The 126,714-nt window shown below is 52.1% G+C and overlaps 3 protein-coding genes across 6 annotated transcripts in view; all 3 read left to right on the top strand.

Annotated features, from left to right (window-relative positions):
• The first annotated feature begins 8,479 nt into the window (after positions 1-8,479).
• Positions 8,480-23,848, top strand: LOC103188141 (calponin-1). The gene is made up of 7 exons (XM_042342777.1): positions 8,480-8,611; positions 16,356-16,477; positions 18,903-18,969; positions 21,408-21,545; positions 21,665-21,781; positions 22,180-22,326; positions 23,142-23,848. The coding sequence occupies exons 1-7, from the start codon at positions 8,543-8,545 to the stop codon at positions 23,418-23,420; spliced, it is 939 nt and encodes a 312-aa protein (XP_042198711.1). The 5' UTR covers positions 8,480-8,542; the 3' UTR covers positions 23,421-23,848.
• Positions 23,849-32,149: 8,301 nt separating this feature from the next.
• On the top strand, positions 32,150-111,667 carry LOC103188345 (phospholipid-transporting ATPase ABCA1-like). The gene is made up of 51 exons (XM_042342629.1): positions 32,150-32,180; positions 47,446-47,531; positions 50,071-50,176; positions 51,892-51,985; positions 52,488-52,629; positions 55,215-55,342; positions 60,412-60,533; positions 60,784-60,978; positions 64,034-64,123; positions 64,613-64,850; positions 65,013-65,152; positions 65,652-65,768; positions 66,320-66,511; positions 66,797-67,002; positions 68,028-68,204; positions 68,623-68,845; positions 69,660-69,881; positions 71,810-72,014; positions 73,669-73,779; positions 74,169-74,340; positions 75,526-75,657; positions 80,701-80,840; positions 81,453-81,590; positions 82,197-82,411; positions 83,114-83,186; positions 84,183-84,385; positions 86,007-86,055; positions 87,167-87,280; positions 88,926-89,074; positions 91,208-91,332; positions 91,659-91,754; positions 92,767-92,956; positions 94,108-94,202; positions 94,936-94,968; positions 95,167-95,272; positions 97,731-97,805; positions 99,795-99,964; positions 100,586-100,763; positions 101,359-101,474; positions 102,450-102,594; positions 103,424-103,547; positions 104,313-104,442; positions 104,739-104,859; positions 105,085-105,147; positions 105,641-105,747; positions 106,233-106,374; positions 107,677-107,811; positions 108,263-108,366; positions 108,770-108,862; positions 109,691-109,934; positions 111,336-111,667. The coding sequence occupies exons 3-51, from the start codon at positions 50,111-50,113 to the stop codon at positions 111,474-111,476; spliced, it is 6,786 nt and encodes a 2,261-aa protein (XP_042198563.1). The 5' UTR covers positions 32,150-32,180; positions 47,446-47,531; positions 50,071-50,110; the 3' UTR covers positions 111,477-111,667.
• Positions 111,668-124,489: 12,822 nt separating this feature from the next.
• Positions 124,490-126,714, top strand: part of tmem259 (transmembrane protein 259) — a 34,810-nt gene continuing 32,585 nt past the window's right edge. For all 4 annotated transcript variants that reach the window (XM_042342722.1, XM_042342723.1, XM_042342721.1 and 1 more), the window contains exon 1: positions 124,490-124,958. In XM_042342722.1, the coding sequence (XP_042198656.1) occupies positions 124,773-124,958 (186 nt within the window). In that variant the 5' untranslated portion in view covers positions 124,490-124,772. The remainder of the gene's footprint in view (positions 124,959-126,714) is intronic.

Raw genomic sequence — 126,714 nt, 5'->3', positions numbered from 1 at the left:
GGAAGAGAGCCAGAGCAGAAGATATGGACCGTTTGGCTACATTACGCAATATTAGGTGCCTACTTGTCGTGAAACGTTAGGTGGAATTTAATGTTTCACTACTCGCCTCGCAAGCGAGGGGACCTAGGTTCGCTTCCCGGGCAGGGCGAAACTTTGGGCAAGTTTCCTTACTCCACACGCCTCTGCTTACCTAGCAGTAAGTAGGAACCTGGTTGTTTGTCGATTGGAAGATCCCAGTAATCCCATCCAAAAAAAAAATTATAATTTTGTTACTCAATCCACAACTGTTTGTGGGACCCCGCTGTGTGGATTCAGTTGTTTTTTGCCCACAAAATACAATACAAAATTATAACTTTTACTTTACAGTATATTCTGTGAAGCGCTTTGAGATATCTCAATACCTGATAGCGATCTCACCTCTGACTCAGAATTTTGTTGGTTCAAGCCCCACGTCAGCACTTTGAGTTCACAGTCTAGTCTGTTGACACAAACTGTCCCCTCCGCCTCGGTCGGCAGAACGTCCGCTCATTAACTAACAAGTGCCTGATAATCCATGACCTCACCGTCGAGGAAAACATTGACATCCTCACCGAAACCTGGATCACCCCGAGCGACACCTTCCCACTAGTCGAGGCCACACTTCCAAGTTACACCTTTCACCAAAGCCCACGGCCTAATTGCCGTGGCGGTGTTGTGGCTCTCATCTCCCGATCCCCCCTCGGCCTTTCCCCTTACTCCTCCAGAACCTTCACCTCCTTTGAACACCTCACCCTCCACCACCCCCTCCAGGTTTTCCTTCAAAATCCTCCTTGTTTACCGTCCCCCCCAAGCCTTCCTCCACCTTCCTCTCAGACATCTCCACCCTCCTATCTTCCCTCTGCTCTGAACACCTTCTAATCTTAGGCAACGTCAACCTCCACTTCACCCCCTCCTGCTTTACCTCTGCTGACTACTCCTCCTTCCTCTCTTCCCTCAACCTCTCCCTCCACATCCACTCCCCACCCATAACTGGGGCCTCACCATCTCACACATCATCATTACCAACAAACCCATTTCGGGCCACCACTTCATCTCCCTCAACACCTCCGTACTCCTTCCTCCTTCTCAACCCTCTACCATCATGTACCGTGGAAAAAAATTTCCTCCCTCTCCCTGGAGTAATCTGAACTCCTACACCTCTGGCCCTCACTGACCGATCTACCCTCCTTGCTCTCTTTTCTCCACAACTCCTCTCCTCCATTCTGGACTCCCTTGCCCCCCTTACATCCCGAACTGCCTCATACTCCCGTAAATCCCCCGGCCATCTCCGTTCCCTCAACGCACAAGTGTGAGCTACTGAACGCGCCTGGACTAAATCCAAACTAACGGTCCATCGGCAGATTTGGCTCCACCACACCAAGGCCTATCGCTGCACTCTTGCCTCCGCCAAATCCTCCTTCTACTCCAAGGTTATCTTGGAGGCAAAGGACAACCCCAGGTTTCTCTTTTCCACCAACAAACTGTCTCCTCCATCCACCTTCCCATACCTCGCCCATCCTCTCCTCAAACTCCAACTGTGAGGAGATGTTGGACTTCCTGGAGCTACGTGGAGTCCTGTAGCTCAGTGGTTAGAGCACTCGCTTTGCAAGTGAGAGACCTGAGTTCAGTTCCAGGCAGAGGGCGAAACCTTGGGCAAGTTTCCTTACTCCACACAGAGCCTAATAATAATCCCTCCAAAAACCAAAACCAATAATAAATTGGTCATTTTCAATCTACGACTGTTTGTGGGACATTGCTGTGCGCAATTGGCTGCCGCGTTCGCCCACAAATATACAGTCAATTCACTTTCCAGTGTGTTCTGTGAAACGCTTTGGGACGTCCGCCCGACGTGAAAAGTGTTATGTCAAATGCAAGGATTATTATTATTATTCCTCGAATCCAAAATCGAGGTGATATGTTCAACCACCTCCGCCCCGTCCATCGCCACCCCCACAGGACCTCTGGGAGCATCTGTGATCAGGGCTTCCTCTGCCTCCTTGTCCTCCTCGACCTCTCTGACGCCTTTGACACTGTCGGCCACTCCATCCTCATACACCGCCTCTCCGCTTTATTTAATCTTCGCGGACCTGCCCTTGCCTGGTTCGATTTCATATATGTATGCGGATGACACCCAACTATCTTTCTGCCCTTACCCTCAACTCCAGGACCACTGCTGTCCTGACAGACTGTCTGTCGGACATCAAGTCCGGGATGAGGGCAAATTTCCTACAGTTGAATGTGAACAAGACTGAGGCTCCTGATTGCTCGCGCCAGCGCCTCAGCACTCAGGCTCTGGCAGCATCAACCTCCATAGTTGCTCACTACAACTCACCAGCCAGTCAGGAACCTGGGTGTCTTGTTCGACTCTCAACTGTCTTTTCTCCCCCATATCCAAGCAATGACCCACTCTGCCTTCCCTCATCTCCATAACATCACCCGACTCCGCCACTACCTCACCCCTCAGGCCACTGAAACTCTTGTTCATGCCTTCATCACCTCCAGGCTCAACTATGCAAACTCCCTGCTTGTTGGCCTTCCCAACCACTCCCTCCACAGACTGCAGATAATCCAGAACTCTGCAGCCCATGTCCTGTCCCGCACCAAACGCCGTGACACCATCCAGAACTCTGCACCCACTCTCCCCCGACTCCATTGGCTCCCTATCCTTCAGAGGATCCAGTTCAAGATCCTGGTCCTACAAAGCCCTCCATGGCCTCGCCCCACCCCACCTCTGCAACCTCCTAACCTCCTACCAACCCGCCCATTCCCTCCGCTCAACCGGCTCTGGCTGCTCCACGTCCCCCGACCCATCCATCCCAACATTGACGGGAGAGCCTTCAGCCACTCTGCCCCCAACCTCTGGAATTCCATCCCACAATCACTCCGCCTCGCCCCCTCCTTAGCCTCTTTCAAGTCCCGCCTCAAAACCCTCTTCTTCGACCACGCCATCGATCACCCCCCTTCCCCTCCCCTCCCTTCTCTCCCCCTGACCCCAGCTCGGGTCTGAAATACTGTACACTGTCCAGCGCCTTGGGACATCCTCCTGACATGAAAGGCGCTATACAAGTATAACGTTGTTGTTGTTGCTCCGATGCAGTGTGGGGGCGCGTGGCATTGTTGGAGGTGCTGTTATATGAGACATTAAATCGAGGCCCTATCTGCTCGTTCAGGTGAATGTTAAAGATCCCATAGCACTATTCGAAAAGATAAGGAAGTTTCTTCCAATGTCCCGGCGAACAACCCCTGAGATAAAATTGCCCATCACCTTGTGGCTGTTTGTGGGACCCTGCTGTGCAAAAATTGTCTGCTGACTTTGCCTACAAAGTGCACAGTCTTTACACTTTTCTAGTAAAATCCTGTGAAGCAGTTTGAGAAGTCTCAACAATATAAGGTAGGGACCATTACCACATTATTCTCAGTAAATCCTTTGTTTCTCAGATCAAATGGATATTCACTGTCAGGAATGTCTGGTATTCATGGGATGCTCTATGATTGCCACCAGACAGCGAATTGTGGGTATTACTAAATACCAATAATGGTGCCATCAGCCTGCTTACAGTAACGCCAACAAAACACCCTGTTTCCGCCAAGTATGAAAGTACAGCAGCTGTCAAGGGGAGCAGAGGGGGAGAGGAATAGGGGAGAGAGGGGAACAAGGAAGGAATAAAAGGCTGCAGATTGGGAACAGAGGAGAGAGGGTACAGATTGGGAAGGGGAGAGGGGAAAGGGGAGCAATAGAGGGGTACAGATTGGGAACAGAGGAGAAAGGGGCACAGATTGGGAAGGGGAGAGGGGAACAGGGGAGCAATAGAGGGGTACAGATTGGGAACAGAGGAGAGAAGGGAACAGAGGAGCAATAGAGGGGTACAAATTGGTAACAGAAGAGAGAGTGAGTAGTGGAGAGAGGGGAACAGAGGAGAATATTGTAAACCAAAAGTCACAATAAACAAAGATGGCATGTTTGACCCAGTGTAACATCAGAGACAAATCCCAGGGATATGACAAGAGCCAAACCACCTCCCGTCTGTTTACAAATCTCAAAATCTGAGCTCTCCCCTTTATTGATCAATGTTTGGGTTCGGTGTTGAAAAGGAAAGTGTTTGAAATAAATAGTGAGGGGAAAATAAATCCGCTTCATTTCAGTCTGATACTTGCCCACCGAAAGCACATAACGTAGGAACTGTGGGTGGGACCTCACTTCAGAGGTGACAGTCAAAAAAGAACCATCGCTGAATATCCAGGACCCTCAGGGCTGTGTCCCACAGAAACCCCTGGAAACCAGGCCCCTGCCTGCCAAGGCCAACACCGGGTCAGCGAATGAGATGTGCAGCTGGACTTGGCAAAACCAGACCACACTTCCCCTTAGACATGGAACAGGAATCCCTGCATTTGGTAAAGGGCCTGATCACGTCTCCAAGCGCTTCACGGGATTTATTGTGAAATGAAGTGACTATGTGCTTGTAGAAAAATGTGGCAGGGTAGGATTGTGCACGGCCACATCACACACACAGCTGTAAATAAGTGATTTACTTTTTCTTTTGGTGGAGTGGGGGATGGGGTGTTGTTGGCCAGTTCACCAGGAGAGAGAAACTTCCTTTTCTTTTCAAACAGCGCCACAGGATCTTTTACATCCACCTGAACAGGCAGATGGGACCTTTGTTTCTTGTTGGCACCAACGACAATGTGGCGCTCCCTCCCCTCCCCTCCCCTCCCCTCAGCATTGCAATGGAACAGGAGCCAAGGACTTGGGCTGAGTTCAAAGTCCCAATATGCTGAACTGGGGTGGAGACTCGGGAGCAGGATGAACGCTACTACAGACTAGTTTGTCCAGAGGGCCAGTTCCCATGCAGCAATCTTCTGTGTAATTCTGTTCTTGTTAATTCAGAATGAAGTCTACCTTAGGCCCTTGGCCAAAAATAGCAATTTCTGTGAGGTCTTTAAAACGGGGAAATCGCATTATAATGAGTCGACAATGCAGACAGGCCCCACGGGGGTGGTGGTGGTACGTAGAGAGGAACTGTATGTGTGACCAGGCTTTAAAGTGGAAATCTTAATCTGAGGTTCGGATAACAGGGATCATACACATGACATCATGTGGGCTGACCCTCCCAGAGCTGAGCAAAGTGATTGTGTCTTTGCCAAGTAGGATTTTGCTGAGTGCTGCAATGACAAGCCCTTACCTGACATAACGCAGACACCTCCCCACAAATGACCTCTGGATAATCATCCAGGACACAAACGCTGACTGGTTCTTCTCTACCCTCGCCCAGGGATGCTTAGGTCAAATTATACCACAACTGCAACTTACTTTTCGTGGAGTAGAGTCCAGTAGCGCAGGGATTGTTGCATTTGCCTCGCAAGCGAGAGGACCCGGGTTCGATTCTCGGGTGGGGGAAAACCTTAGGCAAGTTTCCTTACCCCACATGTCTCTGTTTACCTAGCAGTAAATCGATTGGCGGATCTCTTTGGAAGTAATAATCTCTCCCCTCCCCCAAAAATTGTGGGCTGAGGCCATGACTATCTTTGGGACACTGCTGTGCGCAATTGGCCTGCTGTGTTTCGCTCACAAAATACACAGTCACTCCACTTTACATCCTGTGAAGCACTTTGAGATGTCTCAAAGAATTGATAGGGATCTATATCAAATGCAAGGATTATTGGTATTTATACAGGGTGACCTAAAAGCCGGGATGACATTACAATGTCTAGTAAGTCTTAAAGAAATTATGATATTTATTTTAGATAATTAGGACAGATATCATGACTTTTTGGTCACACGGTATAACGCCCTACAGTGTAGCATCTCAATGCGTTCCCCTCTGCAAACGATGGAATTCCAGGAGCAATGTGTGTGAGCTGTACCAACGCCAGTGTAAACACAGCCTGGGCCATGCTCCCGGCCTGGCTTGCTGTGGGGATGGGAGCTCAGCGCTGATGGAATTTTATATATCTGTTTTGCAGAATTCTTGGCAGGGGAGAGCGTGATAATTTGGGGCTCTTTCTGTTTGTGATTTCTCGGGAATGTTTGGCCGTTTCCAAGTTCATTTTGCAATGCCTTTGGTAAAGAGAGTGTGAGTGCCTGAGCCCAGACAGCAACCTGGTCAGGTAAGGAGGAGAGCAGGGCAAGTGCACCCCAGTGAGACACAGCGCATTTCGTGAGGGGGCGGGTGGGAGGGGAGGGGACAGGAATTGGGAAAGGCTTATAATAATAATAATCATTGCATTTGATATAGTGCTTTATCATATCATTGAGACATCTCAAAGCCCTTCACAGAATATACTATATGTGTAAGTATGTGTCTAAGGCATCAAAACATCTCAAAGTGCTTCAAGGGTGTAGTGACCATATATTTGTAAACAAACACAGCAGCCAATTTTCACACTGCAAACAGCTACAAAGTCAATAACATTTTTTTCTGTGAGATTGTTTGTCCAGGACATTGGGAGAAACTCCCTTCTCTTTTCCAATCCTGTGAATGTGCACCTGAACAAGAAGGGAGCTTGGTTTGTCGCTGGCACGTCTGACAATGCGGAGCTCCCTCCCCCATCCAACACTTGGTATTTTGTGGGTAAAATGTTGGAGCCAATTGTGCACAGCAACAACTTGCACAAATATAGCGCCCTCCATGCAGGGCAGCATCTCAGGGCACTTAACAGTGGCGGAGCCTGATTCTGAGGCGGGCGGGGGGTGGGGGAGAGTGACGTAAGCACGGTCGAAAAGCGAGGTTTTCAGGTGGGACCGATAAAGGGGACAAGGCTGAGGAATTGAGATTGAGGGAGAGCGTTCCAGAATTTCAGGGCGTAGTGGCTGAATGCCACTGGGCTTTCAGTGAAGAGTGGTGCGGGGGGGAAACAAAATAGTAATAATCATTGTATTTCATATAGCGCCTTATCACGTCGTTGAGACATCTCAAAGCGCTTCACAGAATGCACTGTAAAGTGAATCGATTGTATATTTTGTGGGCGAAGCACAGCAGCCGATTGGGCACAGCAGCGTCCCACAAACAGCCGCAGATTGAGTGACCAATTTATAATAAAAACATTTTAAAAGATTTTTTGGAAGTAATTATTACCCCCGGAAAAGCGATCTGCCAATTGTGTGGAGTAAGGAAACTTGCCTAATGTTTTGCCCTGCCCGGGAATTGAACCCAGGTCCTATTGCTTGCGAGACGAGTGCTCTAACAATTACGCTACAGGATTCCATCATCTACATAAAAGGCCCCTTTCTCCCAATCTCCTCGTGGAGTCCTGTAGCTCAATAGTTAAGAGCCCTCGTCTCGCAAGCGAGAGACCTGGGCAGAGCGAACTTGGGTACGTTTCCTTACTCCACACACACGTCTGATAATAATCCCTCACAAAAAAAATGTGGTCACTTCAATCCCTGACTGTGTGTGGGACGCTGCTGTGCACAATTGGCTGCCGCGTTTCACCCACAAATAACACAGTCCATTCACTTTACAGTGTGTCCTGTAAAGCGCTTTGAGACGCTTTGAGACGCCTGGGGGTTGGGGTCTGGGGGGTTGGGGGGTTGGGGGGGCTGAGGGTTGTGGGGGCTGTGGGGTTGGGGTCTGGGGGGTTGGGGGGAGGGGGCTGGGGGTTGGGGTCTAGGGGGGGTTGGGGGGTTGGGGGGAGGGGGTTGGGGGGGCTGGGGGTTGGGGGAGGGGGGGTTGGGGGGAGGGGGCTGGGGGTTGGGGGGAGGGGGCTGGGGGTTGGGGTCTGGGGGGGGTTGGGGGCTGGGGGTTGGGGTCTAGGGGGTTGGGGGTTGGGGGGAGGGGGCTGGGGGAGTTGGGGGAGGGGGTTGGGGGAGAGGGGTCTGGGGGGGGCTGGGGGTTGGGGTCTGGGGGGGGTTGGGGAGAGGGGGCTGGGATTGGGGTCTGGGGGGTTGGGGGAGGGGGCTGGGGATTGGGGTCTGGGGGGGTTGGGGGGAGGGGCTGGGGGGGGCTGGGGGTTGGGGGAGGGGGCTGGGGGAGGGGGTTGGGGGGAGGGGGCTGGGGGAGGGGGTTGGGGGGAGGGGCTGGGGATTGGGGGATTGGGAACACCACACAGTTCAGGACACACCAACACCGCCCATTCCTGGAATTTATCAGATTGTGCCCTTATATGGAGATGTTGGGCACCGGGAGGGCTCTCACTGCACTGCACTGCACTGCACCGACACACAGAGAGAGGGAGAAACTCTTCAAAAGAGAAGGGTTTGGCGCCGCTCTCATCTAAAGTCAAATAAAAGCAGATTCCCACCGTCACTGCGCACTGCACTGTCCTCCACTGCGGCCACAGCTCAGCCCTCACACACACCCTCACAGAGACCCCCCTCACACACACCCCCTCACACAGACCCCCTCACACACACCCTCACAGAGACCCTCACACACACCCTCACAGACCCCCTCACACACCCTCACACACACACCCTCACACACACAGACCCTCACAGAGACCCCCTCCCACACACACAGCCTCACACCCCGACCCCCTCACACACACCCTCACACAGACCCTCACACAGACCCCCTCTGTCTGTAAGATGTCCCTCAGCCACACACAGTTCACTAAGGGTCCGAGGTTTGGACTGACGGCTGAGATCACCAGTAAGGTAAGGTCTGACAGTCCTCACCCTCCGCTCTGTCCTCTGCCCCTCTCTTCCCCCAAACCTTCTCACTCACTTCCCCAAACTCCGCACTTGTGCATTTTCACAATAAGTTTTAAAGTTTGTGTCTAATAATTGTCCCATTGTTTGAGATTTCTTTTACAAGTTGTTGGGCGTCGCCCCCTCCTGAGCTGCTGCTTACACTGATCACTTCTGCCCGACGTTCTACTCCCTCTTTATATCTCTCTATATGTATATATCTTTATATATATATATATATTTCTATATCTATATCTCCCCCTCTCTCTCCCCATCTCTCTCTTATCTGCCATCTCCATCAGCACCTCACCTTTTACCCGCATGGCTATATGTATAGATATATATATAGATATATTTGTGTAGAGGACATTTTTCCAGCCCTCCACATCCCCTCTTATTAAACCAGGAATTTCAGAGAATTCCTGAATTTGGCAAAACCTCCCGAATTCTCAAACTTGTGCCCAGTTTTCTATATGTTCGAAGCAACTTGGAATCTCAACGGTGAAACCGCGTTTCCAGAAGGAGCCGAATGCCGGGAGGGTTTGGAATACTGAGAGAGTAACTCTAGATCCAGGTGGGAATGTTATCCCCATGTGCCTCATCGTCCTTTCGGTGAGACGTTAAACCGCGAAGGTCCCGCCTGCCTGTCCAGGTGGTCATTAAAGATCCCACGGCGCTATCCGAAAAGAGAAGGGAGTTTCTCTCTCCCGGTGTCCTAACAATAATCATAATAATAATCCCTGCATTTGAGATAGCGCTTTTCACGTCTTTGCAATGTCTCAAAGCGCTTCACAGAAAATACTGTAAAGTGAATTGACTGTATATTTTGTGGGCAAAATGCAGCAGCCAATTGTGCACAGCAGCAGCGTCCCACAAACAGTCGTGGATCGAGTGATCAAATTATTATTGTTTTTTTCTTGAGGGATTGTTATCATGCGTGTGGAGTAAGGAAACTTGCCCAAGGTTTCACCCTCTGCCTGGAATTGAACTCAGGTCTCTCACTTGCAAAGCGAGTGCTCTGACCACTGAGCTACAGGACTCCACACCGAAGTTGTGGGACAATGCTGCATCCAAATTGGTTGCCGCTTTCACCTACAAAATATACCTCTGTCGCCTCTATTGTAAGGAGGAGGAAGTGAAAACACCTTCATTGCAATAATCTTCCAGTTTCCGTGCTGTTGGGAGGACGCTGCAGGGGTCCTGGGAATATGTGGATGTGTTAGTGTGGAGTTTGGCTCAGATGCAGTCACTAGTGCCGGTTGAGTTGTATACATTTGAGCAGACAGTGATACGAAAATACATTTGGAAATTATTTTATTGAACAGAAACTTCGGAAAAGAGAATTGAGTTTCTCTCTCCCGGTGTCCTGGCCAACAATTCCGCAGATAAAATTCACTTCGTGGGACATTCTATGTAAATCAGCTGCTGTTTTCATCCATAAAATCCTGTCACTGCTCTGAAGCACTTTGAGATGAAAAGGCGTTATATTAAATGTGAGGATTATAAATTATTGTCAATTGAAGCAGCTTATAAATTCCTCTGATTTTGAGGGATATCAGGATGGCTGGATGAGATAAGGTGAAGGGGGCAGTTGCTATATTTGATCTGCTGGAATGTGCTTGTGGATGCTGACTGAGGCCCCTCTCTCTCCCTCCTCGCTTCACCCCCTTCTCTTTCCCCTCATCCCTCTCTCCTCCCCTCATCCCTCTCTCTCCTCCCATCACCCTTCTCTCTTCTCCCCTACCTCCTTCCAGCGGACAATGTTCAAGGTTCATCAGAGGCTTCTCTCTTTTTTTTGTCTTCTTTCTTTTCCTTCGGACAAAATTGGATATACTTCCCAGACACGACATCATTGGCAGGGATGACATCATTGGCAGGGATGACATCATTGGCAGGGATGACATCATTGGCAGGGATGACATCATTGGCAGGGATGACATCATTGGCAGGGGTGACATCATTGGCAGGGGTGACATCATTGGCAGGGGTGACATCATTGGCAGGGGTGACATCATTGGCAGGGGTGACATCATTGGCAGGGGTGACATCATTGGCAGGGGTGACATCATTGGCAGGGGTGACATCATTGGCAGGGTGACATCATTGGCAGGGGTGACATCATTGGCAGGGTGACATCATTGGCAGGGGTGACATCATTGGCAGGGGTGACATCATTGGCAGGGGTGACATCATTGGCAGGGGTGACATCATTGGCAGGGGTGACATCATTGGCAGGGGTGACATCATTGGCAGGGGTGACATCATTGGCAGGGGTGACATCATTGGCAGGGGTGACATCATTGGCAGGGATGACATCATTGGCAGGGGTGACATCATTGGCAGGGATGGCATCATTGGCAGGGGTGACATCATTGGCAGGGGTGACATCATTGGCAGGGATGACATCATTGGCAGGGGTGACATCATTCCTAAAAGGATGCCGGAGTCCTCTCTGCTTTGTGACAGAGGACAATGTGGATTCTCTCCTTTTCTTGGACAATTTGCTAGTGAAATGGGGGAGTGAGTTCCCCGCAGTGTTCAATACAGCAGGCGGCAGCCTGGCTCGATCAGTCTCGCTTCTGAAGGTTGTCAGAAGTTGTGGGTTCAAGCCCCCATGTTAGGCTGTCATTCAGATGAAACATGAAACCGAGGTTTAGGTGGACATTAAAGATCTCATGGCTGTTTGAAAGAGTCCTGGCGAACAATCTCCAAGATAAAGTTGGTCATTCGTTTCATGGCTGTTAGTGGGATTGGGAGCTGTGTGCAAATTGGGTGCTGCATTCACTTCCAAAATACACAGACACTACACTTTACAGAAGATCCTGTTGAGATGTTTCAGTGATGTGTTAAAGCTCTGTATCAATATCCAGCAACGTATGTCCCTGTGAGGGAGCACCTTCCTCTCTGAGACCCAGCCTCTGGCTAAGAGTCCCTCTCTGATACCTCAACCATGTGGAGAATTGGCAGCAGTTTCAATCACAGCTGTGATCAATCCTGTGGTTCGGGGAAGACGGCCTTCCCGCCCATGCTTAAATACCCTACACTCGCAGCCTGGGGGGGAAATTTCTTAAGCAACAGTAATATAATCCATGCTGTGTGCAATTGCCTGCCCTGTTTTGCCCGCAAAATATACAGTCAATTCACTTTAGTGTATCCTGTGAAGCACTTTAAGAAGTCTTGACGAATGCAAGGATTATTATTATAAATTTTCATAGTTCTATGCAGTAACTTAATGACATCATCGAGATGTCTCAAAGCACTGCACAGGATTTTAGTGAGCTCCGGTTTGGATTAGCGTGTAGTGTAGTGACTGTATTTTTTCTCGGGGGTGGGGGGGAGAGAGGGAGTATCTTTTCAGGCGAGAAAGAACATAGAAGTTTGTCAGGTCGATTTTTGTTTGGTTTAGAAAAAACTGTGAACACTGGGCTTTGCTGATTTTTCTATAATGTTCTTGTTAAGAGGAAGCTGTGCTGGTGACGGGCTCTGGTTTTGGTCGGGGGGGGGAGGCATGCTCGGGGAGCAGTGGGGTGGGGTAGGCGGGCGGAGTTGGGCGGGTGATGTCAGTGTCAAGCTATTAGTAAACCTCAGGTGTGATACAAAATGGTGCGTTTCACTTGTCAGGGAGAGGAGAGTGCTGGCTGGTGCGTCACCACAGCCCTGAGCTCACCAACACTGGATCTGTGCGAGGAGGGGGTCGGTTGGGGTTGGGGGGGGGGTGGTGAGGGGGACACTAGTTTCAGGGACCAGCAGTAGAGCAAAAAATGCAGTGACATTTGATGTTGCAGCGAGTGGGCGGTTGGGCTGGGCTGAGCCGGATAGTCCTCGGTTCCTGTGCAGACTTGTGTGTGTGTCTGGTCTCTGTTTTTCTCCCCAACCCTGTCAAAGTTTGGAGAATTTTCCTGAGAATTTTTATCCTCACTCTCTCTCCTCCCCTTTTGCTGGAAGTGCTGAGTAATCTCCCGGTTTACAGTTTCATTGACTCCCAAGTATCCATTTTTCCCAAGAAATCACAGACAACGATTCCACACACACACACACACACACAAACTCATCCACACACAGGTGCACAGATTCACAAACTCACAGGCACAGAGGCAGACACACATGTGCACACACAGGCAAGTGCTGACACACACATATACACACACCCAGAGGCGCATGCGTGCACACAGGCACACGCACACATAATTCCACAATTCTGGGCAATCTGAAATTTTAATAATAATCAATCTCACAGGCTAAGACTAGGTGGAATTTGGGGCCTCCATTATTCACTCTCGCCTACCTGGCCCCCCAGCCCTGACGCCAGCCCCGACCCCAACCCCCAACTCCAACCCCAACCCCCAACTCCACCCCCAACCCCCAACTCCACCCCCAACCAACTCCATTGGGCACCACACAGCACAATCCCGGGCCCCAGTTCCCACCTCCTGATCTTTTTCACTTCCACGTTTTATGTTTGTTCCTTTTTTTAAAAACAAATAAAATTAAGAGACAGCAATTTCTGTCACATTCACTTCCTGATTCAAGCACAATCACGCTGTGTGGGTCTCTCTCGCGCTCTCTGTTTAACTTTCTGAGGATGTTTGATGAGATCACAGTGGTGACATCGGCCCACTTTGTGGCTGATTTTTTTNCCTTCATCAGCCGGATGTCTAACTCATGCAGAAACCTATAACCGTGCTTTAAGAACATCCAAACCAGACTGAAAATTAATGCATCCCATTTACACATGAGAACTATGTCCCTGGAGGGACCCATCCCGCTTATCTAATTCCAGAGAGCCAAGGCTTGGGGACCCCAGAGTGTGTGTTGGGGTAACTGCTGGAGTCTAACCGGCTAAACCCACACAGCTTGGCCATTGAGAGCGCTGCCACACTATCTGGCAAGTTTTCCCACTGGACCACTCTACCCTTTCAGGCTTTGGCTGCAGGGTTAACAGGAGAATGGGATGACTCCCAGCCCCCAGTGACTGATCTTCCCTTCCAGAACCTGCCGATGAGCCAGGCTGGGCTGTGCTGTTATCAGCAGTGGCCTGGACCCGTCTGGCTCAGGAATCCGACTACCGAGACCCCCACAGAGGGCTGGCTCGATTCCCACACTCCGTTGTCAACCATGGTGGAAGTTTAAACTCACTTTCCAGCAGCTGTCGCCCCAAGCCTCAGAGGTTCGTCATTAGCTATCTGGTGGACATCTGCCTTCAGTGTAGTGGGAGAACCTTTACAGAACAGCTCGTGATGTTCCAGCCACCTTGATGTTCTTGAGGTCTAAACCCACTAAAGCCACCGAGGGGTGAAGGGGATAGGCTGGGGGCGCGTGAAGGGAGCTACATGAGTCGGTCTCCGTGTCCCTGGGAATAAACCAACTATCTGCATGTGATTAAACCACAACAAGTTGTGTTGATGCTGTTTTGCGCCTTTCACATGTGGAGGATGGCCCAAGGTCCTGCTGGGTGTCGAGGCTCTGTATTGTTTGAGTGTCAGCGTGCTGTCAGGCAGGTTGTTAGGCGTCAGCCTGACTCTGCACCCTATCCCGAAGCCCTAACCTCATTATGTGAAGGATTCAACAACAAGAACAAATATTTGCATTGACTTAATGCCTCTCACACAGGGTAGAGACCCGGAGAGCTTGGATTCACTGAGTACCCAGTGGCCGAGCCAGACAAACAGCTGTAAACAGGTTTATGTGACTGATGGCTGATCATATGAAGTGTTGAATGTTTTTGACAGTCAGAGAGAAACTTGGCTACTGAAACAGGAAGCTGGTTACAGAGGATTTCAGCAAGATCTGGGCACAGGCCAACAACAAGGGGAGCAGGAGGGGAGCAAATGGTCCAACACAGAGAGAAAGACAGATATACATACAGACAAACAGACAGAGACAGACAGACACACATGCACACACTCACACTCAGAGACTGACACACACATAGGCACACACACATATACACACAGAGAGAGACACGCATATAGGCAGAGAGGGTTGAGCCACCTCTCCCATCAGGTAATGATATAATTCTTGAGAGCCACACAGTGTCCATCACATTAAAACATTCATTGGAAATTCCTGTCAATTGTAGTGACTATTTTGTGGATGAACGCAGCAGCCAATTAACACAGAGCAATGTGCCACAAACAGTCATGGAGTGAATGGCCAATTTTATCAGGGGGATCGTTAGCCAGGACAGCGGGAGAGACAAACCACTTTCTTTTAGTGATGCATAGTGCCATGGGGTCATTAGTGTCCACCTAAATAGGTAGTTGGGGCTGCGGTTTACAATGATTCATCTGAAGGACAGCACCTCCGACAATGAACCCCACCTCGAATGTCACTTAAATGTCAGCCTAGACTCAAAGTCTGACTTGTGGCTTGAACCCACCACCTTCAGACTTGCTTTTATGAATTCCAGGGGTGACTGACTGAAGCCCACCGCAGCCGGGGGTGAGAGGCGGTTGTGGAGGGTTGATTAGCGGATGTTCTGTGACTCTTTTCCCCCCAACACCCACAAAAGAGAGACAGAGAAACATAGAGTAGTTTGTTGTAGAAAGAGCTGGCTGTGCAGTTGCTGATGGTAACCTCCCTCTCTCTCTCCCTCAGAGCCTCTCTGTGTGAAGACATAGCCCGAGCCTCCCGGAGAAGGGGAGTGAATCAGATCCGGGCTGGGTTTATTGTCTGAACACGTTTAACAAACCACTGAAATCTGCCAGCAAAAGACAGCCAATCCAAATAAGCAATCAGTCACGTCCCATTCCCTCTCTGGGGTTGCGACCTTAAAATAAGGGCAGAGGATTTTTGGGCTGAGACCAGGATCTCTCCTGGTGCAGAACAATGAGAATCGGGAGTATCCGTCCCCAGGGAGAGGACACGAGTTGTGAGATTAAGAGGGACAGAGAGCTCCTCGGGGAGTGAAGACATGGGGAGGTGGGATGATTATTATTAATGATAATGATCCTTACATTTCATACAGTGCCTTATCGTGTCATTGAGATGTCTCAAACACTTCACAGAATATACTGTAAAGTAAATTGACTGTATTTTATGGGTGAAACGTGGCAGTCAGTTGTGAACAGTAGCGTCCCACAGACAGTCATGGATGAGTGACCAAATTATATTTTCTGAAGAGATTATTAACCCCTGGAAAAGCAATCCACCAATCGACTAACAACCAGGTTCCTACTTACTGCTCGGTAAACAGAGGCGTGTGGTGTAAGGAAAAGTGCCTATGGTTTTGCCCTGCCCGGGACCCAGGTCCTCTCGCTGGTGAGGTGAGCGCTCTAACCACTATACTATGGGATCGTGGGAGGCATTAGCACATGATCCGTGGAGTGTGGGAGCGGCTTGATGGGCTAAATGGGCTCCAACCTTCCTTCCAATGTTCTCTCTGATGCGAATGTGCAACCGGATTCCTTTGATTGGGGAATCCTTACAGTAACTGGGAATATTTCCCCCTTGTCCTCTTGAACCCACAGGAATGCTGCTCCGAGAGTGGATTGGAGGAATATTCTGGTGGGGGATGTGGGAGCAATGTTACTGGCTTCCTTGGGTGTGAATCCTGGGGACGTGTCTCGTGGATGGAGCACTGTCTTTAGTTATTCCCGTCTAACAACAACAACTTGTACTTATGTAGCAACCTTCACGCCTGACGGCATCAGTTGGGTTGTCAGACTGAACGCCGCCTCATGACGCTCTCTCTCTCTCTCTCCGCCGGCAGATCGCTCAGAAATATGATATACAGAAGGAGGAGGAGTTGCGGGTCTGGATCGAGAGCATGACCGGGATGGCGCTCGGGGACAACTTCCAGAAGAGTCTGCAGAACGGAATCATTCTGTGCGAGTGAGTGCGACCTCTCACAGATTAGTCACCCTGATAACAACAACAACAAAAACAATAATAATCCTTTTATTTGACCCAGCGCCTTATCATGCCTTCGAGACGTCTCAAAGCACTTCACAAAATACACTATAAAGTGTAGTGACTGTATTTTGTGGGCAAAATGTGGCTGCCAATTTGCGTCCCACAAACAGTCGTGGACTGAAGTGACCAAATTATTATTTTATTTTTTAAAATATATTATTTTTTAAGGGATTATTACCCCCAGAAAGCGATCCACCGGTCGACTAAAGACCAGGTTCCAACTTACTGCTAGGTAAACGGAGGAAAATACTACAATACCCACCAGTAATAATACTAATCTGTGACCGATAATAGTAATGCTATGTTGTCAGCTGGTAATAATGCTCCTACTCCGTGGCCAATAATAGTAATCCTTGCATTTGATATAGGATCATTTATCACATCGTTAAGAGGTCTCAAAGCGCTTCACAGGATAGACTTTAAAGTGGAGTCACTGTGTATTTTGTGGGTGAAACACCGCAGCCTATTAATAATACAGTGTTATTAATAATAATTCATGTAACAATTATTATAATTGCAATTATTTTTATATAAATTATTTTAATTACAATTGTAAGTATAATTGATATAATAATAATTAATAATACTGCATTTCTGGCCAGTAACAGTATCCCCACCCTAAAGCAATGAGTTACAGGAGTAACATTGTGCTGAGATTATGTGTGTCAGCCTGTGAAGCGCTTTCAGAGGTCTCGACGATGTGCCAAATGCAAGGATTTTTAATAATATTTTTGTTACTTATTTGATTTACTCCCATGAGCTTGTGGATGCCCAGAGCTAATCCAGCCTCCTAAACCACTTCAGCAACCTCAGCACAGACCGGATTATAACCAAAGTCACCCGCACCCACAAATTCCTCCCCATCCACTCACCCCCCCTCCTCCTACCCTACTCCTCCTCCGCTGCCCCCTCCGCTTGGCATTCCCCGCCTCTCTGCGCTGTCGCCGTGACCGAGCCATCAGTCTGTAGACCACCAACCCCCTCCCTCTTCCCCAATTCCTTGTTTTGTAATTCCTTCCTTATAAACTCGCTGTATAAGTGCAAGTTGTTGTTGTATGGGCCAGCTCGTTTTCTCCCTCGCTCCTCCCCATTTCCTCTCGCTCTTTATTTCCCTCTCTCACTACCACCCCCCTCGCTCTCTCTCTCTCTCTCTCTCTCTTCCTTGCTCTCACTGTCTCTCTCATTGTCTTCTCTCTCTCAGTCTCTCTCTCTCTATCTCTCTCTCTCGGGGCTGGCAGTGATGCAGGTGGATGGATCCCAACATGCGCAGGGTGCCCCTCCCTAGCAGTGTGACACCCCCCCTGCCCACCCCGCCCCACCGTTACGGGCCTGGTTTCAGCTCCAGACCGGTTCTGGAACCAGTTTGTGTTTCGCCGGGAGGTGTGGAATTGGATCCATTGTGTATGATTTGTTTACACGCTGATGTTCTGTGGAAAGATAAGATTCCCAGAAAGGTTCTGCCAAGAAGCCATCAATCAGCCCACGTTCCGGTGCTATTAACACCAATCATTTATTTTTTTAACTCTGTAACTCTCTTCCTCCTCAATCCCTCCGCCTCGCCCCCTCCCTCCCCACATTCAAATCCCGCCTAACGACCTTCCTTTTCGGTTGTGCTTACGGTCACACCCCCTCTCTGGCTCGGTGTCAGACTCCGTCACTGTCACCCCACCCCATATGTGAAGGGAGCTATATGCGGGCAAGTTGTTGTTGTTTTGGTCTGACGCTCAGCTCTTTCTCCTCCTTTCCTCTCACTAACTACTTCCCTCTCTGTCCACGTCTCCCCCCTCAGTGTGTGGGTTGGGGTAACTGCTGGAGTCTACCACTTAGCTTACCATTGAGAGCAGTGTCTGACGAGCTTCCCGCTGCTTGTCCTGCTAGGACCACTCTACCCGTTAGGGCTGTGGCTTACAGGGTTAACAGGACCTGAGTGGGAAAAATCCCTTGTTTCAATCGTGCAAAGTGCTTTGAGATAGCTCAAAGATGTGATAAGGCGCGATATTAAATGCGAGGAGGATGATAAAAATAACAATCTGTGGGTTTTGAGAAAGTGGCAGGATGTCTCAAATTGTAGTGAAGTGACTGTGTTTTCGTTGGCTTTGCATTAGACAGACTTGCTCGTAGTAGAGGTTTGGTTGAAGAAGGCCCTTTGGCCCACCTGACCTTTACTATCTTGTGTGTTTCCCATTACAGCATCGAGCTGGTTCATATATGGGTCTCAATGCCCTGACCTCAATCACACCTCCTGCTACTGCAGCTGTTGACTCTCCTGTGTGCAGCAATGTTCCAGGTTGTACAGATGTCTACCTGCCTGTCTAACCACAACCATTTCTCTCCCCCTCAACAGACTCATCAACAAACTGCAGCCGGGCTCCGTGAGGAAAATCAACCAATCCAAGTTAAACTGGCACCAGGTAACTAACAAATGGTGTTTTTTATAGGGGTGGGGGGGCTCTCAACAAAAACAAATTACATTTACACAACGTCTTTCACGTTGGAAAGATGTCCCATAGCGCTGGACAGTTGAGGGCTTTTCACCTGAGCTGGGGGCTGGAGGTGTGGGCGAAATGGGGGGGTGGTCGGGAGGGTGTCTGAAGTCAAAGAAGAAGGTCTTGAAATACTCTCCTTAGCTGATCTGAAGTGGCTTCAAAGTGATGTGCTTGGCAATGCAATACCTCGCTCTCTTTCTCTCTTACACTCTCTCTCACATACACTCTCTCACACTCTCTCTTGCTAACGGGATTAAGGGATATGGGGATAAGGCGAGTAGGTGGAGTTAGAATAGATCAGCCATGATCTTATTGAATGGCGGGGCAGGCTCGAGGGGCCGAATGGTCTGCTCCTAATTCTTATGTGATGTTCTCTCATACACTCTCAATCACACACACACACTCTCTCTCTCTCTCACTCACACACAGTCCTGAGCCAATACCACTACACTTCCCTGTGAAGTGCTTTGAGATGTATCAATGTTACAGGCACTGTATCAAATGTATGGATTATTGTTATTATTTAATAATAATTCAGAATAATAATCCATTTCATACAGTACCTCATCGCATCAAGATTATCTCAGATCACTTCACTGTTAAGTGTAGTGACTACGTATTTGTAGGCAAACAGAGCAGCCAGTGTCCCACAGACAGCCATTGAGTGAGGGACCAATTTTATTGGGGGATTGTTGGCGAGGCCACTGGGAGAGAGAAAGTCGCTTCTCTTTTAGAATTGTGGCATGAGATGTTCATCATCCACCTGAACAGGCAGACTGTGCCCTGGTTCAATGTCTCAGCCAATGGATGGCATCTCCAACAATGCATCGTTCCCCCAGAATCTCATCGGAGTGTCCGTATGGAACTATATGGGTTCCAACAAGAACAACAAAATTACATTTGTAAAGCGCCTTTCACGTTGGGAGAACATCTCAAGGCGCTGAACAGCCGGGGATCAGGACCCGAGTGTGGGGGGGGGGGGGGGGGTAGGATTGGGATGAGGGAGGACAAAGGGGGTAGGAGGGAGACTGAAGGTACGGTCAAAAAAGAGGGTCTTGCGTTGTGCTTTGAAGGAGGCAAAGAGGGAACAAGGCAAAGGGACGGCGGCAGAGGGTGGGGGCAGAGAGGCTGAAATCCTGGCTGCCGATGGTTGGGTGGGTCAGGCAGAAGACCTGGAGCAGACAGATTGATAGGGGGTCAGCAGGTCAGAGAGGTGGGAGGGGGCAAGGCCATGAATGGCCTTGAAAGTGAGGTCAAGGATTTTGAATTGTATCCTCTGAGGGATGGGGTCACAGAGCCTGGTGCGGGAGAGGACATGAGCTGCAGAGTTCTGGGTGATCTGCAGCTTTTGGAGGGAAGAGTTGGGAGGCCGACAAGGAGGGAGTTTCCGTAGTTGAGCCGAGATGCAATGAATGCACATATGAGGGTTTCAGTGGCCCTGAGGGGTGAGGCAGTGGCTGAGTCGGGCAATGTTGCAGAGGTGGGGTTAGGCAGAGTGGGTCAAGGGACGGATATGGGGGAGAAAGGACAGTTGAGGGTCGAACAAGACACCCAGGTCTTAGTGAGGTGGAGTGGGCAACCGTGGATACTGATGCTGCCAGTGCCTGAGGTTCTGGCGTGAGCCAATCAGGAGGGCCTCAGTCTTCCTGACATTCATCTGTAGAAAGTTGGCTCTGATCCAGGACTTGATGTCAGACAGACAGTCTGTCACAATGTCAGTTGTCCTGGAATCGAGGGGGGAGGCAGAGAGATGGAGTTGGGTGCCATCTGCATATATATGGGAGTTGACCCTGTGTCTGCGGATGATGTCACCAAGGGGGAGGTTGAAGAGGAGGGGACCGAGGACAGAGCCCTGAGGAACACTGCACAAGACTGCGGGGGCTAGAAGAGACAAATCCAAGTTCCGACTTGGGGTTTGAACCCACAACCTTCTGACTTGAATGTGCGCGATTGGTTGCCTGACTTTCGCCCACAAAATACAATCACTACACTTCGAAGTGTTTCCTGTCAAGCGTTTGAGACATCTCGAATACATGATAAGGCGCTGTATCAAATGCCAGGATTATTATTGAAGGTTAGAGAGGCTGGAATTCTCCTTTTTTCCTTCACTATTTCAGTGAGCGAGTGGTAAACGTGTGGGACAGCCTCCCTAGGGAGTCGCTGGAAGCAGAAATGAACTGAAATCCAAAGCAAATCAGCTTTGTTTGGAAATAGTATTCTGCAGATACTGTATATATGGGAACGACATGTCAAGCGACGGCCAGGATGGTGGAAGGCGAATTGGATGGACCTTGATCTTCTTTCGTCCAGCAAATTCTTATGTTCTCCTCATTGACCTGTGTTCCTCCCTGTGTTACAAACAGCTGGAGAACCTGACCAACTTCATCAAGGCCATCCAGCATTATGGTATCAAACCCTACGATATATTTGAGGCCAACGACCTGTTTGATAACGCGAACATGACCCAGGTTCAGACCACGTTGCTGGCGGTGGCTAGCATGGTGAGTGAGACCCTCCAAACAGCCCAGTGTGTCGCTGGTGCCAGCGCCGGGGGGCAGGCGGGGGGGGGGGAGAGGAAGGGGATGAGAAGTCAGGCTGACTCCTCGCTGTTTGTCACCAGGCGAAAACAAAGGGAGTAGATACCGGGGTCAGCATCGGGGTAAAGTACGCGGACAAACAGCAACGCTCGTTTGATGAAGAGACATTGAGAGCCGGGAGCACCATCATTGGCCTCCAGGTACTGGCCTGACTCATCCCCACCCCACACCTTCCTCTCCGTTTCTCTCTCATTTTCTCTCTTCCATTCTCTCGATTCCTTTCTCTCTCTCTCTCTCCCTCTTTCTTCCTTCCTCTCGCCCTCTCGCTTTCTATCTCTCTCCCTCTCTCTCCCTTTCTCTTTCTCTCTCGCTCCCTTCCTCGCTCTCGCTCTCTCTCTCTCTTTGTGTGTGTGTGTGTCTCTCTCTCTTTGTGTGTGTGTGTGTGTGTCTCTCTCTCTCTTTGTGTGTGTCTCTCTCTCTCTTTGTGTGTGTCCCCCCTCTCTCTCTCTCTCTCTCTCTTGCTTTGTGTGTCTCTCTCTCTCTTTCTCTGTCTCTCTCCTTAACCCGGTTTGCTGTCGGTGCTGTCTCACACACACAGATGGGTACTAACCGCTGTGCCAGCCAGTCAGGGATGATCCCGTACGGAGCCAAGAGGAACCTGTACGATCAGAAGCTGAACATCGGGGTTCCCTTGGACAGCAGCACGATCGGGCTACAGATGGGCAGCAACAAGGGAGCCAGTCAGGTGTGTACCTGGGGGTTGGGGTGCCCGATGGGGGTGGGACGTACGTGTGTGCCCCAGCGGGTGGTTGGAGGATTATGGGAGTGTGTGCCCAAGGTGGGGAAGGGTGTGCCTGTGGGCAGGGTAGTGGGGAGTGTGTGTGGGGGGCGGGAGGGTGTGCCCATGGGGGGTGGGGAGTGTGGCAGGGGGAGGGATGATGGTGGAGGGGGAGGGAGTGTGCCCCCCCCCACCCCAAATCAGGCAGATCACAGGAAATTCTTCACAGAATGACTGTGGGTGTTGAGCTGAGCCTGACGGACTGGGCTGGATTGAGGAAGAACTTCTTCACTCAAAGGGCGGTGAATGTATGGAACTCACTACCCCAAAGGGCTGTTGACGCTCAGTCCTTGAACGTATTCAAGACTGAGATAGATAGGTTTCTTATTGCAAAAGGAATTAAGGGATATAGGGATAAGGCAGGGTTATGGTATTAGCTGGAGTTAGATAAGATCAGCCATGATTGAATGGTGGGGCAGAGGCTCGGAGGGCCGAATGGCCTCCTCCTGCTCCTACATGTTACGTTATGTTAAGATGGTGATGTTGGGAGATGTGGGGAAAAAAAGGGATGTGTTGAGGTTTAGAGGCGAGCGAGGGTCAGTGTATTCAAGCGCTCCTGAGACGCCACCCGGCGTGGAGCTCTATAAATGCAAGTTGTTGTTATTGTATGTTTGAAACCAGAGGAGTGCGAGAGCCAGGCCGGAGTGGCCGGAGGGTGAGTGTGAGAGGCTGGGCTGGGCTGCCCGACCCCTGGGGTAACGCCTTGTTGTGTTTTCCCGCAGACGGGGATGTGTGCACCAGGAACCCGGCGAGGGGTTTATGACAAGAAGCTGTGTTTGGAGAGCTGTGACCACACCACCGCCTCCCTGCAGATGGGAACCAACAAAGGAGCCAACCAGAGCGGCCTCAACATCGGGCTCGGGCGTCAGGTCTACGATCCCAAATACTGTCCCCAGAGCACCCTCCCCGCGGACAATCACAGCCCCACCGTGACCACCGGCCAACACAGCCCCGAGGGTCCCGGACAGCACCCCACTGAGGACAGCGAGGAGTATGACTGAACCCCCTGACCCCTCCTGATCCCAACCCCTGACCCCCGACCCCTGACTCTGGCCTCCTGACAACTGACTAACCTCCTGACCTTCGACTCCTGACCCCAGCCTCCTGACCCCTGACCGTAGCATCCTGACCCCATTTTCGCTAAAAGAAATATTGATCACTAAAGGTGATCATCTCCACTCCCAAGTCTTTCTAACTGTAAATCCCACAAACAAGACTCGATGGGAAGATTTGCTCCTCAAAAGTGTCCACAACAACTATATAAATGCAAGTTGTTGTGGCGGTGGTCCCTCACCCTGTGCTGCCCGCCCACAGCAGTCAGTGGCTGTTCAAAGAACAATTTGTTTTTTTTAAAAAATGCATAGAGTCACATAGAGCGTCACCACACGGAAACAGGCCATTCAGCCCACTAGTCCGTGCCGGCGTTTATATGATCCCCTCCTCCCCCCCCCCCCACCCCATCGGCAGGGTTTACCACGGTGAACGTTGAAGTTGTGATGTTGTGAAGTAGGAGGAGGGACAGTGATGTTTCGATGATCTCATCATGGGTGGGGGGGGGGGGGCAGCGGTGGGGTGTGGGTGGGGGGGGGCAGCGGTGGGGTGGGGGGGGGGGGGGGCAGTGCAGGGATGGTCACCAGCTGCAGCCGGTAACCAGTCAGTCGGCTGTTATACCACTAACCGGTCGATGATGAATGTTTTGAGTTCGATCTCCTTACGTTGTTATCTGAGCTCAGCAATTTCCAGAAAACTTCAAGTGAGAATCTTGCAGTGGGGGGAACGGAGAGGGGAATGGAGCGGAGGGAGAGGGAGCAAAAAGATTTCTCATTCTTAACTCCATAAACATTCCGCTGTTTCTAAATACAGCATTTTTTGAAATAGGATAGAAACTGGATTATATTACATCTGATAACATTCCTGGGGCTAGAGATTGTTATTGTGTGTTTTATTTTAAATATGAAAGAGAACAGCGTTCCTGTAACACGAATGGACAGAGCGAAAGGCGTCTGAGGCTGTCAGTTTCTGCAGCACTGACTGACTCTGACTCTTGTCTCTGTGGGAGAGGGACAGAGCTGAAATCTACTTGTGTGTACATAATAAACAGTCACACACACACACACACACACAAACACACACTCTCTCTCACACACACACACACACAGGTGAAAGCTTCCATTAGGTGTGTGTTTTGTTGGTCAGCCGGGTGGGTGTCTGACACATGCGGAAACCCATCACCTGCTTAAGAGTATCCACACCTGACCATCCAGCTGGAGTGACTGGCAGATACGGGCTGACCCTCGCTGACTTTTCCTCCTACGCTTTAAGGTCAAATAAAATTTGCTTCTGTTGGGAAGGGAGTCCTGCCCTACTCCCCAGCCCACTGTCACCCTGTAACAATGCACGTTCACTGTGGGTGTCAGTATGTGTATGTTAGTCTCTCTCTCTCCTCTCTCCCCCTCTCTCCCTTCCCTCTCTTTCTCCCTCTCTCTCCTTCCCTCTCTCTCCCTCCTTCCCCCTCTCTCCATCTCCCTCCCTCTCTTTCTCCCTCTCCCTCCTTCCCTCTCTCTCCCTCTCCCCCTCCCACCCACCTTCTCTCTCCCTGTCCACCCACCAAGTTTGCTGCCTGTTCAGTGCTGTGTGCAGCCAAGGTTCACACTCTGATGTCTCACAGTGTTACTGTGGGTATTAGTGGGCGATAGACCTCTGTACTCTGTCTGCCTCAAAGCACTTCAGAGAATATACTGCAAAGTGAATTGACTGTATATTTTGTGGGTAGAAACGTTAAGCAGGTTAATAATAATCCTTGCATTTTCACGTCTTCTCAACGTCTCAAAGCGCTTCACAGAGTATACTGTAAAGTGAGTTGACCGTATATTTGTGGCCTAAACGCGGCAGCCAATCGCGCACAGCAGCGTCCCACAAACAGTCGTGGAAACAGAAGCAGCTACAGGTTCCCCTGACCCTTCAGCTTCCCACGTGAGTGTTCCACAATGAGCAGAGACGTGCCTTCAGCTCAGTCTTGATGGTGTTACTGAGCCCCCTGTGATATAGTGTTCGCTGCATTGCCTATTCTCTTGTATCTCAGTTTATTTGTAGTTAATAAATATTGGGTTTTTTTGTACACGTGTTTATCTCTCTCTCTTGTCTGCAAAGAACAGCAGAGCATAAGAATTCGCTGGCGAAAGACCGAAGTCCGTTTAGTTTGCCTTCCCCCAGGACCCTGGCGGTCACTTGACATGTCGTGTCCCAATCTATAGGCTGTTTCCCCAGATATTATTTTCTAGCTGAAATCTATCTAATCTGTTCTTGAAACAAATGACATTTTCTGCTTCCGCCGTCTGTCTCCCCAGGGAGCCCTGTTCCCATAAGTTGGCCACTCGCTCATTGAAGAAGTGTCTCCCTAGATTTGTTCTGAATTTACCCCCCGCCCCCCCTCAAAGGCCAGCGCTGAGCTACAGGGCAGGACTGGACTCGCTCCCTGTCTCTGCTGAGTCAGGAAAACCGCAGCCTCGGCAGCCAAAGCCTCATTCAGTCACTCTCTGGGCTCACACATGACAAGGTTCCATTGTCAAAACATGATGTGCACATACCACTAATGTACGAGAAGATGATGCACGTGCATGACATGAAACATGTTACATGTATGGCACACGCGTACAATACTGCGTGTACCACAGATCAACGCCCATACTGACTGGTGGACTTACAGTGGCTGAGGCGCATTGTGTAGCTGTAGCTCCCCCTTGTGGACAGACTGTACGGACCTCTCCATCATGCGTGTGTGGGGATGTGTTACACGCTAGTGTGTATGTGTATGACAACAATTTGGTCACTCAATCCACGACCGTTTGTGGGACATTACTACGTGCAATCGGCTGCCTCGTTTCATCCATAAAACACAGCATATTCTGTGAAGCACTTGGAGACACCTTAAGGCCATGGTAAGGCACGATATCAAATGCATTATTATTATTACCTTCTATCTACACCAGGAAATCAAAATGAGTCAAGACCCACATCCGATGACATCAGTTATCCCATGTATTGAAGCTCACTTCACTTTTAGGCTTCTGCTGGGATCTGCCACTTTGTTCATAGTTTTTTTGAAAGAACGATTCTTCTCAATTAATTTTTGTGCTGGAAATCTCCCATCAGTATTCCAATGCTGAGGTGTATCAGTGTGTCATTACAGTCTATTTTTCACAGTGCCACTCTAAGGCTACATTGGTCACTCAATCCCCGGCTGTTTGTGGAACACTGCTGTGCGCAATTGGCTGCCATGTTTTGCCCACAAAATACACAGTCAATTCACTTTACAGTCTTATCTGTGAAGCGCTGTGAGATGTCTCAATGAATTGATAAGGTGCTTTATTAAATGCAAGAATTATTGTTATTAGTATTATAGTTCAGCAGCCAAAAATCGATTCAAAAATAAAACAGATCCACAGGAATAAATGAGTCATAGCAGGAGAACAGAGAGGCTAAGGTGTGAAGCGATTTGTGGGAGAGATTGAGGAGCTCGAAATGGAGCAGCTGAGAGACAGAGCCATTGGTTCTTGGCGAGGACTGGATGGAGTTTGGGCGGAGGCGGGCAATGTGGTGCAAGTGAAGGAAAGCAGCCTTGGTCAGAGATCGGATGTGAGGGAGAAAGAAAAACTGAGGATCGAAGGTGGCTCCATGGTTCAGGGAGTTTGAGGGAAACCAAGGAAGTTGAGGACAAAGACAGGAGTGAGGAGATGTTGGCGGAAGACAAGGAGGATGGTTTCAGTCTTGTCCATGTTTAGGTGATGACTCAATGAACCAAAATCCCACACCTAAACATGGACAAGAACATCAGTGGTGCTGGAGTTGAGAGGGGAAACGGGGAAGTAGATTTGGGTGTCAGTTATGTGGAAGTTGACCTTGTGTCTGTATATGATGTGCCTGAGAGAGAGGGCGCGTATAGATGAGGAAGAGGAGAGGTTAAGGAACGAGCCTGAGATACTTCACAGGTGACTGTGCGAGAGGAGAAACCTTTGGACTAGACAAAAGAGACAGCGATCGGTCAGGTCAGTTTTTGTTTGGTCAGCCGGGTGTCTGACACACACGGAAACCGTTGCTTAAGGTCCTCCAAACCAAGCTGAGAATTCCATGCATCCCAACTACACATGGAAATTCCAGAGACAGATTGTTGGAATGGAATGTGCTCTCTCTCTCTCTCTCTCTAGAGGGAGGCATCCTGCTTACCCAATCCCAGAAATTATTCGGTGCAGGTTAGCAAGAGGCAAGGCTTGGGGGGAGCCCAGAGTGCGCTTTGGGGTAACTGCTGAAGTCGTTCACGCTACTTGTCCAGCTGTGGGGTCTCACTGAGGAGGATGAGGCTCCTTGATGGTGGGGGGGTAGGGGGGGTGGGGGCTAATTGTGGTCTAATTCTCTCCCTCTGTCCTGGCCAACAATCTCTCAAATAAACATAACACAAAATACTGCAGACGCTGGAAATGTGAAACAAAAATAGGAGTCGCTGGGAACACTCAGCAGGTCAGGCAGCATCTATGGAGAGAGGAAAGCGAGTCGATGTTTTGGGTCCATGACGAAGGGCCGAAACATTGACTCGCTTTCCTCGCTCCACAGATGCTGCCTGACCTGCTGAGTGTTCCCAGTGAATTCTATCTCTCAAATAAAGTTGATCATTTGTTTCATGGCTGCTTGCGGTGACATCGCTGTGCGCAAATTGGCTGCTGCCTTCGTCTGCAAACGCACAGTCACTCCACTTTACGGTAAATCCTGTGAAGCTCTTTTAGGACGTGACCTCCCCCCCCCCCCCCCCCCCACTCCAACGACTTGAAAGGCCCTGAACAAAATGCAAGAATTTGTTTTTATTAATTCTACCTAAAGTGCTAGAAAAAGGAAAGAAGAAAAATTAAGATCGTGCAAAATTATGGAGAGTTTTGTTCCCAGTTCTTAAAAAAAAACCTACTGCAATGCTCAAAGGGTTTTCCACAATTCTGCAGGATCTTAATTAAATATTAAGGCTAAACCATCGCTTAAACTGAGTGACATTGTAATGCGACAGAGCGGACACCAGGAGGAGACAGGTTCTCAGGGGAGAAAAAAGAGAGAGGAAGAGAGAGAGAGAGAAGAAAATGCACATGAAACAGATATTTATGTGGTGGAAAGGACACATAAGACGTCCCTCTTTCTCTCTGTTCTTAAAGGCTTAGGGCAGCTTGGGGCAGGTGGGGCCTTCTCACAATGACAATCTTACGGGATCAAGCCCCACGTCGGGACAGTTTAGGCTGACACTCCTGTGCAGTGCTGGGAAAGTGCACAATTGTCATTGGTGCCGTTCCTCCCGATAAAATGTTAAACCGAGGAGGTCCTGTCTGCCTGTCCAGGTGGACGTTAAAGATCCCGCGGCGCTGTTCAAAAACAGAAGGGAGATTCTCTTGCCCGATGTCCTGGCCGATAATCACCCAAATACAATACCCCATGGCTGTTTGTGGGACATTGGTTTATGAAAGTTAGCTGGAACGATGGCCGACAAACACACAGTCACTACACTTTACGCCTCACTTTACATTAACAGTATATCCCGTGGCATACATCCTGAGAAGCGCTTTGGGATGTGCTCTCAATGCGAAAAGCGCTGCATCAAATGTAAGGATTATTGTTATCTTTTATCAAATGGGTCAACGGTTTCGACCCGAGAGGAAGGAGCCTTGAGCAACTTGGTGGGTGGAGAGAGTCCTGTATTACACATAATATAAGATAACCTACACGGACACACACAGGCAGCCATGGCGCTGCCTCAGCAAACAATAGATTCTCATATTATGCAATGGAATGAATATCCAGGAAGTACATTTATAATACAGGACAATATTCAGGGACCTGAGAAATAAAACAGCGATTAATGGTTCTAATAATAATAATAATAATAATAATCCTTGCATTTGATATAGCGCTTTTCACTAACAGCAGGTTAGGAGGAACCTCTTCACCCTGGAACTCACAGCCGGAAACTGTGGTTGAGGCAGTAAAGCATCAACATATCGGAGAGGAAACTTACATGTGGTGCAGACCTGACCTGATCTCACAGACACTCACTGAGAGCGGAGTCGTGGGGGTGGGGGTGGAGTGTCAGGATGGGAGTGAGGGTAGGAGTGAGGGTGAAGGTAAGGGTGGGAGTGGGGGTGAGGGTGGTGTGTGAGGGTGGGGATGAGGGTGGGGGTGAGGATTGGGGTGAGGGTGGGGGTGTGAGGTGTAAAGGTGGGGGTGAGGAAGATGGGGGAGATACGGTATATCCTGTGAAATGCTTGAAAATGGCCTCTTGACCTGTAAGACACGGATTATTATTATTTGAGGGAAAAGCATTGGGGCCACGTGACAGGTCAGGCCTCTCGTTCTCTACCCTCACTGCTGGGCTGAGTCCTGTGTATTTACGAATCTCTTATTGAAACTCTCCGCTTGTCTGATTAAAGAGACGATTGTTAGCCAGCGTTCCCACGGTTCCCTAGTAATTCCAACGTTTTACAATATAATTTCATGGCCAAAGATTAGAGACTATTATCCGTGGTAATAACATCAAGCCACTTATTCCTCCCAAATTCCCTCCTCCTCCCTGTAGCCCACCCTCTCATTCCCAAGACTGTAAATGTCCAGCTCTCCTCCCTCCCCCAGTCTCTCACTCCTACACTCCTACAGTAAACCTGGTGCCCACTAACCGGGAATGAATCCTGGCTCCCATCCCGGCTGACATCGTGAACTTCACACAGATTTGCGATAGGTATAAAGGTATTAATAATAAGAATTTGGTCATTCAATCCATGACTGTTTGTTCGCAATTGCCTAACACATTTCGCCCACACAAACTATAGTCAATACAGTTTACAGTATATTCTGTGAAGCGCTTTGGCTGCAGAGTTAACAGGAGCTGAATGGGATGACTCCCTCTGCCCCCCAGTGACTGGTCGGCCCCTCCATGTTCCGCTGATGAGCCGGGTTGGGCTGTTCTGTCATCAGCAGTGAGTGCCCTGGAATACTGTGGACCCTCTTGGCTCAGGAACCAGACTAGAGACCGGCACAGAGGGTCTGGAGACTGCTCGAGAGGGGCTGCTCAATTCGGAGGTTCCGTTGCCAATCATGTCACCTTGGAGCAAGTTCAGCTCTATGCTCACTTACCCTCACCACCCCCCAACCCCACTCCCCGACTCCTTCTATCCGTGAGTTTAATCTTTCCCTTCAGTCTCAGACTGACACCGCCCAACACAGACTGAGATGCAAAACACAAAATGCTGCGATGTTGGAATCTGAAACCAAAATAGACAGAGCTGTGAACACTCAGCAGGTCAGGCAGCATCTATGGAGAAAGGAAAGCGAGTCAGCGTCTCTGACGAAGGGTCGTGGACCCGAAACATTGACTCGCTTTCCTTTCTCCATAGATGCTGCCTGACCAGCTGAGGGTTCCCAGCTCTCTCTCTGTTTTTCTTACAGACTGAGATACAGACTGACACAGACCAACACAGGGGCTAACACGCTAACACATAGACCAGCACGCAGACCGATACACAGACCGATACAAGGACTGACATACTAACTAAGACACACACCGACACAGACTGATACACATAAACTGAGATGCAAACTGACTGGGAGACTTGGTGAAGTCGGGTGGTTTGCTTCGGCCGTTGGCTGTGCTGTCCGTCTGTACCAGTTGCCCAAAGGGGCAGCTCTACTTCAAGGGATTGAAAGGTTTTGCGCAGTCTGAGCACATCCCGGCGGAGGCCGCCCGAGGAACCCTCATCCAAAGTCAATCCAACCCCAAAAACAGAGGCGGCATTAATCAAGAGGTTACAAGGGAGACGGGGAGGTGAGGGGACGGGTGAGTGCGGGGGCCAAGGGGCGGAAAACACACCGAATAAAAGGGCATCAGTGAGTGCATCAGTCAGTGTGACCGTTTCTGTCAGTCAGTGTGACAGTCAGAGTGACAGTCAGTGTGACAGTCAGTGACAGTCAGAGTGACAGTCAGAGTGACAGTCAGTGACAGTCAGAGTGACAGTCAGTGACAGTCAGAGTGACAGTCAGAGTGACAGTCAGTCATAGTGTCAGTCAGTCAGTGTGTGGGTCAGTATCAGTCAGTATGTGGGTCAATGTCAGTCAGTGTGTAGATCAGTGTGCGGGTTAGTGTCAGTCAGTGTGTGGGTCAGTGTGTAAGTCAGTGTCAGTCAGTGTGTGGGTCAGTATGTGGGTCAGTGTCAGTCAGTGTGTGGATCAGTGTCAGTCAGTGTGTGGGTCAGTGTGTGGGTCAGTGTCAGTCAGTGTGTGGGTCAGTGTCAGTCAGTGTGTGGGTCAGTGTGTGGGTCAGTGTCAGTCAGTGTGTGGGTCAGTGTCAGTCAGTGTGTGGGTCAGTGTGTGGGTCAGTGTCAGTCAGTGTGTGGGTTAGTGTCAGTCAGTGTGTGGGTCAGTGTGTAAGTCAGTGTCAGTCAGTGTGTGGGTCAGTATGTGGGTCAGTGTCAGTCAGTGTGTGGGTCAGTATGTGGGTCAGTGTCAGTCAGTGTGTGGGTCAGTGTCAGTCAGTGTGTGGGTCAGTGTCATTCAGTCAATGTAACAATAAATGGAGCCAATCAGCGGTAGCGAGTGCGGGTGAGTGACGCGCGTGTAGTCCAATGGGGTTGGGCTGTGTGGGTGGGCGGGGCGGAGCGGGACCAATGGGAGCGGGAGGGCGGGGCGGGGCCAGTGTCAGCTGTGCAGCCACACGGGGAGTGGAGGGACAGACAGGAGAGCAGGTGGGTCAGTCAGCACCGCCCCCCCTCACCCTCACCCCCACCCCTCACCCCTCACCCCCTCACCCCCCCACCGCCCCCCCCTCACCCTCACCCACCGCCCCCACCCCACCCACCGCCCCCCCCCTCACCCCCACCCCCTCACCCCCACCCCTCACCCCCACCCACCCCCTCACCCCCACCCTCACCCCCACCCCCACCCCCACCCCCTCACCCTCACCCCCACCCTCACCCCCACCCCCACCCCCTCACCCTCACCCACCCCCTCACCCCCACCCTCACCCCCACCCCTCACCCCCCACCCTCACCCCCCCACCCACCCCCTCACCCCCACCCTCACCCCCACCCCCTCACCCCCCACCCTCACCCCCCACCCACCCCCTCACCCCCACCCTCACCCCCACCCCTCACCCCCACCCCTCACCCACCCCTCACCCCCCACCCCCACCCCCTCACCCACCCCCTCACCCACCCCTCACCCCTCACCCCCTCACCCACCCACCCACACTCTACCCCTCACCCAACCCCCCCCCCCGGGGCACCAGCCCCACCCCGGGGCACGAGCCCCCCTCCCCCCGGGGCACCAGCCCCCCCCCCCCCCCGGGGCACGAGCCCCCCTCCCCCCCGGGGCACCAGCCCCCCCCCCCCCGGGGCACGAGCCCCCCCCCCCCCGGGGCACGAGCCCCCTCCCCCCGGGGCACCAGCCCCCCCCGGGGCTCCAGCCCCCCCCCCCCCCCCCGGGGCACCAGCCCCCCCCGGGGCACCAGCCCCCCCCCCCCCCGGGGCTCCAGCCCCCGGGGCACCAGCCCCCCCACCCCCCGGGGCTCCAGCCCCCCCCCCCGGGGCTCCAGCCCCCCCCCCCCGGGGCTCCACCCCCCCCCAGGGCACCAGCCCCCCCGGGGCTCCAGCCCCCCCCCCCGGGGCTCCAGCCCCCCCCCCCCCGGGGCACCAGCCCCCCCCGGGGCTCCAGCCCCCCCCCCCCCGGGGCTCCAGCCCCCCCCCCCCCCGGGGCAGGCTGTGGGGGTGCGGGGGGAGAGGCTGAGCCACAGCCTCAGATGGAGATTTTGCTGCTTATCTTCAGGCAAAATAACTAACGTTGTGATCCTCTTTATTTGAGTACTGCCCTAAATATTTTGTATCAAAAACAAGTGCCATCTCATCAAACCACAGCAAAAGACTGACCTTAAAGCTTCACTTGTGGGTTTTTTGGTGGTGGTGGTGGGGGGAGGGGGGGAGGGGGGGGGGAGGGGGAGGGGGAGGGGAGAGGGGGGGGAGGGGGACGGAGGGGGACGGGGGGAGGGGAGGGGGGAGGGGGGGGAGGGGGAGGGGAGGGGGTGAGGGGGGAGGGGGGGGAGGGGAGGGGGTGAGGGGGCAAAATAAAACATCTCATCTTATTAAAGCTTATTCAAGTTTTTCTTTTACTTTTTTGGGGGGAGAAGGAAGAAATAATAACCTTTTTGGCAGTGGGGGGGAGGGGGGGAATAGAATACAGTCATATATTGAAACCAGGTTTTAATCTGTGTGTGTGTGTCACTGTGTGTGTGTGTCACTGTGTGTGTGTGTCACTGTGTGTGAGTGTCACTGTGTGTGTGTGTCACTGTGTGTGTGAGTGTCACTGTGTGTGTGAGTGTCACTGTGTGAGTGTCACTGTGTGAGTGTCACTGTGTGAGTGTCACTGTGTGTGAGTGTCACTGTGTGTGTGTGTCACTGTGTGTGTGAGTGTCACTGTGTGAGTGTCACTGTGTGAGTGTCACTGTGTGTGAGTGTCACTGTGTGTGAGTGTCACTGTGTGTGAGTGTCACTGTGTGTGAGTGTCACTGTGTGTGTGAGTGTCACTGTGTGTGAGTGTCACTGTGTGTGAGTGTCACTGTGTGTGTGAGTGTCAGTGTGTGAGTGTTACTGTGTGTGAGTGTCACTGTGTGTGAGTGTCACTGTGTGTGTGAGTGTTACTGTGTGTGAGTGTTACTGTGTGTGAGTGTCACTGTGTGTGTGAGTGTCACTGTGTGTGTGAGTGTCACTGTGTGTGAGTGTCACTGTGTGTGTGAGTGTCACTGTGTGTGAGTGTCACTGTGTGTGTGAGTGTCACTGTGTGTGAGTGTTACTGTGTGTGTGAGTGTCACTGTGTGTGAGTGTTACTGTGTGTGTGAGTGTCACTGTGTGTGTGAGTGTCTCTGTGTGTGAGTGTCTCTGTGTGTGTGAGTGTTACTGTGTGTGTGAGTGTCACTGTGTGTGAGTGTCACTGTGTGTGAGTGTCACTGTGTGTGAGTGTCACTGTGTGTGTGAGTGTCACTGTGTGTGAGCGTCACTGTGTGTGTGAGTGTCTCTGTGTGTGAGTGTTACTGTGTGTGTGAGTGTCACTGTGTGTGAGTGTCACTGTGTGTGTGAGTGTCACTGTGTGTGAGTGTCACTGTGTGTGTGAGTGTTACTGTGTGTGTGAGTGTCTCTGTGTGTGTGAGTGTCACTGTGTGTGAGTGTCACTGTGTGTGAGTGTCACTGTGTGTGTGAGTGTCACTGTGTGTGAGTGTCACTGTGTGTGAGTGTCACTGTGTGTGTGAGTGTCACTGTGTGTGAGTGTTACTGTGTGTGTGAGTGTCACTGTGTGTGAGTGTCACTGTGTGTGAGTGTCACTGTGTGTGAGTGTCACTGTGTGTGAGTGTCACTGTGTGTGTGAGTGTCACTGTGTGTTTGTGTGTGTGACTGTTATATATATTAATATGTATAAACAGGGCGTGACTCTCAGGCTGAGTTTCTGACAGAAAACAATTGCTGCGAAACGTTACATATATATGTGTATACGTAAAAAACGACACACAAACAATAAGTTGCTTTGTGAGAGGAATGCAGAATAACTTGAGTTTGTTGCACAGGGGAAGTGTTGGCAAAGTAAATTGACCCGAGTTCATTATTGTGCAAACCGAGCTTTTGGTTGTACTTATTGGTGACTTTGTTGGGTGTCATTGTGTGTGTGTGTGTGACCGTGTGTGTGTGTGACTGTCACTGTGTGTGTGTGTGAGACCTTGTGTGTGTGTGAGTGTCACTGTGTTTGTGTGTGTGTGTGACCGTGTGTGTGTGTGTGTGTCACTGTGTGTGTGTGTGTGTGTGTGTGTTGGTGACCGTGTTGTGTGAGTGACACTGTGTGTGTGTGTGTGTGTGTGACCGTGTGTGTGTGTGAGTGTCACTGTGTGTGTGTGTGTGTGTGTGACCGTGTGTGTGTGTGTGAGTGTCACTGTGTGTGTGTGTGTGATTGTGTGTGTGTGAGACCGTGTGTGTGTGTGTGAGTGTCACTGTGTGTGTGTGTGTGATTGTGTGTGTGTGAGACCGTGTGTGTGTGAGTGTCACTGTGTGTGTGTGTGTGTGTGTGTGACCGTGTGTGTGTGTGAGTGTCACTGTGTGTGATTGTGTGTGTGTGAGTGTCACTGTGTGTGTGTGTGTGAGTGTGTGACCGTGTGTGTGTGTGAGTGTCACCGTGTGTGTGTGTGTGTGTGAGACCGTGTGTGTGTGTGTGAGTGTGTGACCGTGTGTGTGTGTGTGAGTGTCACTGTGTGTGTGTGACCGTGTGTGTGTGTGAGTGTCACCGTGTGTGTGTGTGTGTGAGACCGTGTGTGTGTGTGTGAGTGTCACTGTGTGTGTGAGTGTGACCGTGTGTGTGTGTGTGTGAGTGTCACTGTGTGTGATTGTGTGTGTGTGACCGTGTGTGTGTGTGAGTGTCACCGTGTGTGATTGTGTGTGTGTGACCGTGTGTGTGTGTGTGTGAGTGTCACCGTGTGTGTGTGTGTGTGAGACCGTGTGTGTGTGTGTGACCGTGTGTGTGTGAGTGTCACCGTGTGTGTGTGTGTGTGAGACCGTGTGTGTGTGTGTGACCGCGTGTGTGTGTGAGTGTCACCGTGTGTGTGTGTGTGAGACCGTGTGTGTGTGTGTGTGACCGTGTGTGTGTGTGTGAGTGTCACTGTGTGTGTGTGTGACCGTGTGTGTGAGTGTCACTGTGTGTGTGATTGTGTGTGTGAGACCGTGTGTGTGTGTGTGTGTGTCACCGTGTGTGTGTGTGTGTGAGTGTCACCGTGTGTGACCGTGTGTGTGTGTGTGTGAGACCGTGTGTGTGAGTGTCACTGTGTGTGTGTGTGACCGTGTGTGTGAGTGTCACTGTGTGTGTGATTGTGTGTGTGAGACCGTGTGTGTGTGTGTGTGTGTCACCGTGTGTGATTGTGTGTGTGAGACCGTGTGTGTGTGTGTGTGAGTGTCACTGTGTGTGTGTGTGTGACCGTGTGTGTGAGTGTCACTGTGTGTGTGTGTGTGTGAGACCGTGTGTGTGTGTGTGTGAGACCGTGTGTGTGTGTGTGTGAGTGTCACCGTGTGTGTGTGTGTGACCGTGTGTGTGTGTGTGTGTGAGACCGTGTGTGTGTGTGTGTGAGACCGTGTGTGTGTGTGTGTCTCTATGTGACCTGATGATCAGCATCGTGTCTGACTCTGTTTCAAAGCTGCAGTGATTATGTCACAATGTCTGTGTCTCACAGTCGGTGCGGATGGGGCCGGAGACAAATCAGGTGCAGTCCAGTGTGGGCCCCACTGTGTTTTCATTCAGCGAGACAGCCGGGGGAGTGGGGTGGGGGGGGCGAGGGACGATTTCAGCTTATAGTGTGATGGACGTGTTGCGTGGCTGTGGAATCTGTGAGGTTGCCCGGCCCGGCGCTGGTGTGCAGGGGATGTTTGGTACCCTGGCCCTGGGCTCTCTGTCGTTGCTGGGCTCAGGGGGGATGCCTTGGTACCAGCTGCCTGGTGTGTCTTGTCCGTTGGCCACGCCGCCCATGGGCTCCGAGGCACCCACTTTCCCGTTCGCTGGTCAGAAGCAATCTCTGTTTGAATCAGACTCGGCTCCGGTGTGTGGGGAGGGGAGGGTTGGTGATGGGAGCTAAGTATGGGCCAGGCTCGGGCGGTCGCCTCTCACCTCTGAGTTTGGAAGGTTGTGGTTTCAAACCACATGTTGTGACTTTAAGATCAAAGTCTCAGTGAACTCTCCAATACAATGCTGGGGGGAGGGGGAGCCCCGCATTGTCAGAGCTGCCGTCCTTCGGAGGAGACGTTAAACCAAGGCGGCCTCTGAGCTTGTCCATGCGGGTGTTAAAGATCTCACGGCACTGCACAAAAAGAGAAGGGAGTTTCTCTCTCACTGTCCTGGCCAACAATCCCCCGGAGGACATTGCTCTTTCATTTCTTGGCCTGCTTGTGGGTCATTGCTGTGCGCAAGTTGCTACCAATACAGTCGTGACTTTACAGCAAATCCTGTGAAGCGCTTTGAGACGTTTCAACGACCTGATGAGGAGCTATCTCAGATACAAGGATTCTTCTTCTCATTAGAAAATGTAATTTAGGAGGTTCAGCAATAACAACGGGCATTTATACAGCACTTTTCACCTGGGGCTGATCATCCCAAAGCACTTGATAGAGACAGCAAGGAGCAACAACAACAACAATTTACATTTGCACAGCGCCTTTCATGTGGGGAGGACGTCCCAAGACAGTCAGGGATTTGGATCCGTGCTGGGAGTTGGGATCAGGAGTGGTAGAGCGCAGGGAAGATAGGAGGGTGATCGAAGTTGCAGTTGAAGAGGAGGGTCTTGATATGGGCCTTGGAGGCAAGGGAGGGGGCGAAGTGAAAGAAGGGATAGTGGGTTAGACTTCTAAAGGATGGGGGGCAGAAAGACTGAAGGCCTGACCGCTGATGGTGGGGTGGGCCGGGACGGGGACACGGAGCAGGCCACAGCCTGCTGAGCGGAGGGAGCGGACAGGGTTGATATGGAGTTAGCAGGTCACAAGTGAGGACAAGGATTTTGAACTTTATCCTCTGAGGGATGAGGAGCCAGTGGAGCCTGGCAAGAACGGGGGCAATAGGTTTCCGGAGCCTGGTGCGGGAGAGGACACGAGCTGCAGAGTTCTGAAGGATCTGCAGCTTGTGGAGGGAAGAGTTGGGAAGACTGACAAGCGAGGAGTTAGCTTAGTCAACCCTGGGTGCGATGAATGAGCAGAGAGGGGGGAGTATTTAAATGAGGGTTGATCAAAGGTACGGATGAAGAGAGTTTGGATAACAGTGAAGAGTGAGGCCTGAGATTTATGGTCATCTGGAACCAGTGATGAGATTCCTTTCATTGTAAACGTGGCTAAGTCCGGGTTACAGTATGTTATTACTCCAAATTCAGTTAGTTTGGATATAATTAGACCGGTTTCTGACGTGAAGAATGTTGCAGTGTTTTAACGATTGATGGATGGGCCTGAGATGCCTGATTTATGTCGGGTACTTAAATATTTTAGTTCTTTCCGTTTTCCTCTTTTTTAAGTTGAGGAACAGATCAGAAGCCAAGTTCCACGGGCACAGTGCCACCACGAAGAGGAGATCAATTAGGAAATGGTGGTTAGGTCACACTTGGGTTTAATAATCTCCACAGTTCAGCAGGAAGGGAAGAGTGAGACAGTTGAGCAGTGTTGTAGAGTGTCGGAGGAAGTCAAGAGCAAGGGATGCGTATGTAAGGAACGTGTGTACAATTATGTGTATTTTCGCCCACAAAACATACATTTAATTCACTTTACAGTATATTCTGTGAAGCGCTTTGAGACGTCTAGAAGACGTGATCAGGCGGTGTATCAAATGCAAAGATTATTATTATTTATTATTAATGGGGTGTAAGGCGTGTCAAACGTTATTGTGTGTAAAGGCTTTGTTTGTGCACGTAAGATGTGTGTGTGGATGGTGTGTGCATGAGCATATGAGGGGTGTATGTGCTTGTGTGAATGGGGTAAGTGCTCAGGGCCACTATCCAGAATGAAGTGCACGTTGTTGGAGTATGTGCGTTATGTGTGTGTGTGTGTGTGTGAGTACATGGCATATATTTATGTGTGTTTGTGTGCGAGTGAAAGAGTAAGAGATAGATGTGACTGCTGGTGTGTTAAGGCTGCGTGTGAGCATGTGTGTGTGTAAGGCATATATATGTATGTAAAGGGAGGTTGCGTGGAGTCCTGTAGCTTAGTGGTTAGAGCACTCGCTTTGCAAGTGAGAGACCAGAGTTCAATTCCAGGCAGAGGGCGAAACCTTGGGCAAGTTTCCTTACTCCACACAGAGCCTAATAATAATCCTCCAAAACCAAAAACAATAATAAATTGGTCATTTTCAATCTACGACTGTTTGTGGGACATTGCTGTGCGCAATTGGCTGCCGCGTTCGCCCACAAATATACAGTCAATTCACTTTACAGTGTGTTCTGTGAAGCGCTTTGGGACGTCCGCCCGACGTGAAAAGCGCTATATCAAATGCAAGGATTATTATTATTATTATTATTATTATTGTGTGTGTTGCCCACAATGTTGAGCTGAACTGGGGAAGGATTGGAGTCTTGGATGCCTAATGCAAATGGTGTCAGTGTTTATGGACTGGGGATATTTTACTGTAAAGCCAGTCTCCGTATGTCAGTGAGTGACTGTGGGAACAGGACGAGGAGAGAGTCATTGATATTAGTGTTGTGACATCTGCCATCGCTTTGCTGACCCAACAACAACAAAATGACATTTATAGAGCACCTTTCATGTCAGGAGGATGTCACAAACCGCTGAATGATGTCGATCATGGGGGAGGGGTGGTGTAGGGGGAGGGGTGGTATAGGGGGAGGGGTGGTGTAGGGGTGAGGGAAGGCAGAGAGGTGGGAGGGAGACCAAAGGCACGGTCGAAGAGAAAGGTCTTGAGACCAACCTTAAGGAGGCGAGGGAGGAAGTGAGGCAAAGGGACGTGGGATGGAGTTCCAGAGTGTGAGGGCAGAGAGGCTGAAAGCCCGGCCACCGATGGGAGGGCGGGTCGGGCAGGAGACATGGAGCAGCCGGAGCCCACTGAAAGGAGGGAGCGGGCAGGTTGGTAGGGAGTCAGCAGGGCAGAGAGGTAGGAGGGGGTAAGGCCATGGATGGCCTTAAAGGTGAGGACGAGGATGAACTCGATCCTCTGGGGGATGGGGAGCCAGTGGAGTCAGGTGAGGGTGGGAGTGATGGGGTCGGGTGAGGGTGGGAGTGATGGGGTCGGGTGAGGGTGGGAGTGATGGGGTTGGGCGAGGGTGGCAGTGATGGGGTCGGGCGAGGGTGGGAGTGATGGGGTCGGGTGAGGGTGGCAGTGATGGGGTCGCGGAGTCTGGTGTGTGAGAGCACATGAGCTGCAGAGTTTTGGATGATCTGCAGGTTGTGAAGGGAAGAGTTGGGAAGGCCAATGAGGAGGGAGTTCCCGTAGTCGAGCCTTGAGGTGATGAATGTGTGGATGAGGGTTTGGGGCCCTGAGGGGTGAGGCAGTGGCGGAGTCTGGCAGTGTTGCGGAGGTGATGGTAGGCAGTGTCGGCCAGGGTGCGGACGTGGGGGAGAAAGGACAGTTCAGGGTCAAACAGGACCCCCAGGTTTCTGACCGGCTCAGTGAGGGTGAGTGTGCAGCCGTGGAGGCTGATGGTGCAGCGCACGAGGTGCGGAGGCGCTGGCGTGAGCCAATCAGGAGGACCTCGGTCTTGCTGACGTTAAGTTGGAGAAAGTTGGCTCTCGTCCAGGACTTGTTGTCGGACAGACCATTGGTCCTGGAGTTCAGGGTGGAGGTAGAGAGGTAGAGTTGGGTGTCATCTGCATACATGTGGAAATTTACCCCATGTCTGCGGATGACGACACCAAGGGGGAGCATGTAGAGGGTGAAGAGGAGGGGACCGAGGACAGAGCCCTGAGGAACACCGCACGAGACCCAACATTGTACACCACACACAGGTCTGTCCTGACTGTCCATTGAATGCTGCACATCCATCTGGGAGGGAGGGGAGGGGGGATTCACCGACACACTGATTAATAGCTTCGCTGGGGATATGTGGTAATATAAATAATAATAATCCTTGCACTTGATGTAACCCCTTATCGCGTCTTTGAGACGTCTTAAAGGGCTTCACAGAATACTGTAAAGTGAATTCACTGCATGTTTTGTGGGCAGAAACGTGGCAGCCACTTGTGCACAGCAGCGTCCCACACACAGCTGTGGATTGATTTGACCAATTTAATATTTTTAATGGATTATTACCCCTCGGCAAAGCGATTCGCCAATCGACTAACAACTGGGTTCCTACTTTAGCGCGGTAAACAGAGGCGTGTGGAGTTAGGAAACTTACCCAGCGATTTTCTTCCTGCCCAGGAATCGAACCCGGGTTATCTCGCTTGCGAGGCTAACCACTGAGCTATTCACTGGGTGGTCAGGACGGCCCCGTGTGGTGTCCCCAAAACACTCACTGAGGGATGCCACAGCTCAGCCTTGGTGTCGGCAAAGTGGGCGGGCGGGGGCGGGCGGGCGGGCGGAGTGGGGAGGAGGCGGGGAGGGAGTCACACACTTGGCTATAAACAGATCTCGCTGGCCAAGCCGGGGAGGTGAGCCGGCAGCAAGAGCTGCAATTAATGATGCTGTAATTCGAGATATATTTAGGCCGCTCAGTGTTCTGTGCTTGTGATCGCTCGCTGCTGCTCTGTCGCCAGGGCCCTGCGGCTTAATGTGGATAAAATAACAAGGATGCATCCGTTGGAGAGTTTGGCTGCTTTGCTCCAGCTCTGAGGTAGAGTTCTGTTTTTATTATTATTCCGACTTTGGGTGAGAGGGACTGAGGATGGAGAGAGACACCGAGGGAGGGAGATACAGAGAGAGAGAGAGAGAGAGACAGAGGGAGGGAGGGACAGAGGGAGGGATGGAGGGACAGACAGAGAGAGAGAGAGGAGGATGAGATAAATTGAGACGCTGGTGGTTAGGTGACCTGTCCTTCAGATGAGATGTCAAACCGAGGTCCTGTGTACCTGTTCAGATGGACGTTAAAGATCTCACGGCACTATTCGAAAAGAGAAGGGAGTTTCTCTTTCTCCCAGTGTCCTGGCCCCAAACAAAATCGCTCGCTCACTTTATGACAGTGTGTGGGACATTGCTGTGTGCAAACTGACTGCCACACTTTGCCCACAAAATACACAGTCACTGAATCTATAGAGTATCCTGTGAAGCACTTTGAGACATCTCGATGACGTGATAAGGTGCCATATCAAATGCAAGGATTGTTGTTATTCTGCTGCGCTGGGGGTGGGGTGGGGTGGGAGTGGGGGTGGGGTGGGGTGGGGGTGGGGTGGGGTGGGGGTGGGGGTGGGGTGGGGTGGGGTGGGGGTGGGGGTGGGGGTGGGGTGGGGTGGGGTGGGGGTGAGGTGGGGGTGGGGTGGGGGTGGGGTGAGGTGGGGGTGGGGTGGGGGGTGGGGTGGGGGTGGGGTGGTGTGGGGGTGGGGGTGGGGTGGGGTGGGGGTGGTTAAGGAGCTTGTTGAGAGCAGGAGGGGGAAGAGTTCAGCTGTCTCTGGTCTCTGGGGGGGAGAACGAGTCACAGGAGACGAGGGAGTGAACCTTATATCAAGTCAACAACAGTAGCAACAACTTGGATTTATATCGCGCCCTCCACACCAGACGGCATCTCAGAGCTTCACAATAACGGATCCCAGAGCCGAGCCGGGGGGGGGGAGGAGCCAGGGGAGGGGGAGGAGCCGGGGGAGGAGAGGAGCCGGGGGAGGGGGAGGAGCTGGGGGGAGGAGCCAGGGGAGGGGGAGCAGCTGGGCTAGCAGGAGGAGCCAGTGGAGGGGGAGGAGCCAGGGGAGGGGAGGAGCCGGGGGAAGGGGAGGAGCCGGGGAGGGGAAGAGCCAGGGAGGGGAGGAGCCGGGGAGGGGGAGGAGCTGGGGGAGGAGCCAGGGGAGGAGCCAGGGGAGGGGGAGGAGCTTGGGGGGAGGAGCCAGGGGAGGGGGAGGAGCTGGGGGGGAGGAGCCAGGGGAGGGGGAGGAAGGTGACCAAAGGTGCGGTCGAAGAGAAAGGTCTTCAGCCGAGACCTGAAAATAGGAAGGGAGAGGGCGAGGGGAAGGGAGTGAGGAAGGGAGCTCCAGAGCCTCGGGGCGCAGTGGCTGAAGGCACAGCCGCCGAGGGGGGAGCGGAGGACTCGGGGGACGAGGAGGAGGCCAGACCCGGGGGGACGAAGGCAACGGGTACTGTTTTGAGGAGAGAGGAGGTCAGAGAGGTCGGGGGGTGCAGAGGAGTGCAGGGACTTGAATACGAGGTGAGGATCTTGAAGTGGATCCTCTCTGGGACAGGAGTCAGTGCAGTCTGGACAGGACTGGGGGTTCGGGAGAGGGGTTTGGGTTGGGGGAGGGCCAGGACTGGGGGATCGGGGAGAGGGGTTTGGGGGTGGGGGGAGGGCCAGGACTGGGGGGATCGGGGAGAGGGTTTGGGGGTGGGGAGGGCCAGGACTGGGGGGATCGAGGAGAGGGGTTTGGGGGTGTGGGGAGGGCCAGGACTGGGGGGATCGGGGAGAGGGGTTTGGGGATGTGGGGAAGGGCCAGGACTGGGGGGATCGGGGAGAGGGGTTTGGGGGTGTGAGGGAGGGCCAGGACTGGGGGGATCGGGGAGAGGGGTTTGGGGGTGTGAGGGAGGGCCAGGACTGGGGGATCGGGGAGAGGGGTTTGGGGGTGTGGGGGAGGGCCAGGACTGGGGGGATCGGGGAGAGGGGTTTGGGGGAGTGGGGGAGGGCCAGGACTGGGGGGATCGGGGAGAGGGGTTTGGGGGTGTGGGGGAGGGCCAGGACTGGGGGGATCGGGGAGAGGGGTTCGGTACGGGTGAGAATGCGGGCGGCAGAGTTTTGTGTGACCTGGATTTGATGGATGGTAGTGGAGGGGAGGCCGGCGAGGAGGGTAATTGAATAGTGCAGCCGAGAGGTGACAAAGACATGGACCAGGGTTTCAGCGGCTTTCGGAGAGAGGTATTGGCGGAGAAGGCAATGGAGGTGAAAGAAGGCGGTGCTGGTGAGGGACCGGTTGTGGGGGAGGAAGGATAATTAGGGGTCGAACCTGACGCCTAGATTGCTTTCGGGTTCGGAGAGTTTTAGTGGGAGGTCGGGTAGGTGGAGGAGGTGAGAGCCGTGAGATTTTAGACGTTGATGAGAGCCAAAGAGTATGGTTTCCATCTTGTCAACGTTCAGCTGAAGAAAGTTTGCGCTCATCCAGCCCCTGAGATCTGACAGGCAGAACATCAGGGGACTGGGGGGTCGCAAAGAGAGGTGGAAAAATAGAGTTGGGTGTTGTACATGTGGAAATGTACCCTATGTCTGCGGACGACATCCCCAAGAGGGAGCATGTAGATCAGAGAGAGGAGGGGGCCCAGGATGGATCCTTGGGGTACCCGCAGGTGACCGGGTGAGAGTGGGAGGAGAAGCCGTTTATGCAGATATACTACTGGCAGTTTGTGAGGTAGGACTCGAACCGGGCGAGTGCGGTCCCACTGAGGTGGATGACAGAGGAAAGGCGGTGGAGGAGGATGGCGTGATCGACTGTGTCGAATGTGGCAGAGAGGTCCAGGAGGACAAGGAGGCAGAGGAGCCCTGGTCACAGATAGAGAGGATGTCGTTTGTGACTTTCACAAGTGCAGTGAGGAAGTCTGTGAGGAAGTAGGAAGGAGAGGAGAGCAGTCGCGCTGAGTGGGGTGTGCGAGGCGTGGGCAGAGTGCGAGAGGATTTGTGTGATGGCTTGTTGGCTGGAGTTTGGGGGCGGGGGGCCGGTGTAATGATGACCGAGGGATGTGCTACATGTGCTGAAGTGGAACTACAGAAGGTGATTTAATTGAGATATTTAAAATAATAAAGGCATTCGATAGGGTAGATGTAGAGAAACTATTTCATCTGGTGCGGGGAATCCAGAACAAGGGGGTATATCACCCACAAAAGTACACAGTCACTGCACTTTATAGTGTATTCTGTGAAGCACTTTGAGACATCTCGAAGACCTGATAGCAACAACAAATTACACTATACAGTGCCCCTCACGTCGGCAGGACGTCCCAGGGCACTGGACAGTCAGGGTTTATTGGATCCGAGCTGGAAGTTGGGGTCAGGAGGGGTGGAGGGCGGGGGGAGGGTGGGCTCGGGAGGGTGGCTGAAGGCACGGTTGAAGAGGAAGGTCTTTAGATGGGACTTGAAGGAGAAAAGAAAAGGGCTGAGGTGGAGGGATTGCAGGATAGAGTCCCAGAGGTTGGGAGCAGAGATGCTGAATGCCCGACTGCCAATGGGGGGCGGGAAGCGCGGGGGGACCTGAAGCAGCCGGTGTCCGCCGAGCGGGGGGAACGGACAGGCTGATATGGGGTCAGAAAGTCGGAGAGGTCGGGGGGAACAGTGCTGTATTAAATGCAAGTATTATTATTATTATTATTATCTTAAAATGAACGAGGCCAGGAGTGAAATCTTTATCTTAAACCACTTGTTTCATGGGAAATGAGGAGCTCTCCCCCCCCCACCCCCCCCACCCCCAAAAGGCTGTGGATTCTGGAACTACTTAAATATGTAAACCTGAGGTGGATAGATTTCTGCTCTGTCAGGGTATCAAGAGATTTGAAGCAGAGGCGGGTAAATGGAGTTGAGGTACAGATCAGCCATGTGGAGCAGGCTTGAGGGGCTGAATGGCCTCTTCTCTATGTGCCTTTGCTGCGGTGACGGATTACTGGACAGTCTCATTGCTCCGACACTGAGACACGTTATTTGGCAGGAGTCAGGATCACACAGGAACACAGTGCCACAATTGTGCCTCGATCTAATCTCCCAAAGTCCAGTGACATTGCTTAGCAACACTTAGCCGCTCAAACACTTGGAGAGAGCGAGAGGGGAGGGAGGGGAAAGTTTTAGTGTCGTGTAGAGAGCTGTAAGGAGTTTGCTCAGGGTGAGGACCCAGGACAGGGTGGGGGGGACGAGGGGAGAGAAGGGGGTCCACTTGTGAGAGAGGACGCCCTCTCTCCCTCCTGCCCAGCTGTTCATATCACTGTCTGCGTTCGGGAAGCTCTCGGCTCGTGTGACAGCCCGCAGCCCAGTTTGGCTCAGCCCTGGGGCAGTGGGGGTTGGTGGGGGGGGGGTGGTGGGGGGTGGGCTTTCTTCCTGGTTCAGCTGCTGGTGTAAACGGTGTGTGTATAATAATAATAATAATCCTTGCCTTTGATATAATGCGATATATATATATGACGTCTCAAAGCGCTTCACATGATACACTGTAGTGACTGTGGGGAGCGGGGGGTTCACGGGCTGGGAGTCTGTCTCAGTCCGAGCGATGGTTTGGTTTGGATCCGGCAGCTCCTGGTCACGGAGCGAGGATATTGCTGCGATTGAGGGGATACAGTGGAGGGAAAAAGAGAAGGTTAAGGGGTGAGATGATTGCCGTCTTTAAGATTCTGAAGGAAACAGATAATATAGACCATGATAAGCTGTTTCATCTTGTACCAGAGGACACGGCCTGCGATTGAAGGGGGAGTACACTCAGAACAAATCTGTGGAAACACTATTTCAGTGAGCGAGTAGTAAATGTATGGCACAGGCTCCCTGGGGAGACAGACGGTGGAAACAGAAATGCCCTTTGTTTCAAGAACAAATGCAAGAGATTTGTGCGAGAAAATAATATTTCAGGATACAGTGTATTCCACTGTCGACATGTCAAGCGACTGCCAGGATGGTGGTGGAAGATGAACTATATAAATCTTTATAAGTCACTGGTTAGGCCTGAGCTGGAGGACTCTGTACAATTCTGGGCACCACACTTTAGGAAGGATGTCAAGGCCTTGGAGAGAGTGCCGAAGAGAGTTGCCAGGAATGAGGGACTTCAGTTACGTGGACAGATTAGCGAAGCTCGGATTGTTCTCCTTAGAGCAAAGAAGGTTAAGGGGAGATTTCATAGAGGTGTTCAAAATTATGAAAGGTTTTGTTAGAGTAGATCAAGAGAAACTGTTAGTACTGGCAGGTGGGTCGGTAACCAGGGGACATAGACTTAAGATAATTGGCGACAGAACCAGAGGGGAGAGGAGGAGACATTTTTTTTACACAGAGAATTGTTACGGTCTGGAATTCACGGCCTGAAAGGATGGGGGAAATAGATTCAATAACAACTTTCAAAAGGGAATTGGAGAGGGACTTGAAAAGGAAATAGTTGCCGGGATATGGGGAACGAGCGGGGGAGGGGGGGCTGATTGGGTAGATCTTCCTAAGAGCCGGCGGAGACACGATGGGCCGAATGGCCTCCTTCTGTGCTGTAATATTCTATGATTCTAGATGGCCCTTGGTCTTCTTTTGCCGAACAAATTCTTATGTTCTTAACAAACCCTGCGCTCGCTCCTCGACAACCCACCTGGGGGAGGGGGTCCCGGTCGGCTGGCCTGTCTGACAGTCTCTCTCTCTCTCTCTCTCTCCTGCAGCAACACGCTGGGGCGCGGTGGGCATCGGGGACAGTCAGCGGGCCCCCAGTTGATGTGTTGGGAGGTACTGCTGCCTCGGCCGCCAGGTAGGGGGCGCTACTCGTAACCTTCATTTCCAGGGCAATTGTTTGTGCCGGGGTTTGTGCTGTGTGTTTGAATGCCTCTTTTCACTTGTCGTCCCCTTTCTCCCCTTTTTTGCTTCCTCCCTTCCTTTCCTCCCATCCCCTGGGTTGTATTTCATCCTGTCCCCCCCCCCATTCGACCTGGTTCTCAGAGAGCGATCAGGAGCGGAAACCCTGAGGGTCCCGGCCCCCCAAAACCACCTTCCCTCCCCCAAAGTAACTGCTGCGGACATTTGGGCAGCTGTATCCCCAGCAGTGGTGGGCTCAGCATTGCTCAGTGTCTCCCAGTGTCTGTCAGCTCAGGTTCCAAACTGGTCCCAGGAGGCGCTTGTTTACCAGCGAGAGAATCACCCGGACAGCCATCTCCTCATCGTGTTTGTGCTGGGGCTCGCTCCCCTACTGGAGCTCTCTACTCTACCCCCATTCCCTGCTCTCTCTCCCCCCTTGGTGTCTGTGCTCCCCCACTGGAGCTCTCTACTCAACCCCCATTCCCTGCTCTCTCTCTCTCTCTCTCTCTCCCCATGGTGTCTGTGCTGGGGCTCGTTCCCCCACTAGAGCTCTCTACCCCCATTCCCTGCTCTCTCTCTCTCCCCATGGTGTCTGTGCTGGTGCTCGCTCTGGTTCATCCTCCATCTATAGTATAATAATAATATAATAATAATCCTTTCACGTCGGAAGTACATCCCAAAGTGTTTCACAGGGATTTTCAGAAAAGTGGAGTGTCTGTAGATTTATTGTTTGTCTCTCCTCCAAACACCCCACCCCCACCCCCCACCCCCCCACCGCCCAGCAGCGAGGAACACAATATCACAATATTATCAGCCGGGCTGGGGGAGGGCTGAGGGAACACATTTTGGTCTGATTCAACTCACTGTCTCTGCCAAGATGGTGAGTTTCAGACAGGGAGAACGGCTTGGCCTGGCCTTGACATGCTCACACCCACACCACAGCTCTTTAATTTGGAGGATACTTATCTGCGGCAGACAGAGGTGTCCCTTTAAATACCCTTTAAGTATCGAACTGCAGTCAGGGACGTCCTTGTGCACAAGGAGCCGTGGGATTTAGTTTTATCTTAATGCAAAGTTTCGCTTTCCCGTGTCTCTAAAGCTATTTGCATAGCTGAAACCATTGAGAATATTGTGATCTGTTTTGAGATCATTTACAGTGATTGCGCGTGAACGTAGAAACAAAGAGACAGAGAGAGAGAGAGAGACACAGAAACACACACGCGCGCATACAGAGAGAGAGAGCGAGAGAGAGTGAGAAAGAGAGACACACACAGGCACAGAGACACACACACACAGTCAGAGAGAGAGACTGTCGGTTTAGAGGCTGATGTGTGTTTCTCGCTGCAGAAACTCCTGATTGCAGTCAGTGAACGGATTGTCCAGAATTTTCCACGTTCTTAAATTTTAAGACAATCTTCTTAAGGCTAAGACTGTGAGGAATTTCAGGCTGCTGGTGTGTTTGGTCTGGAGATGGCGCGCCAGAGGATGGGGGGGGTGGGAGAGCGCTGGCGGGTGGGGGAGGGGGTGAGGCAGGAACCTGCCCCAAAAATACAGATAATAATTTGGTCACTTCCAATCCACGACTGTTTGTGGGGACACTACTGTGGGATGCCACGTTTTGTCCATAAAATAGCTTCACAGGTTTTGATAGGGTCGACATAGGGAAGATGTTTCCAGTTGTGGGGGAGACCAAAACCGGGCCCTTCAATATAAAATAGTCACAAATAGATCAAATGGGGAAGTTAGAAGAAGTTTCTTCACATAGAGAGTAGTGGGAATGTGGAACATGCTACCGCAAGGAGTTGTTAAGGCAAATAATATCGATGTGTTTAAGAGGAAGCTAAACGGTTACTTGACAGCGAAAGGAATAGAAGGTTCTGCTTGAAGGCTTAGTTGAGGAAGGGCAGGAGGAGGCTCATGTGGAGCATAAACATGGGATAGACCAGTTGGGCCGAATGGCCTGTTTCTGTGCTGTATATTCTATTGAATGTACAGTATATTCTGTGAAGCGCTTTGAGACGACTTGAGGACGTGATAAGGCACAAGGTCAAATGCAAAGATTATTGTTATAATTTTGCACACAGCAAAAACCCTACAAACAACTCTGAAACGGCACCAGCACCGAGTGGCCTGAGGGGCTGCGACACCTGACTGTGTGTCCAGGGATCAGTGCTCCCAGATACAGACTGTGTACAACGGGAATCACACACAGACGCTGCCTCTGCTCCGGGAGGTTGATGAGCTGTCAATAACCTGCAGTTGCTGCCCCGAAACTCTGCCACTCTCTCCCTCTATCCCTCCCTCTGCTTTGCCCTTCCTTCCCCGTCTTCAGACCTGTGTCTTCGACCGTGCTCGGAGACGTGCTCCGCCACCGTCAAGCACCCTGGGACGCTACCCTGCGTGAGGGGGCGTGGTGTAAATACAAGTTGTCGTCGTCGTTGTGCGCGCTGAGAGTCCCGGTTGTGTTTACGCTGATTGTTTGATCGCCAACACAGGGAGCTCGCTGACCCCGGCACAGCCTGACGGGGGCTCGACATGGGCTTCTGGATCCAGCTCCGACTTCTCCTGTGGAAGAACTTCACCTTTCGTAAACGACAGACAGTAAGTGTCCGTGATGTGTTACATGTTCTGGCTCGGCTCCGCGGTTCCTGTGGCGCTGGCCAGACCCTGGCTTCCCGCGGCCCCAGGTTGACTTGGGTCGTGTATCCAGGCTTCCAAACGGCGTTGCACAAAGTATCACATAAAGACTCGGTCACAAGCTGCGGTCACTGAGTGTCAAGGACAAGACATGGTCATGGCTTCAGAATTGACTGAAGGGAAGGGATGAGAGGGAAGGGATCTTTATTGGGGAGCGAGGTCACAGTGGGGGTGGTGGGGATTAAGAGGCTGCCTCCGGGTGTCTACTGGGACCGTCCTGTTCCTCCTCTCTATTAATGACCTGGATATGCGAGGCAGAACGCTCACTGTAAAGAGACATAAGAACATAAGAATTTCCTGGCGAAAGAAGACCGAGGTCCATCCAGTTCACCTTCCACCAGGTCCGCCATGACAGCACATGTCGTGTTCCAAACTATATGTTATATCCAAGATATAGTTCTGGAATGAATCAACACTTTCTGCTTACTGTCTGTCTCTCTCTCTCTCTCCCTGGGGAGGCTGTTCCATACTTTTACTACTGCTCAATGAAGTAGCGTTTCCGAGATTTGTTCTGAATTTACCCCCCGTTCGATCGCAGGTCGTATCCTCTGGTTCTGCTGTGAGGCAGTGGTTGGGTTAGGTTCAGGGACGGCTCCATTGACCGGTCATTGAGCTCCCTGGAAGCAGCTTCACAGCTCACACATCTATTTGCCAAAGCCCCTGAGCTGGAGTCTGGAAAATCTTTATAAATCACTGGTTGGGTCTCAGTTGGAGTTTTGTGTCCATTCTGGGCACCACATTTTAAGAAGAATGTCAAGGCATCGGAGAGTGCAAAGGAGATTTACCAGGATGATGTCAGTTATTGGGGAGACTACAGAAGATTGTAATATTCTCTTTAGAGCATAAAAGCATATTAAAGGGTGATTTAATAGAGGTGTTCAATATTATGAGGGTTTTTGATACAATGAATAGGGAGAAACTGTTTCCTCTGGCGAGTGGGTAGGTAACCTAGATTTAAGATAAATCCCCCAGAGGGGAGAGGAGGAGACATTGTTTTACACAGAGAGTTGTTACGGTCTGGAATGCACGGCCTGAAAGGATGGGGGAAACAGATTCAATAACAACTTTCAAAAGGGAATTGGAGAGGGACTTGAAAAGGAAATACTTGCCGGATATGGGGAAAGAGCGGGGGAGGGGGGGCTGATTGGGCAGCTCTTCCTAAGAGGCGGCACATGGGCATGGGCCGAATGGCCTCGTTCTGTGCTATAATATTCTATGATTCTATAAACTTGTACAGACACCACACTTTACAGTGAATCCCGTGAAGCACTTTGAAACATGCCCCCCCCTCCCCCCCGAAAGACCATCAAATGTGAGGATTCTTATTTAGTAAAAATATTAAAACAAAGGAATGAATTGACCGTATATTTTATGTTTTGTGGGTGAAAAAGGGGAGAGACACTTATACAAGGTCACGAGAGAGAGAGAGAGAGAGAGAGAGAGGGGGTGGGGTTATGAGAGGGATGTGGGGTTGAGGAGAGTGATTTCGGATTTACAAGGATTTATTTTGCGGGCGTGCGGTCCTGATGTGTCGGATCGCACAGCCGTAATGTGTCTAATGATTATTCTCTGTGGGACCCTCCTGATCCTCCTCTATATCTCTGTGGCTCTGTGTTCAGGTGCAGCTGATTATCGAGCTCCTGTGGCCTCTCTTTCTCTTCTTCATATTAATCTCCGTGCGCCAGTCACACCCGCCCTTCGAGCAGCACGAATGTAAGTAGCATCGACCGTGCCCTCCTTACCCCCCCACCCCCCCCACTGCCCTCCGCTCTCCCCGATCCCGCTCCCAGGTCCGAAACATCGATTGTCCAGCTCCTTGGGATGTGCTCCTGGCGTGAAGGGTGCTGGACACACGGAATTTTGTAGTTGTTGTAGCTTTCGCACCACTCACTGCGATCATTGTGACGGTCACTAGCGAGACTCCGACAGTAACATAACCCAAACCTGCTCAATGTAAACACCGTATCATCATCTTCATCATCATCACTATAAACCACCCTCCTCGGCTGGTCGCTCGGTCTCTGCTACTGCATCAAACAACCACAACAATCTGCGTTGATTTGGCGCCTTCCCCATCGGGAGGACGCCCCAAGGTGTTACATCACTGGCTGCCGGCGTGGGGGACAGGGATGGGGACTGGGCTGTATTGGGATTTGATGGGAATTTGGGATTTGATGGGAATTTGGGATTTGATGGGACCTCTTTTCTCCCTCAGGTCATTTTCCAAACAAGGCCTTGCCGTCAGCGGGAACTCTGCCGTGGATCCAGGGAATTATCTGCAACGTGAACAACCCCTGCTTCCAGCACGCCACACCGGGAGAGACCCCAGGAAACGTGGGCAACTTCAACCAGTCCATGTACGTGCTGCTCAATCACCTCTGTACTGACCTCAGCCCAGCCCTGCCTGACCCCTCAGCCTTAACCCCCCTCCTCCCCAGTCCAGCCCTGGGTGACCACTCAGCCTGACCAACTCCTAGTCCAGCTACTCAATCTGACCCTCAGCCCCCCTGACCCTCAGCCTGATACCATCTCAGCCCCGGACACGATTATTTGCTGTGACTCTGTTCAGGTGTAGCTATTGAGCTCCTGTGGCCGTTCTTTCTCTTTTTCATATTAATCTCTGTGCGCCAGTCACACCCGCCCTTCGAGTCTCCGTTGAGAGGCAACAACCGGAGTGATTCTCTCTCATTATCGTCTCCCTCTTTGTTTTGACTTGCCAACAACCGACAGGCGAGCAGTTGAATTTGATGGTTGTGGTTGAAGCCACATGGTGGACCTAAGGCCCAGCTCATCCTGTCCCTCAGTGACCTTAGGCTTATTCTGGTTCTGCGTACTCTCTCTCTCTCTCTCTCCCTCTCTCTCGTGTCTGATTCACATCCTTTGGTTAATGTGGGCTGAGAGCAGAGAGCTCGCTTACCCCTCGGAACAAAATGAGAGTACAAATATCTACACAACTTGTTGCACGTTTCACCACCCGCAATGGTGAGACTTGCAACAGGTCTTGTACATATTTCTACACCACTTTGCTCCATTGAGAGGCAACAACGACAACAAATTACATTTGTTATCACGCCTGGAAGACATCCCAAGACCTGAACAACCGGAGTGTTTGTCTCCCATCATCGCTGAGCCTCCTCCTCCCTCGTTTTGACTTCCCACAGTCCTCACCCCTTTCCCAGCAACCAACTGAGCAGCTCTGACTTACAATGTTGTGGGTTCAAGCACCATGTTGGAAGTCGCAGTCTATCCAGTGCAGTGATCGAGGGGGATGTTGCTAGGCTTCGGATTAAAGTTAAACTGTCTGTCTGTTCAGGTGGGTGTTAGAGATCCCATGGCGCTATTGAGAAAAAGAAGGGAGTTTCTCTCTCTCGGTGTCTTGGCCAACAATCCCCCAAATAAAGTTGGTCACTCACTTTATCTGAAATATTGATGAGTGCAAATTGGCTGCCACTCTCGCCTACAAAATACAGTCACTTCACTATATGGTAAAACCCTGTGAAGCGCTTTGACACACTCTCCTGATGCGGAAGACGCTGTATCAAGTGCAATAATTGCAGAATTCCCCATCATAGTTGTTCAGCGCCAAATGGATCATGGAACGGATTCACTGCCCACCGGAGTCTGTATCCTCCATCTACTCCTGGTTCAATTCCCAGGAGGGCCAAGTCTCCTTACGCCTCGGTTTACCTAGCAGTAAGTAGGAACCTGGTCATTAGTCGATCGGCGGATCGCTTTCTAGCGATAATAATCCCTCCAAAAAATAAATAAATTTGGGTCACTGAATCCATGACTGTTTGCGGGACACTGCTGTGCGCTATTGGCTAAGGTGAGGTGAGGATTGTAGGCAGAGACTGGAGCTCCACAGTGAGAGGGTTAATGCTACAAAACCACTTCTCACATTCCCGCCTCAAGCCAAGCGACTGAGGTCTGTATATCCGCTGTGAGGATATTAATTTCCTCCCTTTCTCTGATTCAATGCTGTTGAGGTGGGGATCCTACAACAATGAGATCAATGGGCTGTGGTGTCCTCTCCAGCCAAAGCAAACCTCTCTCATGACCATGGGAAATGGGTTTCATTGATCGAGGCCTTGCTACCCTGCCCAGCACTGATCACTCAGACACCCAGTCAGGTGTAGCAGCCCCTCTGACTGCTCGGAGCTGGTGCCATTTCATTGCTTTTGTAGGAGGTTTTTGCTGGGTGCAAAATTATAATAATAATAATCCTTGCATTTGATATCGTGCCTCATCACGTCTTTGAGACGTCTCAGAGCACTTCACAGGATACACTGTAAAGTGAATTGGCTGTATATTTGTGGGCGAAACGCATCAGCCAATTGCGCACAGCAGCGTCCCACAAACACTCATGGATTGAAGTGACTAAAGTATTATTAACCCCAGGAAAGTGATCCACCAATTGACTAACAACTGGATTCCTACTTACTGCTGATAAACAGAAGCGTGTGGAGTAAGGAATCAAACCCAGGTCTCTCGCTTGCGAGGCGAGTGCTCTAACCACTGACCAACAGGACTCCACAAATTCGCTGCAATGTTCCCCTACAAAATACACAGCTGCTGCACTTTCCACGCATGACATGGTCGCCTGACGCCGTTTCCGACACGCATGTGCTAACAACGTACAGTGTGTTGATTTGCTTGTCAGAACGGATCGGCTTCAAGATCCTCGTGCTGGTCGGTGGCTGCACTTTCAGCTGCTTCGCCCTGAAACTCTGAAACCCTCTTCCTCTATCGCCTGCCTTGCCCCTTCCCTGTTTTCAGAACACGCCAGAAGACCTTCCTCTTCGACCGTGCCTACGGTCATCTCCCTTCCCCCACTCTCCCCCTTCATGCGGCTCAGTGTCGAGCTCCGCCAATGTTATGCGCTCTGAGACGCTGCACCGCGTGAAGGGCGATGTGTAAAAGCAAGTTGTTGTTGTTGTTACAGCATTTCCCGGTTATTTGCCGACGCCCAGAAGGTGTTGAGACACGCCAACCAGGACCGGACGCTGGCCAGCTTCCAGCAGCTGCTCACCGTACTGAATCAGCTAGAGAGGAAACGCTCAGACCTGGCAGGTGAGTGTCACATACACCCCGCAAGGACTCAGCCAGGTAGCATGGAATCTGACTGACTGTACAGCGTAGCACTGGGGCCAGAGCTGATCGAGGGAGATGCCAGCCACCTTAGGGACCTTTGCTTAGAGTCCTGCAGCTCAGTGGTTAGAGCACTCTCCTCACGAGCAAGAGACCTGGTTTCTATTCCCAGCAAAGCGAAATACTGGGCAAGTTTCCTTACTCCACACACCTGTTTACCAGCAGTAAGTAGAAGCCCACTTGTTAGTCAATTGGCCAATCGCTTTTCCGGGGATAATAATCCCTTCCAAAAAAAATAATAATTTGATCACTCAATCCATGACTATTTGTGGGACGCTGCTGCGTGCAATTGGCTGCCACGTTTCGCCCACAAAATATACAGTCACTACACTTTACGGTATATCCTGTGAAGCGCTTTGAGACGTCTCGAAGACATGCTATATCAAGTGCAAAGATTATTATTACTATTATGTTTAAATCAATACTAATTTAATTTGCACAGCGCCTTTCACATCAGCAGGAGTCCCAAAGCGCTTCACAATCCTGGCTGGGTACCAAGGCTGGGGGAGGGTGTCTGACACATGTGGAAACCCATCACCATGCTTAAGAGTATCCAATCCAAACAGATGCATCCCACCTACACGTGGAAATCCCAGAGATAGATTGTTGGAATGGATTGGCTCCATCTCTCTCTCTCTCTCTCCCTCTGGAGGGACGCGACCTGCTTACCTAATTCCAGAGAGTATCAGGCACAGGTTGGCAAGAGCCAAGGCTTGTGGGGAGCCCAGAGTGTGTGTTGGGGTAACTGCTGGAGTCTAACCAGCTAAAACCACATAGCCGTTTGAGAGCGCTGTCCAGCCAACTTTCCCGCTGCTTGTCCAGCTAGGACCATCCCACCCATCAGGGCTTTGTGCTGCAGGGCTAACAGGAGCTGATGGGGAGGATTCCCTGACCCCAGTGACTGGTCGGCCCTTCCAGGTCCTGCCGATAAGCCAGGCTGAGCTGTGCGGTTATCGGCAGTGAGTGCCCTGGTACTGCCCTGATATGCGCAGCAGCCTGGTATGTGCAGCAATGCGGCAGCCGTGTGAACTCCGTGTAAACGGGGGCTGTAGGGGGGCGAGGCGCACTCTGCTGGCGGGGAGCGATGCGATTGGCTCAAGTCTTGGCTCGGGCCGGACTTGCTGCCATCCAGTGACACTTCTGAGCCCCGGCCCAGCCATTACTGCAAATCAATAGACCGAGTGGAACCTGGGCTCAGCTCCAAACCACTGGCTGGAGTTTGGATTTCAAGTGGAGAGGTGACGTCTGCCGGTTTTCAGGAAATGTGAGCCAGAAGCGATCGATCGGGGAGATGTGGGGGAAGGGGGTGAGTGGCTTTCTGATTCTCTCTCTCTGTCTCCGCTGTTGTGCACAGAGCAAGGAGCCGGTCAGGAGACATGAAGCTGAATTAATAACAATAATAACAACCCCTAATATTTTGCCGCCTTTCATGCCAGAACTATGTGCCGCAGTCTATCCCACTACCATAAAGTGTAGTGACTGTATTCCTGTGTGCTACTGTGGAGTCCTGTAGCTCACAAGCAAGAGGACCTGGGTTCGATTCCTGGGCAGAGCGAAGCCTTAGGCAAGTTTCTCTACTCCACACGCCTCTCTGACCACACCTGTGGTTGCCTCCCCCGACCCTACTTCTCTCTTCCACTGCATCCAACCCCAGGAACTGTGCAGCGCTCCGAGACGCTATCCCGCATGAAAGGCGCTGTGCAAATGCAAGTTGTTGTTGTTTCAAGTCCCGACTTACAACCTTCTGAGGTATGTGGAGAAGTGCCTGTTGCTGTCCAGCAAGCACCGAGATGCTGGTGTTTCCATCACGTGTGTGATATTGTAACAACACAGTCTCTACCTAAATAGTGAAACCTCCATTTTGTACTGATGAGAGACACAATCTCTGATACGGTAGATAGGGTACCAGTGAGCCCTCGCTCCTGCACTGCAGCGTCTGACCCCAAATCCCTGTTCCTCTCCAAACCCTTTTATATTGTTCAATGTGTCAGCCTGGCTCAGTGGGTAGCACTCTCTCACCTCGGAGTTGGATGGTTGTGGATTCAGTTAGGATATTGGATTCACACAGCCTTGGCTTGTTCAGGTGTATGTTAAAGATTCCGTGGCACTATTGGAAAGAGAAGGGAGTTTCTCTCTCCCGGTGTCCTGGGCCTATAAATCCCCCAAATAAAATGAATCATTCATTTCACGGCTGTTCGTGGGACACTGCTCTGCGCAAATTGGCTGCCGTGTCACACTTTACAATAAATCCTTTGAAGCGCTTTGAAACGCGTCCTGACGTGAAAGATTTTGCAAGGATTTTGATTATGATTTGTGTGTTGGGGGCAGTTAGAGAGATGGAGACGGAGAAGGGTTTGGAAGTGGTTTGGAGGGGTGAGAGAGGAGAAGAGAGCAAAGGTCACTTGTAAGCGCTGTAACCTCACATCACTTGTTCTGCAAATCCCATATCAGAGAAAATAATCCTGTTAGGAGTTTCCTCAGTGCCTCCCTGTGGCTTTACAGTGCGTGTGGTGTGGTGGGGGGGAGCCCCCTCAACCTGTTGGTTATATACTTGTCCGGTAATTTGGGGGGAGAAGAGGTGGGTATGAAACACATGGAGGAAAAATAGTGGGCGAACAGAGTCCAGGAAACATACCCCCCACACAGCACTCACAATCCCTTCTTGTCTCGGTTTTACTGGGAAACCAGCAGCTGTGTTAAGCTGTGTCTTAAACAGTTAAGCTGATTTGAAACGGGTGCCTTAAGGATACTGAGCAGAAGGAAAGTCTCGGATCTTTTGTTTGTTACTCAAGATCTTATTTGGGTCTTTCTTCCCCCACTCCATCCCCGTGGGTCAGAACACTTTCTGATTTATTTATCGTCTAATTGATGCGCTCTGACAGACGACAGGTTTTTAATGCCCACCAACTGTGAGGTCATTGAGAATTAAACCTGACGCTGAGGTGGTTTATCCTTTACTGAAATGCCGGCAGGTTCCAGCTGCAGGAGATTGGAAGAGGGGCAGCGATTTACTGGCTGCTGTTACTCCGGATCTGATGTGGGACTTCCCTCCTCCCTCCCTTCCCCCTTCTCTCTCTCTCTTTCCCCCCCCCTCCCCATCACCCATTTCTTTGGGGTCCACCTGTGGCTCTTAGATTTTGTTCCTGGGAGCTCGGGCAGTAATCTCGAAATGGAGAGAGTGAGAGAGAGTGAACAGTCATAATAATAATAATCCTTACATTTAATTCAGCGCCTTTCACGTCAGGATGATGTCTTTAACATGATTTACACAATTTACTGTAAAGTGTAGTGACTGTATCTTTGAAGGCAAATGGAGCAGCTAATTTGCGCACATCAATGTCCCACAAACAACCAAGTGGTCATTTGATCTGAGGCATTGTTGACCAGGACACAGCGAGAGAGAAACTTCTTTCTCTTTTTTGAATAATGTGATGGTGGAGTCCTGTAGCTCAGTGGTTAGAGCACTCGCTTTGCAAGCGAGACACCAGGCAGAGCGAGACCGTGGGCAAGTTTCCTTACTCCACTCGCCTCATAATAATCCCTCAAAAAAAAAAAAAATTGGTCACTTCAATCCACGACTGTTTGTGGGACACTGCTGTGCACAATTAGCTGCCGCACTTCGCCCACAAATATACAGTCAATTCACTCTACAGTATATTCTGTGAAGCGCTTTGAGACGTCGAGAAGACATGAAAAGCGCTCTGTATCAAATGCAAGGATTATTATTATTATTATGGTGTCTTTGGGCCCTGAACAGACACAAACAGGATCTCGGTTTAATGTTCCTCTATCAGACAATGCTCGGCACTGGAGTATCAGCCTAGACCAGATTATGTGAGTTCCAATATGAGTGGGAGCTTGAACCCATGAGAGGCGAGAGTGCTAATTACTAGTTAAATTATGGTTAAATTATGAGGACGGGTTGGATAAACTTGGTCTCTATTCCCTTGAGTTTAGAAGGTTGAGGGCTGATCTGATTGAGGTTTTTCAAAATAATAACGAGATTTCGGGTAGATACAGAGAAACTATTTTCTCTGGTGGGAGAATCCAGAACAAGGGGGGCATCATCTAAAATTAGAGCCAGGCCATTTAGGAGTGAAATCAGGCGGCAGTTTTTCACCCAAAGGGGAGTGGGAATCTGGCACTCTCTCCCCCAATGATCCATTCATATCTCACATCTTCAAGACTGAGGTGGATAGATATTTGTTGGGTTAGGGTATTAAGGGATATGAGGCAAGGGATATTGGAATTGAGGTACAGATCAGCCATGATCTTATAGAATGGTGGAACAGTTGCAAGGGGCTGAATGGCCTCCTCCTGTTTCTATGTTTCTATTGAGCCAGGCAAACACACATGTGTCACAAACACTGCTAACACCCAATATACAATACATTCCAGTACCTCAGCCCCCACTACTGTATGGTTGCTTCTCTATGTTCATCCACATACCAGGCATTCACGTGTTTAACCTCGTTCAGGTCCTCAATACCTGAGAGATGCTGTATTAATTGTATAATTGATATTTCATATTTTTGAGGGGTGCCAAGTGATGGTAACACTATACACTATATGGCACGCTTCCCTGAGGGTGATGTGAGACACATCGGAGTGCGATGGCTGAGCTAAATTGGAGGTGTTAAGGGCAGACGTTTAGATTGGTCAGCCGGGTGAGACACAAGCGGAAAACCATCCCCGTGCTTGAGATTCTCCAAACCACACTAAGAGCTCCACACTTGTACGCCACTTGCGCATGGAAGTTTCCCTGTGTCTGGAATGGAATGCACACTCTCTCTCTCTCTCTCTCTCACTGGAGGCACAGGCTCTGCTTACGTAATTCCGGAGAGTATTAGGCGCAGGTTGGCAAGAGCCAAGGCTTGGGGGGAGCTCAGAGTGTCCGTTAGGTTCTCTTAGATCCAGCCTGGGGCTGTGATATTGTGAGATGGTGTGGATTTGGAGGAGCAGTGTGAACCCAGGCTGGTTTTCTCCAGCAGGAATCCCAATCCGAGACTACCTGAGGCCGGATCAGACCCTCTCCCAATTCCTCCGGAAGAACGCCTCACTTCCCCAAAATGTGGTTCGTGACCTGATGATGGCACATTTAGCCCCGGAGCAGGTAATGGGGAGCGACAGGGGTCAGGGAGGGAGGGATGGGGAGAGGAGTGGGTGGGAGTGGGGCAGGAAGTGACGGGCTAGGCGAAGGGCAAGCAGGAAGGGGAGAGGTTGTGTGGTCGGTGTTGTTGGGGTGGGGAGGTGGATATTGGCCCGGGAGAGGTATCGATGGGCCTCCTTTGTTCGCTCTTTCACCTCCTCTCTCTCTCCCTCTCCCCTCTCTCTCTTTGACGATGTGGTTGTGCCTGTGTCAGGTGGTCCTGGCCAGCGCTGGAGGGAGCCTGAAGCCGCTGGTTTGCAACAAGTCCCGCCTGGCCAAGGTCTTGAGCTCAGCCAACAAAAATAGCTTTGAGCGTATGCAGCAGAGTCTGTGTGCCGTTCCCGAGGAGACGCTGGAACAAGCCAAGCGCCTCTTCCTCACCCAGGTGGACCTTGGCAAGCTTCTGAGGGTGAGTGTCAAATCCGTTCACGCCCTGGGACCTCCTTGCCTCTCCCACCTGCGTACTCCCCAACCTCCGCTCGACTGGCTCCAGCCTCCTGCCTGTCCCTCGTGCCCTCCATCACACCATCGGTGGCCGCGTTGTCAGCCACTGCGCCCTGAAACTCTGGAACACTGTCAATCACTGTCCCTCCGCCTTCTTTCCACATCTTCAGATCGTGCCTGAAGACCTTCATGTTCAACGGTGCCTATGGTCACCTCCCCCTCCCCTGGGCTTAGTGTTGTGCTTCCGCCACTGTCAAGCTCTGGGACGCCGCCCTGTGTGAGAGGCACTGTGTGAATGCAATGTTGTTGTATCACAGCACTCAGTAAACACTATCAGAACAACAACAACATGACATTTATAGAGCGCCTTTCACGTCGGGAGGACGTCCCAAAGCGCTGAACAGTCAGGTGTCGGGGTCCGAGCATGGGGGCAGGGGTGGGGTAGGGGGAGGGGTGCGGTAGTGGGAGGGAAGGCAGAGAGGTGGGAGGGAGACCAAAGGCACAGTCGAAGGGAAGGTTCTCAGACTGGCCTTAAAGGAGGCGAGGGAGGAAGCGAGACGAAGGGACCATGGGATGGAGTTCCAGAGTGTGGGGGCAGAGAGGCTGAAAGCCCGTCCACCGATGGGAGGGCGGGTTGGGCGGGAGACATGGAGCAGACCGGAGCCTGATGAACAGAGGGAGCGGGCAGGTTGGTAGGGAGTCAGCAGGGCAGAGAGGTACCTGGATGACCTTAAAGGTAAGGACGACGATCTTGAACTCGATCCTCTGGGGGATGGGGAGCCAGTGGAGTTGGGCGAGGGTAGGAGTGATGGGGTCGGGCGAGGGTAGGAGTGATGGGGTCGGGCGAGGGTGGCAGTGATGGGGTCAGGCGAGGGTGGCAGTGATGGGGTTGGGCGAGGGTGGGAGTGATGGGGTTGGGCGAGGGTGGGAGTGATGGGGTCGGGTGAGGGTGGGAGTGATGGGGTCGGGTGAGGGTGGGAGTGATGGGGTCGGGCGAGGGTGGCAGTGATGGGGTCGCGGAGTCTGGTGTGTGAGAGCACACGAGCTGCAGAGTTTTGGATGATCTGCAGGTTGTGAAGGGAAGAGTTGGGAAGGCCAATGAGGAGGGAGTTCCCGTAGTCGAGCCTTGAGGTGATGAATGTGTGGATGAGGGTTTGGGGCCCTGAGGGGTGAGGCAGTGGCGGAGTCTGGCAATGTTGCGGAGGTGATGGTAGGCAGTGTCGGCCAGGGCGCGGACGTGGGGGAGAAAAGATAGTTCAGGGTCAAACAAGACCCTCAGGTTCCTGACCGGCTCAGTGAGGGTGAGTGGCAGCCGTGGAGGCTGATGGTGCAGCGCCCGAGGTGCGGAGACGCTGTCGCGAGCTAATCAGGAGGGCCTCGGTCTTGCTGACGTTGAGTTGGAGAAAGTTGGCTCTCGACAGGACTTGATGTCGGACAGACAGTCGGTCAGGACACCAGTAGTCCTTTACAGCAAGATGGGATACCCACTCCAAGGCCACTTTAACTCCTTGCTCCATCAGCAAACCTCTTTGTGATTTGAAGGCCTGGAATTCTACCTCGTCGTAGCCTGCAGGACCATTTTTGTCTTAAAATTTAATATAATTATAATGATGACAATAATAACTATCCTCGTCTTTAGTCTGCGGAAACATTTCGCCAGAGACGTTCACAGTTCAAGAGCTTCAGGGTTATTGCTGTTGAGTGCATTTGTGGAGAGGTAATAATAATAATAATAATAATCCTTGCATTTGCTATAACGCCTTATCACATCGTTGAGATGTGTCAAACCCTTCACAGAATATACTGTAAAGTGGATGATTCAATGTATATTTGTGGATGAAAAATACACATTTTATAATAATAATTTTGTACAACAATAAGCCACGTTCTGTGCAATCTTGCATTTTAAGGCAAAAGTTTTAATATCTTTTAATTCCCTGCCCTTTTGCCAACCTCCCCCCCACCCCCTTAATTCCTCTGCTGCACAAGTCTCTGTCCATCTCTCTCTTTTGAGTGTCCCTATCTATTCCACACCCTCACAACCCCCTGTGACCTCAGCTCGAACAGTTGGTACTGATTTAAAGGCTCCGCTGCCTTGTCATAGTTTGTCCTCATCGACGCTTTCATCACGCCCAGGCCTCACCACACTAACTGTCTGCTCGCCGGCCGCCCAACTCTTCCCCCCACAAGCTGCAGATTATCCAGAACTCTGCAGCTTTTGTAACATAATGATAATGATGACAATAGTAACTATCCTTGTCTTCAGTCTGCGGACCTCTCCTCTCTCATCTGGCGTAGACAGAGCACTCCACTGACCGCTCCCACTGTGACAATGCTTCCTCAGGACTCTGCGACATGTCATCACTGAAAACTGTTTGCCCCCGTTACCCCCTCTCCCCCCCTCCCCGGAGAGCTTACTGTGTCTCCCACAATAAGCTCCATGAACCAATCGCCCCCACCAAACCCCCACCCTCGCCCGGCTCCACTGGCTCCCCATCCCCCCCAAGAGGAGTTGAAGATTTTTGTCCCCACTTTTAAAGTCCTCCATGGACTTCTTCTCCCTACCTCTGCGATCTGTTAACACCTAACCAACCTGCCTCCTGCCTCCACTCGGCGGGCACAGGCCTGCTCCATATCCCCTGCCCTGTCCACTCCACCATCAGAGTTGGGCCTTTAACCCTTCTGCCCCACCTCCCCCTATGGAACTTCATCCCGGAGCCCCTCCACCTCGCCCCCTCCCTCGCCTCCTTCAAGGCCCATCTCAGGACCTTCCTCTTTGACTGTGCGTCCGGTCACCTTAGAGTACACTCACAGTATATTTACAGTGTATTCTGGGAAGTACTTTGAGACGTCTCGAAGACCTGATAAGGCACTATATCAAATGCAAGGATTATTATTGTATCAAACCCTTCACTGTCCAGTGCTTTGGGACATCCTCCTGCTGTGAAAGGCGCTGCATAAATTTAATTTGTTGTTGTTATTGACCGGCGTAACCCTCACTCCCCTCATTTTCTCCTCAGGACAGTCTGCCCTCCAGCCCGGAGAGCATGCTGGAGGTGATGGACGCTATGGAGCACTTTATCCAGGGAATGTCGTCTCTCCTCCAGGAGGTAAACTGGATTTCTCCTCCCATTCCACCACCTCCCTGACTCCCTGACAGACAGGAGACCTCTCCTCTCTCATCTGGCGTAGCACAGCACTCCACTAACCGCTCCCACTGTGACCATGCTCTGCGACACGCGATCACTGAAAACTATTTAATCATCCTTATGCTCCTTGCATTTGAGCGCCTTACCCCATCATCACACCCCTCCCTCCTTTCCCTCTCCCTCTCTCCCCCTCCCCGCCCCCTCTCTCCTCTCCCCGCCCTCTCTCTCCCCCTACCGCTCTCTCTCCCCCTCCCCCCCACTCTCTCTCCCCCCTCCCCGCGCTCTCTCTCCTCCTTCCCACCCCCTCCTCCCTTCCCCGCGCTCTCACTCCCTCTCCCACTCCCTGCGCCCTCTCTCACTCCCTGCCTCCTCCCTGAGCCCTCTCTCCCCACTCTCTCCCCCCTCTCTCCCCCTCAGTGACTGACGTTCCCTCTCTGTGTCCCAACCCAGTTTTCCCAGGTGACCAGTTTCCGGGATTTCCGGGACGAGGTGCAGTGGCTGACTAACGCCCCCACGGGAGGGTCCCCGAAGCTCATGTTTCAGGCCATCTCCCGCATCGTGTGTGGTCACCCTGAGGCAGGGGGGCTGCGCGTCCCCTCACTCAACTGGTATGAGGACAACGACTACAAGCTCTTGTTTGGCAGAAACAGCACAGACCAGAAAGCCATCAGCTTCGACAATTCAACACGTGAGTAACGCCTCCCACCCCCTCCCCACTCCCTCGGCCACAATAGGGGTGGGCGATAGGGACAATAGGGACGGGGCCGGGAGGCAGGGGCAGAGCTGGGTGGTGGGGGTGGGGGCAGGGGCTGGGCTGTGGTGTGATTAGATCTGTTTGCCTCTCGTGCAGCTCCTCACTGCAAAGATCTGGTCAGGAATCTAGAATCCAACCCCATCTCTCGCATCATGTGGCGGGGAATCAAACCGCTCTTCATTGGCAAAATCCTCTACACCCCAAACACTCCCACCACGTGGAAAATCATGAAAGAGGTAAGACTCCATTTACACACTCCTTTCATGCCATGAGGACATCTCAAAGCACTTCATAGGATATACTGTAAAATACGCAGCAGCCAATTTGCATACAGCAACATCCCACAAACAGCCATGGCCTGAGGGAACGATTTTATTTGGGGGGTTGTTGTCCAGGACACCGGGAATGAGAAGCTCCCTTCTCTCTCCAAATGGTGCTGTGGGCACTTTAACATAGACCTGAACAGGTACAGACAGGACCTCAGTTTGGTGTCTCATTCGAAGATCGGAATCTCAGACAATGCAATGCTCCCCCAGTGCTGCACTGCAATGTCAGTCTGGATGGTATCCATTCACAGTGCCAACATGAACCCACAACCTTTTGACCCGGGTGTGAGCATGAGTGCTACCGCCTACGTAGTTGTGTGTGTGGGGGGGTGGGGCGTGGAATTTGTTTCTTGTAACCTGTCAGTTTGTTCAGGTTTTGGACATTATTAAACCTCTCCGCTCTGTGCAGGTAAACCGCACGTTTGAGGAGCTGAGCTTGCTGCGGGAGGTGCGGGGGTCTTGGGCCGAAATCGGCCCCCAGATCTGGAAGTTCTTGGAAAGCAGCCGGGAGGTTCACCTGCTTCAGGTGAGTGCGGGGGGCGGGGGGGTTAGCGGGGGAGGGGTGGTGTCAGACAAGCAGGGGAGGGACCCAGCATGGAGGGGAGATGCTGGGAGGGGGGGAGGCAGGAGGTGCACGGTGGGAGGGGCTGAGACGAGAGGGCTGTGGGAGCGGAGGGGCTGGGAAGGGAGGGGCTGGGAAGGGGGGTGCCGAAAGGGGAGGGGTGCGGGAGTGGGCGGGCAGGGAGGATGGGGCCAGGAGTTGCTAGGTGGGAGGGGAGGTGCTTAGGAGCAAGTGCTGGGGGAGTGGAGGGGCTGGCGTGGTAAGGAGGGGAGGGACACGGCAAGGAGGGGCACAGCCAGGGGGTGGGGAGTGAGGAGCCAAGAGGGTGGTGAAGTGGAGGGAGAGGGTGGGGCTGTGAGGGAGGGGCGGTGCCAGGCAGGGCAGGGCATGGAGGGGCTCATCAGCGGCTGTGTTATTGACAGCGCAGCGAGTGAGTTTTCAGGCTGACGGGCAGTCACTGTGATGGAGCCGGGATTCTCTGATCTGATGTGATTGTGGTCGGTCTCTCTCCCCAGAAGATGCTGAGGAACCCGTCTGTGTCGGAGCTGGTGGACCTGCAGCTGAACTCCAGCGGCTGGGATGCTGCCAGCGTCGCCACCTTCCTGTCTAACGGCAGCGCGGAGCCCTCCAGCTCGGCCGGCTACACCTGGAAGCGAGCGTACGGGGAGGTGGATCAGATGATCCACTCGCTGTCCAAGGTCATCGAGGTACAGAGCATGTGCTCCCGTGACAGGCCTGTGATGAGGCGCCTTCTGATGTGGTCCACGCATGGGCCAGTGCGTGACTGGAGGGGCAGCAAGTTACCACCCGAGGGAGAGAGGGGAGAGGCCGGCTGGCCAGGGGCAGGGCTGGATGGATGGGAGGTGGAGTGGTCGGGTGGTAAGGAGTGGGCCTGAGTGGATGGGTGGGGCCAGTGTGTGTCTCTCTCTGTCCCTAACAGTGTGTGTGTCTCTCTGTCCCTAACAGTTTGTGTCTCTCTCTGTCCCTAACAGTGTGTGTCTCTGAACAAACTGGAGGCGGTGGCCACAGAGGACGTGTTGGTGGTCCGAGCGTTAGAGCTGCTGGAGGAGCGTCAGTTCTGGGCTGGGGTGGTCTTCCAGATGAACGAAAGTGAGACCCCCGACCTGCAGCCGCACATCACGTACAAAATCAGGATGGACATCGACGACGTCACTCGGACAAACAAGATCAAGGACAGGTCTGGCTCCAGATCTCCTTGTCAAATGCAACAGGGTTTGATGTTCCTAGGAATATTTTGTTCATACAACAACAACTTGCATTTATAGAGCGCTCCTCATCCTCAATTGGTTCTGGATCCATCCAGATGCCGTCCTTCGGATGAGATGCTAAACTGCAGTCCCGTCTGCCTGTTCAGGTGGACATTAATGATCCCGCAGCTCTATTCAAAAAGAGTGGGACATGCAAAAATGCAAGGATTATTGTTACTATTATGTTATACACCAGCTGCACCCGTTGCTGCTTCACTTGCAACCAATTTGGAATGTAGATTAACACAGACAGACAAATATTTCATCTTTATTTCTTCTCATCTGAGAGGACTTCTGTGGGAGGACTCATTTTGGCCATGCTGTTCTTTAGTGGGCAACTCATTTTTGCATACTGTTGCAATCCTTTCAGCATTGAAGTGCAGCCGCGCTGATCTTTGTTCTTCAGTTTCATTCACTCTTCTGTCTAGAATTTTTACTTATCCTTGAAAGGTTTGATTTTCGCTTAGGTATCTTTATAATGATCAATATAAATGTATAATTCATATTCCTTGGGATGCACTCCTGACATTCAAGGCGCTTTAAAAATGTAATTTTGTTGTTGTTGCCGTGTCTGTGTCCGGTATTTTGTTCCCGCCGCCATTTGGCTGTGCTCTGTGACGCAGGATGCCATAGCCCCACGGTCAGCTGGCAGTGGTGTAACTGCAGCGAAAAATGCAATACTGAAATACATTTAAAGTCAGAACTTGTGAACAATAGAAGATAGCCGAACACAAATATGCCCACGTTACTCCCAGATGCAGTTCCTTTCAGATGAGGTATAAATCATGTCTGTACGCCAGTTGGTTATTGAGATCCTTCTTGAAGCACAGACAGACAGACTTTGTCGTTTTATTAGTATATATAAATATATAGGAACTCTCCCCCGTGACTTGCTCTGTGTTGGTTTTCACCAGCCGTCGGCACACGTGTGTGAACCCTGTGATTCTCTGCCCAGGTTCTGGGACCCGGGACCGTCAGCCGATCCCTTTGACGACCTGCGTTACATCTGGGGTGGCTTCGTATATATCCAGGACCTGGTAGAGGGGGCACTGGTGAGGGTGCTGACCGGCAGCGACCAGAAGACGGGCATTTACCTGCAGCAGATGCCGTATCCCTGCTACGTGGACGATGTGTAAGTGACAGAGCCCGAGCAACGTGATCAGTCGCTATCTTTCTCACTCACCTTCTCTGTCGCAGTCGCTCTTCCTCACTCACTCACTTTCACCCACACTCTCACTCACTTTCACCCACACTCTCATTTTATCTCCATCTCCCTCACACTCACTCACTCATACACTCGCACACACTCAAAGGAGCATCGATCTCACAATCCCAGAGAATGGGGACAGTCAGAGAGAATTTTGGGAAAGACTGGGATTGGAGGGAGTTGTACATATGTAGGATATATTTGTATGTATATATACTATATATATATCATTTCTCACCTACTGTGTATGTATATATGGGAATACACTGTATATATTATATATACTGTGTGTGTCGATGCACACAAAAAATTCTCCTAATTTTGGTTTTCCTTTTCAATCCAGTTTTTTGCGTGTGTTGAACCGCTCGCTACCTCTCTTCATGACCCTGGCCTGGATTTATTCGGTGGCCATGATCATTAAGGGGATGGTCCATGAAAAGGAGGCGCGGCTGAAAGAGACCATGAAGATCATGGGGCTGAGCAACGGCATCCTGTGGGTCAGCTGGTTCATCAGCAGCTTCATCCCCTTCCTCATCAGCTCTGCCTTCCTCATCCTGATCCTCAAGGTAAACCTTCCCAACATTGGGGAGTGGAATCAGTCTGGTGATAATCACCCCTCTCCCCGTTAGAGACTGTGTTCAGTTCTGGGCACCACACTTTAGGAAGGATGTCAAGGCATTGGAAAGGGTGCAAAGGAGATTTACAATAATTATTTGGGGAGGACAAGTTTGCAGTTCTTTGGGGATTGCGTAGGGGAGTGGGATTGATTTAGAAGCTCTTTTCAAAGAGCCGGCACAGACACGATAGGCGACTGCCCTCCTTCTGTGCTGTATAATTCTATAATATGATTTTCCCTGTGTCGGTTGAGTCACCCCCCACCCCCACTCCACCCCAGCCACATGTATGAGCTCTGCATCCGTTGTCTAAATGTGACACTGTGTTTTATCTCACACCCACCCAAGCATGGGATGGGAGGGGGAGGGGGGAGGGGTTGGCACATGTAAATATTAGCATTTCTTACCCATGCTGCTCATTGCAATGCTGCGTCTTTCGTCACTTCCCTCCTACATTATTCCCGGCTCGGGGTCAGACTCCACTGCCACTGTCAAACACTCCGAGACACTACACTGCGTGAAGGGCGCTATATAAGTTGTTCTATATCAAATGGCCGCCATATGGGTGTTGAGCTGGTTGATTGCTTGGCGTGTGCATGTTGGGCTGGTTGATTGCGTGGCGTGTGCATGTTGGGCTGGTTGATTGCGTGGCGTGTGCGTGTTGGGCTGGTTGATTGCGGGGCGTGTGCATGTTGGGCTAGTTGATTGCCTGGCGTGTGCGTGTTGTGTTGGTGCTCATTGAAGTAACTCTTGGTTGATGTTGCAGAAAGGCTCGATCCTACCGTACAGCGACCCCTCCGTGGTCTTCCTCTTCCTCGCCACCTTCGCCATCGCCACCATCATGCAGTGTTTCCTCATCAGCACCTTCTTCTCGGGCGCCAACCTAGCCGCAGCCTGCGGGGGCATCATCTACTTCTCTCTGTACCTGCCCTACGTGCTGTGTGTGGCCTGGCGTGACCACGTCACATACCCCCTCCGCATCGCTGCGGTGAGTTACCCTCCCCCAGCTCACCAGCCTGACCCAGAGCGGTCATAATAATAATAATCCTGGCATTTGATACAGCGCCTTATCACATCTTCGAGACTTCTCAAAGCGCTTCACAGGATATACCGTGAAGTGTAGTGACTGTATATTTTGTGGGCGAAACCCGGCAGCCAATTGCACACAGCAGTGTTCCCACAAACAGTCATGGATTGAACAACCAAGTTATTTTTTAAAAAGGATAATTAACCCCAACAAAGTGATCCGCCAATCGACTAACAACCGGGTTCCTTCTTACTGCGAGGTAAACAGATGCGTGTGGAGTGAGGAAACTTGCCCAACATTTCGCCGTGCCCGGGAATCAATTCCACTTGTCCCGTTGCGAGTCACGTGCTCTAATCACTGAGCTACAGGACTCAACTAACACAAAAGTAGAAGTCGTTGGGAGCATTCAGCAGGTCAGGCAGCAACTACAGAGAAAGGAAAGGGAGTTGATGACATCGATCTGAAACGTCAACTCACTTTCCTCTCTCCATAGATGCTGCCTGACCTGCTAAGTGTTCCCAGTGACTTCTCCAGTAACTAATCACCACTCCCCTCACCTGGTAGTGTTTGTGTCGCTCAGATATATGAGTGTTTGTGTCGGAGTCACTGTCTGGTGAAACCCCCTGACTCTGCCTAATGGACAAGCCGGTCAATAATAAATGAGTCTGACTGATTTGAGCTGGAAATGAAAGTGATTATCTGATTGATTGACTGATTGATTGATTGATGGAATATTTCCATCAATTCCTCCCGGTTTTATTCCTGTTCCTGAAGAGATGAGCAAGCGATTTTGTAATGAGTTCAGTGAAAGACTGACTGACATTCTTGCTCAATTTCAAGGGGGGGGGGGCATCATCTTAAAATTGGAGCCAGGCCATTTAGGAGTGAAATCAGGAGACAGTTATTCACCCAAAGGGTAATGTAAATCTGGAACGCTCTCCCCCAAAAGGCTATGGATGCTGGATCCATTCACATCTTCAAGACTGAGGTGGATAGATGTTTATTAGGTCAGGGTATCAAGGGATACTGGGCAAGGGCAGGTAATTGGAGTTGAGGTACAGATCAGCCATGATCTTATAGAATGGCGTAACAGGCTCAAGGGGCTGAATGGCCTCCTTCTGTTTCTATGTTTCTGTTTCAATCATACGATTTAGGAAAATGTTTCCCCTGATTCAAGCTTCAGGCAACTGCCCAGGAACATGAGGGAAGGATTTCTGTCTTTGAGTAACGTACAGTTTCTCTCTGGGATTTTGGTCTTGTCGGGGGTGGGGTGGGGTGAGTACATGTACCTTCCCCCTCCTCTCCTGAACACCCTCATTTTCTGGGCTGTAATGTTATGTAGGTTTTTTGCATGAGGAAGATGTCTCAAAGTGCTTCACATGATTTACTGTAAAGTATACTGTATTTTGTAGGCAAACACAGCAGTCAATTTGTGCAGAGCAATGTCCTACAAAAAGCCATGTCTTGAATGAACGATTTTATCTAAGGTGTTGTTGCCCACGACACTGGGAGAGAGAAACTCTTCTCTTTTCAAGATAAGACAATGCTCTCCTCTGACGTGGGGGCTTGAACTCACAATAATAATCTTTGCATTTGATACAGCGCTTTTCACGTCTTCGAGACGTCTTAAAACGCTTCACACAATACTCCACAACCTTCTGACTCTGAGCCAGAGAGCCAGGCTGACTGGCTGAGATCAGCTGATTCAACACAGGTCGGAGATCCAACCTGTGGGGATCTGAGGGAGAAGAGACTGAAGGGGTTGGGGGATTATGGTGAGCAGGAGGATTGGGGGAGATTGTCAGTCTAAAGCGGTGTGATGGGGGTGGGGGGAGAATTGCCTGAGTCCGATGTCCTCCACTCACCAACTGCTTGTCTCTCTGCCACAGAGCCTGTTGTCCCCGGTTGCCTTCGGCTTTGGCTGTGAGTATTTCTCTCTGTACGAGGAGCAAGGCATCGGCATCCAGTGGTTTAACCTGGGCTCCAGCCCAGTGGAGGGTGACGCCTACAACTTCAACACCTCCCTTTTCCTCATGCTCTTTGATGCTGGCCTGTACGGAGTTGCCACCTGGTACATTGAGGCCGTCTTTCCAGGTACCTCTGCCACTGCCGTCCGTGTCGAGAAGAGTTTATTATTTAATTAACTTAAACCGAGGTCCCACCTGACTGTTCACGTGGATTAAAGACCCCGTCACGCTGTTGGATAAGAGAAGGCAGCGTCTCCCAGTGTGCCCCCCGCTCGACAACATGCTCCACCATTGTCAAGCGGTCTGGGATGCTTCCCTGTGTGAGGGGCGCTGTGTAAATGCAAGTTGTTGTTATTGTCCTGACTGACCATTCCCCAGGTCAATCGTTCGTTCACCACGTGGCTGTGAGTTGTTAACGCTTTTTCATTGAAACATCTCAACAACAACAACAACAGCAAATTGCATTTATATAATTCCTTTCACATCAGGAGGACGTCCCAAGGCGTTGACCTCAAACACGTTCTCGCTCACCACTGTCATTTCATACCAGCAAGGTCCTGTAAACAGTTACGTGGTTCTATATCAACAACAACATAACGATTACATTTGTATAGCGCCGTTCACGTCGGGAGGACGTCCCAAGGCGCTGGACAGAGTACAGCATTTCATATCAAAAGATCAATAGCAGCCGAAATAGTGGGGTAATCCTGCCACTGTATAAATCATTGGTGAGACCATCTTAGAGACTGTACAGTTCTGGTCGCCACAGTACAAAAAGGACATTGGAGAAATCAGGACGATACAGAGAAGGGAAACCAGAATGATTGAGCGAATGGAGGGATTGGACTATGAGGAGTGACTAAATAAATTGGCCTTATTCACGCTGGAAAAGAGAAGATTGAGAGGCGACATGATTGCTACCTTTAAGATTCTAAAGGGGCAAAACACTATAGATCATAACGGGCTGTTTCAACTTGTCCAGAATAGTAGAACCAGAGAATGCGATTGAAGGGGATAAATTCAGAACGAATCTATGCAAACACTGTTTCAGTGAGCGAATAGTGAACCAGTGGAACAGGCTCCCGAGGGAGATGGTTGAAGCAGGAAATGTTGATTCCTTCAAACACAGATTAGATAGTTTTCTTCTAGGAAGTAACTTTGTGGGATTATAGGACATGGGGAGTTTGGGACATGTGTGCAGGCGACCTCCAGGAAGGTGGAAGGCGAACAAGATGGACCTTGTTATTTTTCATCTAGCATTTCTTATGTTCTTATGAATGATTCATCCAGGGGATTGTTGGCCAGGATACCCGAGGAGAGAGAGAGAGAAACTCCCTTCTCTTTTTCAATAGTGCCATGGCCTTATCTTTAAGGGTTCTTTAATGTCCACCTGAACTGGCAGATGGGACCTCAATTTAGCATGACGTCAGACTAGACTGTGAGCTAATTTCTGTCACGGACAACCTTCCAACCCAGAAGAGAGAGTGATACTGACTGAGCTGGTTAAAACAAATTCCAGTGGGGGGGGAGCGAGGCACGTTAATGTATGGGTGTTTGGAGTATGAATAAAAGTGTCTGGCTTGTAAAGGGTTAATGGTTTTCACTTCCATTAAATGGTGTTGCCCAGGCTTGTCATTTGGGTTTGATGGCTGGTTAGGAATCTCTGACTGTGCCATCACTATAGCCAACTGCGGATTGCTGTGGTTTGGGCTGTTCACTGGGCCTAGGCTGGTGCCATTCCTCCAGCCCAGCATCGCTTCACTCTTCCTCTCTCTTCCCAGGACAGTACGGCATTCCCAAGCCCTGGTTCTTCCTGTTCCTGAGGAGCTATTGGTGCGGGGAGCCCCTGCCACAGAACAAGCTGGACTTTGATGCATGCAGCATGACCAAAGGTGACCGGATAGAGCGGGACCCGTGGGGAGGGGGTGAGGGTAGTGTGGGGGTGGGGGTTAGGAGGGTGGCCGAAGGTGAGGTCGAAGACGAGTGTCTTCAAACGTGCCTTAAAAGAGACGAGGGAGTGAGGCGAAGGGACTCTGGGATGGAGTTCCAAAGGCTGGGGGCAGCGAGGCTGAATTCCCAACCGTGTGGACGAGTGTTTCAGCTATGTCCAGGGTAAGGTGAGGGGCCGGATGAGGCGGGGGACATGGAGCAGGTTGGAGCCCACTGAGCAGAGGGAGCGGAAATCTGGATATGGGGTTAGCAGGTCACAGAGGAAGGAGGGAGCGAGGCCGTGGAGGGCTTTGAAGGTGAACAATCAAATGTCCTTCTGTGTTTTTCGCAGTTCATCTGGAGGAGGAGCCCACTCACCTGCCGCTGGGTGTGTCCATCCAGAACCTGGTCAAGGTTTACAGAAACGGGGAGAAGATGGCGATCAATGGCCTCAGCCTCAACTTCTACCAGGGCCAGATCACCTCCTTCCTCGGCCACAACGGAGCCGGCAAAACCACCACCATGTGAGCCTCACACAGGGTCAAGTCAGGTCAGGGAAGTGGGTGGGAAGCTCTCACCTGGTCAAGGTGTCTCGGAGTCCTGTAGCTCAGTGGTTAGAGCTCTAGTCTCGCAAGCAATAGGACCCGTGTTCGATTCCCGGACAGGGCGAAACCTTAGGCAAGTTTTCTTACTCCACATGACTCTGTTTACCTCGCAGTGAGTAGGAACCCGGTTCTGAGTCGATTAGCAGATCACTTTCCAGGGTAATAATCCCTTCAAAATCTCAATCCACGGCTGTTTGTGGGACGCTGCTGTGGATAATTGGCTGCCATGTTCCGTCCACAGCACAGTCAATTCACTTTACAGTATATTCTGTGAAGCGCTGAGATGCGTCAATGACGTGATAATGCAAGGATTATTATTATTATTATTGGTTTGTGGGCCAGACGGTGCCTGGGTTCCTGTGCTAGAACAGTCAGTCCCTTTCTCTCGGGTATATCCATCCTCTGCCTCACAGACGGTGCTGTACATTGGACGCAATGAATCGTGCCAATTGGTCAACATGATTGACCGGCCGGGCAACTGACCACATAGTTAATTGTAAGATGGACGTTGAGATCAGTGGTCCCCGAGATTGTGCACTGCAGAAAGCCAGAGTCCTTGAAATATTCCTCTTCCCCCCCCGCCCCCGTCCACTTCCCCCTGCCCTGTCCTGCGGCTCTGACCTCCTCAACCTCCCCAGCCTATCCCTTGGACTCACTGAACCTGTGCACAACCTCAGCATCAGGTTCAACCCCCAACTGTCCTTCCTCCCCACATCCGGTCCCTGACCAGGACCGCCTTCCTCCACCTTCGCCAAGTTGCCCGCCTCCAACCGTACCTTACCCTGGACATAGCTGAAACACTCGTCCACACGTTCATCACTTTCCTCTTCGACCGTGCCTATGATCACTTCCCCATCCCCCCGCCTTAGTGTCATACTCCATTTCTGTCAAATGCTCTGGGACGCTATCCTGCATGAGGGGCGTTGTGTCCCGGCAAGTTGTTGTTGCCCTTTAGGCCCAACGGTGACCATTTGGCCAACCGACACATCATTGGGGCAATGAGAGGTCAACATTGGGTGACCAACACTCATTGATCTACAGACAGTGAAGCCTGGGCTCAACCCCCAGCTCTACGTTACTAACGTCATCTTCTGTATCCCGCAGGTCTATCCTGACCGGCCTGTTCCCCCCCACCTCGGGGACAGCCTACATTCTGGGCCGAGATATCTTCACTGAAATGGATCTGATCAGGAAATCGCTTGGCATGTGCCCTCAGCATAACGTGCTGTTTGACAGGTCAGTGCAACACGACTGAGACGCAGGTCAGTGAAAATAATTAAAGCTTCCTAACCATAGTCTGTGCTGACGTTCCATTGCAGTGTTGGGGGGTTCTGCAATGTCTGAGGCGACGTCCTTCAGATTGTAATGTTATAATAATAATTCATAATAATCCTTGTATTTGTCTTGTCGTTGTCGAGATGTCTCAAAGCGCTTCGCAGGATGTTAAGTGGTCTGACTGTGTACGTAAGAATTGCAGGACGAAAGAAGGCCAAGGTCCATCCAGTTCACCTTCCACCATCCTGGCCATCGCTTGTACGTGCTGTGTCCCAAACTATATACTGTGTCCTACGATATAATTTCCTAAAAGAAATCTAATTTGCTTTTGAAAGAATCGGCACTTTCTGCTTCCACCGTCTCCCTGGGGGGGAGCCTGGTTAATACACTTACTACTTGCTCACGGAAATAGTATTTCCGCATTTACAAATAGTATTTGCATTTACCCCCTTTAATCGCAGGCCATTCCCTTTGGTTCCAATGTTCTTGACAAGGTAAAACAGTGCAGTCAAACACAGTAATGGTTCAAGACTGAGGTTGCTGGATTTCTGTCAGGTCAGGGTATTAAGGGATATGAAGCAACGGTGGATAAATGGTGTTGAGGTACAGATCAGCCATGGTCTAATAGAATGGCGGAACAGGCACCAGCGCTGAATAGTCTACTCTGTTCCTGTGTTCCTATGTATTTTGTGGGCGAAGCACGTTATTCCCAGGGCCTGTCTGTTTGTATGGGTGGACGTGAAAGATCCTGTGACACTATCGCAGAAGAAAAGAGTTTCTCCCCATGTCCTGGCCAACAATCCTCAATAAATTAGTCATTCATTTATTTCATGGCTATTTGTGGGACATTGCTGTGCGCAATTACAACAACAACAAAATGACATTTATAGAGCGCCTTTGGGAGGACGTCCCAAAGTGCTGAACAGTCAGGTGTCGGGGACCGAGCATGGGGGAGGGGTGGTGTAGGGGTGAGGGAAGGCAGAGAGGTGGGAGGGAGACCAAAGGCACAGTCGCAGAGAAGGGTCTTGAGACCGGCCTTGAAGGAGGCGAGGGAGGAAGTGAGGCAAAGTGACCATGGGATGGAGTTCCAGAGTGTGGGGGCAGAGAGGCCACCGATGGGACGGCGGGTCGGGCAGGAGACATGGAGCAGCCCGGAGCCCGATGAACGGAGAGAGTGGGCAGGTTGGTAGGGAGTCAGCAGGTCAGAGAGGTAGGAGGGAGCGAGGCCATGGATGGCCTTAAAGGTGAGGGTGAGGATCTTGAACTTGATCCCCTGAAATTATGCTGTCACATTTACCTACAAGTACAGAGTCACTCCATGAATTAGTAAATCCTGTGAAGCGCTGTGAGATGTCTTTCTGACATGATAAGGCGCTGTACCAAACAGAAGCATTATTATGATGATTGCTGATTGCCTGGTCTGACTGGCTCTCAGTGAGACACCAACCCCAGGAGCTGGGCCAGGACTGTTGATCGACTCCCATAACAGTGTTCACACGACCAGAGCAGTCAGGAGCTCTGCACCTCATAGGTCAGTCCCCTCATCCCAGGAACTAACCGAGTGAATCTACGCTGCACCCCCTCGAGGGCAAGTATGTCCTTTTTTAAATAAGGAGACCAGAACTGCACACAATACTCGAGGTGCGGTCTCACCAAAGCCCTATACAGTTGCAGCAAGACTTCCCTACTCTTATATTCTAAACCTTTTGCAATGAACACTAACTGCCGTTCGCCTTCTTAGTTGCTGCTGCACTGCAAACTAACTTCTTGCGACTGGTGTACAAGGACACCCAAATCCCTCTGAACACTAACACTATCTAATCTCTCCCCCTCCAGAAAATAATCTGTTTTTCTATTTTTTCTACCTTGGTGAATAACTTCACACTTCCCCACATTAAATTCCATCTGCCACCTACTCGCCTACTCCCCTCGCCTATCTATATCCCGTTGCAATCTTTTTGCATCATCCTCAGAGCTCACTCTCCCACCGAGTTTAGTGTCATCCGTGAATTTAGATACGTTACATTCAATGTCCTCGTCTGGATCATTGATGTAGATTGTAAATAGCTGAGGCCCAGCACTGATCCTTGTGGCACTCCACTAGTCACCTCCTGCCAATTCGAGAATGACCCATTTATCCCTACTCTCTGTTTTCTACCCGTTAGCCACTCTTCAATCCATGCTAATATGTTCCCATTAATCCCGTGGGCCTTAACCTTGTGCAATAGCCTTTTGTGTGGCACTTTGTCAAATGCCTTTTTAAAATCTAAATATACTACATCTACTGGTTCCCCCCTATCTAACCTGCAGATACATCTTCAAAAAACGCTAAAAGATTAGTGAATCATGACTTCCCTTTTGTAAAGCCATGTTGACTCTAATCTTGTTATGGTCTTCCAGGAATCCCATAACGACATCTTTAATTAAGAACTCAAGAATTTTCCCTACCTCTGATGTCAGACTAACTGGTCTATAGTTCCCCATCTTTTCTCTCCCACCCTTCTTAAATAGTGGTGTCACGTTTGCAATCTTCCAATCAATGGGAACCGTTCCAGAATCCAGAGAATTTTGGAAGATCAAAGACAAGCCATCCACTATCTCAGTAGCCACCTCTTTTAAAACCCTAGGATGTAGGCCATCAGGTCCAGGAGATTTATCAGTTTTAAGACCTGATAATTTACCTAAAACCATTTCTTTACTAATATTAATTCCTCCAAGTTGCTTTCTAACATTTCTTCTTGGTTCCCCTCTATTCTTGGTAGGTTTTCAGTGTCTTCTAAGGTGAAGACAGTAGCAAAGTACTTGTTTAATGACTCTGCCATGTCTTTGTCCCCTACTATAATTCCCCCCGTCTCTGCCTGAAGCGGACCCATATTTACACTTGACAGCCTCTTCCTCTTTATATATTTATAAAAACTCTTGCAGTCTGTCTTTATGTTCTTCGCTAGTTTGCCCTCATATTCCATTTTCTCCCTCTTAATCACTTTTTTGGTTCTCCTTTGTTGATCCCTAAAGTTCTCCCAATCCTCGGGTTTACTACTCATCTTAGCTGTTTTATAGGCTTCTTCCTTTAACTTTATACTTTCCCTAACTGCTCTAGTTAGCCACGGTTGGGCCACCTTTCCCGTGGCATTCTTATTCCTCAAAGGAATACGTGCTCGCTGGGAATTTTGCACTATTTCCTTAAACGTCTGCCATTGCTGGTCTACTGTCAAATCCTTAAGTCTAATTTCCCAGTTTATTTTGGCTAAATCCTCTCTCATACCAGCAAAATTGGCTCTACTTAAATTTAAAACCTTTGCTTCGGACTTAACTACTTCTCTCTCTAACTTAATGCTAAATTCCATCGTATTATGATCACTTTGCCCGAGAGGAGCCTTCATTTCCAGTTTGCTGATCCGCCCTGCTTCATTGCACATAACAAGGTCTAATATGGCCTGATCCCTGTTTGGCTCCTCGGCACACTGATCTAGATAATTATCCCTAATACATTCTATAAACTCTTCCTCTATCATACTTTTTCCAATTTGGTTGTCCCAATCTATGTGCAGATTAAAATCACCCACAATTAATGTTTTTCCTTTACTACATGCTCTGCTAATTTCCTGATTTATACCTTGAGAGATACTGTGACTGCTGTTCGGGGGTCTATAAACTACTCCCACTAGAGTTTTCTGCCCCATGTTGTTACGTACCTCTACCCATACTGACTCCACTTCCTGCTTTTCTGATTTAAAACCTTTCCTCTCTACTGTTTTTATCCCATCCTTTATTAGCAGGGCCACCCCCCCCTCCCCGTTTACCACATTGCCTATCTGTCCTATACAACATGTACCCTGGAATATTTAGCTCCCACCCTTGATCTCCCTGTAACCGTGTCTCGGTGATGGCTACCAGATCATACCTGTTTGTTTCTATTTGTGCATTTAACTCATCTATCTTGTTTCGAATGCTTCGCGCATTCAGATATAGCACCTGTGGAGTCCTGTAGCTCAGTGGTTAGAGCACTCGCTTTGCAAGTGAGAGACCTGAGTTCAATTCCAGGCAGAGGGCGAAACCTTGGGCAAGTTTTCTTACTCCACACAGAGCCTAATAATAATCCCTCCAAAACAAAAACAATAATAAATTGGTCATTTTCAATCTACGACTGTTTGTGGGACATTGCTGTGCGCAATTGGCTGCCGCGTTCGCCCACAAATATACAGTCAATTCACTTTACAGTGTGTTCTGTGAAGCGCTTTGGGACGTCCTCCCGACATGAAAAGCGCTATATCAAATGCAAGGATTATTATTATTATTATTTAATTCTGACTTTGGGCTATTAGTCCTATTCACCAGTACCCTATCCCTGGGCTTCCTTACCCCGTTTGACACCCTTTGCTCATCTCCCACTTAATCGGTCCCAATTTTAATTGTGATGGTATTGAATTTTCCCCTCCCGCCCCTCCCCCCCCCCTTAGTAGTTTAAAGCCCTGTCTACCTCCCTATTTATTCGTGTTGCCAGGACATTTGTCCCAGCCCTGTTTAGGTGGAGTCCATTCCTTTGGAATAGCTCCTGTCTCCCCCAATACTGCTGCCAGTGGCCTATAAAGTGCCTGCCCTGCCCTCCGCACCATTCTTTTAGCCAGGCATTCAGTTCTTTAATTTTTTTTTGCCTGTACCAATTTGCCCCGGCTCAGGTAATAATCCTGATATTAATACCTTCGAAGTTCTACTCTTTAGCTTAACTCCCAATTCCCGGAACTTGCTCCTCAACTCGTCCCTACCTGTCCTACCTACATCATTGAATTCCCTGCCCTAATCTGTCCATAGCTCCCGTTGCTCTGTGTCCTTCCCCACCACTGTGCAGCCCTCCAAGGGGCTGTGAAGGGCGATGTATAAACACAAGTTGTTGGTGTATGTAATTCTAAGTAAGGGTATGCAGTTAGTGAACCCAGTTAGTGTGTGAAGGAGGCTGCGGGGAGGCTGGGAGCTGCTGTCTGAGCCCTGCCCTGTGTGTTACAGTCTAACGGTGGAGGAGCACATCTGGTTTTACGGGCGTCTGAAGGGTCTGACGGAGGAGGAGGTGAACGAGGAGATGCGGCAGATTGTGATAGACGTGGGGCTTCCCCACAAACGTACCGAACTGACCAAGAACCTGTCAGGTAAGAGGGGGCGATGGGAGAAGACATGGGAGGGGGCGAGGGAGGATGGATGGGTGAGTAGGTGAGCAAGGGCTTGGGATTGGCAAATAATAATAATCCTTGAGTTTGATATCACGCCTTTTCACATCGTCAAGACGTCTCAAAGCATTTCACAGGATATACTGTAAAGCAGATTCACTGTGTATTTTGTGAGCGAAAAGCAGCCGCTAGTTGAGCACAGCAGCATCACCACGAACAGCCAAGGAGGGAGCGACCAATTTTATTTGTGGCCAGGACACCAGGAGAGAGAAACGACCTTCTCTTTTCTGAAAGTGACGGCCGCGGGAGATCTTTAACATCTCATCCAAAGGACAGCACCTCCAACAATGCAACTCCCCCCCCACCACCTCTCCCAGCACTGCTTTGGGCATCAGCCTAGACTATGTGATTCCAATTCCCAATGTGGTCCGTGACCTTCTTACTCAGAGGCGAGAGCCAGGCTGAGAGGGAGAGAATTGGTGGGGGAGGAGGGAGGACGAGGGAGGGTGAGGGAGATGCAAGGGTGAGGGGGGTGGGAGTGAGGAGGTGGGGACTGGAGGGGAGGCAACCTAATGATTGTCTGTCTTTTGCCAGGTGGAATGCAGCGGAAGCTGTCGGTGGCCATCGCCTTCGTGGGGGGCTCGAAGGTGGTGATCCTGGACGAGCCCACAGCGGGTGTGGATCCCTTCTCTCGCAGAGGCATCTGGGAATTACTGCTCAAATACAAACCAGGCGAGTGAGCGAGCAAGAGCAGCCGTCAGCCATAGACACTCTCTCCCTTTACACCAACTGGTGCCGAGTCTTGGTGAGGTGGGGGGGGGTTGGGTGGGGGCTTTGGGTGGGGTCTTCTTGGAGTTGAGCTGGCTCCAAGGTGTCATGTTTGGCAACTAAATCGAGTCAGCCCTCTGTGATAGTCTCCAGTTTCTGAGCCAGGCAGAAGTCCCCAGCATCCCAGGGCAACTCGCTGCTGAAGACAGCACAGCCCTACCCGGCTCATCAGCAGGACCTGGAAGGACAGATCAGTCACTGGGGGCCGGGAATCCTCCCACTCAGCTCCTGTTAACCCTGCAGCCAAAGCCCTAACGGGTAGTGGTGGTCTAAGCTGGACAAGCAGCGGGAAAGCTTGGCCAGACAGTGCTGTCAATAGAGTGGATGAGAGTACGAGCGGCGGAGGTTGGGGATTTTAACCAACCCCTCACTAGATTTTATCCCTCTCGCAATTCCTCCGCCCCCCCACCCCACATCTTCAATGCTGGAGAGGAGAGAGGGCTAGAGAGGAGACTCCTGTGGCTGGGGCTGTAGGTGCATTTGTGACCTGTGTCTCTGGCCTCTCTGCAGGCCGCACCATCATCCTGTCCACTCACTACATGGATGAGGCTGACCTGCTGGGGGACAGGATCGCCATCATCTCCCATGGGAAGCTGTGCTGCTGTGGCTCCTCCCTCTTCCTCAAGAACCAGCTGGGGACGGGCTACTACCTGACATTAGTGAAGAAAGAGGGCGACAAGACCCCCCCGGCCAGCTCCAGCAGCGTAACCATCGGCATCAGGAAGGTCCGGGGGATGGAAGTTGGGGGTGGAGGTTGGGGTGGGTGGAGGTTGGGGGGGTGTGGTGGTTGGGTGGCGGGTGGAGGGAGATTGGTTGGGGGGTGGAGGTTGGGGGGGGAGTGGAGGTTGGTTGGGGGGGTGGAGGTTGGGTGGGGAGTGCGGTTGGGGCGGGGGTGGAAGTTGGAGTGGGGGTGAGGTTGGTTGGGGGGTGGAGGTTGGGGTGGGGGTGAGGTTGGTTGGGGGGTGGAGGTGAGGTGACGCAGGTGGTAATATCGATGCGATATTCCAGTGTCGGTCACACCTTATATTCCCTATAATTAGGGAAACAGCGCTCCGTTGTTCCAGGGAGAGAGTGCGCATTGCCATCCAGACACGCGGAGATATCCGAGGCCCTCACTGTGGTTTGGATGGCACAGAGCTGTGGAAATTTCCAAAGTCCAGAGGTGTGGCTGTTAGCACAGCGCTGGAGCGTTGGCGGAGACTTGGAGCTCAGGGCCCTGATTTGGGGGCTTGGACACTCTGCCCCGGAAGGGGAGACTGAGCCCGGGTGACTGACGCCTCTGAGGACATTTGTTAGGTCATTACAAAAAAATCTAGAACGACGACATTTCTTACGAACGAGACGACCTGAGCCTGTGGCTGAGTGCCTGACGCCGGGGGCGATGATTCCCGTTTTCCAGTCTGATCCTGTGCTCTACTGTCTGACAGGACGACACGGATTCTGAACGCAGCTATGACACGGGGCTGGGCAGTGAGCAGTACAGCGAGGCCAGCGCCCTGGGTAAGTCCTTCCCCCCCACAGGCGGGGTCTGCGGCCCGGGGGTGGGGGTCTGCGGCCCGGGGGTGGGGCCTGCGGCCCGGGGGTGGGTCTGGCGTGGGGTCTGCGGCCCGGGGGTGGGATCTGCGGCCCGGGGGGGGTCTTCGCCCGGGGGTGGGGTCTGCGGCCCGGGGGTGGAGTCTGGGGTGGGGTCTGCGGCCCGGGGGTGGGATCTGCGGCCCGGGTGTGGGGTCTTCGGCCCGGGGGTGGGGTCTGCGGCCCGGGGGTGGGGTCTGCGGCCCGGGGGTAGGGTCTGCGGCCCGGGTGTGGGGTCTGCGGCCCGGGTGTGGGGTCTGCGGCCCGGGGGTGGGGTCTGCGGCCCGGGGGTGGGGTCTGCGGCCCGGGGGCCCTCAGACAGGTCACTCCTGAGGGCCCTTCATATTGTGCTTCCAAAATATACCGTCAACTCACTTTACAGTCTATTCTGTGAAGCGCTTTGAGACGTCGAGAAGACGTGAAAAGCACTATATCAAATGTGAGGATTGTTATTGTATAAAATATGTTACAATATGTTTTGGGGCAAAACAAACAGCGCACGAGGTGGGGGGGAAGGGTGGCGGGGGGAGAGGGGGGGAGAAGGGGGAGAGGGGGGAAGAGGGGTGAGGGGGAGAGGGGTGGCGGGGGGGGAGAGAAAGGGGGGAGGATAGATGAAGAGAGAGAGGTAGGGATGGAGGGAGAGAGAGAGAAGAACAGATGGATGGGGAGGAGGGGGGAAAGGGAGGGAGGAAGAGAGAGAGAGCGAGAGAGAGCGGAAGGGAGATGGAGAGCAGAGGAGAGGGAAGGAGAGATGAAGCAAGAGGGAGGGTGAGAGAGTGTGAGAGAGAGAGAGAGACGAACAGGTGGACGGAGAGGAGGGGAGAGAGAGAGGGAGGAAGAGAGAGATGGAGGGAGGTGCTCAGGGGAGATTAGTGGTGTGGGATCACCGATGACATTCTCGGGGTCTCCCGCTCTCTCTCCCAGACGCGCTGGCGGTGTCGGCGCTGGTCCAGAGGTACGTGCCCGAGGCCCGGCTGGTGGAGGAGGTGGGGCAGGAGCTGACCTACGTGCTCCCGTATGTGGGGGCCAAGGACGGGGCCTTCGTGGAACTGTTTCAGGAGCTGGACACCCGCCTGTGTGAGCTCGGCATCTCCAGCTACGGCATTTCCGACACCACACTGGAGGAGGTCAGTGCAGCCGGAGCGTGGGGAGCCGGTGGGGGGGGCAGGGGAGTTGGGGTGTGGCGGGGGGAGGGCGGGAGCTGGGCGTGGGGAGCCGGTGGGGGGGGCAGGGGAGTTGGGGTGTGGCGGGGGGAGGGCGGGGAGCTGGGCGTGGGGAGCCGGTGGGGGGCAGGGGAGTTGGGGTGTGGCGGGGGGAGGGCGGGGAGCTGGGCGTGGGGAGCCGGTGGGGGGCAGGGGAGTTGGGGTGTGGCGGGGGGAGGGCGGGGAGCTGGGCGTGGGGAGCCGGTGGGGGCAGGGGAGTTGGGGTGTGGCGGGGGGAGGGCGGGGAGCTGGGCGTGGGGAGCTGGTGGGGGGCAGGGGAGTTGGGGTGTGGCGGGGGGAGGGCGGGGAGCTGGGCGTGGGGAGCTGGTGGGGGCAGGGGAGTTGGGGTGTGGCGGGGGGAGGGCGGGGAGCTGGGCGTGGGGAGCCGGTGGGGGGCAGGGGAGTTGGGGTGTGGCGGGGGGAGGGCGGGGAGCTGGCCGTGGGGAGCCGGTGGGGGGCAGGGGAGTTGGGGTGTGGCGGGGGAGGGCGGGGAGCTGGGGTGGGGAGCGGTGGAGCTGGTAGGGAGGAGCGGGGGAGCTTGGGGGGTGGTCTCTGGGGAGCCGGTGGGGGAGGCGGGAGGGGGAGACGGGTGGAGGGAGCCGGAGAGTGGGAGGTGCCAACGGTGGGGAAATCCGGGGGAGGGGAGCCAGGACCCCAAACACCCGGCCCCCCCCCCCCCCCTCCACCATCATAGCACCAAACTGCTTGTTGAATCGGTCCCAATGTCCAGTCCTGTCCGTCCCCCTCCCCGTCCCCTCCCCCCTCCCCGTCCCCTCCCCCCCTCCCCCGTCCCCTCCCCCCTCCCCGTCCCCTCTCCCCGTCCCCTCCCCCCTCCCCGTCCCCTCCCCTCAGGTGACCCTGTTTGTTGGTTTCCCTCTGAGTACAGAGGCACTTCCTGGTATCTGTCCTGAAATTGCCCCATTGCAACTCTGAACCTGTGACCTCTTCTACTGTCTTATAGTGTTAACTATACTGTTAAAAGGTGTATGAGTCCCCGCACCGTCAGTGAGCCCCCCCTCCAAACAGTCAGTGAGCCCCCCCCCCGCACAGTCAGTGAGCCCCCCCCCGCACAGTCAGTGAGCCCCCCCCCCGCACAGTCAGTGAGCCCCCCCCCCCCAAACAGTCAGTGAGCCCCCCCCCGCACAGTCAGTGAGCCCCCCCCCTCCAAACAGTCAGTGAGCCCCCCCCCCCCGCACAGTCAGTGAGCCCCCCCTCCAAACAGTCAGTGAGCCCCCCCGCACAGTCAGTGAGCCCCCCCCCTCCAAACAGTCAGTGAGCCCCCCCCCGCACAGTCAGTGAGCCCCCCACACAGTCAGTGAGCCCCACCCCCCCACATGCAATCAATGAGCCCCCCCACACACACACAATCAGTGAATCCCTGCACAGTGCCCTCTGTGTGTTGGTGCAGCAGCCACTCTGTGTGTGTGTGTGTGGGGGTGGGGGGGTGTGGGGGTGTGTGTGTGAGGATGGGGGGTGGGGGGGCGTTGGGTGGGTGTTACGTTTGCTGACGTTTATTCTGATGTGAACCCGTTGGAAATATTTTCAGATTTTCCTTAAAGTTGCGGAGGACACCGGGGTAGACACCAACATAGCAGGTGATTTAATTTCATTTATTTTATTTTACTAACCTTCCCATCGCCCCGTTCCCGCTTTTCGTTTTCACAGCAAACTCGCGTAAGCATTCATTCCGCTCGGAGACCAAACCCCCTCTCTTCCCAACAAACCCATGTCACCTCTCACACAAAAAAAACTAGAAGTGGCTGGAAACGCTCAGCAGGTCAGGCAGCGTCTATGGAGAGAGGAAAGCGAGTCAACGTTTCGGGTCCACGACCCTTCGTCTCTCACATTGACTCGCTTCCCTCTCTCCATAGATGCTGCCTGACCTGCTGAGCGTTTGCTACCACTTCTGTTTTTGTTTCAGATTTCCAGCATCTGCAGTATTTTGTGTTTTATTCCCATTTCATCTCCCTTTCTCTTTCTCTCTCTCTCCGTCTCAGTCGCCCTCCTTCCCCCCACCCACCCCCTTGCCCTTCACAAGCTTGGGTCTGAAACACTGACTGTCCAGCTGTGTAAATGTAATCTTGTTGTTGTTGTTGTTGTCGTTTCTCCTGGTGCTGAGATTAATGGACCTTCAGACCGTGGCTGTTTGTGGGCCTTTGCTGTTTTGTTTGTCAGCAAAACCAGTCACTTACACAGCAGAGTTTATCCGGGAAGAGATTCAGACATTTTGATGTATTGCTGTGCACAGAACGCAGCAAAACACTCACTTACATAACACACATTCACTACACTAACAGTATATTACTGCGAAGCACTTTTGGACGTCCTCCCGACATGAAAGGAGCCATAGCATTTTAGAGTCATTTTAGAGTCCCGTAAAATAGTTTTAAAAGTCCCTGTAGTAACGCAAGTATTGTTTGTCTTTAATAACAACACTCATCATAATAATAATCCTCGCCTCTGATATAATAATTACTATTATTGGGCTTTATCAGGTTGTTGAGGTGTCTTGCAAACCCTTGAGTGTCCAAATTGCCTCAAAGCGCTTCAGAAAATATACAGTAAAGTGTAGTGACTGTTCGCAGACTCTGTTAGCCACGAGCTTTACAGCAACTTTCTAAACGTGCGGCGAGTTATGGAATATTGTTTGTTTGTTGGATTGTTCCGTTTGTCCAAAGAGGATTTCATATTTTGATGTTGTCTCAGCTTTTGCGGACGGCGCCATCCCAAGCAAGCGCGGGCGTGTCTCGAGGCCCAGCGAGCAGACCCTGCAGCCCGTCAGCGAGGAGGGGGACGGAGGGAACCCCGACGCAGACCCCGGTAATGGCAAACCCATCCGTCTCTCCACTAACCAGCGCTGCGCTCGCCACGGAAGACTCGCTCGCTCTCACACGCTCTCTCTCGCTCACTTCCTCTTCTTTACGTCAATCTTGTCTTTCTGTTTCTAATGCTTCCCTGACAGTAAAGGTCAAAGTGCAAAGTAAAGGTACGCTCCAGATAAGATCGTAGATAAGATTGCACTCCCACCCCGACCCCCACCCCCCACCCCGACTCGCTCAGCCTCCTCTTCCTCTTGGCTTCACCTCCCCCTCAGCTCAGCTCCTCCCCATCTCAACTTCTCCCTCAGCTCTCCCCACTCAGCTCAGTTACCCTCAGCTCCCGCCCCTCACCCTTACCCCCACCCCTCACCTCACCCCCACCCCCAGCTTGGTCACCCGGGATGTACAATAATAACAACAAATTACATGTACACACGTCGGGAGGACCCAAACTGGGGGTTGGGATCAGGTGGGTGGGGGTAGGAGGGTGACCGAAGCCACGGTCGAGAAGGAGGGTCCTGAGATGGGCCTTTAAGGACGCGAGGGAGGGAGCGAGGCGGAGGGGCTCTGGGATGGGGTTCCAGAGGGCGGAGACAGAGAGGCTGAAGGCCTGACCGCCGATGGTGGGGTGGGGGGGTCACAGGCTGCTGAGCGGAGGGAGTGGATGGGTTAGTAAGAGGAGAGCAGGTCACAGAGATAGGAAGGAGCGAGGCTGTGGAAGACGAGGACGAGGATTTTGAACGCTATCTTCTGGGGGATGGGAAGGCAGTGGAGCCAGGTGGGGGTGGGGGTGGGGGTGATAGGAGACCTTTGGGATGTCCTCCTGGCGTGAATGGTGCCGTGTCAATGTAAATCGTATGGTGCCGTGTTCTCACGTTACGGTGACTGTGGTGTGTGGCGGGGACTCGCTCGGCTGCATTTTGTGTGTGTATATATAAAACAAAACCTGGAGTTGGTGAGTTTATCCCGTGAGTAACAGAGACTGATCAGCCTGTGACCCAGGGGAAATTTACCTCCGTGTCCCCTAACTGCTGTTCACCCCTCCACCACCACCCCCACCTCCCTTTCCTCGTGGGTGTCCTCTGCTCCCCCTACAATCAGGACCCAGCTGACGGCAGAGAGGAGAGGTAGAGCGATCCCGAGGAACCCGTGCTCAGCGCATCGTGCCCGCTTGTGTGTTTCTGAACCATGTTTCTCTCCCTCGCTGGATGTCCAGAACCCCCACACGCCCCCACACCCCCAAACATCCCACCCCCCCCCACCACCACCACCCCCAGCCCAAACTACTTCTGAGACACTACTACATGAGCAACAAATTACATTTATATTGTGTTTCATATAGCGTCTTATCACATTTTTTTGGGGGTGGAGATTATCCCCCCCACCCCCTGGAAAGCGATCTGCCAATCGACTAACAACGGTTCCTATTTACCGCCGGGTAAACAGAGACATGTGGGGGAGCGAGAAAACTGGCCTCAGGTTTCGCCCCGACACGGGGTCCTCTCACTTGTGAGGCTACGGGACTCCATATTATTGTTGTTGTTGTTAACACTGGCTTGTTATAGCCTATAAAATATTAATGTGGCTGATACTCTGGCTTTGGCTTCTCTGATCCCCACTGTGACCCCCCCCCACGCTACCCGCAGAGCACAGAGAGACAGACTTCCTGCAGATCACGGACGGCAAAGGTTCTCACCAGCTGCATGGCTGGCGGCTGACCTGCCAGCAATTCCAGTCGCTCTTCACCAAGCGCTTCCTGTACGCGCGACGGAGCCGCAGGGGGCTGTTTGCACAGGTAAAGCTTGGCCTCGCTCACTCACATCCTGCCACACCCCATCACCTCGCATCCACCCCATCACCTCGCATCCACCCCATCACCTCGCATCCACCCCATCACCTCGCATCCACCCCATCACCTCGCATCCACCCCATCACCTCGCATCCACCCCATCACCTCGCATCCACCCCATCACCTCGCATCCACCCCATCACCTGGCATCCACCCCATCACCTGGCATCCACCCCATCACCTCGCATCCACCCCATCACCTCGCATCCACCCCATCACCTCGCATCCACCCCATCACCTCGCATCCACCCCATCACCTCGCATCCACCCCATCACCTCTCATCCACCCCATCACCTCACTGGCTGTGTCACACACGCAAACACTAACAACAACAAGAACAAGATTCCATTTATAGAGCGCCTTTCACGTCGGGAGAACGTCCCAAGGCGCTGGACAGTTGGGTCAGGACCCGAGCAGGGAGAAATGGTCAGGGTGAGGGAGGGAAGGGATGGAGCGAGGAGGGGGTAGAGAGTCGAGAGCGGAGCTGAAGGCTCGGTCAAAGAGAAAGGTCTTGAGACCGGCCTTGAAGGAGGAAAGGGAGGAAGCGGCGAAGGCACTGGGGGATAGAGTTCCAGAGCCTCGGGCTGAGAGGCTGAAGGCCACCGATGGTAGGGCGGTTGGGGCGGGGGATGTGGAGCAGACCGGAGCCAGAGGAATGGAGGGTACAGGCATGTAGGTAGGGGGATAGTAGGTCGGAGAGGTTAGAGGGAGTGAGGCCGTGAATGGCCCTGTAGGTGAGGATGAGGATCTTGAATTCGATCCTCTGGGGGATGGGGAGCCAGTGAAGGAGGGCGAGGGTGGGAGTGATGTGGGCGCGGTGTCTGGTGCCGGACAGTACACTGGAGTCCTGTAGCTCAGTGGTTAGAGCACTCGCTTTGCAAGTGAGAGACCTGAGTTCAATTCCAGGCAGAGGGCGAAACCTTGGGCAAGTTTCCTTACTCCACACAGAGCCTAATAATAATCCCTCCAAAACAAAACAATAATAAATTGGTCATTTTCAATCTACGACTGTTTGTGGGACATTGCTGTGCGCAATTGGCTGCCGCGTTCGCCCACAAATATACAGTCAATTCACTTTACAGTGTGTTCTGTGAAGCGCTTTGGGACGTCCTCCCGACGTGAAAAGCGCTATATCAAATGCAAGGATTATTATTATTATTATTACACAAGCTGCAGAGTTCTGAATGACCTGCAGTGTGGAGGGAGGTGGCGGGAAGGCCGGCGAGGAGAGAGTTCCCATAGTCCAGCCTTGAGGTGATAAAGGCGTGGACCAGGGTTTCAGCCGCGTGAGGGGTGAGATAGTGCCGTAGTCTGGCGATGTTCCGGAGGTGATGGAAGGCGGTGCCAGTTGTGGTGCGGATATGAGGGAGAAAGGACGGCTCAGGGTCGAACAGAACCCCGAGGTTCCTGATGGCTTTGAGAGGTGGAGAGTGCAGCCTTGGATGCTGATGGTGTCAGCGCCTGAGGTGCGGAGGCGCTGACCTGAGCCAATCAGGAGGGCCTCAATTTTGCGCACATTGAGCTGAAGAAAGTTGTTTCTCGTCCAGGACTCGATGTCGGACAGACAGCTATCAGAACATCGGGGGTCGTGGAGTTGAGGGTAGAGTTGGGTGTTCCTCATACATGCGGAAGTTAACCACTGGCTGTGTCGCACACACAGACACTAACCACTGACTGTGTCATACACTGTAATCAACAATAACACATTGCATTTACATGGCGCCTTTCACATCGGCAAGACGTCCCAATAACAATGATGGGTTTTCTACCCAAGCCGGGGTTTGGGATCGGTGCACGGTGGAGGGCAAGGTGGGGGCGTGGCGGGGGGGTTTGAGGAGGGACGATGTCCAAAGGCACATTTGGAAAGGAAGGTCTTGAGACAGGCCTTGAAGGAGAGCCAAGCGGTGGAGGGCGGGGGACGCGGGGAAGCTGTGGGTTGGAGTTCCAGAGGGTGAGGGGGTTGAATGCCTGACTGCCGATAGTGGAATGGGCAGGGCGGGGGACTGGAGCAGGTGCTAGCAGACAGGTTGGTGATGTTTTATTGGGTGACACACTGTATGGTGCTTGTGTTGTTACAGATCGTGTTGCCGGCCCTGTTTGTCTTTGTGGCTCTGCTCTTCAGCCTCATCGTGCCGCCCTTCGGCAAGTACCCAGCGCTGGAGCTGCAACCCTGGATGTACGAGGAGCAATTCACGTTCATCAGGTACCAGAGCGGGCGATGCAGGGAGGTGGGGTGGGGGTTTTGGAGCAGGAGCCGTGGGTGGGGGGTTTGGAGAGTGGTGGTGGGGGCAGCGGGTGTCTGACACATGTGGAAACTCATCACCGTTGGTTAAATCAAGCTGAGAATTAATTCCGTGCATCCCACCTACACATGGAAATCCCAGAGATAGTTTGTTGGGATAGAATTCGCACCCTCTGGGAGCCCAGGTGGGTGGGGGGGGGCAGCCAGATGGTTGGGTATGAGGGGGGAGGTGGGGTTTGTTATCTGGCGCTGGTCTCTGATCCGCCCCTGACCCTGTGATCTTACAGTGAGGACGTCCCAGAGGAAGCCAGCACTAAGCGGCTGATCAGTGCACTGCTCAACAATCCCGGCTTTGGAACCAAGTGTATGAAGGATCGTCCAGAGTAAGTACTGCCCCCCCCACCCCCTCCCATTTCCACGCTCCTCACACCCTGGTGAGCGCACAGTTGTGCGGTGATGGAGGAGCTCAGTGTCAGGTAACAGCAATAACAACAGCAGTAAAAGTAATAATAGCATTAATAACAACAGTCATTGAAAAAAATTTCGGGCACTCAACCACAGCTGTTTGTGGGGACGCTGCTGAGTGCAATTGGCTGCCGCGTTTCTCCCACAAAATATACAGTCAATTCACTTTAGAGTATATTCTGTGAAGAGCTTTGAGACGCCTCGAAGACGTGATAAGACTCTATGTCGAATACAAAGATTATTATTATTAATAACAGTAATAACAACTGTAACAAGAAGTGTAATAATAATCCTTGCATTTGATATAACGCCTTATCACGTCATTGAGACGTCGCAAAGCGCTTCACAGAATATATTTTCAGACCTCTTCATATCAGACGGCCCCGCCGGCCAGGGCGAGTTCTCTTTCCCACTGGACTCTGATTGGGGATGGGGGGTGAGGTGACTGTAGCCCAGTGGTTAGAGCACTCGGCACCGAGAGACCTGGGTTTGATTCCTGGCAGCGCGAAATGAAACGTTGGACAACCTTACTCCACACACCTCTGTTTACCTAACAATAAGTAGGAACCCGGTTGTTAGTCGATTGGTGGATTACTTTTCTTTCCGGGGGGTAATAATTCCTTTAAAAAAATAAAAACAATAATTTTTCAATCCCCGGCTGTTTGTGGGACGCTGCTGTGCGCAATTGGCTGCTGCGTTTCACCCACAAATACACAGTCAATTCGCTTTACAGTGTATCCTGTGAAACGCATTGAGACATCTCGAAGACGTGGTGAGGGGCTACATCAAATGCAATGATTATTGTTACTGCTAATAATTCTTATCAATACACATTATTCTGATTATAATTGAGCTGGTTTATAAAAAGAAACCTTTATCCTCCCCGCCTGCCCCCTCCCCCATCTCTCTCTCTCCTCTCCCCCCACCCAGGGACACCCCGTGTGAGGGGAGTGGCAGTGACTGGGCCCCTCCCCCGCTGGCCCCGGCCCTGATGGACATGCTGCTAAACGGGAATTGGACGGCGGAGTTCCCGTCCCCGGGGTGTGAGTGCAGCTCGAAGAACAACAAGCGGATGTTGCCGGAGTGCAGTGCGGGAGCCGGGGGGATGCCCCCTCCCCAGGTGGGTCTCCCAGCGCGTCTCCCACCCACCTGCCCCCAGGAACATCAGCTACACTGTGGGGACGGGGAGCGTGGCAGAGCCAGGTATCGGCTGACTCCCAACGAGGTCTGATTTACTGGCTTGAGTTCGAGTGTCAGCCTGGCTCAGCCTCCCATCCACCCCACTCCCCCCAGCAACCGACAGTCCAGTGATGACTGGATAATCGCAGTCAGTATTGTTCATCTGCAAAACACACAGTCACCACACTGTACAGTCAGCGCTGGGGGGATGTGCTACATTGCCAGAGTGCCATCCTTTGGATATGCTCCGGGAAGCACTTCCCCGTGCGAAGGATGCTATATAAATGCAAATATTGTCGTTGTCGTTAAACCGAGGTCCCGTCTGCGCCTGTTCAGGTGGATGTTAAATATCCCACAGTGCTATTTAAAAAGGGAATGGAGTTTCTCTCTCCTGGTGTCCTGGCCAACAATCCCCCCAGAATCGGTCACTCACCTCGTGGCTCTTGGCAGGACATTGCTGTGTGAACATGATGACAATAATAATAATCATTGATTTATCCAGCACCTTATCATGTCGGAAGAACATCTCAAAGTGCTTCACAAGATTTACTGTGAATTAGAGCGACTGTATATTTGTAGGTAAACACGGCAGCCCAACGGTAAAGTCTCACAAACAGCCATGAAACGAATGACCATTTATTGGGGGGGATTGTTGGCCTGGACACCGGGAGAGAGAAACACTCTTCAAGTTTTTGAATAGTGCCATGGGATCTATAACATCCATCTGAACAGGCAGACGGGGCCTCGGTTTAGGGTCTCATCCATAGGATGCCCCCCCCCCCCCACACCCGACAATCAAGGGGTCAGCTTAGAGTCCAGGATGGTCCAATGTATTGGCTGCTGAGGGTCCTATCCCCTATTTGAGAAACATCTGTGGGCCACATAAGCAATATTTTTCTGTTTCCCTTCCAGAAACATAATATTTCCAGGTTATGGAGGGAGCGGGTGGGCCAGATAAAATGGAGGAAGTGGGGGGTGGGGGTGTGTGGATTAAACAGGCCCACAGGCTGTCAGTTGGACCAACCTGCTTTACACCATGTGAGTTCAGGTCACACTAGCTGCCCCCTGACCTTGTCCCTGTTTTGGTCCCAGGTGCCGAGGAACACAGGGGACACGCTGCAAAACCTGACTGGCCGCAACATCTCTGACTACCTGGTGAAGACCTACCCGCAGATCATCAGCAAAAGGTGGGAAGATCCCTGTGCTGTCACTGACCTGGGAGTGTGGACGCACAGTGTAGAGGGAGCTTTACTGTGTCTCCAACCCTGACCCGGGAGTGCGGACACACAGCGTAGAGGGAGCTTTACTGTGTCTCTAACCCTGACCTGGGAGTGTGGACGCACAGTGTAGAGGGAGCTTTACTGTGTCTCTAACCCTGACCTGGGAGTGTGGACACACAGTGTAGAGGGAGCTTTACTGTGTCTCTAACCCTGACCTGGGAGTGTGGACGCACAGTGTAGAGGAGCTTTACTGTGTCTCTAACCCTGACCTGGGAGTGTGGACACACAGTGTAGAGGGAGCTTTACTGTGTCTCTAACCCTGACCTGGGAGTGTGGACACACAGTGTAGAGGGAGTTTACTGTGTCTCTAACCCTGACCTGGGAGTGTGGACGCACAGTGTAGAGGAGCTTTACTGTGTCTCTAACCCTGACCTGGGAGTGTGGACGCACAGTGTAGAGGGAGCTTTACTGTGTCTCTAACCCATGCTGCAGAGAAACAACCCATTTTGTTTCTCAACTGTTCCGAGAAGCATCAGAGAAAAAGCAAATGCACTTGTAACTCTGGTGAACAAGAGAGCAGCTGCGTGTCAAGCCTGTGAGCGGCAGAGCCGTGCGTTTATTCACCTGTGTTGTTGTGAGTGTTTTGGGAGAAGTGTGTCATTGGTGTCGCTGTGTAACACAATCTCTTGTTTATCCACAGCCTGAAATCGAAGAAGTGGGTAAATGAGTTCAGGTGAGTGTCAGCTGCTCCGGGGGGGGGATTTGGGCTGACAGTAGGCAGTGTGGCAGGTGGGATGGGGTGATGGAGCTCTTAAATTCCTATGTGGGATGAAGCTGGGGGGGTATTCGTGTTCAGGGGTTGAGTGGTGGGATATTACCTTATTTGCTCCGAGTAACATGGAGTCTCGGCTCTGGTTTCCCCCACCCCCAGGTACGGAGGTTTCTCACTGGGAGCGAGGAGCTCTCAGATTCTGCCGTCAGTGACTGAAATCAACCGTTCCATCAGCGAGATCCGCTCCTGGCTCAACGTCACCCAGGTACCCGCTCCGCACCCCCAGGGGGGGGAGAGGATCACAATCAGCATTGACGAGGGGGGAAATACTGGGACTGTGTTTACTGGGGGAGGATCACAGTACACTGGAGGGTGGGGGGTGGAGGGAGAGTTCCAGGACCAGGGAAGGTGACAGCAGACACAGCACTGTCAGGATATCACCATCTCCAGGTTACTTCCCTGAGTGTATCTGAGTGTAAATGTAGGTGTCCCCGACCTGATCACAACTGGGTGTTGGCTGTGTCTTCCCCCATCGGGTTATGGAGGCGCTGAATATATGCAGGTGGTGGGTGTCCCACATTGTCAGGGGGCGTGTCTCAGTGTCGGGGGGCGTGTCTCAGTGTCAGGGGGCGTGTCTCAGTGTCAGGGGCGTGTCTCAGTGTCAGGGGGAGTGTGTCAGTGTGAGGGGGCGTGTGTCAGTGTCAGGGGGGAGTGTGTCAGTGTCAGGGGGCGGTCTCCAGTGTCAGGGGCGTGTCTCAGTGTGAGGGGCGGTCTCACAGTGAGTGACGGGGCGCGTCTCACAGTGAGTGACGGGGCGCGTCTCACAGTGAGTGACGGGGCGGGTCTCACAGTGAGTGACGGGGGGCGGGTCTCACAGCAAGTGACGGGAGGCGGGTCTCACGGCGAGTGACGGGGGCGGGTCTTACAGTGAGTGATGGGGGTGTGTCTCACAGTGAGTGATGGGGGCGGGTCTCACAGTAAGTTACGGGGGGGCGGGTCTCACGGTGAGTGATGGGGGGCGGGTCTCACGGTGAGTGACGGGGGCGGGTCTCACGGTGAGTGACGGGTGGCGGCTCTCACAGTGAGTGACGGGGGGCGGGTCTCACGGTGAGTGACGGGGTCGGGTCTCACGGTGAGTGACGGGGTCGGGTCTCACGGTGAGTGATGGGGTCGGGTCTCACGGTGAGTGACGGGGGCGGCTCTCACAGTGAGTGACGGGGGGTGGGTCTCACGGTAAGTGACGGGGTCGGGTCTCACGGTGAGTGACGGGGTCGGGTCTCACGGTGAGTGATGGGGTCGGGTCTCACAGTGAGTGACGGGGGCGGCTCTCACAGTGAGTGACGGGGGGGCGGGACTCACGGTGAGTGATGAGGGGGCGGGTCTCACAGTGAGTGACGGGGTCGGGTCTCACGGTGAGTGACGGGGGGGGCGGTCTCACGGTGAGTGATGAGGGGGCGGGTCTCACGGTGAGTGATGGGGGGGCGGGTCTCACGGTGAGTGACGGGGTCGGGTCTCACGGTGAGTGACGGGGGACGTGTTTCAGTACTTGCAGCAGAATGAATGGATGAAACATTAAACCGAGCCTCTGTCTGTGACTGCTCAGGTGGACATTAAAGATCCCACAGCACTATACAAAGTGAGAGGAATCTTTCTCCCCCCCCCCCCCCCCCCGGTGTCCTCACCAGCAATCCGCCAAATACAAAAACTATTTGGGTCACTCCCTCCCTCCCTCCCTCCACAGCTGTTTGTGGGACGTTGCTTTGCAATTGGCTGCCACGTTTCGCCCACAAAATGCACAGACAAAATCCTGGGAAGTGCCATGTATCCTGTGAAGTGCTTTGGGACGTCTCAATGACTTGCTGAGGAGCTGTATCAAATGCAGGGAATATTATTATTATTAATGAGCTGTCGGGAAATGGAGGAGAGCTTCTCTTGGTTTCCTGGCCGACAATCCCCCAGATAAATTGGTTGCTCGCTTCATGGCGTGCTTGTGGACTTTGCTGTGTACAAATTGCTGACCTACAAATACGCTTGACGGCAATTACCTGAAATGTTTGCACATTGTAGGCACTGTGTCAAGTTTAAGCATTGTGGTTGTTATAGTTGAGGATCGTCTCCTGTGGGTTTGCAGCAGGTGTGCGTGAGGTCGCTCAGAGATGATGAACTGGACATGTGATGATGAGTTCTGGACGTAAAAGACAGTTTTTGTATTTTTTGGGGTCAGCCATGTGTCAGCCAGGTATGGAAACCCATCCCCGTGCTTAAACCAAGCTGAGAGTTCCTTGCATCCACCTACATATTGGAAATGCCTGTGTTTTTGGAACGGAATGCGTCCTCTCTCTCTGTCTCTCTCTCTACTGATGACCGCCTTACCCATTCAGGCTTTGGCTTGCAGGGTTAACGGGAGCTGAGTGGGATGACTCCCTGCCCCGAGTGCATGGTCGGCCCTTCCTAGTCCTGCGATGAGCCAAGCTGGCGGTGCTGCCATCAGCAGTGAGTGCTCTGGAATACTGTGGACACCCCTGGCTCAGGAACCGAACCAGGTTTAAACATTCCATTGCCAAACACGTCACCTTGGAGCCAGTTCAGCTCCAAGGAGACCCTCCTCTTGGCTTACCTTCCCCCCCCCACCCCCTTCTTGGATTTCAGCCGGTGGATAAAGCAGTCGGTTATTGTGAAGCGGTTCAGTAATTAATCCCGGTTTAATTTGCCGTCACTGACAGGGAAGCTCCACGGACCGGCTCCTGGGCAGAGTCACTGAGTTCATGAACGGGCTGAGCACCAGGAACAATGTAAAGGTGAGTCCACACAAGGCAGCGGAGGTGTGTGTGGGGGCGCGGAGAGTGAGGAGGCAGAGAGGGGAGTGGCGGAGAGGGGGAGAACTTGGGGTTTGCTGGGTTTAAGGGTGACCTAGCCTGTCCGTTAACAGCTATAATCATCCACGCCGAGTGCCAGCCCGTCGGTGTGACGGAATCGGGGGTGGGAGGATCAGACTACCGAGACCCCCACAGAAGATTGACTTGGTTCCAACATTCCAGTGCTACATACACCATCTCAGATGGGACCCTCCCTATGGGATTACACAGGCCCTAGCTGGTGGGTGGAAAGAGCTGTGAAATAATTTAGACTTTGAAAGTTATAGATTACTATAATAAGATGAAGTTCTGTCTGAGTTTACTGTGAGTTCAGGCTGGTTGAGCAGACAGACTTGTCTGTGTTTTTAGACAGAATCACAGAGAACCATATCAGTTGCTCTGGTCTCTAATTTAGTGAGAACTCAGCAATTATTTCAATGGAGACGAGAATAGTTTGTATAAAAGACACACTATGTGTCTAACCTGCTGATTATGGGAACGTTCCAAGCTCTGTACAGGGCAGTGGTTATCTCTGATCACAAGCTTCTCATTTACCCAAGAACATCACAAGCACTAAGTGTTGGCTGCGGCTTTCTCTGCACCGTCTCCTCCTCTGGCTCATTCTTCAAAAAAAATTGCAGTGTCATTCAGGCTGAGTGGGGCAGATCTCTGCCTCGAAGTCAGAAGGTTGTGGGTTCAAGCCCCCACTTCGGGTCTTTGAGCTCACAGTCTCGGCTGACACTCCAGCGCAGAGCTGATTTGGAGGTGCCATCCTTCGGCTGAGATGTTAAACCGTAACTGCCCGTTTGAAAAGGATTATATTTGTGATATTTAATGTTTTTTAAGGCTTTTAATTAATCTTTATATATGTTTAGAATGTAACCTACCCATAATCCCTTAATACGTTTTGTTTGTTTTAATGACTAGCTTAGCAGGGGTTACACATAGCATCGCTGGACCGGTTGAGGTCAGCTTCAGATTAAAAGGTTACAGCCTCAGACACCTGCCTATCTTAAGGCTGAGAAACAAGCAGCTATGGAAAGCTGCCCAGAAGTTGTCCATATCTCTCTGTGCAAAGCAGCCTGAGAAGGGTGGGGGCTATCTCTATGACAAGAGTTAGAAACACGTAAAAGAAAGATATAACTTTGAAGTAGTTGGAGTTAGTTGTGTAGAGAGTCACCACACTTCCCAATGCGATCGATATCGATTCTGCTATATCCATGGGCTCAGTTTTAAGAAGAGTAGTGAGGACCGTAAAGAGGTCTTTCTCCAGTCGGAGTCTGGTCTAAGCGCGGGGAATATACATTTAGATTGTTATGTTGGATAAACCTGTCTGCTGATGTGATAATATAATATCAACGTTAATCCAGAGACTATCGCTGCTTGTGTGTGAATAAAGACCTTTTCTTTGAATCTCTGTGTCAACTTGTATTGAGTAAACTGGGGCTCCACCAGACCTTACAAAGGGAAGGGAGTTTCTCTCTCCCGGTGTAAATTTCTATGGTTCTGTCACCTCAAAATCCCTCCCACTCCTTGCCCGGTCCACTGTTCCCATTGATCTTCTCCCACTGTTCCCATTGCTGAGATGCTAAAGGCAAACACACCTGTTCTGTCTGTTCAGGTGGACCACAAAGAGAAGGGAGTGTCTCCTGGTGTTCTGGCCGACAATTCCCCAGGAAAAATTGTTCATGACTGTTTGCAGGACATTGCTGGTTACCTATGAACTAGTCTCATATATACTTTACTGTGAAGTGATTCAAGACATCTTCCCAACAGGAAAGGAGCTATATCAAATTATTATGTTTATTATTATCAACTGGTTACTGTGTTCGTCCACAAAATACACTTTGAAACATCTCGAAGAAGTGATAAGGTGCTTCATCAACTGCAAGGATTCTTATTATTGTATAATATCTGCTGATTTGTTGACAGATTTGGTTCAACAACAAGGGCTGGCACTCCATGGTGTCCTTTGTCAATGTGATGAACAATGCAGTGCTGAGGGCCAACCTCCCCCCGGGACAGGATCCCGAGATGTTTGGAATAACAGCCTTCAACCACCCACTCAACCTAACCAAAGAGCAGCTGTCTGAGGTGGCCCTGTGAGTACCACGTTCTGTGTCCTTCCCACAGTCCCTCCACCTCTCCCCTCACTCGCCTCTTTCAAGGCCCGTTTCAAGACTCTCCTCTTCAACCGCACCTTCGGTCACTCTCCTACCCCCGCCCTCCTGATCCCAACCCCCAGCTGGGGTCCAAATCCCTAACTGTCTGGCGCCTTGGGACATCCTCCTGACGTGAAAGCCACCGTGTAAATGTTGTTGTTTTGTTGTCGTGTACCTGATCTGTGTGTGCCCGGCCTCTGGGGTGGTGGTGGGGGTGGGGGGAGTAGGGAGGGTGGGGGTGAGGGAAGTGGGGGTGGTGGGGGTATCCAGCTCAATCTACACAGCTTGCCATTGAGAGCACTGTCTGGCAAGCTTCCCATCGCTTGCCCAACTAGCACCACGCTGGTTAGACTTGCAGGATGAGTAGAGTTTCCCCTAAAGCTCTGCTTTTGTGCCGTTTACCCACCAAGGGCTGGTGTGTCGTCCTCTCGGAGTTTAGGGAGATGGTTACCTTGGATTACCCGCTGGCGTGTGAGGCCGGGTGGGGGGGGAGGAACGGGCAATGGGGTGGGGGATGGGCAGCTGAACGCACAGTCACTGAGCCGCGTACTCTTGTTCCAGGATGACTACGTCGGTCGATGTCCTCGTCTCCATCTGCGTGATGTTCGCAATGTCCTTCGTCCCCGCCAGCTTCGTCCTCTTCCTCATCGAGGAGCGGGTCAGCCAAGCCAAGCACCTGCAGTTCGTTAGCGGGGTCAAGCCCTCTGTGTACTGGCTGGCAAACTTCGCCTGGGACATGGTGAGACCTGAGAGCATGGGGAGAGTGGGGGCTCAGGAACCGGTGCGGAGGGGGCTGGGGGGTAGAGTCAGGGTCTGTGATGGGTGGGGGTGAACGCAAGCTCCCCAGTCGGGACTATGAACTCCCCCAGGCTGACTTTCCAGTGCTGGGGGAACGGTACAATATTGAAGGTGTCAACCCTCAGACGATACATTAAACTGAGTCCCTGTCTACCTCTCCAGGTGGACATTAAAGATCCAGGAACTTTTCAGTGCAGTTACTCTGAAACCTGCTGACTGCCGGACAAGGGAAGGGAGTTTCTCTCGGTGTCTCAGATATAAAATGATTCAGTCGCTTTCTGTCTGTCTGTGGGACGTTGCTGTTGGCTAATTATCTACTGCATTTGCTTGCAAAGCGCATAGTCACTGCACTGTACAGTATATCCTGTACAGTGATCTGAGACCTCCTTATACCTGACATTCTGTATCATATTACAAGCAACCTACTAATGATAATCCTTACGTTTGATACAGCGCTTTTCACGTCATCGAGACATCTCAAAGCTTCACAGAATATATTGTAAAGTGAAGTGACTGTGTATTTGTTTTCTTTTCAGTGTAATTACTCGATTCCCGCCACTCTGGTTGTGTCCATCTTTATCTGCTTTCAACAGAAGTCCTACGTGTCGGCTTCCAACCTGCCAGCCCTGATCCTGTTGCTGTTTCTGTACGGGTGGGTGTGTGTGAGCTCAGTCAGCTCCGTGCCTCTGTGATCAGTTCTGCTGCCCGGACACTCACCAGCGTCTTCACCCTGACCACTGCACGGTTATACACTCAGCAATAAGCAAGCCGGTCCCGCTGATCAGAAATCCAGACAATGTAGGAGGGTCTGCGGGTTGAAGCTCTCTCTGATCTCGGCCTCACACGCCCTGGGTTAGGGAGGCAGAAACTCAGCCAGGCATCACCAGCCTGCACAGGACTACAACAACAACTTGCATTTATATAGCGCCCTTCACACCACTTAGTGTCCCAGAGTGCTTAAATATCCCCCCCATCTCCCCCCCCCACACACACACACACACTCCAGACAGAGACACATTAGCTCTGCTTTATGGGAGGCTCTCCCCTTGTCAGAGGTGCGATGGGAAGAGGTAAGAGAACGAGACAAATGTCGGCATATTCAGCGGTAGAAACGGACCTTCTGGTACATAGATTTATAGTTAGACATACACGATGCCCTCGTGCCTCTCCCCTCCCCAACCCCCTTGGTCTGTGGCCAACCCTGGCTGTCTCTGTAAAACCCTCCCAAGATATCACCCCGTGTGAAGAGCACTGTGTAAATGTAAGTTGTTGTTGTAGGCGTTTGCTTACAAAAATACACAGTCACTACACTTAACAGTACATTCTGTGAGTTGATCTCCTCCTAACCCTGTATCAAATAGCAAGGATTATTATTATTATTATGCAGAACGCAAGAATCCACCAGTGTGTCCAGTCTGTTCTCAGCTGTTAGCGGCTTTACTCTCCCCCACCCCCCGCCCCTGGCTTCCTGTGTGCCGCTGTGCGGAGGGAGTGATGTTGATGGTGACCCGGGGAGCTGCTGACCGACGACCATTTTGTAGCCGCAGTCTTTCCACCGTGTAGCGGGACAGCGCAGACTGGGCAGGAGGCGGGTTCTCACGTGGGCTGTGCTTGTCTCTCCCCTCAGGTGGTCGATCACTCCTCTCATGTACCCGGCCTCGTTCCTCTTCAGTATCCCCAGCACCGCCTATGTGGTCCTGACCTGCGTCAACCTCTTCATCGGCATCAACGGCAGCATCGCCACCTTCGTCCTCGAGCTCTTCACCGACAAGGTGACCTCAGAGGGCGGGTGGGGGGTTGGGGGTGGGGGGGGTGGGATGGCGAGACAGGGGGGTGAGGCGGGGGGCTGTGGGGTGAGTTGGGGGGCTGGGGGGTGAGGCGGGGGGGCTGTGGGGTGAGGCGGGGGGCTGGGGGGTGAGGCGGGGGGCTGGGGGATGAGGCGGGGGTTGGGGGGGTGAGTGGTAATCTGCTCTGTTTCTGAGATTTCTGGGCAGTTTACAATTAGTGACAACAGTGAATTGTTACCGCGATGTGTCAGAGTTTACATAGAATCCACAACACGGAAACGGTTTAGTCAGTGCCAGTGTTCATACTCTACACATATAATTTTACCCCCTCCACCCCCACCCCCCGCCTCAAAACCTCTCTATTCCCTCAGCTGTCACCCTGGCTCCAATGGTTGCACTCTCACCTGAGACCTAAGGTTGTGGGTTCAAGTCCCATGTCGGAGTCTCTGCGCTCACAGTGCGGTGATGGGGGGGATGGGGGCTACTTGGTTGGAGATGTCATCCTTTAGATGAGACATTAATCCGAGCTCCTGTCTGTGCTGTTTTGTTGGACGTTAAAGATCCTGCGGTGCTATTCAAACGAGAAGGGAGTTTCTCCCTCTCTCCCGGTGTCCTGGCCGAGAATCCCCCAAATAACATCGGTCACTCACCCCATGGCTGTCTGCGGGAAATTGCCGTCCGCAAACTGGCTACCCACAAAATACACAGTCACTACACATTACAGTATTATCCAGTGAAGCACGTTGATATTCTTCCCCCCCCCCACTCGCTGACGTTCTCTCCCCCTCTCTCTCCCTCTGTTTCTATTGTGTAGAAGTTAAATGACGTAAATCGGATCCTGAAGAAAGTTTTCCTCATTTTCCCGCACTTCTGTCTGGGCCGAGGGCTGATCGACATGGTGAAGAACCAGGCCATGGCAGATGCTCTGGAGAGATTCGGTCAGTGACACCCCACTCCTCTCCCCTCCATGTCTGTCACTCACTCGTCCCCTCCATGACCCCCCCCCCCCAAGATCTGTGGTCAGCCTGTGGTGAGGCTCAGGATTTCCAAGGGTGACTGTGGGGAGGAGACCTGAGTTCAATTCCAGGCAGAGGGCGAAACCTTGGGCAAGTTTCCTTACTCCACACAGAGCCTAATAATAATCCTCCAAAACAAAAAACAATAATAAATTGGTCATTTTCAATCTACGACTGTTTGTGGGACATTGCTGTGCGCAATTGGCTGCCGCGTTCGCCCACAAATATACAGTCAATTCACTTTACAGTGAGTTCTGTGAAGCGCTTTGGGACGTCCTCCCGACTTGAAAAGTGCTATATCAAATGCAAGGATTATTATTATTATTACATCTCCCAGTTTCTGCTCAGCCCCTTTCCCCCCCTTCGGTGGGGCTGAGAACTGCACAGCCAGCCATGAGCAGGGCTGGGGGCCAGCGAGGTGGGAGCTGCCTGTCACAGTCACCCTGTGTACCTCCTGCCTCTGTGACCTGCAAAGCCCATATCAACCCTCTCTCCGCTCAGCGGGCTCCAGCCTGCTCCACATCCCCTGCCTGACCCTCCCCAACATTGGCGGTCAGGCCTTCAGCTTCTGTGCCCCCAGCTCGGGTCCAAATCCTTGACTGTCCAACACCTTGGGACGTCCTCCCGACATGAAAGGTGCTGCGTAAATGTCATGTGTTGTTTTTGTGTGACGTTGTCTCTGGGCAGGAGAGAAGCAGTTTATCTCACCGCTGTCCTGGGAACTTGCCGGCAAGAACATGTTTGCGATGGCCGTGCAGGGGCTCCTCTTCTTCTCCTTCACCCTCCTCCTGCAGTACAAGTTCTTTATCACCGTCAGGTCAGTGTGGGGGGGTGGGTGGGGTGTGGGGGTGCAGGGGCGAAAGCAGATGAGGTGGGGGGTGAGAATGAAAAGGTATGCATGGGGGAGGAGTTGTGTGGGTGAGGGAGGGGCTGGTGGGTGGGAAAGTGGGTGCTGGCGGGGTGGGGGGCTGCGGTTGGGGCTGGGTAGTGGCTGAGCTGAAGCAGGGGGTGAAGTGGGGGCTGAGGAAAGTGAGCCAAGTTGGACTGGGCTGACGGGCCGGGGTGGGGGTGTCGGAGGGGGTCAGGCTGAGCTGACAGTCCGGGTCCCCACAGGCCGATGTCTATCAAGCTGCCCCCTCTGGGGCCCGAGGACGAGGATGTAGCCAGAGAACGGCAGCGAGTTGCGGAGGGAGGGGCTGAGGCGGACATCCTGGTCATCAAGGAACTCACCAAGGTAGGAGCCCCCCCTAACATACACTCCCACCCCCTCCCTACCCCACCACCACTGTCGTCAACTTGCCCACCCCCCACACGCTTGGGGTGGTCGTCCCTCCCCCACCACTCCCATCGACTGACCCCATAAACTAATTAAATTCTCTTGTGTGTCTGTCTGTGTGTGTGTCTGTCTGTCTGTGTGTGTGTGTGTGTGTGTGTGTCTGTGTCTGTGTGTGATCTCCAGGTTTACAGAATGAAAAAGCAGCCCTCGGTTAATCGTATCTCTGTGGGGATTCCCTCGGGGGAGGTGAGAAGCTGCTGTCTCTTATGCTCTCTCTTGTGTCCCTCTCTCTCGCGCTCTCTCTTGAGTGTGCTTGTGCCAGTCTGGCTCGGTTGATCATGGTCTAGGCTGACATTCCAGTACGGTGCTGGGGGTGGGGGAGCGCTGAGTGGTCAGAAACATTAAACAGGTGGATGCTATTTGAAAAGAGCAACGATTTTCCCCGGTGTCCTGTCCTACAATCCAGGCCCCAAATAAAATTGGTCTTGTTTCACTTCATGGCTGTGTGTGGCACGTTGCTGTGTGCAAATTAGCTGCTGCATTTGCCCATAAAATATCCACTTAATAGTAAATTGAGCGTCTATCACGTCAGGACAACATTTTGAGACGACCTCCTCACGTAATAAAACGCAAGGACTATTATTATTACCTGTGGATGTCTGTCTCTGTCTCTGTTGTGATTGCCGGGTCTCTCTGTGCTCTGGGATTGCTGTATGTCTGACAGTGGTAAATATTACAGTGTTTCGGGCTCCTGGGAATTAATGGGGCCGGAAAAACATCCACCTTCAAGATGCTGACCGGAGACACTGAGGTCACCAGCGGGAATGCCTTCCTGAACAACCACAGGTACAGACACCTCTCCTGCTACACCCCCCCGCCCCCCCCCCCCCCCCCCCCCCCACACACACACAGAAACATCACACACTACAGACACACTACACACTACACTACACACACAGAAACACCACACACACACTCCCCACTACACACACACAGACCCTCACCCCACACACAAACACACACACAAACATCACACACTCACACAGACACCCCCCCACACACCCCCACACTCCACATCCCATACCCATACACGCACATCACCCCCTCACCCACATACGCAGAAACACCACACACACATCACTCACTCACAGACACCCCCCAACAAACACACACTCACACAGATACCGCCCCCCCACCCCCCCACACACACTCCACACCCCACACACATACACACACATCACCCCCACATACACACACAGCTACACACCCCTCCACACCACCCCAGACACACACACACAGACACACACTAACAGTCTATTTCCTGCCCCCAGTATCCTGTCTGACATCCAGGCTGTGCACCAGAACACGGGTTACTGCCCGCAGTTTGACGCCATCACTAAGCTGCTGACGGCTCGTGAGCACCTGATGCTCTACGCCCAGCTCCGCGGGGTCCCGGAGCCCGAGGTCGCACGGGTATGTTCTTGCTCTCTGACCTCTGACCCACAGGCCACCATTCCTCATCCATACCAGGTCCTGAAAAGCCAAGGACAGTGAATGATGTTATCAGCTTCAGTCAGTGCCAACTTCCTCCAGCTCAATGTTGGCGAGACAGAGACCCTCCCGCTTGGCTCCCAGCAGTGCCTCCTCACCTCAGCCGCTGACACCATTCCTGGCCCCACTCTTCACTTCACAGAGCCATTCCAAACCCTCGGTATTCTTTTTGACCCTCAGATATCCGTGACCTGTTCCACCTAGTCGCACCTCCGCAACATTGCCCACCTCCGCAACATTGCCCACCTCCCCAACATTGCCCACCTCCCCAACATTGCCCACCTCCCCAACATAATAATTCATAACTGCATAACGCCACACACCTAATAATCCCTCAAGAAAAAAAATAAATTGGTCACTTCAATCCACGCCTGTTTGTGGGACGCTGCTGTGCCATTTGGCTGCTGCGTTTCGCCCACAAATATAGTCAATTCACTTTACAGCAAATCCTGTGAAGCGCTTTGAGACGTCGAGAAGACGTGAAAAGTGCTATATCAAATGCAAGGATTATTATTATTATAACATTGCCCACCTCTGCCACTGCCTCTCACCACAGGCCGCTGAGACCCTGATCCACATTTTCATTGCGCTCGACTACGCCAACTCCCTGCTCACTGGACTTCCCAACCCTTCCCTCCACAACCTGCAGATTATTCAGAACTCTGCAGCTCGTGTCCTCTCCCGCACCAGGCTCCGGGAACCTATCGCCCACGTTCTAGCCCGGCTTCACTGGCCTCCCGTTCCTCAGTGAATTAAGTACAAAATCCTTGTTCTTACCTTCAACGCCCTCCATGGTTTTGCTCCCTCACCCACCTCTCCAACCTCATAACCCCACATCAGCATGTCTGTTCTCTCCACTTGGCGGACACCGGCTGCTTCAGGTCTCCTGCACTTCCCGCCCCACCATTGGCGGTCGGGCATTCCGCATCTCTGCTCCCACACTCTGGAATTCTATCCCGCAATCCCTCTGCCTCACCCCCCTCTCTTGCCTCAACCAAAATCCTGACTGAAGCCACCCTGCCCTCCTCCCCTTCTGACCCCAACTCCCAGCTCAGCTCCAAAACCCCTGATTGTCCAGCTCCCCGGGACATCTTTCCCTTGTGAAGGGCGCTAGACAAGTGTAATTTGTTGTTTGTGTGTGTGTGTGTGTGTGTGTGTGTGGTTTACACTGACACTGTTTGTGTGTGTGTGGGGAGGTTTACTCTGACACTGTGTTATCCCCAGGTGGCTGAGTGGGGGATCAGGAAGTTGGGGTTGGTGAATTACGCAGACAGACCGGCCGGGACCTACAGTGGAGGAAACCGTCGCAAACTCTCCACCGCCATCGCCCTCATCGGCTGCCCCGCCGTGGTCTTCCTGGTCAGTGAGCGCCTTGGGGTTCAACATGGTAATGATGGGGGGGCGGGGAGACAGAGAGAGACCGGGAGGAGACATCCGTGTCCTTGGGGGGGTCAGAACTGAGCCTCGGAGTGTCGGCTGCCACGTGCTGGGCTCCTTGGTCAGTGTTTGATGCCCTGCGCAAATTGGCTGCTGCGTTTCGCCCACAAACTGTGCAGTCGATCCCCTTTACAGTAAATTTTGTGAACCACTTTGAGACGTCTCAACGATGTGGTGTCCCTCGAGCTGCCCTCACAGCTAATGAATCCGTTGTCTGACCCTGATTTGTGTGATGAGATGATTTGTCAGACGTTTCTCTCCCAAAGGCCGTGGCTCTGTAAATGGGGAATTATTATCCGAGCCGTGGACTTCCATGTGGTTTATTGTGGCCTCTCCTGGGTGATGTGTGACGATGGCCCTGTCCCTTTAACAGGATGAACCCACCACGGGGATGGACCCCAAGGCTCGGCGGTTCCTGTGGAACTGTATCCTGAGTGTGATCAAGGAGGGTCGCTGTGTGGTGCTCACCTCCCACAGGTCAGTGTCCGCCACGTCCTCACCAGTAGCCACTGAGCCGTGGTGATCCCAGCTCTCGCGGGTCTTCATCTAAATCAGGAGTGTGTCTGCTTCTGTGTGTGAGAGTGTAAAGAGGGGAATCACTGTGTGTGAGAGTGTAAAGAGGGGAATCACTGTGTGTGTGAGTGTAAGGAGGGGAATCACTGTGTGTGTGTGAGTGTGTAAGGAGGGGAATCACTGTGTGAGTGTGTAAGGAGGGGAATCACTGTGTGAGTGTGTAAGGAGGGGAATCACTGTGTGAGTGTGTAAGGAGGGGAATCACTGTGTGAGTGTGTAAGGAGGGGAATCACTGTGTGAGTGTGTAAGGAGGGGAATCACTGTGTGAGTGTGTAAGGAGGGGAATCACTGTGTGTGTATATTACAGTATGGAGGAGTGTGAGGCTCTGTGCACCCGAATGTCCATCATGGTGAACGGGCAGTTCCGGTGCCTCGGCAGTGTCCAGCACCTGAAGAGCAGGTAACTTGCCCCCCACACCCCCCCCCCTCCCTTCCCTTCGTTCCCCTGCTCCTGGGGCACTTATACAGCCCCAGGGCAGGGCAGGTCCTCATGTTTCACATCCAGTTGTTTTCATATAATATTATTGTTATATACAAATGAAAAAGCCTGTGAGCAACAACAGGCACCGAGCGAGACTGGGCAGACAGGTGGTAAGTGAAGTTCAATGCAGGCAAATGTGAGGTTATATTTGGGGAGGAAGAACGAGAAGAACAAGTGTATGTTGGGTCATAACATACTAAAAGGGCTGGAGGAGCAGAGGGACTGAGCGGTTAATGTGCATCAATCCTTAAATGTGGGAAGGCGGGTGGACAAAGTTGTCCAGAAAGAATTTAAAATCGTAATGGAGAGGAGGAGGAAGAGGGGAGGTTTATAAATACAGTTACATAGAATATAACGGCCCAGCGACCAGGCCAAACTTGTATAAATTGTTAGTTCGACCACAGTTAGAATATTGCATCCAGTTTTAGTAAATGCGACTGAAAGGATTGCTCTTAAACGAGCCCCAGGGATACGACAAACCGAACAGCCTTCTTCTGTGCTGTAAATATCTGTGGTCCTAACTCTCTCCCCTCTCCCTCCCTCCCTCCCTCCCCACCCTCCCTCCCTCCCCGCCCTTCCTCCCTCTCTCTCTGTCTCTCTCACCCTCTCTCCCTCCCTCTCTCTCTTTGTCTCCCCCTCACCCTCTCTCCCTCCCTCTCTCTCTTTCCCTCCCTCCCTTCTCTCACCTCCCTATCTCCCTCCCTCTTTCCCTCTCTCTCCCTTCTTCCCCCTCTCTCTCGCCCTCAGGTTCGGAGATGGCTACACCATTGTCCTGCGGCTGTGTGGGCTGGCCTCAGACTTGCCGCCTGTGGAGGAGTTCATGGGTGCCAGCTTCCCGGGCTGCGTGCTGAAGGAGCGACACCCCAACATGCTGCAGTACCAGCTCCCAGCCACCCACTGCTCCCTCGCCAAGATCTTCAGTGCCCTGACCTCCAACAGGCAGAGGCTGAGGATCGAGGACTACTCCGTCTCACAGACAACGTTAGACCAAGTGAGCTCCTCTCCCTCCTCCTCCTCCTCTTCAACACTCCCTCTCTTCTATCCCTTCTTCTCTTCCTCCTCCTCTCCAGTTGCACACAGTAATATCCCACAACAGCACCGTAAAGTGAGGGACCCGTTTTATCTGGGGATTGTTGGCCAGGATTAATGGGAGAGCATTAATGCTCTTTTCGAGCAGCGCAGTGAGATCTTTAACGTCCACCTGAGCGGGCAGGCGGGGCCCAGGTTTAATGTCTCAGCCGGAGCACGGCAACTCCGACAAGGCAGCTCCCCCCGAGCCCTGGGGCGGAGCGTGAGCTTAGACTGTATGAGTTCTAACCCACAACGTTCTGACTCAGAGAGTCTTATCCACTGAGCCGGGCTGACACACACATGCCTTCTAATGACTTGCCCAGGGCAGGGCAGGCCGAGGGGGTGGGGGGAGGTGAGGCGTGTGCTGCTGGTGATATACCTATAACCAGAAGACCACGCGGGTGGGGGTTGGGGGGGAGGGGGAGACGGGAACAACATTCTGTTTTTCTTCTGAGTTACAATTGATTTATACATTGTTATAAAACATATAAACACTGGTGAGGCCTCAGCGAGAGACTGGGTTCAGTTCTGGGCCCCACACTTTAGGAAGGATGTCAAGGCATTGGAGAGGGTGCAAAGGAGATTGACCAGAATGGTACCAGGAATGAGGGCCTTCAGTTATCAGGAGAGGCAGAGAAGTGAGGGTTATTCTCCTTGGAGCAGAGAAGGTTAAGAAGAGACTTAATAGAAGTTTTCAAAATGATGAGGAGATTCGATAGAGTGAACAAGGAGACACTATTCTCACTGGCGGATGGGTCGGTGACCCGAGGACACAGAGTTAAAATAGTTGTTAAAAGAAACCGAGGGGAGATGAGGAGAAATGTTTTCACACAGCGAGTTGTTGGGATCTGGAACATTGCCTGAAAGGCTGGTGGGAACCGATTCGATAACAGCTTTTAAGAGAGAAGTAGAAAATTATTTGGGGAGGACAAGGTTGCAGAGCTATGGGGAGAGAGTGGGGGAGTGGGGTTGAATTGGAATCTCTTTTCAAAGAGCCGTCACAGACACGATGGGCCGAATGGCCTCCTTTTGTGCTGTAAAATTCTATGATTCTATGATTAGTGTTTAACGTGAGCAGCAAGTGTTAATCGGGAGGTGTGACTGGGCCGGTGGCTGCGGTGGTCTCTCTGCCCAGAGCCCACAGGAAAGGCAGGTGACATCCACGGCTCTCTCTCTCTCTCTCTCTCTCTCTCTCACTCTGGACCTGTTTTTCTTCCTGGATTGTGTATATAAGCAACCAGTCTGGGTGTAGAAAACATATTTATTTACACCAGTGAGGGCACTGCCTGCACTCCCCTCATCCTGTCTCCTCTCCCCTCAGGTGTTTGTTAACTTTGCCAAGGACCAAAGCGATGAGGACCAGCACACGAAGGCCGTGCCCCCCGACCAGCCCAGCGAGGCTTTGCAGAGACACATCACAAGCTTCTTAACAGACGATACTGTGAAGGAAAGTATTGTATGATGGGACCCAGCGCCGCCCAGTGTCTGCGCGGAGCAGCGAGCGGAGGACAGAGTCTCTCCCGCATTCAGCAACTCACTAAACTATCACACAACGAACTCTGGTTTGAAGTACAAAAGAAAGTATTTTTTCCCCCTTTCACACTCCCGACAGAGATCTTTCCTTAACGTCAAATGAAAATAATTGCAAAAGAAAGTCTTTCTCTCTTTCTCTCTCTCTCTCTGGCTCTTTCTCTTTTGGCTCCCACACCCTCTCTCTCTCTCTCTCTCTCTCATTCACCATCTCTCACTTGCTTCCTCACTCCATCTCTGCTCATGTTATCTCTCACTCTTCCTCTATCTCGCTCACTCTCTCCCTGGCTCACACCCTCACTCTCTCTCTTTCTCTCTCTCTCTCCCTGTGGACCTGCTTTCTTCCTGGATGTGTATATAAGTGATCAGCCTGTGTGTACAAAACATATTTATTTACGCTGCTTCTTTTGCGACTGCGCTGGCTGCCTGCCCCGGGCTCCGTGCGACGTTCCAGTGCCTGACGTTCCCGGGGGATTTGCTGGGATCTGCTGACAATCGAGTGCTGGCAGTGACTCACTGTGTAGGGAATGCGCTCTCCCTCCTCCCCACCTCGCTCATTTCCCGTGGGGTCAGTGCTAAGGGCGGGTCCCCTTGGCGACGCTGTCCCTCTCTGCGAGCCCCCCCCACCCCTTTCCCCCCCCTGGACTCCCTGTTACAATCCGTGATTAAAGCCCTGTGGAGAGTGCGCTCTCTGGCCCAGCAATCCAGCTCTGGGATTTCCAAGTGTAAGCGGGAGGCGAGGGAATCTCAGCTTGGGAACAGGGATAGGTTTTCGGCCTAATCCAGAATAGACATCATTTCCCCTCCGCCCCCTGCACTCACCTCCCCATCTCCGCTCTACACTGAGCCCCTCAGCCTCTGAGGGGCTTTCAGCCTCTCACACAGAGCCGGTTTGACACCAAGTCTCCGCAGGTTTATACCAGGGTCCAAGCTGTCATCTGGCAAACACCGCCTGCCCCCCAGCCCCGGGTCCTGCAGCTCAGACCCCGAGCAACACTTTGGGGTTTGTTTTTGCAGTGAATAAAACTGCTCTGAGATTTAACATTCCTGACACTGAGCAGATCTCCCGGGCGCTGAGCTTCCTGACTTGACCGATGGTGTGTTGTGTTACACTCACGCCCCGGCCTGTCGAGCTGTGCCTGGAGCTGGGCTGGGTGTCTCCTGGGGCCAGTGCAGGGGTTGGGGGGCATGGGAACAGCTCGCTCTGAGAGCCCCAGTGGACTCGCTGGGCCGAATGGCCTCCTCCTGTGATGTAGGTTTCTGTGATTGTTCAATGACGTAAGAGGTCAGTGACTAACACTGGGAACCTGCAGAGGAACAGCCTCAAGGGTCGGGGGCTCTCTCACCGCTGCCTGGAGAATTGGGGAGGGGGGCCAGACGCTGCAGAGGTCACCTCGCCTGGTGGGGGGGTGAGGAGAAACGTCCAGCGCAGGTTCAGGACATGATCAGAGGTGGCAGATCCCACAACCTGGGGAGAGAATCCTGATGGTGATGCCGCTGCTGGTGTCAACACGGGATTGTGATCCGAGCCGAGGCCGTTGTTTCTCTATCACAAGATGACTGTTAGCTGAAGGAGCACTGGTCACTAACCTGAGCTGTCGCTGACCTGGGAGTGTGAACAGACAGTGTAGAGGGAGAGATGGGAGCCTAAGTATAGGTCTGTGTCTGTTTCTTAGCCCAACTCTAACCCCCCCCCCATCCCGCTCCCCTGCCCCCGCCGCCCCCAAAAGCACAAAACTTCGCCCCCAAGGTAATATTTCCATCCCATCATTGAGGACGATCGCTCCGTGATGTCAACACCAGATTGGGTGTGTTTTTTTTTTAGCAAAGGCAGTCGCACTGGCTGAACCTGGCCTTACAGGGCGCCTCGCAGAGGGGAAGCTCATCAGCCTTTAGAGGGTCCCACATAGGGGTGGTGGGGGTGGGTGGGGGTGGCAGTGGCTGTGACTGTTGGGGGGTGTCGGGGGAGCAGTGAAGGAAATTAAAAATAAACGGTATGAAGGTGCAGGCTGCCGGGGCGTGTGAATCCGACGGTTATTCTGCGAAGCGCTTCGAGACGTCTCAGCGACGCGATGGGGCGCGGGCTCGAACGCGGACCCCCCACCCCCGCGCTGCACGGGATGCAGTGACGCGTTGCCGGAGTCTCGCGTGTTCGGCGGTGAGAGCGAGCGGACGCCTGGCGTATATTTTATAGCCTGGGTTGTAAACGAGCCCTATATTTGAACGCACGTGCGAAGACGGTCACTGGTTTCACACTGAAATGACATTAAAAAATGGTACTTCGGAACTGGACTGCGAACTCCTTTAGGTACTCTCTCGGTAGAGACAGAACAGGTTTAGGTGTAACAACAGAAGTCACTCCGAACACTCGGCAGGTCAGGCAGCATCTATGGAGAGAGGAAAGCGAGTCAATGTTTCGGGTCCACGACCCTTCGTCTCTGACGAAGGGTCGTGGACCCGAAACATTGACTCGCTTTCCTCTCTCCATAGATGCTGCCTGACCTGCCGAGTGTCCCCAGCAACTTCTCTCTCTCAAATAAAAGAGTCAACAAACTGAGCCACGGAAATAAAATGCTGAAACCAAGACACAGCAACAGAGAAACACGGCCATCATCAGCCGTCGTTGGGGGGGTGGGGTGGGGGGGGATATATAACACGCATTATTTCAATAGATGGGCCCTTGGATTTGGTTTGCAAAACGATGGCCACCGGAATCCTAACCCCTTCCTCAGTGTGTACTTGTCCATTTCCTGTTTAAACGCTTTATACGCTGAGCCCGTCTGGAACCTCGGCGTCTAGTTTGACCCTCAACTGTCCTTTCTGCCCCACGTCCGTGCCATGACCCGCTCTGCCTCCCCCCACCTCCGCAACATCGCCCGGCTCCTCCACTGTCTCACTGTAAGCCGCTGAAACCCTCATCATCATAATAATAATAACAATCCTTGTATTTGATATAGCGCCTTTCACATCTTCTCGACGTCCCAAAGCGCTTCACAGAATAGACTGTAAAGTGGATTGACTGTATATTTGTGGGCGAACGCGGCAGCCAATTGCGCACAGTAATGTCCCACAAACAGTCGTGGATTGAAAATGACCAATTTATTATTGTTTTGGATTTGGAGGGATTATTATTAGGCTCTGTGTGGAGTAAGGAAACTTGCCCAAGGTTTCGCACTGCTGCAAACTGAACCCAGGTCTCTCGCTTGCAAAGCGAGTGCTCTAACCATTGAGCTACAGGAGCTACACGCATTCATAACATCCAGGCTTGACTATGGAAAATCATTGCTTGTCGGCCTCCCCAACTCCTCCCTCCACAGGCTGCAGATCATCCAGAACTCGGCAGCCCGTGTCCTCTCCTGCACCAAACTCTGACCCCATCTCCCCCATCCTCGCCTGACTTCCCATCCTATCCTTCCCATCGCGCAATAGATACAGTTCAAGATCCTGGTCTTCACCTTCAGAGCCTTCCATGGTCTTGCTCCCCCCTATCTCTGCGATCTCCTAACCCCCTACCACCCTGCTCGATCCCTCCGCTCAGTGGGCTCCAGCCTGCTTCATGTCCCCTCCTCACTTGCCCCACCATTGGCAGACGGGCCTTCTACCACTCTGCCCTCACCCTCTCCTGCAGTCCCTCTGCCTCACCCCCTCCTTTGCCTCCTTCAAGACCCATCTCAAGACCCTCCTCTTCGACCGTGCCTTCGATCACCCTCTTCCCCCCCTACCCTCCACCCTTCCCGACCCCGATCCCTGCTCGGGTCTGAAACACTGACTGTCCAGCGCCTTGGGACGTCCTCCCGACATGAAAATGTGTGAATGTAATTTAGTTGTTTATTCTGCTCTGCTCTCACAGCGGCTCCTGGCAAACCCCTCAGCAGGAGCAGATCGTCTCTATTTGCTCCAGGAGTCAGTCCTGAATTTATGTCCTCGAATCCCGAACAGGGAAACCAAGATTTTTTTTTACCAAAGAATGAAATTGTCTCCCAGTGAATAGACCGCGGCTTCTTGACATTCCAGAAGCTGATTTGAAGACCATCTCATCTTTCTGTGATGTTCAAGTGCTCAGGGACACTGCCCCACGTGAGGGGCGCTATATAAATACAAGTTGTTGTTGTTCTCGGCTATTTATCAAACCGGATTAGACTCAATTTTGCGTGTCTGACGCTGCGACGTGGCTCCCTCTGAACTCCCACACGCCTGTCCTGACAGCGAGCTCGGGCAGGAACTCTGGGTCTCAGGGCGGGAACGCCACTCCCTCTGGGCAGGATTTTCCCAGGATTCGGGTGGACTGACCGGTCGGGCCTGGCCGGCTGCCCCCCCGGTTCGCTCCCTCTGCAACGGAAAAATGACAAAAAATGTTTTTCGCGAGAACTTCAGGGCCCCCAGTGTCCAACCTGGAGACGGTGGGTTTTGTGCCAACAAAAGATCATCAGCTTCAGAACCGCCCCCTGCCTGAGCCCCCGGCTCTCAGGTCCTCAGCGCAACAACAACAACTTACACTTATGTAGCCCCCTCCACACAGGGCAGCGTCTCGGAGCGCTTAAAGGACAGACAGGAAAAGCAGCGGCAACTTCTGGGGTTTTTCCCCAGAGCTGGTAGAGGGGAAAAAGCTGAGGCTTCTTTTTTTGCTAACTGTTATAATATAAAAAATATACGGAGAATATACGGAGTCCCTGTAGCTCAGTGGTTAGAGCACTTGTTTCGCAAGTGAGAGGACCCGGGTCGATTCCCGCCCGGACAGGGCAAGCTTCGGCAAGTTTCGTTACTCCACACGCCTGTTTACCTCGCAGTAACTAGGACCCAGTTGTTAGTCGATTGGCTTTACTAGGAAGATAATCACTTAAAATATAAATTAAAAATAATTTGGTCTCTCAATCCATGACTGCTGTGTGCAATTGACCGCCATGAGCACACAGTCACTCCACTTTACAGTAGATCATGTAAAGCGCCTTGAGGCATCTTTCCAACATGAAAGGCGCTTGTGTCAGATTTAAGGATTATTGTTAAATATTATGCCGACACTCCTTGTCTTGGCTCACACATGAAAAACCTCTAGTCAGTGAGTCAACGGCTGTGCCCAGGGAACGGTTCTCAGGTAGAAACAAAAGGAGATGAGGAGAAGGAGAGAAAACACTTTTGTACGGCAAGTCACAACACAAAGTGGATTTGCTCACTGTCAAACATCTGGGTATCACTTGTAACTCACGAGCAACATCTAGTGGTGAAATACAAAGCTGTAGTAATAATAATTGTCATTGAATTTGGTCCAACGCCTTATCATGTTGGAAGGACGTCTCAAAGCACTTTACAGGATCTGCTGTGAAATGAAGTGACTGTGTATTTTGCAGGGAAACGTGGCAGTACAACTGCGCACAACAATGTCCCACAAACAGCAATGGAGTGAATGACATGTTGGCCAGGACACCGGGGGAGAGAAACTCCCTTCTCTTTCCCAGTAGTTCCTTGGGATCTTTAACATCCACCCGAACAGGCAGACGGGACCACGGTTTAACGTCTCATCTGAAGGACGGCACCTCCGTCAACGCAACACACCCAAAGCATTGTATCTGAGAGTCAGCTTATGACTATGTTCATTCAAGTCCCGACTTGGGATTTGAACCCACAACCTTCTGACTCAAAGGTGAGAGAGAGAGCGCTGCCGCTGAGCCAGGCCCACACATATGGGTGTCTGTGAAGCAGAGATAGTAACTGGTGGTTTGTGATTCTGATGCCACTTACTGAGCGAGGGACCCGTGGTCAGTATCAGAACAGAAACCCTCCCTCAAGGCCTTCAGGGCCTGTGTGATCAACACGTGGTTTTCGCTTGTTGCCGTTTCCTTTATTTGCTGCAGAAGCTGGTGAAACGAGACCCTCGATTCCGTCACCGAGTCCAGGAAGGTGCGAGTCACTGCCTTGAACTGGAAGGAAAATGAGATGGAATCAGTCGCTAACATTTGATTAAACTGTTCGGTCAAATCGACATCAAGGTGTCCCAAATCATCAAATAAAGACTGAGGTGGATAGATATTTGTCAGGTCGGAGTATCAAGGGATACGGGGCAAGGGCGGGTCATTGGAGTTGAGGGACAGATCAGCCATGATCTTATAGAATGGCGGAACAGGCTCGAGGGGCTGAATGGCCTCCTCCTCTTCTTCCTATGTTTCTATGTTTAAATGACCAAGCCGGGGCCGGGCAGGGTAACCTCACCACTGGGTGCTGTGTCAGTGTACACTTGGACACACGCCCAAGATGGCAGAAGCTTGACCTACATTGGGACTTTGGTGAAGAGATGAGCACAAACAGAGGGCCTCCCCCCCTACCCCCACCCCGTGCCCCCCACCCCACCCTCAGCCCAACCCCAAAGGACAGTGAGTGTCCAATCAAAGGAGAGTGTCCACCATAGATCCCAGGAACCAATAAGAGTCAACAAAGGGGACTGACCCCCCCACCTTGCATATAAAAATAATAATAATCTTTGCATTTGACACAGCGCCTCATCACGTCTTCGAGACGTCTCAAAGCGCTTCTCACAATATATTGTAAAGTGTAGTGACTGTATAGTTTGTGGTGGAAATCTTCCAATCAATAATCTCGAGGTCCCCCTTAAGCTGTGCAGGACCGTAACCCCCACCATCACTCGGAGACCCATTGGGACATGATAGTGGGAGTTTGTTAACAGCAAAATATTGTCCGCAAACAGAAACACTCACAATCCTGCCTCACAGTGTTACTGTTATTGTTATTGTGTCAGGGTTATTGTGTGTGACAACAGCTGCTCAGTGCCGTGTTTACACCCCACAGGGACTGGGGCCATTTCCAGCAGAATGAGACGTTAACCCGAGGCCCGGTCTGACTGCTCAGGTGGACGTTAAAGTTCCTGCGGCGCTAATTGAAAGGAGAAGAGAGTTTCTCACTCCCGATGTCCTGGCCGACAATCCCGCAGAGAAAAAAATTGGTCACTTCGATGACTGTTTGTGGGGACGCTCTGTGCACAAATGGCTACCGCGTTTCGCTCACAAAATACACAGTCACTACATGTTGCAGTGTATCCTGCGAAGTAATGAGGTGCTGGGGCAAATGCGAGGATTGTTATTGTTAGTTATTCCCCTCCTCACCGCGATCTCTGGGCTGCGCTTCCCGCTCTGGGTTGGGGTAATCTTGGGGAAGGCAGTTGAGCAATGACTCAGGGGCTGTGTTTTCGGGGACTCTCGCTCTGCTCTGGCCAGCCCCCCACCCTGGGGGATGTGGAGTAGGTGTAGCTCTGTGCCGGGCGCTGCCTCGGGTGGGCGTGGGCGGAGGCTGTGAGCGGCCGCCATCTTGTTTATCAATGGTGGCAAAGTTGGCATTTGGCTTCTGCGGCCTCTCGCTGTCTCTCTCTCGGGCGGGGTCTTGCTCCCCAGGGGCCCCTCGGATCTGCGACTCGTTCCGTGTCCGGAGCCTCTCTCCGCCCGCTGTTGAGCATTGCTCCTGTTAAAGCCCAAGGCGTTGCTGTGCGAGCTCGCGGAGCCGATGGCCGTTGACGAGCTGCAGCTGACCCCTGACCTCCCCGAGCCCCCCCGGCCCCCCACGATCGCTCCGGCCAATGCCGCCCGCAGGTCCACCCGGATGCACCGGGGCTTCTCTCGCGAGACATCAAGGCCAAGCTTGCCGCTACCCTCCACCTCCCCCACTGAGCATGTCCCAGTGGGACCAACGGCAGTAATGGCGCGCACGACGGGAGAGCGTGTTGGGGTGCTCTTGGCAGGGGTGGGGCAGGGGGCGAGGGAGGGGCAGTGGGTGGCGGAGGGACGGAGGGAGAGGGAGGGGTGGAGGGAGGGGCAGAGGGAGGGGAGACAGGTCCTGGGGTTGAGGTGGACGCCAGTCAGAGGAGTCATTCGAGTCTGAGACGTCTTAATGACGTGATAAGGCGCTATACGTAATGCGAGGGTTATTCGAGGAGTTGGATCCGCTGAGGGTTTGCCAGCGGCCATAGCTGTGGCCGTGCCGTGAGTCGCTCTTAAGCCCCTGCGTGCTTCAAAGGCCCGGCCGGCGAGCAGAACGTTCCTCATTCGCCCTACAGCCTGACTTGCCGCCGGTTTTCCAGCTCGCTGGTGAAGGTGACTCCTCCTCATTCTCCCACTCGCGATTGATGTGGCCTACGGCTTATTCCGAGGTGCAAATCCCAGGAGCTTGTTGACGGCGAAGGTTTCAATCCCATTCCACCAGCAGGATTTACATCTTTCGGATAAAGAATAATCAAGTTTAAAACACTCAGCAGATCAGGCAGCATCTATGGAGAGAGGAAAGGGAGTTAACTGGTCATCGACCTGAAACATTAACTCCCATTCCTCCCTCCATAGATGCTGCCTGACCTGCTGAGTGTTCCCAGTGACTCCTGTTTTTATTTCAGATTTCCACCATCTGCAGCATTTTGCCTTTTTTGTTTGATAATAACAATAATAATCATTGCATTTGATACAACGCCTCATCACGTCTTCCAGACGTCTCAAAGCGCTTCACAGGATACACTGTAAATTGAAGTGACTGTGTATTTTGTGGGGGAAACACGGCAGCCAATTGCGCACAGCAGTGTCTCCACAAACAGTCGTGGTTTGAGTGAAACAAATTATTTGTATTTATTTTGAAGGAATGATTTGCACAGTTCATGGTTTCACATCAAACCAAAGGCCCTTTCACGCCATCACTGATGGTGACAATTTCATTAATTGTTTTATCCATTAAAAAAAACCAAAGAGTTTACAGACCTCGAACAGCCTGGGGGTTGTGAGAAGTTTAGTTAATAGCAAAAGGCAACTGACATTTATAAGGTGCCATTCCCATCAGGAGAACATCTCACTGCCCTTCAACACAACTGACTGTGAGCTTGAACGCGTGGGGTGGGGTGCGGTGAAATTGAGGAGAGGGGAACAGTGGCCGTTAGATCGTAAGACAACTTTTGAAGGGGGAGAGGGAGAGAGCGAGAGCAAGGGAGAGGCAACTTGAGGAATTGGGTAATAGTAGCCTCACGACCAAATAAAATTGGCTGCTCACTCTACAACTGTTTGTGGGACACTGCTGTGCCCAACTGGCCACCAAGTTTCACCCACAAAATCCAATCAATTCACTTCAGAGTATATCCTGTGAAGCTGGTTTGCTCCTCCCTACCTCACCACGGCTCTGGCTGAGATCAGCTAACCCCACAGCCCATGGCTGAACTTGGCACTATCATGGTCTCTATGGCTCCATTCTAAGTTGTGGATTCACAAGACAGTAAAGCTGGGGTTGGACGAAGAAGGCCCTTTGACCTCATCCCATCCAGACTCCGAACTCCGCCATCTCCTACCACTACATCAAGCTTCTTTTTGAATGAGTCCAGTGCTCTGGCCTCCATCCCCACCCCTTCCAGTCATTAATTTGCCTGTGGCTAATTTCTGGTGTTTGTACTGAAATTGCTCTTTGTGACTCTAAACCTGTGTTGTCCTGCCTGGCTCAGTGCTTTTACTTTCTCAACCTCATTTCTATTGTCTCTTCTGAGATGCCTCCTCTCAAGACTGAAGAGCCCTAAACATTTACCAATTGGACCAGCCATTATTCTCAGCAGTCACATTGCTTGTATTTGCCAAGCTGCTTTGTTGCCACAAACAAACATTGAAACAAATAGAGTGTCCATGAAAGTCAGAGGATATGTTCCCTGTTTTCAGACTATAACCAGGCACTGATTGCATTTTTCTTGGTTTCTTCTCCTCCTTCAAATGCAAGGATTATTATTATATTGTGTATAATATTCTCCCAGGCAACGTTGTGCCTCCCTGTCTAGGCCTTACTCACAGTGTAGCCTCTCCAATCTTCCTTGAGATGGTTTCGCATTACATCCCACTCAGTCTTCACATAATTCAAGTGCAGGCTGTAACAGGAAGTGACTCAAAAACTAATCCACTGTTCAAAGATCTCAAATTTTCCGTCACTCAGTACACACCCCGAGTAACACACCACGTAACCTGGCACTCGCAGCTCACACATGGAGATAGGAGCACATTGATTGGCATAGATTTGTATGTACAGCTTATCTTTCAGACCATTATCCAGGGCAGTTTTGACTACATTTGGTTGTCCAAGGAGCCAGAATTTGAATGCTGACACATGTATGTCTTTGAACTCATTGAGGAAGTGGTTAAGAACTTTGCAAACCCTTCACTAGCCAGTATCTTGGGATGTCCCCCCAACATGAAAGGTGCTATATAAATGTAACGTGTTGTTATTATGCTTGAACATTTTTTTGTAATTGGATAAATGTGGAATAGGTGTATATGTGTTGGGGGCGCGGGGGGAGGGGGAACACCAAATAAGAAGTTTGCTGAAAATGTCCATCCCTTTATCCCCACAGTTGCTCTCTGTTACCTTGTCCAAGGGGCCATTCAACCATGAGCTTGTGCATGACTGTCAACCAATCCTCCAGATAACAAACAGTCACTCACTTCACTCCTTTTTGCCGGATTTGAATAATACTACTAATAATAATAATCCCCCACTTCACCACCCGCTGCCTGCGCTCGGATGGCTCCAGCCTCCTATTTGTTCCTTGTGCCCTCTGTTCCATCATCGGTGGCCGCTCCGAAACTCTCTCTCAATCCCTCCACCTTCAGCCTTCCATCCCCACCTTCAAATCGCACCTAAAGACCTTCCTGTTTGATCGATACATCGCCTCCCCATTTCCTGTTGCCCTGGCTTCGTCCCTGTGAAGCGCTCTGGGATACTACGCTCCTCCACACTCGACACTCTTGCCTCCATCACCTCCCATACTGTCTCTTACTCTCGCTCCTCCCCCTGGTACACCACCCACCTCCACTCACCGAAGAGCCAGGTGAGGGCCGCTGAACGCACTGCCTCAAATCTGGCCTAACGGTCCATCGACAAATCTGGCTGGACCTACTCAAAATCTACCGCTCCACTCTAGCCTCGGCCAAGTCGTCCTTCTACTCCAGGATAATCCTGGAGGCGAAGAACAACCCCAGGCTACTGTTCTCTACCACATCCCGACTCCTCCGTCCCCCCGCCACCCCGCGCAGGTCATCTCCTCCAACCTTCACTGCGAGGAGATGCTGGATTTCCTTGAATCCAAAATCAAGGGAATCCGCTCCGCGGTCACTGCCCCTCCAACTTCCACCCACCCCCCACACTCCCACTTATCACAGACATCATCAACCTGTCCCTCTCCTCTGGCTCTATTCCCATTCCCCTAAAAACTGCCACCATCAATTTGAAAAAACCCTCCCTTGATGCGTCGCAGCTATCAAGCTACCGGCCCATCTCCAACCTCCCCTTCCTGTCCAAGGTCCTTGAAAGAGTTGTCGCCTTTCAGCTGCGCTCTTTCCTCTCCACCCATTCATTATTCAAACCCCTTCAGTCGGGTTTCTGTGCTGTCCATAGGCGAAGGGAACGTGGGATGGAGTTCCAGAGTGTGGGGGCAGAGAGGCTGAAAGCCCGGCCACCGATGGTAGGGCGGGTCGGGCGAGAGAAATGGAGCAGCCGGAGCCCACTGAACGGAGGGAGCGGGTGGGTTGGTAGGGAGTCAGCAGGTCAGAGAGGTAGGAGGTGGCAGGCCATGGATAAGGACAAGGATCTTGAACTCAATTCTCTGGGGGATGGGGAGCCAGTGGAGTCGGGCGAGGGTGGGAGTGATGGGGTCGGGTGAGGGTGGGAGTGATGGGGTTGGGCGAGGGTGGCAGTGATGGGGTTGGGCGAGGGTGGGAGTGATGGGGTCGGGCGAGGGTGGGAGTGATGGGTCGGGTGAGGGTGGCAGTGATGGGGTCGCGGAGTCTGGTGTGTGAGAGTACATGAGCTGCAGAGTTTTGGATGATCTGCAGGTTGTGAAGGGAAGAGTTGGGAAGGCCAATGAGGAGGGAGTTCCCGTAGTCGAGCCTTGAGGTGACGAATGTGTGGATGAGGGTTTGGGGCCCTGAGGGGTGAGGCAGTGGTGGAGTCTGGCAGTGTTGCGGAGGTGGTGGTAGGCAGTGCTGGTTATAATAATAATAATAATAATAATAATAATAATCTTTGCATTTGATATAGCGCTTTTCACGTCGGGAGGACGTCCCAAAGCGCTTCACAGAACACACTGTAAAGTGAATTGACTGTATATTTGTGGGCGAACGCGGCAGCCAATTGCGCACAGCAATGTCCCACAAACAGTCGTAGATGAAAATGACCAATTTATTATTGTTTTTGGGTTTGGAGGATTATTATTAGGCTCTGTGTGGAGTAAGGAAACTTGCCCAAGGTTTCGCCCTCTGCCTGGAATTGAACTCAGGTCTCTCACTTGCAAAGCGAGTGCTCTAACCACTGAGCTACAGTGCTACAGGTTATGGTGCGGACGTGGGGGAGAAAGGACAGTTCAGGGTCATACAGGACCCCCAGGTTCCTGAGCGGGTCAGTGAGGGTGAGTGGCAGCAGTGGAGGCTGATGGTGCAGCGCCCGAGGTGCGGAGGCGCTGGTCTGAGCCAATCCGGAGGGCCGCGGTCTTACTGACGTTGAGTTGGAGAAAGTTGTCCCTCGTCCAGGACTTGATGTCGCACAGACAGTCGGTCAATATTGATATCGAAAATATTGATACATTCATTAGTTGCTGAGCAAAGGTTGAAATGATTTTTATTATTAAATCATATTTTTTATGACAATTCTCCATCAATTCATTGGCATTGTCCTGCGGGCGGCGCTGTTGCTGAGGCAGTCCTCCTGGCCAGCGGGCGGCGCTGTTGCTCAGGCAGTCCTCCTGGCCAGCGGGCGGCGCTGTTGCTCAGGCAGTCCTCCTGGCCAGCGGGCGGCGCTGTTGCTCAGGCAGTCCTCCTGGCCAGCGGGCGGCGCTGTTGCTCAGGCAGTCCTCCTGGCCAGCGGGCGGCGCTGTTGCTCAGGCAGTCCTCCTGGCCAGCGGGCGGCGCTGTTGCTCAGGCAGTCCTCCTGGCCAGCGGGCGGCGCTGTGCGAGGAGGCGCTGTTTGCAGGCGCAGCGCTGTGGGAAGCGGAGCGGGATGGACGGCGGTTGCTGAGAGAGAAAGAGAGGAAGAGGGCTGTGAGCGCGTCTGGACGGGAGGCCCCGCGAGGAGAGGGAGACAGAGCGCGAGCAGAGGCGGGGAGCGCGGCCGGAGAGAGAGAGAGAGAGAGGAAGCGAGAGGCGCCGCCTGGGCCCCAGAAGCCCCGCTTTCTAGTTTGAGTTGCGGCCGAGGCCGAGGAGCGGGGAGGGGGCGGGGAGGGGGCAAAATGTCGGAAAATCAACCCAACAACAACAATAACAACGCGAACCGCGCGCGGAACAACAACCCGAACCCACTCATCAATGTCCGCGACCGCCTGTTCCACGCTCTCTTCTTCAAGATGGCCGTGACGTACGCCAGAGTCTTCCCTCCGTCCTTCAGGAGAATGTTCGAGTTTTTCGTCCTTTTAAAGGTACCGAGAACCGCCTGAGGGGGGAGGGGAGCCCCTGAGGGGGGAGCCCCTGAGGGGGGGAGGGGAGCCCCTGAGGGGGTGAAGGGGAGCCCCTGAGGGGGAGGGAGGGGAGCCCCTGAGGGGGGGAGGGGGAGCCCCTGAGGGGGGGAGGGGAGCCCCTAAGGGGGAGGGGAGCCCCTGAGGGGGGGGGGAGGGGAGCCCCTGAGGGGGGTCACTGAATGGGCAGGTGGGGACTAGCATCTCGCCCGGGAGCAACAAGCTCACCGTTATTATTGCCCCCACACACACACACACACTTGGCAGCAATGCAGTCAGTGCCCCTTCTCACAGTAAACTGCATCAAAACACTATGCAGTGCAGTTCCTGTTAAACTGTAGAACATGATGTTTTTTATTCTGGGATATTGTGGTTGGTGGGAATTTGATGTTGGATGAAGCCGCACAGGATAATTGTTTGCTAATATTAATTTAAGTTTATGCCAAATCTGTTGAGGTGTAATGTAATACAAGCACTGTAACCGTGTAGGAGCAGACTGGCTCTCGGAGCGTTGCCAAGCACACTCAAGGTACATTTAGAAAGCTTTTTTTTGTTTAGCTATTTGCTTCTTCAGGAAGCTGTTCATTCTAGTGCCAGTTCGCTGTTTTTCCCCACTAAATCCCCTTCCATTCTGTTCTAAACACCATCCCTGGCATATCATTCTATACAGACCACCCTCTGGGAATAGTGATTCTTTTTCTCATTTTACTCCCCATTGTCACAATCTTGAAGTTCACACCCTCTTGTCCTTGAATTCCTCACCCCCCCCAATGGAAAGAGTTTTTCACAATTAATTTTCTCAGACTCTTTCATTATCCTCAAGACCTGTAGAGTCCTGTAGCTTAATGATTAGAGCACTAAACTCGCAAGCAAGAGGACCTGGGTTTGATTCCCGGGCAGTGCGGGCACGTTACCTTACTCCAAACGCCTGTTTACCTAGCAGTAAGTAGGGACCTCGTTGTTCATCGATTGGCGGATTGCTTTTCCTGTGGTATAATCCCTTAAAAGAAATTATTTGGTCACTCAATTCACAACTGTTTGTGGGACGCTGCTGTCCACAATTGGCTGCCGCATTTCACCCACAAAATTTACAGTCAATTCACTTTACAGTGTATTCTGTGAAGGGCTTTCAGATGTCTCGAAGATGTGATGAGGCGTTACATCAAATGCAAGGATTATTATTATGCAGCAATTAGAAGAGTACCAATCCCTCTAATAATATAAAAATCCTTACATTTGATATAGCACCTTATCATGTCTTCGAGACATCTCAAAGCGCTTCAAAGAATAAACTGTAAAGTGACTTGACTGTATAATTTGTGGGTTACAGCTACAGCTCAGTGGAGCCTCATTTTGGGGATCCATAAAATCCTAAATCGAAGCATGATAACTGGTTTCACTGTATACATGCAATGCAGCCTGTGGGCTGTTCTGAAGCTGAAAAATAGCTGATGTCAGTTTCTATACCAAACAGTAAATAACCTTTGCTTTTTGGTGGAAATGAAAATGCCTGATTTCTGAGTGATTAGATATCAAGAAATGACATCGGTTAACCCAAGAGTCAGCCATTTTAGCTTAAAAGTTGGCCGGCAAGTGGGTCAGCAGCACAGCTCAATGAATGGGGTCAATGACAACATACATTTGTATAGTGGTGTTTACGTAGGACAGTGTCCTGGAGCATTGGCGAGCTTGGGAACAAGACAATAAAAGTTAAACTTTT

Source organism: Callorhinchus milii, unplaced genomic scaffold (assembly GCF_018977255.1).
Source record: "Callorhinchus milii isolate IMCB2004 unplaced genomic scaffold, IMCB_Cmil_1.0 Scaffold21, whole genome shotgun sequence".
NCBI lineage: Eukaryota > Metazoa > Chordata > Chondrichthyes > Chimaeriformes > Callorhinchidae > Callorhinchus > Callorhinchus milii.
The sequence above is the reverse complement of the archived record's forward strand: the minus strand, read 5'-3'. Positions and strand labels throughout refer to the sequence as shown.

Bases quoted from the DNA above. Each gene is read 5' to 3' on its own strand.
- LOC103188141 (XM_042342777.1), top strand. From the start codon at position 8,543: ATGTCCCTCAGCCACACACAGTTCACTAAGGGTCCGAGGTTTGGACTG. The intron at 18,970-21,407 runs GTAACTAACAAA...TGTTACAAACAG, and splicing joins CCAAGTTAAACTGGCACCAG to CTGGAGAACCTGACCAACTT. The intron at 22,327-23,141 runs GTGTGTACCTGG...GTTTTCCCGCAG, and splicing joins GCAACAAGGGAGCCAGTCAG to ACGGGGATGTGTGCACCAGG.
- LOC103188345 (XM_042342629.1), top strand. From the start codon at position 50,111: ATGGGCTTCTGGATCCAGCTCCGACTTCTCCTGTGGAAGAACTTCACC. The intron at 60,534-60,783 runs GTAATGGGGAGC...TGCCTGTGTCAG, and splicing joins CACATTTAGCCCCGGAGCAG to GTGGTCCTGGCCAGCGCTGG. The intron at 84,386-86,006 runs GTCAGTGCAGCC...AAATATTTTCAG, and splicing joins CCGACACCACACTGGAGGAG to ATTTTCCTTAAAGTTGCGGA.